The 139,712-nt window shown below is 33.7% G+C and overlaps 20 protein-coding genes, 1 long non-coding RNA gene, 1 other non-coding gene and 1 pseudogene across 25 annotated transcripts; 14 read left to right on the top strand and 9 right to left on the bottom strand.

Moving 5' to 3' along the window:
* The first annotated feature begins 9,552 nt into the window (after nt 1-9,552).
* Nucleotides 9,553-11,714, top strand: LOC108827893 (uncharacterized). The gene is made up of 4 exons (XM_018601410.2): nt 9,553-9,825; nt 10,528-11,034; nt 11,129-11,260; nt 11,347-11,714. The coding sequence occupies exons 1-4, from the start codon at nt 9,646-9,648 to the stop codon at nt 11,422-11,424; spliced, it is 897 nt and encodes a 298-aa protein (XP_018456912.1). The 5' UTR covers nt 9,553-9,645; the 3' UTR covers nt 11,425-11,714.
* Nucleotides 11,715-14,842: 3,128 nt separating this feature from the next.
* On the top strand, nt 14,843-16,418 carry LOC108841189 (uncharacterized). The gene is made up of 2 exons (XM_018613967.2): nt 14,843-16,102; nt 16,177-16,418. Exon 1 carries the CDS (start codon nt 14,977-14,979, stop codon nt 16,087-16,089), a length of 1,113 nt encoding a protein of 370 aa, XP_018469469.2. The 5' UTR covers nt 14,843-14,976; the 3' UTR covers nt 16,090-16,102; nt 16,177-16,418.
* A 9,711-nt stretch (nt 16,419-26,129) lies between these two features.
* On the top strand, nt 26,130-33,177 carry LOC108821354 (uncharacterized). Its single transcript, XM_056992314.1, has 9 exons — nt 26,130-26,209; nt 31,520-31,629; nt 31,734-31,841; nt 31,937-31,982; nt 32,100-32,133; nt 32,232-32,330; nt 32,420-32,558; nt 32,674-32,813; nt 32,910-33,177. The coding sequence occupies exons 2-7, from the start codon at nt 31,547-31,549 to the stop codon at nt 32,530-32,532; spliced, it is 483 nt and encodes a 160-aa protein (XP_056848294.1). The 5' UTR covers nt 26,130-26,209; nt 31,520-31,546; the 3' UTR covers nt 32,533-32,558; nt 32,674-32,813; nt 32,910-33,177.
* Nucleotides 33,178-39,885: 6,708 nt separating this feature from the next.
* Nucleotides 39,886-41,163, bottom strand: LOC108838411 (uncharacterized). Its single transcript, XM_018611353.1, has one exon. The coding sequence runs from the start codon at nt 41,161-41,163 to the stop codon at nt 39,886-39,888; it is 1,278 nt and encodes a 425-aa protein (XP_018466855.1).
* A 592-nt stretch (nt 41,164-41,755) lies between these two features.
* On the bottom strand, nt 41,756-42,817 carry LOC108838399 (glutathione S-transferase T3-like). The gene is made up of 2 exons (XM_018611347.1): nt 42,015-42,817; nt 41,756-41,822 (listed from the first exon to the last, which is right to left on the bottom strand). Exons 1-2 carry the CDS (start codon nt 42,815-42,817, stop codon nt 41,756-41,758), a joined length of 870 nt encoding a protein of 289 aa, XP_018466849.1.
* Nucleotides 42,818-43,334: 517 nt separating this feature from the next.
* Nucleotides 43,335-44,471, bottom strand: LOC108838389 (uncharacterized). Its single transcript, XM_057004238.1, has 2 exons — nt 44,262-44,471; nt 43,335-43,770 (listed from the first exon to the last, which is right to left on the bottom strand). Exons 1-2 carry the CDS (start codon nt 44,408-44,410, stop codon nt 43,335-43,337), a joined length of 585 nt encoding a protein of 194 aa, XP_056860218.1. The 5' UTR covers nt 44,411-44,471.
* Nucleotides 44,472-55,033: 10,562 nt separating this feature from the next.
* Nucleotides 55,034-56,593, top strand: LOC108838378 (uncharacterized). Its single transcript, XM_057004237.1, has 2 exons — nt 55,034-55,623; nt 55,939-56,593. The coding sequence occupies exons 1-2, from the start codon at nt 55,034-55,036 to the stop codon at nt 56,591-56,593; spliced, it is 1,245 nt and encodes a 414-aa protein (XP_056860217.1).
* A 4,071-nt stretch (nt 56,594-60,664) lies between these two features.
* On the top strand, nt 60,665-62,046 carry LOC108838370 (uncharacterized). The gene has a single exon (XM_018611322.2). The coding sequence runs from the start codon at nt 60,839-60,841 to the stop codon at nt 61,949-61,951; it is 1,113 nt and encodes a 370-aa protein (XP_018466824.2). The 5' UTR covers nt 60,665-60,838; the 3' UTR covers nt 61,952-62,046.
* A 2,576-nt stretch (nt 62,047-64,622) lies between these two features.
* On the top strand, nt 64,623-66,474 carry LOC108821792 (acyl-CoA-binding domain-containing protein 1). Its single transcript, XM_018594790.2, has 6 exons — nt 64,623-65,225; nt 65,357-65,459; nt 65,554-65,657; nt 65,800-65,891; nt 65,983-66,080; nt 66,154-66,474. Exons 1-6 carry the CDS (start codon nt 64,774-64,776, stop codon nt 66,328-66,330), a joined length of 1,026 nt encoding a protein of 341 aa, XP_018450292.2. The 5' UTR covers nt 64,623-64,773; the 3' UTR covers nt 66,331-66,474.
* Nucleotides 66,475-73,694: 7,220 nt separating this feature from the next.
* On the top strand, nt 73,695-74,798 carry LOC108839934 (uncharacterized). 2 transcript variants are annotated; one of them, XM_018612721.2, is made up of 3 exons: nt 73,695-73,864; nt 74,251-74,315; nt 74,409-74,798. In XM_018612721.2, exons 1-3 carry the CDS (start codon nt 73,798-73,800, stop codon nt 74,535-74,537), a joined length of 261 nt encoding a protein of 86 aa, XP_018468223.1. In that variant the 5' UTR covers nt 73,695-73,797; the 3' UTR covers nt 74,538-74,798. The 2 variants fall into 2 exon arrangements, with proteins under 2 accessions (XP_018468223.1, XP_018468224.1); XM_018612722.2 differs by having other exon boundaries at nt 73,700-73,864; nt 74,257-74,315.
* A 612-nt stretch (nt 74,799-75,410) lies between these two features.
* On the bottom strand, nt 75,411-75,481 carry TRNAG-CCC (transfer RNA glycine (anticodon CCC)). Its single transcript has one exon. It is a non-coding gene; the product is annotated as a tRNA-Gly (tRNA).
* An 835-nt stretch (nt 75,482-76,316) lies between these two features.
* On the bottom strand, nt 76,317-79,973 carry LOC108824195 (uncharacterized). Of its 2 annotated transcripts, none has more exons than XM_018597571.2 (6): nt 79,715-79,973; nt 78,278-79,333; nt 78,121-78,211; nt 77,737-78,029; nt 77,553-77,646; nt 76,317-77,480 (listed from the first exon to the last, which is right to left on the bottom strand). In XM_018597571.2, exons 2-6 carry the CDS (start codon nt 79,220-79,222, stop codon nt 76,990-76,992), a joined length of 1,914 nt encoding a protein of 637 aa, XP_018453073.2. In that variant the 5' UTR covers nt 79,223-79,333; nt 79,715-79,973; the 3' UTR covers nt 76,317-76,989. The 2 variants fall into 2 exon arrangements, with proteins under 2 accessions (XP_018453073.2, XP_056858675.1); XM_057002695.1 differs by having other exon boundaries at nt 78,278-79,324.
* A 4,391-nt stretch (nt 79,974-84,364) lies between these two features.
* On the bottom strand, nt 84,365-86,666 carry LOC108839914 (uncharacterized). The gene is made up of 2 exons (XR_001947805.2): nt 85,124-86,666; nt 84,365-85,025 (listed from the first exon to the last, which is right to left on the bottom strand). It is a non-coding gene; the product is annotated as an uncharacterized LOC108839914 (long non-coding RNA).
* Nucleotides 86,667-89,022: 2,356 nt separating this feature from the next.
* Nucleotides 89,023-89,553, top strand: LOC108839187 (pectinesterase inhibitor 12-like). The gene has a single exon (XM_018612003.2). It carries the CDS (start codon nt 89,023-89,025, stop codon nt 89,551-89,553), a length of 531 nt encoding a protein of 176 aa, XP_018467505.2.
* A 5,104-nt stretch (nt 89,554-94,657) lies between these two features.
* LOC108841202 (oligopeptide transporter 8) lies at nt 94,658-97,352 on the top strand. The gene is made up of 5 exons (XM_018613983.2): nt 94,658-95,164; nt 95,273-95,370; nt 95,460-96,291; nt 96,378-96,560; nt 96,631-97,352. Exons 1-5 carry the CDS (start codon nt 94,673-94,675, stop codon nt 97,243-97,245), a joined length of 2,220 nt encoding a protein of 739 aa, XP_018469485.2. The 5' UTR covers nt 94,658-94,672; the 3' UTR covers nt 97,246-97,352.
* A 101-nt stretch (nt 97,353-97,453) lies between these two features.
* On the bottom strand, nt 97,454-99,890 carry LOC108839813 (vacuolar protein sorting-associated protein 26A). The gene is made up of 12 exons (XM_018612589.2): nt 99,769-99,890; nt 99,481-99,516; nt 99,301-99,375; nt 99,138-99,212; nt 98,974-99,046; nt 98,838-98,882; nt 98,630-98,741; nt 98,476-98,542; nt 98,336-98,380; nt 98,180-98,235; nt 97,912-98,087; nt 97,454-97,836 (listed from the first exon to the last, which is right to left on the bottom strand). The coding sequence occupies exons 2-12, from the start codon at nt 99,481-99,483 to the stop codon at nt 97,655-97,657; spliced, it is 909 nt and encodes a 302-aa protein (XP_018468091.1). The 5' UTR covers nt 99,484-99,516; nt 99,769-99,890; the 3' UTR covers nt 97,454-97,654.
* A 2,403-nt stretch (nt 99,891-102,293) lies between these two features.
* LOC108840641 (metal-nicotianamine transporter YSL3-like) lies at nt 102,294-105,728 on the top strand. The gene is made up of 7 exons (XM_018613470.2): nt 102,294-102,752; nt 102,846-103,018; nt 103,858-103,955; nt 104,055-104,195; nt 104,282-104,471; nt 104,558-104,675; nt 104,752-105,728. The coding sequence occupies exons 1-7, from the start codon at nt 102,377-102,379 to the stop codon at nt 105,678-105,680; spliced, it is 2,025 nt and encodes a 674-aa protein (XP_018468972.2). The 5' UTR covers nt 102,294-102,376; the 3' UTR covers nt 105,681-105,728.
* Nucleotides 105,729-106,123: 395 nt separating this feature from the next.
* LOC108838320 (putative glucose-6-phosphate 1-epimerase) lies at nt 106,124-107,224 on the top strand (annotated as a pseudogene).
* Nucleotides 107,225-107,892: 668 nt separating this feature from the next.
* Nucleotides 107,893-109,834, bottom strand: LOC108840215 (uncharacterized). The gene is made up of 7 exons (XM_057002694.1): nt 109,682-109,834; nt 109,475-109,581; nt 109,305-109,380; nt 109,155-109,214; nt 108,990-109,059; nt 108,703-108,906; nt 107,893-108,048 (listed from the first exon to the last, which is right to left on the bottom strand). Exons 2-7 carry the CDS (start codon nt 109,563-109,565, stop codon nt 108,001-108,003), a joined length of 549 nt encoding a protein of 182 aa, XP_056858674.1. The 5' UTR covers nt 109,566-109,581; nt 109,682-109,834; the 3' UTR covers nt 107,893-108,000.
* Nucleotides 109,835-116,964: 7,130 nt separating this feature from the next.
* Nucleotides 116,965-124,194, top strand: LOC108835805 (4-substituted benzoates-glutamate ligase GH3.12-like). The gene is made up of 3 exons (XM_057002693.1): nt 116,965-117,289; nt 117,387-117,488; nt 122,644-124,194. The coding sequence occupies exons 1-3, from the start codon at nt 117,003-117,005 to the stop codon at nt 123,992-123,994; spliced, it is 1,740 nt and encodes a 579-aa protein (XP_056858673.1). The 5' UTR covers nt 116,965-117,002; the 3' UTR covers nt 123,995-124,194.
* Nucleotides 124,195-127,583: 3,389 nt separating this feature from the next.
* On the top strand, nt 127,584-128,807 carry LOC108841645 (cytochrome b5). The gene is made up of 4 exons (XM_018614400.2): nt 127,584-127,733; nt 127,847-127,947; nt 128,165-128,231; nt 128,319-128,807. The coding sequence occupies exons 2-4, from the start codon at nt 127,861-127,863 to the stop codon at nt 128,567-128,569; spliced, it is 405 nt and encodes a 134-aa protein (XP_018469902.1). The 5' UTR covers nt 127,584-127,733; nt 127,847-127,860; the 3' UTR covers nt 128,570-128,807.
* Nucleotides 128,808-129,128: 321 nt separating this feature from the next.
* Nucleotides 129,129-131,800, bottom strand: LOC108838064 (rab GTPase-activating protein 22). Of its 2 annotated transcripts, none has more exons than XM_018611047.2 (5): nt 131,271-131,800; nt 130,979-131,111; nt 130,834-130,883; nt 130,685-130,738; nt 129,129-130,588 (listed from the first exon to the last, which is right to left on the bottom strand). In XM_018611047.2, the coding sequence occupies exons 1-5, from the start codon at nt 131,465-131,467 to the stop codon at nt 129,412-129,414; spliced, it is 1,611 nt and encodes a 536-aa protein (XP_018466549.1). In that variant the 5' UTR covers nt 131,468-131,800; the 3' UTR covers nt 129,129-129,411. The 2 variants fall into 2 exon arrangements, with proteins under 2 accessions (XP_018466549.1, XP_018466548.1); XM_018611046.2 differs by having other exon boundaries at nt 130,979-131,114; nt 131,271-131,799.
* Nucleotides 131,801-136,977: 5,177 nt separating this feature from the next.
* LOC108838270 (peptidyl-prolyl cis-trans isomerase CYP19-1) lies at nt 136,978-137,466 on the top strand. Its single transcript, XM_018611234.1, has 2 exons — nt 136,978-137,128; nt 137,240-137,466. Exons 1-2 carry the CDS (start codon nt 136,978-136,980, stop codon nt 137,464-137,466), a joined length of 378 nt encoding a protein of 125 aa, XP_018466736.1.
* The last annotated feature ends 2,246 nt before the right edge of the window (nt 137,467-139,712 follow it).

Genomic DNA, 139,712 nt, shown 5'->3' with positions numbered 1-139,712 from the left:
CAGGCAACGAGGTTTGCTGACCTTGAGCTACTGAAGGCACTAGAGATCGATTCAGATATGGCGGAACTGTTGGGGCATTTGAAAATGCCAAGCTTCTCACCATGGCTTATCCCACCTACAAGGAGCTCACTTCCCAGTTCTTGTCCACTTTGGAAGTCACCTACCACGACTCTAGACATGTACGGCAGGGATGGGGGAAAATCAAGTTCAAGATCGATGGAAGGGTCTACTACATGAACTTCAGAGACATTGGGACAGTCATGGGTTTCCAAGATGCAGAGGAGACTACTCTTCCAAGGTGCGACGGCCTCCCGAAGAAGCTGTGGGAATTGATTACTGGAATCAACCACAGGACCGGCGCTGACAAGAACTCTCGCATCCGACACCCTACAGTGCGCTACCTCCACCGACTGCTTGTACACCTCTTCTACCCACGGAAACAGCAGCATGGTAACGTCACAGAGGAAGATCTCCGCCTTATCTGCCCTGCTATCAGTCCCTACACTACCCCGGGACAGCTACCACTCCCCAGCACAGACATCTACGCCAAATTTGGGATGGTAGGTTTCTTTGTGAGTCGTCTTGAGCACTACAGAGACTGGGCTTGGACCACAGGGGATAAAGAACCAAAGATAGGGATTGGAGGGATGATCACACCCTCTCCTACAGGCTCAGCACATCAACTTAGGAAAGGGTGGAGTTGGTCCTAAGCTCATTGATGGAGCCTACTTGAAGATAGCCACCTACTTCAGTGGGATGTACCAGGGCAGCTACGTCTACCACTATCGCTTGGAAGGAAGGAAAGCTGAGGTACTCCTCCCAAACATGGACCTGACGAGCTTGATCATCCCTGGAGTCATCAGCTTTGACCTTTCCCCGACAGACTTCTTTGGGAACACGGGACTCTCGATCCCGTTGTTGAACTAGGTCGACCTTGGCAACCAAGGGAGTCGAGAGAGACTGAGCCAGAGAGACCTGCTAAGGCGGCTTCTCCACCCGTCTATGGTCAACCACGCTACTCCTTCCCACCCTACAACGGGGGTTCTTCCACATGGTGCTCTTCGTGATGCTCATGAGCACATAGGTCGGCTGCAGCGATGGAACAAGGCTCAGGACAGGACAATTGAGAAGTTAAAGACCAAGTGCAAGGCGCTTAGCAAGACGGTGAAGCAGCAGGCCAAGTTCACATCCAAGATCTTGAGGAAGATGGCTGATGTGCTGACGGAGGTATAGCAGGATGCAGCAGAGCAGACTTTGAATTCCCGGACGCTCCACAGCCCCGGCGTCCACCTCAGCCTGCTACCCTCACCTTCCCCCTCACTGAGAGACAGCAGCGGCGCCTAGACAGGAACCCTCCCATCGAACCCTCATCCTCAGGAAACAAATCTCCATCCTTGGCATCTTCAGATGACGACATAGAGGTTGAGGAGGTTCAGAGTCAGCACTGGTACGGAGACTACAGTTCAGCTGGAGGCTACTACACCTACTTCCCACCAGATGATGGCGCTGGCCCATCTGACTCCACTCACCACCCATAGAAGGTAACCCGCACTTCTTCCCTTGTAAATACCATTTTTTCTTGCATTTAGATTTCTTTTGGGTATCTCTTTCGACTTAACAACACAGAGACTGTGTGAATTAAGTTTGGGGAGGTACCATGTATTTGATCATGTTTGCTTTCATGTCTAAGAGTCTCATGCATTGCATTCTTATTCATATTCATAAAAAAAAAAATCAAAAAAAAAAAAAAAAAAAAGCATTTCATTTAGACTGCATTCACTTGCACCTTTTAGGAGAGTCTAGAGCATATAGGTTGCATTTCACTTGCATTGGGAGCAATGATTTAAAATGCCTTGGAAAGAACACCATTTCGCGCTTGAATTGGCAATGCACCTCTTGAAAAAAAAGCCTTGTATGTTTCGTGCCTTGAAAACTCTTCCTGAAACTTGTTTATTGCTGGAACTCAGTCTTTGAAAGCCAACTACAATCTTATTTGAACTGAATGAACTTAATGCCTCTTGCTTATGGTCCTTTGTGTGCTGAATCATGGCTATACACATTTGAGATGTCACATCCTTTTTGCCAATCTTTTTGACAATCTCAAATGGTAGACCACTCCCCAAAAACCCCTACCTCCTTTTAAGCCTTCATTGAATTGATGAGTGAGGCCTTTTTCTGAAAGCCTTGCATGTGCATAATGTTGAGAGTATCGGGAACGACAATGCTTGATCTTCATTCTCGCTAGACTAGATACTCTATTGTCTAGCCATAGGATTGGGGGTGAGTGTTGTGAAGTTTGACTTGGGAAGTTGTAAGTTGAAAGAAAATGATTGAACTCATGTGCTTAATTGTTTCATTGGGAATTGTTTAAAACCTCTAGCTCGAGTTGTGAAAGTCTTGGCCCCCAAAATAAAAAAAAAAAAGAGAGAAAAACAACAATAAAAGAAAAAAAAAATAAAGAAAGGGGGCTAGCAAAGTGTGAGTGAGCTAAGAGGTTGTGTTCTTAAAAGTTTAAATTTTTTCCCTTGATTGAAGAGTTTGTGGATGAGTTCTTGAGACTTTTGGGTGAGAGATGTGAGTGGGGTTTAACTTTGGGCATAATGGTGTCACTTGTATGTTTGAAAAAGGGTAGAACAGTGGAGATTGAGCATTGTATGCATGAGTTGATCCCTTTCTTAGATATATTATGTGCAATGTCAAGGCTTCTTGTTTTGAGAGTGAACCACCTTGAAGATAATGAGTTTTGAACCCCTTGATCACTAAAACAAAAAGCCTTCCCTTACCCAAATGACTTGGACCAATTGACCATTTGCAAGAATTCACTTGATGATGTGCTTAATGAACGTGAGAGTTGGCTGATTTGATTGTGTGATTGCTTGACAATGAGTGTAGGGATAATAAGAGAAAGGATAGGCCTAGAGAAGCTAGAGTGCAATAAGAGAGTGTGCTATTTTTGGACTTGGAGTAAAATCTAGTCCTATGTGTGTTTCTTTTGGCTATGAGCTCCCACCATCACATCCTCTATCTCAATGAGTTCTAGAAAGTTCACTTGTGGACAAGTAAAAGAACAAGTTTGGGGGAGTTGATGTCTTGCATAATTGCGTTGTTTCACTCATTCCTTTTCATGCATTTTCATCATGTAGGTTAGATTTTAGCCATGTTTAGGTTGCATTTTGCATACATGAGTCCTTATCAGGTATTGGAGCATCTTATGGAGCTTTTGGAGACATTGGGATGCATTTGGAGCTCAAAAGATGTGAAAAGGAGGATGATTGGACGAGAGGAGCCTGGAGCTACCTGCAGAGGTCGCTGTGAGACCTCGCTCCAGCCGGAGCGACCTTGACGACCAAAGCTAGAGCGACCACTCCAAGTCGCTCGGCTTTACACGACTCGAAGACGAAGAAAATACCCCGGAGCGACCCCTCGCAGCGACCATCCGAGGTCGCTCCCAAGGGCCAGAGCGACGTGCTGGAGCGACCTGCGGAGGTCGCTGCGTGTTTCTTATTTGCGATTTCTTTTTAATTCAAGGACCTATTTGCAATTACTTATGTCGTTTTGGCACTCTGAAAACCTAAGTTTAAGACTGATTGTAGCCACTTTTGGGCAGTTTATCTTTTGTTGAAGAGAAAAACCACAAAATACTCTTGGAAAGTTCATCTTTTGGATTCATTGTTCTCTTGTTATTGATTTCTTATTGATTTCCTGTGTTCATCTACATGTTTGATCTGAAATCCAGTATGGGTTTAAGGTTTAACATGAAGATTAGTGAGTAGTTCCCTTTTGAATTCATGGGTTAGGGAGACTAGGGTGATTAGGTTAGATCAAGGATGTTTTTATGTAGTTCAGTCTCAAGCCTTGCTAGTAGAGTGATCTTACAGCCTCTTTTGTTCTGATCATTCGAAAGTTGACCTCTAGACATTTCCCACCCAAAAGGTGTTTGTTGAAATGTCCGAGACAACTCTGCTAGGCTCTTAATGCATCTTGCCAAAGATATTTGTTGTTAAGAGTATTAGGATAGCTAATAAACTTGTTCTTAATGATTGCTTTCATATCATTCAGCCAAAGAGATTTGATGTTTGAGATATGTTAGCAAATGAGCATTCATCTAGATATAGAGCTTGCTTAGGATTGTGTTTAGGCTTAAGGTCATTTGTCTGATTCATCATTTGTCATCTTTGATTGATACTTGATCACCCGAAATCATATTCCAATGCCCATGAGTTCTCTTTTATCATATTTAAGAAAGTCATTCATTTACTGCTCTTTATTTCTATCTTGTCATCATAGTAGTTATTTGATTCTGAAATCATTTTAAATCATTGGTTGCATTTAGATTAAGTAAGTGCTTGCATTCTTAGTGCTTGAAATCCTTCAGAACTGATTCGACATTTTACTTACATTTTACTATCATTTGACTTAGGAGCCTCAAAACTCCTAACATTAGTTGGTTTTAAAAATGATAATTTTTTAACATCATGTTTTTTTAAAGAAAAAATGGTTCGAAGTTATCAAAGTGGTAACAGTTTTAAAGGGATACACAGTTCTTATTTGTTCTATTCCGTTTCTTTTATTTTATTTTTGTATCACCTTCGTTTACCATTCTCTTCTATATTTTTGTATTACTCTGTAAATACTTATTATTCTCTTTAACAGTTAATTCTGTTTACAGTATAAGATGATCAATGGAACTCCAGAGCAGTGAATTCTTTACCGCAACAACAGTAGTATCAACTAAAATAATTTATCATTGAAAATGTTACTATAAAAACTCAATTATTAAACCATTTTTTAATAATATGTTTTTCGGCGAGAAACTAATTGTTCTTCACTCGTAACAAACTCAACAAAAATAGTTTACCGCAGCAGTATTATCAACTAAAATAATTTATCACTGAAAATGTTACTATATCATCAATTATTAAAACATTATTTAATAAGTAAAAAAAATAGTACGTTGCAAGAAACTAAGGGATTGAATGGTGTAACTACATCGATTGAGGGCATTTACGGATACGGATGCTTGAAGTATTAAATGTTAAGAGATTTGTACGATTGGTACAATAATTAGAAATAGTGTGTTTGCAAAAGATGTATAATTGGTTAACTACCAAATATAGCAGCTCCGAAATAATAAATTAACATGTTTAAATTTTATACAATTATAAAATTATTTAAAATCATAATATTATAATAAATATTATTTTTTATATTTATAAATTATACTATTGATTTTTTTAATTATAAAAATATATTTGTTTTAAAGTTTTATGATATAAATTAAAATATAATATATACATTTTAGTATTTCTATTTAAAAAATTTATTGAATATTTTAATTTTTTGTTTTTTTATAAAAATAAAATTTTATTCCCCCGCAACCGTCTGTTACTGAAAATACTAGCTGAATTCAGTTTTTGATTTTAAAAGGTTTAGAATGATTTAAAGCGATTTGTATCATTTTATATGATTATTTCAAATCATTAACCACTATTAATCATAAAAGTTACCTTTGTTGGTGGTAACATGGAAATCAGTTATTTTTAAGATTTTGAGTGTTATGATCCGCACCACAATATACCACAGTTAACATTAACAAAAATATTTATACTACAGTTAACACTAACAAAAATCTTTATATATACGGTATATCTGTATAATTTTATTATTGTTAGAACCTCATTATAGTTATACAGTTTGTTCTGCATTATTCAGACCGCTATGGAAAAGTAAACGAGGAAGTGGATGAGGAACATAGCTAGGCCTGGGCACGGATCGGATATCTGGGTTTTTGAAGGTATTTGTGATTTGCTTCGAATGTTACGGATATCTAATTTTCCGATTTGCTTTGATTCGGAAAAATACGGATATTCGGAAAAACGGATATTCGGAAAATAAATAGATATTTGCGGATATTTGCGGATATTTACGGATATCTCATTTGTTTTGATTAATACAAATAATCTTAAAAATTTGATACAAATTTGTTTTGTAAAATATTTTTTCACATGATATAAAAGATAAAAAATTAAAAGATATAGTGAATCTACATATTTTGTAAATTTTTAAACTTAGTTAACAATTATAATAACACAAAACTTAAGAAAAAAATAATAATTGTCATAAATGTTTTTTTTTCTTTTATGTAATACTTTTATATAAGTAATAATGTGAATAGAATCTGTCAAATCATATGTTAGAATAATAATTATATAATTTTATACATTTAAAATTTTAAATATAATCAAAATATACATATATTTATATATTGACGGATCGGATCGGATATTCGCTTCCCAAAATTTTAATATTTGTGATTTGCTTCGATATTAACGGATATTGAATTTTAGTATTTGCTTTGCTTCGGAAGCTTACGGATATTCGGAATTTTCGGATCGAATAGTAACGGATAACGAATCAAATCAAATTTCACGGATAAAATGCCCACCCCTAAACATAGCTATGTAGGGCTCACAAAGCATGTGCTATGTGTAAATTACTGAACTGTATATTGTGTAACAGAGAGGTTATGGACGTCGCAGCCGTCCCACCGACACCGTAATACCTATATTAATTTTTTTTTACCATAATCTTGTTCCCTTGCTCTTATTACTTTTCTTTGGGGTCTAATAATCACAAAATAAAAGCAAAACAAAGATTGACAAAAATTTAACCTAATCAACATCAGACACTTGTTTATGTTTGATTCAAGTGTTCACCTTTTATCTATCCCAATCTCATATGGCTAGTTTGCTAGAATTATTTCGTCTTTTATAACTATTTGTATCATATCTTGTTTGAATTTGTAAGGATGTATGACGTCAACAACTTCGGGTATAAATTTTATGTCTTACAAAAGGAATAAGATTTAGGAGATAACATTTGCAGCTAAAATTGATATGACTAGAACTTTTCCCAAAATAATACTTAGTTGATTATATGATTCATAATGTATTTTCTCAATTATTTTTTATATATAATATTTAAACTTCGAAAACAAAACAGATTAAGCAGATTATAGTAAGCATAACAAGCGTTACTATTGCACCAACGTCGAATTGACCAAGTAGTAAAGAAATTGCAGTTGTAACTGTTTCTACCCGAATTCAATTTGTGTTGTCAGAAATTATTATAATGTTTGTATTCCCGGTAAAGAATTGAAACATCCCCTTCCTCCTCAAGTATTACTAGTGCATGATGGATAAAAGAGGTTGAATGAGTTTAGACTGATTGGAACATTTTTTGTATAGTGACAGCAATATGTATAATTATTAAAAAAAATCTTGACCATTTTATAATTCTGTGAGTGACCAAATGGATGGATTTTGTTTTTTATAACTGTATCATCTCAATACGAATATCGTATTTTTTTCAAAATTTTGTCTCTTAAAAATGAAAAGCAATGAACTGTATAGTAGACACTAATTCATGTGAAGGTCTTTATCAAAAGAAAAGGAAACTAATTCATGTGTGTTTTTTTTGTAACTTAAAAAGGTTAAACCCGGATCTATTAAAGACACAGACCTAACTTCCGGGTGGGAGGGCAGCCCACGGATAAACCCTCTCCCAGATATTCAAATGGATCGTAAGCATGGATCCATATCCGCGTGACCACATATGGAGCTAATAATCTCGCACTAGAGGAGAGTTGAACCCTGGCCTGAATCATCAGGGTACTCCTCCTCTAGTGGAGACCACTAGACTACCATATTATGGTTAATTCATGTGTGTTTTTGCATGCGGGTTTCTTTCTATTTCTAATGCATGTGATTTTATTTTATTTTTCGGAATGCTAACTTCAAGTATGATTGCGGAACATGGAAATCATGTCTCCATTTACGATCATAATCTTAACTTAACTTATTATTTCCTTATCAATTGATTACACTTTCTTTGGTGCACTATTCACTTTTTTCTGAGTGAAAATTTCCATAAATTTTCTGTTACAAAATGAAATTTCCATAAATTTTTTAGTTTTTTTTTATAATCAGTTGTACAGTTTTAACCATTTTCATGGTTTTTAAAGAAAAATACATTTTGTCAATTTTGAATCAAGTTACCAATATACTAGTAACCACAATGACTTACTCTTCCACCAAAATTCTTAAACTCAAAAATCTGATGTTGTTATTATGTAAGCGCGTTTGAAAGTAAAATTATATACCTTCTTGTTCTGCTAAAGTATATTTATATACTTCCATACCTCATTTGTTTCAAAAATGTATTGTTTGGTGTTCTAATATATATATATATATATATATATTAATTTTAATCACAAATACATCATCTTATATGATAATTTTCACAATTATAAACTAATATTATATATATATATATATTAAATTTTAATCACAAATACATCATCTTATATGATTATTTTCAAAATTATAAACTAATATTAATTTATTAAATACATTTTGAAATTTTATAATATATTATTATTACAAATAAAAACTGCATAGGAAATAAAAAAATATTTGAATATTTTTTTTGAAACATAATGAATATATGTCTGCAATTTTACAGTGTTTTTTCAGAAGAAGAAAAGGAATCATATGATTGAAAATATGGGTTGACAAAAAAAAAAGAGAAAATATGGAATATATAGGAAAGAAATGTGATAAATGGAGAGGAAAATGGTTATGAATTTTTTTTTTGATTAATTAAAAAGTATGTTGAGTTTATGAAAAGCATCCAGACTAATCTTCAGTCTTCACACGATCATGTAATCCACGATACTCTTTTTCATGTATTTAAATGGATCAAAAATAAAAATTTATATTACTGTTTATGAGCAGCGTAACTTAATTTCACACATCATATACCGTCTTCCTACACAAATCGAACACGACTCTTAAAAAATAAAAATCGAACACGAGGGTACAGCTATAAATTTTCCTTATCAAATCATCATGATTTCACCTGCTGTAATAGTTTATATAAATTTTACTCCTCATAAGGCATCTATGTTATTAAAGTCAAATCAGATTGAAATCCTTTTGACTAAAAAAGGAAGAAAATATGCAAGTAAGATCAACATATAGCAAATTTTGATTAATTGTTAGCACATTTTATTCTTACTCATGTCACGCATTTGAATTAATATGATTTGTTTTCTTAATTAATCTAAAGTAGGAGTATAATCTACATTGTGGATTTTTTGTAATGTGTATGCATTATTTTGAAGAAGATAAATATCTAAGAGTTGACAAAAAAAGAAGGTAAATATCAAAGAAGATGAAGACAAAACACGTAAAAAACTCAGGTAAAAAACACGTAAAAACAAAATATTTGTGGTAATCTGTGAATTTTTCGAAACAGTAAAACATCAGACACGAGATAAAAATGAACCAAGAAAATTTATATTGATGAAAGCAATAAAACACTAAAAACAAAAGGTTCTGATCATTATATATGAATATAACTATTAAATACCCTTTTGTTTTATATTATGCCGGAAAAAATTGTATTTTTAATAGAATGGCCCTTTTCCTCTATAGTGTGTCCACAGTAGCATCAATAAAATAAATAAATAAACATAACAAAGCGTCTCTCTTTCATAAAAAGGGCAAGAGGAGGAGCAAAGTACTAAACTTTTTCCTCTCAAATTCACAACTTTGGCCTCTGTATTATTGTTTGCTTTCTTCTATGTCCACTTTCTCCTCTTTTTCTCCATTTCATACTTCCAAGCTTTTCTCTCACAAAGAGGACGAACAAAAAATGTATGCAGATTCAGGGTTAATGCCCCGTTACATGCAAACTTGTTCTCCAGATATTCACCAATTTGAAGACCTCTTCAAATCATACAAGCTCTCGGATGAAGAAATGGTTTGAATTTTTTTTTCTTCTTTTCATTTCCACTCTTTATCTCACTGCATTTGAATATTTTAAGATCATCTTTTCCTTTTTAATTACTTGTAGATGATTCTTCTACCTTTTCTGGTCACTGATATTCTATGTTATAGGTTTCCCTTGGAAGATTCTGATAGTTTTTTTTTTGTCTTTTGATGAAACTAAGATTCTTTCTTCCTCTATTTTGGTTTATGGAGTTAAAGGTTGGGAGTGTTTAGATGAGAAAAGCCAAATTGTCTACTAGTGAAGTTGATTAACTTGTGGTGTCAACTGTTTTAACTTTTAAGTGGCCACTTGATGAGATATTTTTGTTCCACTGACCTGACAACAAGTGTCTTTTTGGCTGCTGAGAAAGTTGAGTAGGAAAATAAATTTTCTTTTTCTTTTTTCTTTCATAAGAAAAGCAGAATCTTCTTGATTAAACAGAATCTTCTTCTTCAGCAAAAAGCCAAACGTTTCTTTTCACATGAGATTCCGCGAACTCTGGGACATGAGGATTCCTTGTTCTTCAAGACTTGTTCTTTTCCATTTATATACTACTAATGGATTTGTATTCTTGAAGGAGACCACTCGTAACAAGATTTTTAAGATCTGTTCTTGTATTGTCTCAAATGTCTCTAACTATTTTCTGTTTTGTTTGTGGTCTTTGATTCTCATGTGATTTTTTTTTTTTTGCAGAGAAATGGTTTTGCTGAACGATCAAACCTACCTGAGTATGATATTGGAGAAGAAGGAGATCTCTTCAACGCTCCTGATTCAATTCTTGAAGAGCCAATCTTAACCGTTGATCCGCTCTCAGCTGCCTTAACGATGATCTCTTGCGGGGAAGACTCTTCCCAAGGGCTTTGTGATCTTCCTGACCTCGATCTCGGGTCGTTTCAGAGCGATCAGCAGCTTCTTGACAATGCCTTCTATGAATGCGAGCAAGATCTCATGATGAAATCAGCTACGATGGAGTCTCCACTATCTGAAGTTTTGGACGTCAAGAACATCTCTGTCGTGACTACGGGGATCAACGAGAGCCAGGATATGCAGAAGAGCGTAAGCTCGGGGAAGCTGCGCTCTATGGATTGGTCACATGCACAGCAAGAGGCTGTTGTGGTTCAGAACTTCCCTGGTTTTGCTCAGTTGGATTTTGGTTCTGATTATAGGATGCGACGAGCCTTTAGTGAAGGCGACATACAGGTTTGAGTCTTTGTGAAACATTTGTTTTGTTGAATCATCAAGAATATGAAGAAACGATGTTGATTAGATTTGTCTGTTTTTTTTATGAGAGCAGAAACTAGGGACTGGTCATTTTCAGTCTCCGTTGGATATGATTATTGTGAGCTGTACTTCAGAGGATCGACGTGAGAAGCTTTCTCGATACAGGAACAAGAAGAGCAGGCGAAATTTCGGGCGTAAAATCAAGGTAGACAAAGCAAAACCCTCTAGATGACTTGAGTAGTACGTAATCTTTTTTTGGTTCAAAGATAGTCAAAGATTGTTTGGTTTCAGTATGCTTGTAGGAAAGCTCTTGCAGATAACCAACCGAGGATCCGAGGAAGGTTTGCGAAAACAGAGGAGCGGAAATAGAATGGTTTCAAATGAATGGGGCTGAGTAAAATGAAGAACTTGAAAACATAAGGAGATAAAGCCTATCGCATCAGAAACTAGTTTTGTTTAATATATGTATAGAATTAAAATGTTATAAGCCTTTAGTTAGTGTTTTCTTGTGTATAAAAATGGTTTATCTGAATAAGCTTCTTGTTGAAAGAAATGTAGGTACAGAAGTGTTAAGTAATGGAGGTGAAATATGTGAAAATGTATGAATGTATAAAATTCTGAATATTTATTATATACATTAGATCATGTGAAATGAAAAATGTGATTGATGTTTCTTTGCTAATAATAATACTTGTTTTGGTTGCCTGGTCTCGAACAGAGTAAAGAGTAACAGGGGACTACTAAGAGCATGTTTATCCCACAACCCCAAATGGGGTTCTTTCTTTTTTTTTTCTCTTTTCATCCGACTTAAAAAAAAAGAAAAAATAAACCAATCGTGGGCCACCACGTTTCAGTGCAGCCCACGATTATGAACAAACCCAACTCATTTTGTTTCTTCCTCAGACGACTTTTTTTTTTGTTTTTGAGAATTTGGTGGGTCCCCCTCCTTCTCTCCTCCCTTAAGATACGACCAAAACACTGCGATAAACCTGCTCTAATATTCGAAATCAAGAAACCGATAGTGTATTTTTGTATGAATTGAATTAGCTTTCTCTTTTTGATTTTAGGAAAATACGGATCCAGTCATGAAACAGACAAAAGGTAGATATGGTTCTGAAATTGGAACTTTTGGAACCAACTCTAAATCACTTTCTATGTAAAAATGAAACTTTTGGAATCAATTCTAAGGGGGGTTATTGGTAAAGGAATTCTAATAGAGTTATAAAATTTGGAGATTCCATTGTTATTGGTGTATAAATTTTTAAAATCTTAGTAAAATCTTTTGTTATTGGGGTGAAGATTTTTAAATTCCATTCAAATCTTTTGTTATTAGAAAAGTTTACTTATCATTGATTTATCAATTCTATTAAAATCTATTTTTATTGGAATGCAAATTTCTTTTGTTTTTACTTATAAGACTCAATTTTGAGAATATCATGTATAATCATAAAATTTATAGAATCTGTGTAGTAAAAACACACAAACACACATAAGTACGTAACTGAATAATGCAACCACACAAATCAAAACCTTATGATGATCTTATGTGGCACACTCAGGCCCTTCATGGTTACAAGCTCGCATACAACTCGAAGCCTCTTGTTCTTCGTAACCTGCATGGCTCTCAGAAGCACCAGTAAGTGATGGTGTGCTCAGTAAAGCCTCGGTTTTTAAGCCGTTCTCATCTTCTGAAACAGCTTTGAAAAGCTCTGTTTTTTTTTTCATTTCAACACCTATTGGTTTGCAACTTTTGTTTTCTTTATAATTTTGGTACCTTTCAACTGTGTCAACGGAAACTCTGAAGTTTATTTTAATGATAAAAAGGGACCTTATTCCCTTTTCTTTTATCGTATCATCATTAATTTGTTACCTTATAAAAATAATAACAATCAATGGAATTATATACAAATCAATAACAACTTATGGAAATCTATACAAAAGTATATGATAAAATTTGTTAAGTCTACTTAACTTAAAAAATTTCCACAACCTGTAGAATCACCAAACTCCACAAAAACTCTTTGTTCCAATAACCCCCCCCCCCCCCAAAATCACTTTTGGAACCAACTCTAAATCACTTTCTAAATTTTTTGATTTGATTATTTTTCAATTTAAAATTTGATTTAGAATTCTAAGACTATATCTATTGTTGGAGATGGTCTAATTTCCCATAGTCAAGTCCCAATTATTTAAATGTAAACGTTGTGGGATTTAAATGTAACACTTTCACATTGTGCTCACTGCAAGTAAAATTAATTTCACTGGGTCTTATATTGATTTGGGCTTGTAGGCTGTAATCAAGAACAAAATAGTAATTTCTATTTCTTACCTTCTTTAAATAAAGAAACTTCTTCTTCTCCGATGATTTCCATCTTCCTTCCATAAACATCAAACAAAAAAATCAGAGAAAATGTTTCTAGTTAAGTTTTTTTCAGAACCCACCCCTACTCTTGTTGTTGGAGCTTCCATCGCTGTTACCTCTGTTGCTGTTTTTGCTTTATCACTTAACCATGTGCGAAACAAGATGACAAGAGCACAAAGAAAAGAGGCAACAAGGAAGGCAAACGCTGCAAAGGCTGAAAATAAGGAAACTAAAGATCAGGAGATCAAAGACAATTTAAATTTCAACCAGGACATGGATGCAATCAGGAAAAAGGAGAGGGATGATGAGAAAGAAGGCTTCGAAGGTGACACTTTTTGTTTAGTTAGAAAATGTAGTTAAACCTTATGCACAAATGTTGTTCAAAATTTTTCTTTCTTTCTTTTTAACATCTCCATCTTTCTTTCATTGTTTGTCATCAACAAAAAAAACTCTTGATTTTTATAACACCCAAAATGATTATGGTTGTCAATTATTAAGTTTTTTTTCTCTAAATAACCTTAAACATTGTTTAATCATCTAAACATATTTTTTTTTTGTTTATTAGCATATCTCCTATTTAAATTATTGTTTGTCATATTATGTTATTTACTTATGTGTGAATTCAGTTTGGAATATATTGATGGGGAAATACTTCATCTTGGTTCACATACAAATGGATGTTTTAAGCAAATAGATGCTTACGAGCATCCAAGCAAACAAGAAACGACACTAAATCTCAAAACACATTTTGTTCATGTTGATTCTTATATTGATAGATTAATCATATCATTGTGTACTAATGTTATGTTATCTTGTTCTTTTGAAATTAGTTCAATGAGTTCTCATCGGAAAGTGTGTTGCAATATCAGCCGCAACATGGTTATGACACACTTGTTAAAAAAATATATTCAGTAGGAATTGAAACCTATATGATAGGTAATTGATAGTGAAGTATTGTTTGCATTTGAACCTCGGGTGATTGTTAAGTGAGCATTGCCCATTAATAGAGTATGTGTAGAGGTAGTGGTACTGGCTGATGTACATGTATACACTTTTTCTTGAGTAACATCACATCAACAATGTTTGCTTTTTAAGGAGTTTGAATCGTGACCAAATAAATGAAGAAAGCCTTTAATTTTTTTAACATTTTTAAGAAATCACACCATTTATGAAGAATGATTTTTCTTTTCATTTTCATTCCTTTTTATAGAGTATTATAGAATAATTTTTTTCTTTATTAAATCTGAAAAGTAACATTTATTTCTACTATTTTATTCTTATCTATTTTTCCCTATCCTTCTTAAAAACTGAAAAAGACATTTTATTTACAGAGGTTTTGTCATCTTTCCGTTTTGTTTGGATTAGACAATAAAAGGAAGAAAAAAGGCAAGTTAAAGTTACTATGGTTTGAAAGAAAATATCCAGTAAGATTGTGTCCGGTCCATTTGCTGAAGACAAATACTTGATGGCCAAGGCTAGTTCTATGTATTAATGGAGAAGATGAAAAAACATCAACTCTTTCAACCAGATTCTCTTTTCTCTCTCTTAAGAACATCCATATGTCTCTGCTCCTGAGGCGGCTCTCGAGTCACGGCCTTGGGAAACCTCCTGTGTCCGTGAGATCCTCTCTTCTTCTTTTTCTCTCCAAAGGATTCTCAACTTCATTGCGGCAAACCCCTCCTTGTAAAATCGTCTTGGCTGAGCCTTGTGGAGGGGATCTTGGAAAACTTGTGGTAATGAATTTAAATGAACCTGAGTGCACTGATTTGGAGAAGAAGGTGCCACTGGAGTTAGTGTATGATGAGAAGATAATAATAGGGGCATCCCGTGGCTGGATAGCTACTCTAAAGGAAGATGGAGTGCTGCGTCTCCAAGACGATTTCAACCCTGTGGCATCGGATACAAATCCGAAACGCATTCCTCTGCCTCCTCTTGTGACTCTGCCTCATTGCCAAACCAAAATCATCACCAATGTGTCACTGTCCTCATCTTCTCCAGAGGATGATCAAGACTGTGTCGTGGCTATCAAGTTCTTGGGACCGCAACTCAGCTTTTGCAAACCAGCCTCTCAGAGTAAACCAGAGTGGACAAACATCAAGATCGAGAACCCCTGCTTCTACTCATCCCGTGTCATGTTTTCCAAGAAACACAACTTGTTTCGCATCCCCGGGTCTGGAGGCCATGTCATCGGTTCATGGGATCCCTACAAACCCAGCAATAACCTCGAGCTTCAGAGCTTGCGGTTTACAAACATGCCCAAGCTCACAAAGTCTAAACAGAATCTTTTGGATATGTGCTGCAGGAGCGAGCACTTGGTGGAGTCACTACCTACCGGTGAAAATTTCTTGGTCAAGCAGTACAAGAAGACAATCAAGATCACCAAGGCTGGTATCGCTAGAATGAGAACCAAAGCTTTAATGGTATTCAAGCTAGACGAAGAGGGAAACGCCGTTTACACTCAAGACATTGGAGATCTTAACATGGTCCTCTCAATGTCTGAACCTTTCTGTGTCCTTGCTACTTCCTTTCCTGATTTACTCCCTAACAGTATCGATATCAAAGATTTCGACGAATCAGGTTTTGTCCATCTGAAATGCACAAGAGTCTGGAGTAGGTCTTATCCATGTAGTATCCCTTACTACATTCCACCACAACATATTATCGAGTCTTAGATTTGAATACTGAGTATGTTTTTCTCTTTCTGTTACACCATATCTGTTCTTCCAACTAATTATGTTATAAACATAAATTGAAAACAGAGAATAAAGCAAGGAGTTTCAATGGATCATGCAGTCCAATGAAGATAGCAATTGGATCATTTAGCCTTTTTTACTTCACCATATTATATGTTCAGATTCTTCAGAAAATTAACTTTCGTAGCTTCAGTCTCCCATATTGTAAAACAAAATGTTAAAAGTATTAACACCAATAATTGTTTCGCTGAAGAAGAAGCAATCTAAGGAACTCGTTATCTTTCTTTGACGATTCATAATTTCTCAATCAGATTTGGTATCTAAACATAGCTCAGAGAATGATAGATTTCTCTTCATTTTTTACCAAGGCATCTAGTAGAAGAGTAGTAGGAGAAGAGATGGAGGAGATGGTTTAGGAGACGAAGAAGATTAGTGGTAAAAGCGAAGGTAAGCATAGGGAGTCAAGTAGAATGGAAAGAGTTTGACAAGGACAAGGATCCAGAAAGAGATAGGAAGTGTAAAGTCATCAGAAGAGACAAGCTTAATTATGGTCTCTATGATAAAAGTATAAAACTCGTAATGTCTTTGTAAAACTCGTAATGTCTTACTAGATTTTGACCCGTCCTTTTAATGCGGGTATATTTTTTGTTTTAATTTAATTCTCATATTTGTGTTTTCTTTATTATTATATTCGTATTTTTCTTTGTGATTATATTCGTATTTTTCTTTGTAATCATATTTGTGTATAAATCTTAATCAAAATATATTTTATTAAATAATAGCAATTTCAAAATTGATCTAGTATATTGCGGTCGAACTCGCCAATCCACAAGTTTCAATTTTTTTGGTCAAAAATATAATCCGCACAACCCGCAAACAAATAATTTGTACCGGCATCTGCCCCATTTAATTTTGCGGTTATCCGCGGGTTATAAATTTTTTAAAAATAATTATTTAATTTAATTATTATAAAATTTTAAAATATATTTATAATAAAAATTCTATATTTTTAAAATTTAAAATTGTTTTTTAAAATTACCATATTTTTAAAAAAGTATTTACTTTTCTTTTTATTTTTATTTTTGAAATATTTTTTGATTGGTGGATACCCGCAATCCAAAATCTACCAACCCCCTCCCACCCCAAATAAAATACTCATAACCCACATCCGTAAATCGATTTTTTTTTTCAAATAGTTAAACAAAATTTATGATCTGTTTTGAAAAGAAAAATATATTTTTTTGTTTTATAGTTTTTAAGAAATATAATTTTTATAAACTCTAGGTTGTAACCAATTATATATCTGAATATCTAATTTTCTCTAGGATATATTTAATTGTTCTACTCACATCTCTAAATCTATAAATATAACTGAAAAAAATATACAAAATTTAGATTCAGTTACATTTTAAATTGGATTCAATTATTATCAATAGTACATGTTTATGTTTTAATAGTATTGATATATATATATAATTAGATTTGATTATCTAAAATAAAATGTACTTTTAGCTTTTAAAATATTAAATATTTACCTGTGGAGTTCATACATTTCAGTTATGAGTCGTATAGGTATATGTATATGTAGTAATGTAACAAATAATTAATAATTAATGATAAAGGATATTAAGCATTGGAGTTTGAGTTAAATCGAGAAGTAGTAATAATTATTTTCAAAAGTAACCGTCGCCATATATAAAGATTGACAAAGAAGTGGGTTCCTATAATTATGGAGATAAAATGGAGTAAAAACTGAACAATAACAACGTTTGCTAAATTAATAATATTGATATATGTTTCATTTTTTTTAAATGAGAGCTAACCCATATCAACTGGTCATGTTCCAAAATTAATAGTATTGATTGTAACTAACACTTGGATAATTTATGTATGTTGTGTCTACTCTACTGTCTTATTCCAATATAAATGGAGTTATGTTATAAACTGTGTGAAATGTGGAGAGTGAATTGTGAGGAATGTTGTGTGTATTTCTCATTAGCCAACACCACATTATATAGTGGTTTGTACAAGGGTTTACAAATACTTTACAAGGAAGTAAATCTACACATTAATACTCTTGACTACATTGATGTCATACATGAAGACTTGGTCAAGGTGATGATAACGAGGTTGACTGAGTCTTCTATTCTCGGACCGGTTTGTAGATGAACCGATGTAGACCGGATGTAAACCTTCTTGCACTTCCTCTTGTACTTGTTGGACTTGTCTAGTACTTGGTTAAGTACTTGGTTATGGTCCATCCACACAATGGTTTATAACACTCCCCCTTGGATGCCATAACCATATGAGTTCATAATATGCTTAATGTTGCCTCATTAAAACCTTACTAGGAAAACTCATTGGGATAAAACCATAGTTAAGGAAAAAGAGTACAACACATATTACTCCCCCTGATTTGAACATCACTTGCTGAATAGATGTTCATGGATTCTTACATGAACAATCTTGTATTGTTCGGACATATCATGTCTCTTAGAATCCTGATGGTACTTTAGAAAATGTACCTCTTTGATATCGACCACTTTAGTACTTTAGATAAAATGTACTATTTTATACTCTGGTCGTTTGATTATGGTCCTTGACCAAATCACTCTTATATGCCTTTCCATAATATTGGCTGGCTAGTACTTTAGATCATTTATATAATATGGATTATCATTATATCAAGTATGAGCTACTTAGCTCTTTAGGACTTATGGACATGTCTTGGTTTTATGAGTATAATATTATTTGCCATAGACAAATTTATACATAGGTCATGTCGGTTAGATCATGATCCTTATTTACATATGTCCATAGATGATCTATGATTGATCTGAGACATTGGCAATCTTAGTGTGCCGACAATTCGTACACATATATATATGGACGATTGGACTGATCTAGGCGGACATGGTCATGACATAGAATTGATCTAATTGATCCTCAAATTTATGTCTAATGACATCCATGATCTACAGCTTTATCATGGACCAAATCTTATAATATGGTCAGACCCGTTTGGTCGCATATGGACACATAATGCGGTCCTACACCATTTGTTCAAAGATGAACTTTGATCTTATAGCTTATCTTTATGATAGCTTATTCATTCATACCACAGTTTGGTTGGTTCATGCTGAGAATTTTAACCAACCATAAATATTACCAAAATTTGGCTAATTTGTGGTGATGATCTATAACCTTTCTAAGGTTTGATGAATAACCATTTAACCTATCTTAGGCTAGTTAGTATATCACAAGGAATTTAAAATTCCTCTATGGACTGATTCGAATTGTTCTTATAGAACCTTTTCATTTGCTTACATGTAGCAATTTAATTCAGTCCATGGACAGCTTTAGGAAAATGCTGTTCATGAGAACTTCTTTTTTCATCTTATGATTCCGAGCTCAGTACATTTTGGTAAACCTTTTAGGTACCAATAATATTATTATCATCTAGTGAGTCATATATAACATACTACATCTTTTGAATTTCTTCCAGACATTATATGTAGTGACATATGTAGTATTATCCACCACTTTGGATTATATAGACCTCCCTTGGTCTGTCTCACGATTTATCCTTCTTTCAGGATTTATCTATTCACTGGAAATCATATGGCGTTTACGTATTCATGGCCAATTCAATACGCCTTTATCTGTCACTTTAGAAACCCCACGTTTCTTTCTTTATTCATATTTATGAGTACTCTTGCGTGGGTTCATGATTCTCGATTCATTATTCATGTGCTACATATTTGCGCTTTTTCTATTAATGTATGTGTCGACACATTTTTATATATATATGGTTTCCTTCCAGACATCAAATAATTCATTGAGATCTCATCATTATCAATGCCTTCAGTACCATGAGGCCCGGCGTCCCGAACCCCAAGTGTTGATACTGACGGCATAGCCATTTCGGCCTTGTCTGGAAAATCTATGACCTCGGTTTCTCTTGCACCTTTCTTTAATTTCCGAGGTCTTTTATCTTTGGAACCAATTCAGTCTTATATTAGACTCTGTAGCAACTTGGTTGTGTCTTTAAGACATCAAAACCGTGTGGTGCTAAGCTGGGATGACATAGTCATTCTTTCTTGGGTCAATGTGTCTGGCATTTTATTTTGCTATCATTTTTAGCATATGGACGTCTATAAATCTTTTCTAGTCCGAGGATCTTTGCCAAGACAATGATGGTTAATACCATTCTTTACCAGCTTACTACTTCTCCTTTCAAATGTTGGATATTGGGATTCATAAACTCTATGTAATCCTTGTTCCTTGGCCTATGATTAAATCACCTATTTTGGCTCAAGGTTTCTTTTAAATTTATGGAGAAAGTATATTCATAATATATATCCAACATATATTCCCAATCCTCCTTATGAGATTCTAAGATAATATGATCTTAGATGGCACATATATTTGTGGTGGGTTTATTCATAATATCTTAATATGATATATGTCTGGACTCATGACCCGTATTAGTCTAAAGTGGAAATATTTATTATCACTTATATGGCCTGATATAATATCTATGGCCTGATGCAAGTTAATCTTTTATAACTCATGATGTCCCCAAGCATATGGACTTTTAGATTTTGAACCTTATATGTAATGGTTTTTATATCAAATTCAACCAATATGTAATATGGTTGTGGACCATGTTTCACGGATTTTAGTATGGTCATGTATCATGGGATTTGTCCTCACTCCCCCTCATGAACATACTCTAATTCGTGGTGCTTGGGACAATAAATTCCCTTGTGCATAGATATATATTGCACAAACGTGAGATCTTATGGGATATCTTTTGTGCCCTTTTAAATCTTTGCACCATAATTCAGATGGCTATGTATGGTAATGCCATCTAGGTGATAAGTTTCGTGGGTCAATCAAACATGATTATGATTGCCCTGGCTATTTGCCTATTATCATATTGATCATTAGATCAATAGGGAATGTAGTCTCGACCATGTAGGCGATTTTAGGTACTCTTATTCTTTTTTGCCCATTGTTGGAAACCATATTTTCTTCTTAATTCAATGGGTCTTACAGAATATAATGCCTTTTTAGGCAAAGCCTTGTTCGGACTTCTTTTCCTTTCTTTCAAGGAATGTCCAGTTGAGTTCAAGAGTATCATAATAAAGCCTAGATGGCCGAGCATGTCGTGCCATACTTATAAAGGCTTCTCTGAACTCTTTGGAAAGTGATTTGCATCGTAATAGAGCCTAGATGGCCGAGCATGTCGTGCCATACTTATAAAGGCTTCTCTGAACTCTTTGGAAAGTGATTTGGGGTATTAACCCACAATCATATTTATCTTGGCTCAAAGAAGGCCTATAGATATAGTAGGTATAGTCTCTAGGACTTTCCTTTGGCCTTGGGCATTTTCATAAATTATAAGGAATTCTTTCTTTCCTTTGACCATAGTTTCAATATGTAGAACATTTATATAAATGTCTTTGAAACTTTGATAAATTCCACTTTGATTTATGTGGAATGTAATGCATCAGAGATTTTTAGATGTGTGCCTTTAAGCATCACGAGGTTGGACTAGCCATGACCTTGAAAAATATCTTTTGTCTCTTAATATAATGTGGCTTGGTCCACTATAGAGAACAAAGACAAAGTAAAATGATGTCGAAATCTAATTGGCCTTTATTAAGGCAATATGAAGTCTCGTATTCTAGTTGATCATCATTCTTATGGTCGAAATTATTCGCACCATCTAGATGGACCCAATGGATCATAGGGTTTTATCCCTTTACGCTCTCCTAGTAGAGTTTAATAAAGTGTTTGGGAGTTCTACATCGGTTGACCCAATGATTATTCATCCCACACTGATGGCAAGCAGATTTGGTCGAGGCATGGGTATTAAAATCGGACTTATACCCACGGCTAGGTTGATAACTTTGGCCTCGGCCTCGACTATGGAGTGACTGTGGGTGATATCCACGCACACACTTGCCATCTTCCATGGCCTTTTACATAGCCATGGTTTGACTCTTTCATTTGGCTCTGTGGCCGTATGTGCCTTAGGCAATGCCTTAAAATCCAGGAGGCCTCATCTCACTATTCCTCATGAGTAACTCATTGTTTTGCTTAGCAAGCAACAAACAAGAGATTAAATTTGCATATGTGGAGGAACCATTTTCTCGGTAATATTGCTGAAGCAAAACATTGCTCTTCTCTAACATGTCAGCATATGTGATAGTCTCTCCACACAGTTTCAACTTTGAGACTATCATGAATAGAGCCGAGTTATACTCATCCACAGACTTATAGTCTTGGGTCTTTAGGTCCCTCAAATCATATAGGGCCTTTGGTAATAGCACCGTACAATGGTGATCATATCTGGATTTCAGTTATATCCAAAGGTCCAGAGGATTCTCAATAGTGAGATATTGATCATTGAGACTTTTAGTAAGGTGATGGCGTATGATTAAGAAAATCGCCTTGTATCTATCTCAAAGTGAGAAATTTAGATTCAATCACCAAGATTTAGATTTCAAGATGATTTTCAACATCTGAATATTAACATTGCTTTCAATCATCAAGCCATAATTTATATGATTTAATTTATATGATTTAATAATAATTTAATAAGTCTTCCCCCAAATCATATAATATATTTGCTTTAAGCATTCTAGTATGACAATGATCAATTGATCACTGCATCTAGTGATCCTTTTAATTATAATTCATATTTGGATTAATTATATATATGTATATAATTTCATATAGGGTTTCCAAGCCCTTTAGTATTTTGAATAAGGATCAATCATTTAAATGAGATCAAGCAATATGGGTGAAAATCAATCACAATGGTCGAATGATAAATGCATGGCTCAAGAACTAATCGGATGTTCTGTCCTAAGCATTGGACCAAAATAATATAAATGTGATTCTTAATGCATGAGGATATTTGGTTTTCAAAAATCACTAAAATAATAACCGATTCCTTCCCCCCTTTACCGGGTAAACCAAGACAAGAAAATTTATAATTTTCAGGAAATGTCTAAACCAAATTCAATCAGATTTTCAATCAATTGGTTTCAAGGAATGTTTATATTTTAATAAAAGCAAGCATGCTTAATTCTTAATAAAACTATATGACAAGAAGAAGCATGGAAATGATCAGTTCATGATATGTGAATGATCTAACAATTTACTAATCCATGTTTGATCGGTTTAAACAGGTTTATAATTTCAATCAAAGCAAACATGCTAAGTTTAAATGAAAACCAATTTGGTCTAATTATATGCAAGCAGTGTGAACCATTTAGATGCAAGCAATATGAACCAATTTAATTTATATGAACTCTTATCAGGATTGTCAATGAAATGCAAACATTAATCCAGTCTTAGCAAAATGACAATTATGTATGGTCAGATTTTAAACAATATGACAATTGCATTCAAAGTTGGTTCAAGATGATTCAAGATGATTCAAAATTTTACTAAACTGATGCTATCAAGTATGCAACAAGATTACTACAATTTAATCATCAATTTCAAGCATTGTAAAAGATCAAGATTAACTATCAAATTATGTGATCAATATTCAGTATGAAATCTATTCAAGGTTGGTTCAATTATTTAGCTATCAACCTATATGATCAAATGATTTCATGCATATTTATTCTATCTTATGACATATCAATTTTTAAAAACAAGACTATATGTTATCAAACTTTTATAAACATTTTCAGTCAAAGATATGCAATTAATAAAATCAAGCAAGCATTTATAAAATCGATTTTCAGTTTATAAAATCTGATTTTGCATTTAGAAAAGTTTTAAAACTCTTGACAGATACAAAATAAATATTATTGGTCAAGGATATGCAATGAATGATTTTAATTTCGATTTTATGGATGGGTTGACTGATTTTGGGAGATCTGGCCGAAAGTGGCACAGAAAAGGATTCATGGATTTTTGTTTTGGCCAGATTATACATTCATGTTTATCACATCTGGTAAATTGGCCAAAGCATCCATAGGTTTAAGCTATCTCAAATAGTTTATGGTTCATAAGTTTTTATAAACAAGATTCATATAGATCTTTAGGTATTTTAATCTATTTTTGAGATACTTGGAACCTTTAGAGAATTATAACTTTTATAGATTCAACATAATTCAGAATCATGTTTCTTATGGATCAATGGATCATAGAAACAAGATTAATATTATGGATTCATATAGATCCTTAGATTTCTTTTCAAATATAATGGTGTTCTTAGATTTTATGAATAGATTAGTTTACCATTTTACACCACAAGAATCTGAATGGACCACCATGAGAGAGAGCTGATCCACGGATCAGCTAGTTGAGAGAGAGGTGGAGGAGCTCGCCGGAAAAATCATGAGTCGGCGGCGCGGATTGTTTATGCGATTGAAGACGCGTCAGAGATCGGATCGACAAGCCGTCTTCGGCAACGGATTCTTCTCGTCTTGGGCTTCAGATTGATAGGTAGATCGTCGTCTGGCTCCACAGGGTTTGAGAGATACGGCGGTTTAAAGTTGCGCTTGGATTTAGAATTTTGTGGCCGGAAAAGAGAGCTCCGGTGGAGAAAGATTGCTCAGGTAGAGAGAGTTTTCTCGTGCTGATAACGTGTTGTAATCTGTGTGAAATGTGGAGAGTGAATTGTGAGGAATGTTGTGTGTATTTCTCATTAGCCAACACCACATTATATAGTGGTTTGTACAAAGGTTTACAAATGCTTTACAAGGAAGTAAATCTACACATTAATACTCTTGACTACATTGATGTCATACATGAAGACTTGGTCAAGGTGATGATAACGAGGTTGACTGAGTCTTCTATTCTCGGACCGGTTTGTAGATGAACCGATGTAGACCGGATGTAAACCTCCTTGCACTTCCTCTTGTACTTGTTGGACTTGTCTAGTACTTAGTTAAGTACTTGGTTATTGTCCATCGACACAATGGTTTATAACAAGTTAGTGCTACTTTTCATGCTATTATATTCAAGGCTGCATGTAATTTGTTATAATCATATGGAAATATGAAAATTTATGTGTATTTAGTTGGATTCCTCATATTCATTTGGATACTTTTTGATTGCTGCAAAAGGGTTTTGTGCATTAGGTTCGGCTAATCTTTCTAGTTTTCCTTTGGACTGAGATCAGATACTCAGGATACGGAAAATCATACTCAGAAGCAATCTAGGCGTAATAGGAATAATCATGGTGTTGGAGACAACAGTGATGCTGCTGGTGGTGAATACATTAAAGATGGAAACAAAAAATAAAGCAAGCAGATACAACATTAACATATAGTAAAGTTTGATCCGCACATCCGTGCGGGTGTTTTGTTTTCGGAATTGTTTATATTTTATCTATATGAAAAATGATATTATTTTAGTTTGATGTTTTATATCGTGTAACTTATAACATTATTCTTCTCGTTCGACATATTTAATAAATAATAATTCATATTTTTGAAATAATTTTTGTATATGAATATTAATGAAGCTTGTCTAGGTAAAAGGATCACCTCCTTATGCTTCTTCAATGTTCTCCTCATCAAACAAATCCTTCTGCTCAACAACCTCCGTAGTCTCAAGAGCCAATGAAGCTTGTCTAGGTAAAAGGATCACCTCATGTACCACCATCACGTACAAGATCCGTCTTAATCGTATTGGTCTACAATAGCTGCTCCATCATCTGGCTTTGCAACTTCCTCATAAGTCATAACCTTCAATGTGATCTGAGACCACATGAATTATAGCCTCCAGTGACTTGTCTGGGTTGGAAGATGAAGTTCTTTCGTATTGTCTTAAGTTTGAATCTCCAATCCGGCATCAACAGGTGACAACACTTTTTGATGTTCCTTTTGGGATGTGTCTACATCAGCCACATCTGCTGTCTCGATGGAACTATTTCCTTTCATTACACCAGTCATATATCATCATTACTATCGACTTTAACCAAACATAGAAGGAGAGGCTTGAGATTAGATATTAAAACTAACGAACAATTTTTGCAGGTGGTTGCGCTCTGTCAAGCGTATCAGCTGGTTTCGATCGTTCGCTACGTGTATGGGACTGCAGATTTCACAGTGTTGAGCCGGTTCAGTTTTTTGCTCATTTCCTACTTTTCAGGGGACCAGATCTCTGTATTAGAGCTAGTGAAGCTCAAGCTCAAGCTTGATAAAGATGGTGACGAGAGGAAGAAGAAGAGAGCCAGTTAGAGATTTAAAATTGTATATTTGACTTAATCAAAATGTAACCGTATACAATCTGTTTTATATGTACATTGAGAACCTGTTTAATCATATATACAGAATCCGGTTTAATAACTCTAATACCCCCCCCCCCTCAAGATGGAATGAACAACTTGTGAATACCCATCTTGGATGTTAAGGTCTTGAAAACATTCGGTTGAACAGCCTTAGTGAATAGATCAGCAAGCTGATGTTCACTCTTCACGTGCATTCTCTTCAAGAACCCGCTTTGCAACCGTTCCCGAACCACATGACAGTCGTTCTCGATGTGCTTCGTGCGTTCGTGGAATACAGGGTTGGAGGCAATGTGCAGAGCAGACATGTTATCACAGAACAATGTTGCAGGGCCAGAAGGAGATTGATGAAGAGACTTGAGCAGAGATGTTAACCAGATAAGCTCACAAGTAGCATCCGCCATGGCACGATACTCTGCTTCCGAGCTGCTCCGGGAAACCGTTGGTTGCTTCTTTGAGCGCCAAGACACCAAAGAGTCACCAAGAAAAACGCAGTAACCAGTGATGGAGCGTCTAGAGTCAGGACATGTTGCCCAATCAGCATCACTAAACGCAGTCAAGGCCAGATCAGTTGAAGACGAGTAGAATAAGCCTTGAGCAGGATCATTCTTCAAGTAGCGAAGGACTCGATATGCTGCAGTTAGGTGATCAGAACGTGGAGCTGCCATGAACTGACTGAGCTTATGCACAGCATAAGTAATATCTGGTCTTGTATGAGTCAAATATAAGAGACGACCCACAATCTTCCTGAAAACTGAAGCATCAGGCAGTAAAGTTCCAGTAGACTCATATAGCTTTTGATTTGGTTCCATAGGAACTGTAACCGGTTTGCAACCAAGATAGCCTGCATCTTGGAGAAGCTCCAACGTGTACTTCCTTTGGTTGAGAGATATGCCTTGAGCGTTCCTGGCAATCTCAAAACCCAAGAAATATTTAGCTGGACCAAGAACCCGGAGTTTGAAAGCAGCTTCCAGCACATCTTTGAAGTGTGCAATAGCAGCTTCATCATTTCCTACGAGCAAGATATCATCAACATATATCAAGGCAGCAAGGAACAGAGTTGATGTAGTCTTCACAAACAGAGAATGATCAGCATGCGCTTGAACGAATCCTTCATTGAAGAAAACAGCAGAGAGTTTGTGATTCCATTGTCTTGATGCTTGCTTAAGACCATATAATGATCTGTGGAGACGACAAACAGAACCAGGAGGAACCTTCTTGCCCGTTAATTCTTCATAGCCTTGAGGAATCGTCATGTATATTTCCTCATCCAAATCACCATTGAGAAAAGCATTGCTTATATCCAACTGCAGAGTAAACCAGTTACGAGCAGCAACAAGACGAAGAAGAAGCCTAAAAGTTCCCAACTTAGCCACTGGTGAGAACGTATCGATGTAGTCAAGGCCTTCCAACTGAGTGTAACCTTTAGCTACCAAGCGAGACTTGGGACGTTCAACTGTTCCATCAGGATTATACTTGTATGTATTCACCCATTTACAACCAACCGGATGCTTTCCCTTAGGCAGTGGACAGATAGACCAAGTACCAGTGTTCTCCAAAGAGGTCATCTCAGTTTTCATCGCACCTTTGAACTCATCGGAAAGAATAGCCTCGTGAAAAGTCTTAGGGGCAAAGGTGGTGGTGAGGTTTAACAAGAAATGACGATGATTACTAGAGACATTATCATAGGACAAGAAAGCAGAGATAGGATATGAAGTTGTATGAGAAAAATGAGCAGGAAAAGGAGATTTCTGCAAGAGATAACAGTGATACTGATCCAAATAAGCAGGAACCTTAGTTTGACGTCTAGCACGAGTCACATTCTCAGCAGGAGGTATCAAAGAAGAATCAGCATTAGACAAAGCAGACGGTGAAGAATTAACAGATGCAGAGTCATTATACTGAAACAGAGATGAATCAGATGAAGTAGATGAGCCAAGATCAAAGAAAGCCGGAAAAGGCGAATCAGGAACAGGTAAAGGCAACACATGTTGACCAAAAAGATCAGAATCAGAAGAAGCAGGATAGTTTTCAGAATAAGGAAAGGTTGTTTCATGAAAAACAACATTTCTGGAAATCGAAATCACATTTGTTTGAAGATCGAGAACTTTATAGCCTTTAAAACCATTTGGATATCCAAGGAAAACACAAGGTGAAGCGCGAGGAGAAAATTTATTTCTATCTTTAAGCAAGGTAGAAGTAAAACACAAGCATCCAAAGACACGCAAATGATCATAGCGAGGAGGTTTATGCATGAGAAGCTCATAAGGAGTCTTGTTATCAAGAACAGGGGATGGGATCCTATTGATGAGATATACTGCAGTTTGAACACAATCACCCCAGTGAATGAGAGGAATATTAGCTTGAAACATAAGCGATCTAGCAACATTTAAAATGTGCTGATGCTTCCTCTCAACCACTGAGTTTTGTTGAGGAGTATATGCACAAGCAAAGTAATGAATGATGCCTTTAGTCTTAAGCAAAGAAGTAAATGAAAGCTCAGGAGCATTATCAGAACGGATGGATTTGACTTTGGCATTAAACTGAGTCTCAACATATGTAAGAAATTCAGGAAAAACAGTTTGAACAGAACTTTTGTTTTTCAAAAGATAAAGCCAAGTGACTCTAGTATAGTCATCAACAATGGTGAAAAAATATTTGTATCCATCAAACGTTTCTACATGAAAGGGACCCCATACATCAATATGAAGAAGATCAAAAGGAGAAGAAGAAACACTATCTGAAGACTGAAAAGACAAACGTTTTTGCTTTGCCAAAGGACAAACTTTACAAACATGACTATGAGGAATTTTGACAGAAGAAATATCTAAAGCTTTTGCAAGTTGTTGAATCTTGTTGAAAGACGGATGACCCAAGCGTTGATGCCATGTATCAGAAGAAACAAGAGCAAGTGTATGAGTGTGTGCAATCGTGTTTGAAGCAGGAGCAGAGGACTCCAAAAGATACAGATTTTGATGCAGATTACCCTTCCCAATCATGGAGCCCTGAGTACGCTCCTGAATGAAAGGTAAGGGATTAAAAGGAAATATGTAACAAGAATGAGATGAAAACAAAACCGAGATTGAAGTGTTTGCAGTCAAAGCACTAATACTGAGTAAATTGAATTTGAAATGTGGCACGAACAACACATTAAACAGAGTCAAGTGAGCAGAGAGAATGACAGTTCCAGAGATAGTAACATCAATACGGGTACCATCAGGCAAGGTCACAACAGTATTAGAAATCAAACGAGTATCAGTGAACCTAGTTAAGTCAAAACAGACATGACAACTAGCACCTGTATCAATCACCCAAGCAGGAGCAGTCACAGGCAAATTATTATCAATTCCCGCAGAAGAAACAAAATGATTAGAAACAGACAGAGTACCTATTTCAAAAGGGTTTGTGGTATGGGGAATAAGATGTGGTTGAGGCTTTATCATTGAGACTGAGCCATCCGAGAGTTGTAAAGTGCTGCCTGAAACCTGAGAGATCTGCTCAGTCACCGGCTTGGTGTTAAGAACACTGAGTAACTTCTGAATTTGATCTGTCGTGACTGTCCCAAGATGAACACCGTTGTGGTCATGCATAGAGATACAACTAGTATCCTGAGAAACGTTGTTCGCCACATTATCTTTCTTTGGTGGCCAAGATTGCAGAGACTTTGATGGGGCTGTCGTCTGCTGACTCTGAGCGTGTTGCTGTTGCTGCTGATGCCTAGGAGTTGAACTTGGTATCTTATAACCCGGAGGATAACCGTGAAGTTTGTAACATCGGTTAACAGTATGACCAAGAAGACCACAGTGGGAGCAGATAGGTCGATTCTTAGACTTATTATAACCTCCAGAGTAAGCAGCAACAAGAGATTCAGTTGGAGTTGTATCCTGAGAAGCTTGGAAAACCACATTACTAGTAGACTTCATCGATCGCTGACGTTCCTCTTGAGAACAAAGATTGAAAACCTTTGTGAGATTAGGTTTAGGCTCCATCATCAAGATCTGTCCACGAGTGGCCGTAAAGGAATCATTGAGACCCATGAGAAACTTCAAAACTTTATCTTGTTCATCACGCGTAGCAATGTGCTTGCTACTAGCACAATCTGGACTGCCACAGCAACATGTATACGGACTATCATGATTCTTCAGTTCCTCCCAAAGCTGCTTGAGTTTCGTATAATAGTCACTGATACTCTGAGTGCCCTGTATCTCAGCAAAGATCTGTTGCTTGATATCAGCAGTACGAGGACCATCGCTTTGCTTGAACTGATCATGAATGTCAAGCCACATTTGACGCGCCGTATCAAGATACATGATGCTTCGAGAAATCTGTTTATCCACAGCATTAACCAGCCAAGTACAAACGATATTGTTGCAGCGTGACCAAGATCCATAGTCAGGATGATTCCTATCTACCTCAGGATACGTGCCATCAACAAACACTGCCTTATTCCTAGCACCTAAGGCCATTAACATCGATCGGCGCCAGCTATTGAAGTTACCGAGACCACTAAGTTTCTCAGAGACGAGAGAAATACCAGCGTGATCGGCATGATGAACATATAGCGGATTCGCATGAGGGTCGGAGAGCGACGGCGGGATCGTAGAAGTCGGCGGAATCGGATTCATGTTTTGAGACTCCATGAATCAACGATACAAGAAAGGGAATAATGCGGCAAAGAGAACGCAAATTCGAGGTCAATGAAGGTAAAAGAACAAAGAAAGAAAGATGATCCGAGCAACAATCCGAAGGAAGACGATGATCTGAGCACAGAGACGATCGATCAAAATGAAAATCCTCGGATTGTAAGCAAAACTCATCACCAAAATCGAACAGAGAGAGACGCGATGCGGAAGAAACGAGATCAGAGTGGCTCTGATACCATATTAGAGCTAGTGAAGCTCAAGCTCAAGCTTGATAAAGATGGTGACGAGAGGAAGAAGAAGAGAGTCAGTTAGAGATTTAAAATTGTATATTTGACTTAATCAAAATGTAACCGTATACAATCTGTTTTATATGTACATTGAGAACCGGTTTAATCATATATACAGAATCCGGTTTAATAACTCTAATACTCTGGTTGATTATTTCAGAACTAAATCTTAACCAGCTTTTGCTTTATTTGATGTTTTTTGTTTGTTTCAGATCATTGATACCTTTTTGGATACAGTGATGTCAGTTGTTTTAACAAAGACTGAGATTATTGGTGGTAATGTCGATGGATCTGTTCGAACCTATGACATGCGTCTCAGTAGGTATGTACAAGAAAAAAGGAATCTATTATTGTTTTTTTTTTTGCTTTTGGCCAGGAGGAATCGAAAGAGCTGACTCTTGAGTTTTGTTTTTAATTTGGAATCAGGGAGATGTCGGATAACTTAGGACAACCGGTTAATTGCATATCGATATCAAACGATGGAAACTGCGTTTTAGCTGGTTGCTTGGACTCTACTCTGCGTCTACTTGACCGGTAAACATTCCCCTTTGTAAAATTTGTTAGCATGTGAATTAAAAAAACTTCAATTTCTCATCAAGATTTTCTTATGAATATCTTTGAAACTACAGAACCACAGGAGTCCTTCTCCAAGTCTATAAAGGTCATATTTCTAAGGTTAGACAACTGAAATTATCCATGGCTGCTTAATTGTTTCTTAGGTTGATGGAATCAATGGGGATTTTTTTTTTCTTCTTTTTCAGATTTGTGATGATTGATTTGGTTTTTTCTCAGGTGGTCTGGATCACAGGGGTTAACCAAGGGATTGGTAAGTCGGAGTTTAATGATTATCTATGAAGAAAAGTCTCCAATTTTTTTTCTATATTGTGGATGCAGCAGCTCATGTGCTATGTCTTCTGTTTATAGGGGAAGCTCTTGCTAAACAGTTTGCAAGTTTAGGTGCCAAGCTTATTCTTTCTGATAGGACTGAAGCTGAGATGGTTCGGCTTAAAAGTGAGCTCAAAGGTACTCACTTCATGCACAAGTCTCCAGTTTTTTTTAACTATTGAGCACTCTGTTTACTGTGATTGACTGACTAAGCAGTGTTCCTGTAGGTAAATATGCACCAGAACATGTCCGCGTTTTTCGTTTTGCTTTATCAAGCAGTAGCATCGAAGTGTGGCTCAGAGATGTTGTAGCCGCAGCAGTGACTCATTTCCGTGATTGATCCACAACACTGCCTACGAGCTTCTGGTTAGTAACTTCCCTGCTATAAGTTTTGTTATCTACTCAATAGAGAAAGACATATATAATACAAACATTAAGAGTATCATGACTAATGGTAACTGGATTTTTTCGTCTGTAACAGTCATTAAAAACCGATTGTTGCCTCACTATCTCGGATGCACATGTAATTGGAGGATCGGAGGATGGACTATTGGAATGGTTTACTTCTGGGATTTGGTAGATGCAAAAGTGGTATCGAAATTTCGAGCTCATTATTTAGTGGTAAAGACCACACACTCTCTTTCCTTTATCCCTTTGTTTTTAAATTCTCTGAGTAAGTATTTGTTTTGATATTTTTTCTATTCGATTGTTTGTAAGGTTACAAGCGTGAGTTATCACCCCAAGGAAGATTGCATGTTGACTTCTTCAGTGGATGGTACAGTTTGTGTCTGGAAAATATGAAGAAAGAATGATGTTAATCGGGTTACCCTTTACTGGGTTACAATAGCTGGTTCATGGAGTGAAATCTTTTGAAAGTTTGAAGCTTAATAATAGTGAAAGATCGTTGATATGTTACGGATGAAGTCGAATGAATGTTGGTACATTTTATAATTTTCTTAAAGTCAAATCAAATGGTTTGATCGTCCACTGAATTTACAAAATTTGATAGTGTTACTGGATCCACGTGTTTTTGTACTCATAAAACTTTATGTTTTAGAGGAAAAAATTGTTTCAAAAATATACAACTTTGTATTTTCATTGTATTTGATCAATTAACAATGATCAATTCTAAATTTTAAAAATGTTAATTGTTTTTTAAATTCTTACTGGTTTAGAATTATAGAAATATAAAATCACAAAATATGCAATTATAACTAAGATTTAATATTTTTTATCAATGTGTGTCAAAATTGTATATTTGAATCAGAGGAAGTAGTATATTATAATTTTAGATTAATAGTTCGTGTAAATAAAAAAAAATGAAACGCATTTGACTCTATTAGTATATATATGTAATTATTGCGAATGTAAGAAAATTTAACCTTTATGGTATTTGAAGTTTTAAGCAGTTATATTTTAATTGAGCATAAAAGTACATATCAAATTATTTTGATATAATCTCTTAAAAAATCCACAAACTAATACTCTTTTCATTTCATTCTAATTCTTACTGTAGTGTAATTTTGTTTCAAAATAAAAATTGTTTTAGAATTTTAATACAAAATTTATTAACTTTATATGTTATATAATTTTTATATTCTCCTGTTTATTGAAATGCGATTAGGTGTATATCTGATGATGTGTGTGATTATGGAAAAATAACACTCACCCAAAAATGTTGCTGGCAAATTGGTTAATGCATCAAATCAAAATGCATGGAAATTACAAACAAAGTTATATTAAGAGAAAACTACAAATATATCTAAATTCACTAAACTGTTTTTAAAAACACAAAAATATAAAAATATAAAGCAATTATTTTCTGGTTTATTAATTGACAAAAATAACATGTAAACGCATTATCCGCGCGTAGCGCGGACATAGATTCTAGTATTTATAGTAGCGGGAATCACACAATGGAATTAATGACATGCATGAATCCAGAAGACTACTATAACGGTGTTGGAATTCATTAATTTACCGAGTAGAAGAAGTTTGGTCGACTAAACAACAACGGCAGGTTCTAATTCCAAACACTCTTGATCGAATAAGGGGTTTTGGAGAAGAAATCAATAGATGTGGGTTTAGAGTAAAGGGTTTTGGAGAAGAAACCAATAGATGTGGGTTCACTTAAACTCCGAATGATAACGGCGGATTTGGTATTAAAAGCGGTATAGAATTAAAGTGTGGAAATGTGCAACTGCGGCTCATGCGGAATTAGAATGCGGTACGGTATAACTATGGTTTCAAGTAAAAAGTGGTGCAGAATATTGTTTGATTGCTGACCATATATATTTACGGTTTTGAGTAATTATTTAATTAATAAAATAATAATAATAGAGAATATGAAAATATTTAAATAATAAATATATTATATTAGCATAATAAATATATTTAAATAAAAACATTTGATTGGTAAAAAATATTCACTGTATAAATAAATTAATATTAAGTAGTGTTAATGATGTAAGCTTATTAACTACAATTTTATATTTTATAAATCCCTATTTTGAAAATAATAATTTATAGTTTCTAATAAAATATTTTTTTTTATTTAGACGCATTTGAATTAAGTTATAAAAAAAAATCTAACAATTAATTTTTATTAGTTTGCTAATTCTTGAATCTAGCTTACTGCATTGTTTATATTTTATTTTATTTTTTTTGTTTGGAAATGACAACATTTAAAAAAAACTTATTTTTTTCTGTTAAAAGACATGAAGGTATATTTCTTTTTGGATCAAACTTAATGGCATACTTCACTTATTTTTAATAAGAATATAAATGTAATGCAGAAACTGAACAATTGTAGCTATAAATTTGTTAAAAGTAACTATGAAGTTTGTAGCAATCTCGTTGCCTTAATTTTGATTACATTATATTTTAATATCCATTCTTACAGTACATATATTGAAAATAAGTTAATATTTTAAAAATAATAATAAAAAATTGTTATCCAGTACGTTATTTTCAAAACCGCTGGGTATCAATCAACTGCTGGACAATTTTGAAGTGCGGTATGTTGGTTTGCTGAGTAAATTTTACTCTATGCATTTTTTCTTTTTCCATTTTCCATTTTCCATTTTGCAAACTGCAGTACATCTGATGAAAAAGTGTGATTGGTGCACTAAAAGCGTTTTTGTAAAAACCGCTTTGAATTCCGCGATGGCAATGTCACCATTCATTGCCTTTATCTTCATACAAAGGCTAACTTCCAAAAAAAAGTATGGTTCAAAAAGAATTGCATATAGTTTGTTAGAGAAACCGAATAATAATCCATCAACAAAGACAAGACAAAACAGAGTTCTGCCCTCTCTCTACAAGTTCCGACGAGTTTAGCTTTTCCAACCGGCGGAATGGGTTACTACAGCCACCGCCGGTCCGGCTTTTTTTTTCTCTTTCCTTTCCGCCTTGCATGTAGTAGGGATAGATCCTTGGTGATTTTCCCGTTTTTTCCGATCGGCTTTATGATTCCAGATAGTGGAGGCTCCTCATGCTCTGTCGACGCCGACTTTGACTCCGGGGAGTGGAGGTGTACTCAGCCTCACGCCGCCGGCTTTTGGTTGTCGACCTTGTCTTATGGGTGCGACTGTTTCGGTTTTGTGTTTCTTACTTCTTGATTTGGTCTCCTCTTGATGAGATCCCGAACTGTTTGGTGAAGCTCTCGTTGGAAGCAAAGTTGATGAAGTTTACTTGAAGATTGGGGTTTGCTTTAAACCCGATTTGAACAATGGAGGTGGGGATTACTTTAATCCCGTGTGTGTGGTGGCTCTGGGGATTCAGGATGAGATCTCAAGGTAGCTTGATGAAGTTCTCCGTAAAAGGAACCCAGTAGTGGAGGGAGATGGTGAGTCGGTGGTGATTCCCGGCGATGCTCCGGTGACGTGATGTGGGGAAGTAAATGGAGACGCGTGTACCTCGGGTTTGGAGGTTATAACACGTGGGTTCGTCATCTCTGGTTTGTGGCGGTGCCCTAATTTGGTTGGACTTCATGTATGGGTCCTTGTTTTAGTGATGTTTGGCTTATGGGCTGGGGTTTAGGCTTGTCTTGTTTTGCTTTGTTTTATCCCTTAGTGTTGGGCTTAGTTTAATGTTTGTAATTGGTGGGTTTTGACCCGTTAATAAAATTATAGGCTTAGTTTAATGGAGCTTTGACCCGTTAATAAAATTATAGATGAGCTTAATTGGTGAGCTTTGACCCGTTAATAAAATTATAGATGGCAAAAAAAAATCCATCAACAAAGAAAAAAGTCAAGGGAAGAATTTTCGGAAGATGCCACATGATGGAACCACACAGCTGTATTATCTGACGTGTAAGAATTGAGGGAAATTTTCTTATTGATAAAAAAAATACTCAGAAATTCAAAATAAACCAAATCGATAATCAAATAAACATATCTAGTTGGATGAAACTATTTTGTTTGTTTTTTTTAGGTAAAGAATCTCAAATTTAAGATTTCTAAAAGTATTTTATTTTATTTCTACGAGCTAATAAAATATATTTCAATATTATATTTTAAAAAATTTAACTAGATTCTGACATGTTCTTTCAAATGACTGTTATATTTTTTTCTGAAATTTTAATTTTTATATTTGTCTTTTTGTAATTATATTTGTGGTAGTTGGTGTTTAAATAAAATAGATATAGTTATATAAAGAGAATAATTAGTGGTTCATTAGATAAAAAAAACAATTGGACATATCATTTATCAATAGACCATGTTTATGTTTTAATAGAATAGATGTTTTCAGAAAAATTTATGCTATAAAATAACCAAGTACTACTGTATATAAAATCATCAATCAGTTGACTAAATTTTAAGATTCCTAAAGTTTTATATGATTTAAATTTCACACGAGATAATAATAGATATTTCAATATTACATTTGCTTTTCAAAATGAAGTCTTGATTAGACCAAGTAGTCTTGGTCTAGTGGTAAAGAGGCTCCAGCTGGAGCTTCCGTCATGGGTTTGATTCTCTTTGGCCACCCATAGACGTCTTAAATTGCAAGAAAACCCAAATTTTCATGGTCCTCATTAGTCTTTGAGCGTAGAAAGCTTTTGGAATCACACTACAGTTATCAAAAAAATGAAGTCTCGATTATTGGACAAAAGATGTACACAAATATATGGTTTATTTGATTGATCACAATACTTACCATAACCTCTCTCTAGAAAAACCTCTGAATTCTTTCTAAAAAGACCCCGCCGTGTTTTATCGTCTCCGGCCGGCAAAGTGGGTTCCCATAGCCACTGCCGGTCCGACCTTCTAGTTTTTTAATTTCCTCTGTTTAATCGATTTGGATGTTTTTAGGGAGTGGATCTTTGTGCCCTTTCCAGTTTTCTGTTCGGCTTTATGATTCCGGGAGATGAGGTTTCCGTAGCTCAATCGTCGCCGGCTTTGACTCCGGGGAGCGGAGGTGTTCTGAGCCTCACGCTGCCGGCTTTGGTTGTCGATCCTGTCCCTCTGGATGCGACTTTTAGGTCACGACGTTCTAAATTCTCGGCTTCGCTTCATCTCGATGAGATCCTGATCTGTTTGGTTTGATGCTCTAGGAGGAAGCGAGGCTGATGAAGACAACGAGATAGAGTTTGGGGTTATCTTAATCCCGTGTTTGGACGGCTTGGTGGTTCCGGATGAGATCTCGAAGGTGATTGATGAAGCTCTCCGTGATGGGGCTCAGCCATGGATGGTGGCTGTGATAGGTCTGATAATTTCCGATGACGCACCGCATGCTTTCTCCGAAGGTGGGGAAAGGAAGAAGATTAGGACGACACATTTTCCTCGCAGTTGAGGATTACAACACATGTCCGTCGAGCTGGGAGGTTGGGGCGATGTCCCGTTTGGGCCTGTAAGACTAGGGTTTTAGTTATTGGGCTTTGTCGCCTTATTTGAATCAAAGTTTGAATGAGACTGTTGGGCTTTGTTGTAATAGTTTATGGTTTGGGTCTTATTGGGCCTTGCTTATTAATAAAATTCCAGATGGCAAAAAAAAATGTACACAAATGTATTGGCCTGATAAAAAGTGAAGAGATGAAGATCGTTAATGTTTTTTAAAAAAAAAGAAGATTGTAAGAAGAGAGAGAAAAGCTAGATCTCCGGCGTTCGGCCGGCGCGTGAGCGTCCATGCCGACGCCGGAGTCCTTTTCCGTTTTCTTGTTTTGTTCCTCGTGGCTCTCTCTTCATCTTACTGTCAACGGAGGCCTTGTCCGAGCTCTGGTTGCGTCTCCATCTCTGTCGGTGGTTCGGGATTGGAGTGACGACGCGTCCGCTTGAGGGTTTCCGTGGAGAGGGAGTGGTCAGCTTCGTCGAGTGGTGTGTTCTCCGGGTGGTGGAGGCTTCATCAGATCCACAAACGCCGGTTCAAGCTTCCGGGAAGAAGGTCTCCCTCAGATCTTTCTTCGCCGGCTTTTGTTTCTCGGAGTGCGGAGGCTACTAAAGATCCGCGCTTCCGCTTAGTAACCCGTGATTTTTGGGTTTAATTCTCTAGTTCTGGTGTGGTTTTAGTCCGGTGAGTTGTGCGGTAAAGACGGGGATGGGTCACTCCGGTAGATGAGAGATCTCCGGCTAGATGACGATTCCGTTGAAAGGCATAGGCTTTCTTGGACCGCGTGTCGAGGGTTTCAAGTATTACAAAGCCGCTAGAGTTAGTGAGGTTCGACTGATCTAACCGGCGTGACGACAGTGCGGTGAAGAGCGGTGATGTTTTCGGGTGGAGGCGTCGGTGAGTTCCGAGCTCCGACGAACGGGTATTGTGAAGGTGGTTGCTCCGGCGGCGGTGAAACTGAAACGGTCGAGTGGAGGAGATGAATACGCGTGTCGCGTTTTGGTGCAGAGCTCCCCACGTGGTGAGCCACCTCCTCGACGGGCTTTCTGTGCTGGGCCGTTCGGATTTCAAGTTTGGACCGCAGGCCCGGTTTTAGTTTATCTTTGAGTTTGTATGCATGTGGGTTTGTAGGCCGCTTCTTGATGTAATCGGGCTTCGGCCGTTTCATTGGGTTTGGCCCATTTTATAATTAAAAACACTTTGAGGGGAAAAAAAAGAAAAAAAAGAAGAGGAAATGTCGAAAAAGCCCAATTCAAGAAGTGTGATTCAACACGTGACCACTATGTTGACGCCTTTGCAAAACGAACACAACTCCGACAGTCACCTGTGTAGTACGTACAAAAGATTTGATTCTCTTCCTACAGTGTAGCCTGTAATGAAGGAGTAAGGAGCACAGGTGGCTAGTCTATAATTAGTTGAGTTTGTCTTGGAAAATGGCGTTTTCTATATTCAAACAGAAAAAAGGCAGAAAAAAAGAAGAAGGATAAAAAGTAATTAGGATTTAGGAGTAGAGATTTAAGTAACCTAAAACGATATGCCTAAGAACATGTGCAATGGTGGATTTGCACATGGAATCCTTAGGAATTGTTTAATCATTTTTTTTTTTAGAATAGTTAAGGAGTTGAGTGAAATTAGAGCATCTGCAATGGTAGATTTGCACATAGAATCTTTAGTAATTGTTTAATCATTTTTTTTTTTTAGAATAGTTAAGGAGTTGAGTGAAATTAGTGTGTACAATGGTGATATCCAATTAGGAATCCTTAAAAATAAAAAATTAATATTTTTTCAAATTTGAAAATTATTTTTTATTTATTGCATTATAAAAATTAAAAAACAATAATAAAAGTCATAGATACATAAATTATTAATCATCATGACCAAATTTGTTCCAAATATGCTTAACTAAATCTTTTTTCAATTGTTCATGTATATGCGCATCCCGAAGCTCTTTCTGGTTCTGATCGGAAAACATGTTATTGAGATTTGTTGGCATGTCGGTTTCGGTTTCCACCTCTGAACTCCTTGTCACGCTTCCATCTTCAAATTCCGAGATGTCGATACGCCCGTAGCCATTGCGTTCATTTTCGACTAGCATATTGTGTAATATGATACATGCTCGCATAATCTTCCCAATCTTTTTTTTGTCCCATGTAAGAGCCGGGTTTTTTACAATCGCAAATCGAGCTTGCAAAACGCCAAATGCCCGCTCGACATCTTTTCGGGCTGATTCTTGTCTTTTAGCAAATAACCGCGTTTTGTCACATTGAGGCCGTGTGATAGATTGAATAAATGTTGACCATCTTGGATATATACCGTCAGTGAGGTAGTAAGCGAACTTATACTTGTGTCCGTTGACCACGTACTCTAACCTTGGAGCTCGACCTTCTATAATGTCATCAAAAACAGGAGACCGATCAAGGACATTAAGATCGTTTAAGGTACCTGGAGGACCAAAAAAGGCGTGCCATATCCAAAGATCTTGTGAAGCTACAGCCTCTAAGACAATTGTCGGTTTGTTTGATCCCCGGGCGTACTGTCCTTTCCAAGAGGTTGGGCAATTTTTCCACTCCCAATGCATACAGTCAATGCTCCCAACCATCCTAGGAAACCCGCGTTTCTCTCCAATATCGAGTAGTCGTTGAAGATCCTCTGCTGTGGGTCTTCGTAGATACTCATCTTCAAATAAATGTATTACTCCGTGAGTGAAATGATGTAAACATGAAAGTGCCGTCGTCTCACCTAGTCGGAGATATTCGTCAACCGCGTCAGCCGCAGAACCATAAGCAAGCATACGAAGGGCTGCCGTACATTTTTGTAGTGCAGAAAGACCAAACCTCCCGGTAGCATCTCTTCTTTGTTGAAAGAATGAGACGTTCTCTGAGAGGGCATACACAATACGCATGAATAATCCCTTGTTCATACGGAAACGGCGTCTGAATAAATGTTCCTCATAAGTCGGATGTTCGGAGAAGTAGTCATTCCACAAACGATTGTGTCCAGCTTCACGGTTTCGTTCTATATAAGCACGTTTCTTTTGCTTCTTGGTTTGGGCCTCGATAATGTTGTCGATTGTATCGTCACAGATATCGTCGAAAATCTCGTCCAATCTTTCATCCAATCCATCCTCTGAAGATGATGACATTTTGCCTGAGAAAGATTTATACATACATTTTTTAAATAATTTATACATACATATTTATAAATTTATACAAACATATTTTTATAAATTTATACATACATATTTTAATAAATTTATACATACATATTTTAATAAATTTATACATACATATTTGTAAGTACGTTTGTTTCTTTACGGATTTATAAGAATATGTAATACAAGATAGAAGAAGTAATCTAAGCTATCAATTTGTATGTATACAAGGAGAAGAAGGAGAAGAAGTGTTTCTTTACAGATTTCAATTTGTGTATTATAGAAGAAGAGTATGTATTACTTTGAGTCATAAAAGAAGGAGAAGAAGTGATGCAAGCAATACAGAAAATGCAAGCAAGGATAAAACAAGGAGAAGAAGTGATAATGTCAAACCGTTTTACAAGCCGTGGGATAAATACACTTCTTAGTAGCAAAATATTACAAGCATTCAAACTTATCATACAAAGTTTTGATAATGAGAAAACAAGGAGAAGGAGATAGTACTTATAATACACAAACTGAAAAACATTAACCCCGTGACTTCTTCACATGGGCTACAAAAAAGGACCACCCGTGGCTGCTTTCACCCCCGTGACTTCTTCTCCTCTTCTCCCGTGACTTCTTCTCCTCTTCTCCCGTGACATCTTGACCTGAAACAAAACACATTACACAACAGTTAGTATGCAACTACGCAAGCAAACTGAGCTAAGGATGCAACTACGCAAGCAACTACACAACAATTAGTATGCAACTACGCAAGCAACTAACAAACTACTATGCAACTACGCAAGCAAACTGAGCTAAGGAACTACTTCACGCAACCTCAAACAACACATCATAACATTTCAGATAGTAGTTTCGACACTAGCTTCTCCTGGATCTCAGAGAGTGGCTCTTTCTTCGCAAGCAAGCGTTCAAGGACTTTATTCCTAGACACTTTTTCCTTCAGTTCTAAAACGCCTTGTAGCTTTGACAACTCCACTTCTCTAGGATTCTTCTTCTTCAAACTGGCAGCTTTGGCAGCCTTTATACCGATAGGTCTAGCCTCAGGTTCTCTATCAACCTCCAAAATTTGTTTCCGCTTTTCCTTTCCACCCTCCTTAGGCACATAGTTGGATGACCATTTCTGGTCATACCTCAGCTCCCTCCAGCAGTGATCCATGACGAACTTGTTGTTGTACTTGACGAAGAATAGGTCTAAGGCGGCTTTCATTACATCATCATCGTTTTGGCCACTTCTCTGCACCCTCAGAGCCGCATCATAACATCCAGTAAACCTGCCAACTTGCTCGTTGATCCTAGACCACCTATGCTTGCAAGAAGGTGTCTCTCGCGGCATTTTCCCAACGAGGTGAGGGTTTGCGTTGTAGTAGTCTACAATACGCCTCCAGAAAGCACCAGCTTTCTGGTCATTGCCGACGATAGGGTCCTTGCTCGTGTTAAGCCAAGCACCAATTAGGATCTTATCCTCTATGGGAGAAAATTTCCTCCTCTCCTTATTAACACTAGACTCTTCAGGGACTTCAGGGACTGGGCTAGGAGACTCATCAGGAAGTTCGGACCCGAACCAAAAGGGTTCGGGTGAATCAAGGTCTACAGGAAGTTGGCTACGTAGAAGGTTTGAAAAACCAGAGGAGCTAGCCATGGTTACTCTGTGTTACTCTACTAGTTACACAGAGCCTTAAGTTTAATAGGAAGTAAACTAAGCAATTAAAGCCATCAAATCTAAGCAGTTAGGAAGATAGGAAGTAAACTACATGCATTTATCGTATAACTACTAAACTAAAACATTAAAACCAATCAAATCAGAACATATAAAGCAATTCAGTAGCATTTATTCACCCAAACCAGAAAATTATAATACTAATTTATTCAGAACATATAAAGCAATTCAGTAGCAAGTGTTAAATTTATTCATCCATTTAATTTTGAGAACATACACCAATACAAACGTACCTTATTAGTTAAGGAAGTCAAGTGTTAAAACACTCCCGTTTGAACCCTTTGAAGCTACTCCTGCAAACACATAACATAAAAAAGTCAATTGATTAGGCACACCATTAGCTTAACTCGCATTATCAATCATGAAAAATAGATAACTTACCACGCAGAACCAAGAAGACCAATCCTATTAAAACTAATAGGCACACCATTAGCTTAACTCATGAATTCTCCCTTCCTAGCTCACCTACACTCTTCTCTAGCAGTAGCTGCTTCTCCTCACTCTTCTCACCTTCTTCCTTAAGCCGCCTTAGCAGTGACTGAAACTCCCTCATCTCCTCCATGATCGCAACATCCCACCACTTCCAGATGTGACAGTCTCCATCATCCGCATTGACGCAGCTGAAGTACCTTCGGCATGCATCTTTGCCAGTGTAGGCGGTTGCTATAACCGGCTCCGCCCCACAGTAGCAAATCGTCGGGATTCCATCATCGGCCTCAGGTTGAGGTTGGTACTGAACCGCCTCTGGCATATGGAAGCTACTCTGACCTTCATCCGCGTACAGCTGAGCTTCAGCTTCGAGAAGTGACGTTATGTCTAAGTCCTCTGATGATGAGGACGGCTGGCTATAGCTATATTGTCCCATTCTAGTTAACCTGCAACAAAGAATACACAGAGCATTAATCTAAATCCTGAGAAAAAGACAAATAACCTGCAACAAAGACAAATAATATACATATAGAAAAAGACTGAGACTTTGTCAAAACCTTAACAACAAAAATATGGAACCATCATTGCATTTGAATCGGTAATAAAATTGAGACCCAAAGCGTTAATCTAAATCCTCTGTAAATACTAGGGGATTGAGAAACCTAAATCGAATGAAAAAGCCAAAAGATTTTGATTTTCAAACCGTAAATCAAAGGGAACAAACAAGAAGAACCCTAATCGTAAATCAAATGGAACAAACAACAAGAACCCTAATCGAAAAGTTCTTCGAACAAACTAAGGTTTTCAAATCCATTGAATAAACAAAACCAAACCCTAGATTGAGAGGAAAACAAACAAGAAGAACCGTAATTACAACCGTAAACAACATGCAAACTAATCTACATCGATTAATCTACAAGAACCGCCTTCTTTTTACCTTGACGATCCGAGAGAGATGAATCGCAGAATCGCCGTCGAGAGAGGAGAGGAATTTTTTTTTCTTTGCTTCGGTCGAAATGACCAAATCACTTTACCCCATACGAAACACAAAACCGGCCCGGTCCACTCACAATCGGACACGTGCATTTTTCCCGAGTCCGTAAACCACAAGGATCGAGTCCGTAAACCACCTAATTAAGGACCAATCCTTAACTATGCTAAACTTTATACTATTATTTAAATTAAACCATGGGGACCATTAGCCGTTACGGATTCGGGGTGATCCCCCGTTGCACATGGTCTAAACGACATTCCAGTTTATTAGTGTAAGGTAAATGAGTAGGCTGCTAAAAAGACTGAAAATCTATTAAAAACAAACATTTTGAATATAAGCATATATCTAAAATAAATCTTGATTTAACTAAAATAGATATTATTTTTAAGAATCAAAAAGAACCAAACAGTGTACGCATTTAACATAGATTGCCACGTGTACAGGAGAAGTGCCTCATATAACTAACTACACATATACGAGGCGAGTAGTTCTGGTTTAAACTTCCAATTTAAACGACTAAACTTTTAAATACGCAGCCGCAACCCTTTCCCAGAACAATAACCATACAACCAATTAAAACAATAATTAGATTTTAACTCATGCATCCGGGAGTGCCTTTTCATTTTGTAATAAATATTTTAATAACATTAGTGATGTTAAATAATTGTACAATTCAGAATATTAGTATGGATTATTTGTTACTCAATAAAATAGGTGCATACAAATAACATAAAACGAATTATTTTATACATTGGTGTATGTTTTTTTCAAAAAGTACATTAGTGTATGTTACATAATTGGATTACTATAAATGGATTATGGATGCAAATCAAATATTTAAGTTAGTCGATCGAACATGTGGAATAAAAAATACAGATTAGATACTAGTTAGTATTTTCACGGTCACTATTTGGAGGAGAAACCTACCCATACAACCTAATTGTTGAAATAACAATTATCATTCATTGTTGAATATTGGTTTCTGGTTGCTTTTCCAAACGTAAAGTTGTATTACTTATGACCTCATGAATATGAATCATTAAACGTAAAGTTGTATGTTAACCGTCAGTTTCTTCAGTAACTTAAAAATACAAGAAGATTCCGTTTTTTCTTCTTTGTTACGTTTATGCTAAGACAGGGAGGTCCATGGAAAAGAAACTTACACGGTCCTGAGCGGTGCAGCTATGTGGCTTTGCGGGACTTTAATATCTTCTTTGCTTGGTGGAGAGTGGATTGAGTACGATGTTTAGTAAGAAACTTGATTTCATAGTTAGAACTAACCAAACCAAACGCTTACCCCGAAAAGCAAGCCATAAATCTCGATTTACCGGGAGAAGACTTCTTGTTTGGAAAATACAAACAAACACCACTCTTGCATCTTATGTTTGCAGATGTCTCGAGAGTCTACTTACACCGTCATGTCTTCAGGACATTCACTGGTACAAACTGACTCTTCCTCACCACTTGGTAATCCTAATGGCAGCATTCTTTGACGTCCAATCAACGCAACTATCAAAGAAGTTGAGAGGAAAACAATTTGTTTATAAACCCAAAGCATTTTTCAAGAAGGAAAAGAGTATCGCCCCTTGAAACAAAGAAATGAAACTGTGAAAGAACCCAGATAAGAAACAAAACCTGTCTTGAAACAAACAGATGAAGTTGGTTTTGTCCCAACGTCATGATTAATTGGACATATCTCAACATCGCGAATCAAACCAACAAACGAAGCCATCCTATAATCATACATTCTTAAAACTGTTAGACTTTCCTCATAAAGACATAAATCGATGTTATAGCGAAACCTCAGATTCGATTAGAGGTTTCTAAGACCTCGTGGGCAGTGGGATGGTTGCCGCTACCTTACTCGACCAGAGGCATCCCTCAATTCCAATCTGATACCATGTCCTTCGTGAAGTAAACATGTCTTTGTTGCCACAACATCATATCACACATAAAAGAAATTTTTTTTTTATAACATCAAAAGAATTTATTATTTCTATTTTAATAGATAAGATGTCTAAGAATGAGCTTAAAACTAAAACAATATCTAATAATATACCAGTTAAACTATAAGGCCTCTTAATTTACTTATTTTATCTTTTGAACAAATTCAACCTTAAAAATGTTTTGTTTTACTCTAGTTGTTAAGCATAAATAAAACATGATAGGGTCATTTTACCCCCAATACCCCCACTAACACGTAGAAAGGTCTCTTTGCTATGAAACTCCAGCCTCGTTATTGTATGATAGCACGAACAGAACAGTTGCAAGAATGTATCCACGAAACACACAAAACCATAATTATCTCAAAATAGATAGTAGTTGTGTAACAAGGCACACAAAACATATAGTTAATGAACTTCACTACATCAATCAAGATGTTCAGGTTTAACGGTAGTTAACAAGAGGTTGGTGTGCACGTTTATCACCAACGCTCGTGCACGTTGCAATACTACGTGTTTGCTACCTTGAACCTCGCGTTCGTTGCAAAATTATGTTTGCGTTAATTGACAAACGCAAACTATAACTATACATATAAAGAGTTATTTTATAAACGCAAACGCTAAATTTGGATATTTTTCTTAACATAGTGAGTGGGGTTGTGGATAATTGTAGGCGAAACGAATGTAGCTCAGTGAGGGTTTTTGTTGAGATCTTTTAGAGTTGTGTTCGTTTGTGAGAGATCATGTTGCGTTCGTAGTTCTTGAGTTAAATTTCGTTACCCATTTGTTGATACTTTTCAGGATGTGTCTGTCTTCGACTTCGCTCTCTGATTGGATACATCCCAATGGGTATGAAATATTTATGTTCATCACGCCTAATTTGTGTACCATGTCCGTGTGCGTCCCAAAACGTAAATATTGCATGTGTTAGTTACTCAAACATAGAATTATAGGTTAGGTAAATGTCATTTGGTTATTTTATTAGCTATTGAATACCTTAATTAAATAGGATTGGTGAAGACTGAAGAACTCAGGATAAAGAATAAAAAATTGTGTCTTTTACACAAAGAAAAAAAAAGGAATAAAAAATTGTGTGCATGACTGCATGGCAAACATACATGTATATGGGAGATAATATAAAAATTCCACGTGGTAATCATTTAACTTTTATTATGAATATCCATGCATGTGGGAGATCGTTACAAAAAAAAAGAGAGAGAGTTAGACTCTCTTTCTCTAGAAAAGTCGCTTTCCTCAGATTTTTGTTGCTCCACTCCCCTCTCTTATAAGAACTAATGATATTTTTTGTCACTGAAAGATTTTATTAAAAACTTAAACAAAAGCTAACACAAATATAAATCAAGACAAATTTAAACATGGGACAAAGTATATAATTTGTTGTTTTAGCGTGATATATCAACATTTCACATATGGTGACATTCCTGTTTAAAGCAATTCTTTTTCCATATACAGGATAATAAACTTATATAATATTCCAGTTTATTAGTTTGTTGTCAGGAAAAAAAGCCTATATATATTCAAGATGAAAAATAAAATGAAAGAAAAGAAAAGAAAAGAAGAGAGAGTAAAAGAAAGTGGAGTAAACGTAGAGGCACGCGCCTTTGTCTGCTCTGTAATTTAAGCAAATTGTACAATACATCAAACGAAATAAAAATTCACGTGAGGAGGAGAAACTGATACTCGAAACCAGTATATCATAATAATCACTTAACTAATAGTTATATACTTACTATTTGATAAAATAAAGCATTTGACAAAATGTGAGGAGGAGAAAAGAAACTCTATAATCCCAATTCTTAAACGGAAATAAAAGTGTTAATCCCCTTTTTATCCCAAATGTTTTGGAAGAGAGCGTGAAAAGTTATAATGTTTGGTTGTTACCGAATCAAATGATAATGATGTCGATCTCGACGATCCCCACACAACTTTTGCTTCGAATACAGCAATTCTCTCTCTCCCTGTCGTTATCACCATATGGTCTTCCATTTTTCATCCGATAAAGACAAATTAAAGATACACCATGCAATAAATTATATCAGGAGAGAGGTATTTATTTCCTAAAATGCCCTGAAGCTTTGTAACTGAGAAAATAAAATTATAAAAAACTTAAATTTAAATTGCTAGTTATTTTTCATTCAAACGAAAAGAGCAGTATCATTAACAATTATTTAAATATGAGAGATTGATATATAAATTATAAACTGATATCATATGTGATTTACAATCTTGTTTGTCAACAATTTATATTATTAGCATAAAGAACATAAAATTATTTTACAAAAAAAAGAGATAAACCGTGTAACCCAAGAGGAAGTGTGAGGATGGAGGCTAATAGACATCTGCTATTTGATCATAGAAAATCATCAGATGATTAGACTAAAAAATATGGACATAACGCGCAGAAACTTGTGATTTAATAACAGTTTTGTATGTTGGCTGTTTATTTAAAAGGGTGAAATAGTATTTTGAACACTCACACTCACACTCACGTGTCAAACGGGAGAGCTCTCGCAGGTCGCTTTTTTCAGATTCTTTTTTGTTCCCCCGCCTCTCACGATGCATTTAAGACTGACTAGTCGTCATGATCATTACATATTTTTGAATTAACCTAAACAATGATAACAATATATATACGACTGCATGGTTTTAATTTATTTTTTTGCACCATCATTTCTTAACAGCTACTCCCTATCGAATTTCTTTTCTTTCTCTGATTTTCAAACTAACAAAATTAAATCAAACGTGGTAATTATTATTTGAAAAATACTCACGGTCCATGGATTCCGTTAAAACTTAAAAGTGAACTTGCATAGTCACGTGAGAGTTATAGAGTAAAACAATGTACATATTTATTTCCTTTTGTTATTTATGTTAAAGAAGTATTCTATGTAGTTTAGATCGAGAAAAATAACGAATAAGTGAACGAAAAAGAGATGTTTTTCCTTATATTCTGTAAGCAACCAACAATACTAGAAAATGATATATTTTTCATAAATAAATAAAATGGTAAATGTCCTTTGGTTATTTATTTGGGAAATGCTGAATACTTCAAATTTGACTAGCTAAGACTGAAGAACAAAAGATACAAGCGTATCGCATCCGCTAAATAAAGACAACAATATATAGATCCAAATAAAGATAACAAGTCAATACAATTTAAATAATATTATTAAGAGTTTTAGAAGCCCTAACCAAGATTACTAGTAGCAAAATCAAGCCTCAAACATTAAACCATGCAGATATTAAACACACTTAAAACATTAAGATAAGTAGCAAAATCAAACCTCAGACATTAAACCATGCAGATATTAAACACACTTAAAACATTAAGATAAGCCAAATATTAAACACACTTATAAAAATAAGAAAACGAGATAGCAATTACTTCAAACCTCCTTCACCGGAGCCCCCGCGGGACTTTTCTCTTCCTTCACCGCCGGATCTTCCTCTCCCACCATCGCCGGATCTTCCTCTTCCTTCACCGCCGGAGCTTCCTCTTCCACCAGCTCGGTCTTTGCCACCGTAGTCACTTGCGAAGACTCCTCCTCCTCCATCACTGGCGGAGCCTCCTTCTCCTTGGTCGCCACCGGAATCACCGGCTCAGCCTCCTTCGTCTCGTCCACCGGCTCAGCCTCCTCGGTCTCCACCGGCTCAGACTCTTTCGTCCCCACCGGTTCAGACTCTTTCGTCTCCACCGGCTCAGCCTCCTTCTTCTCGTCCACCGGCTCAGTTTCCTCGTTGGGTTTGGATTTTTGACCCCAGTTCGCCGGTTTCGTCCGCTTCTTCTTCTTATCCGGCACGACAAAGGGGCCGTGCTTCCTAGCCTGCTGGATCCGGTTGAACTCTGCATTCCACTCTGCATCAAAGGCTTCCTTCTCCACTCTTTCTGCCTGTGCAGCGTTTGCTTTCGCCCTCGCCTCCGCCGCCTCTTTTTGTGACCTTGAAGACATGTTTTTCCCGAGAGGCAAGGATGACCCAATAAACCCCACACCAACGCCAACACCAAAACCAACGATTACATCAGGCTTGGAAAGGACATTTTTCACAAAAGAAATCATTTTTTTCTCTCTGGTTTTTTTTTTTTTCTTGTTTCACTACAAGAAAAGAGCCTCCACTCCGACAATAATTTCCGTGAATGTTAGTCATCGGAAACTTTGCTTCGCTGTTACTAGAAATTACCGAGAATCTATCAATTTTATCGGCTACTTCTCGGATATTTCCGAGGAACAATATTTGTCGGAATATGGTTACAACGGGTTATCGGAATCTTGTTGGAACTAAAAATAATTCCCGAGAATTTGTTTTTCATCGGAAAATTTGTTGGTACGCTCTCGGAGATTACTGACAACAACAAAGTCTCAGAAACTTGTCGGAGAATTTGACGGGAAATCACCGGAAGAGTTGAAGTGGATACGTGTCACCATTGCAATAGTTTCCGAGAAGTGATCCGGTGCCGATAATTGCTCGGTATGTGATAATTTGGTTGGAGTTCGAGCTAATTCCATGTCTTAAATCTCCCAATAAACATCTCACCTAATCTTCTTTCAAAGCTTTCAACCACACCTCTCTAATCCCTTCAGCCAACAAAAGATAGCAATATCTTAAGCTTTGTAATTCTATCATACTTTATATTCTTAAGGTTTAGATATCTTCTTAGGTTTGGTTGGTTTTGCTCTGTTTGTTGAAGGAGGAGAACGATGGCTCTGTTCTGTACATGGTCCAACAGAGTGTCTTTGTACGGCGAGGGATGGGTGGTCCAACAGAGTGTCTTTTCCACTTTCTTATTTCTTCTTCTCAACTAATTTTCGGCAAGGTAGACGCCTGCGGTGGTTAGATCCTCACGGCGTTTTGGTGGCAGATCTGGCGTTCCAAGGATTGAAGATGACTTCTTCTTCGGGGAGGTGGTTAGGGCTTATGTGTATCCGGTTTGTTTTGGTTTTTATATCAGATTTTGTTTTCTGTAAACCACTTTTCTCTGGTTAGGGTTGGTTTAGACATTAATGTAATATTATTTTAAAATGCTATTTGTGTTTACTCACATGTATTCAACTATTCATGGTCAATGCAACTAAACCGGGATTTTAATATGGTTCTCGTTGAACTGAGCTCTGGTTCTGGGGCGCATTTTTTTTTTTAATAAAAAGTTTTGAACTCCTCGATAATTTCTCGGAAACTTACGATAGGTGTGTTTATCGGAAATTAGCGACAATCAATTCCGACGAGATTCTCGACAAGTGATCTTCTCGGTTCTTTCCGATAATTGCCCGATGACCACTCATTTCCGAGACCCAAACTCCGACGTATTGCGGTTTCTCGGAAAAGCATCGGATGTAAGCAATTCCGACGAGATCCCCATAAATGGTACCGTCGGTATATGGCCCTCTTTCTTGTAGTGTTTGGACGAAGAGAAAGAAATGACGACGTTAAACGTTAAAAAGAAGAAAGTGTAAGGAAGAAGGTGCTCACTAAATTACTATTATACCCTTCAATCCTCACTAAAATTCAGCCCAACCCAGCCCATTACAAAAGTAATATTGCAAAGAGCAACTTTACTATTTTCTTGTTGCTTCTTGATAATTTTAAATCTGAAAAACGTTTGGTTAGAATTTATGGTTGATCAGAAAACAAGTTATTAACTTATTACTGAGGTTGTCAAAAAAAAAAAACTTATTACTGAGAGATGTTTAGATGAGACAAATCAAACAAGTAAATAAGTTAAATAAATTAAGACATAAGTTAATAATATCATCTCAACTTGCTACAGATTTGGTAAGTTTCAATTTTTCATAAATTGTGACATAAATAGCAACTATATTTCATCACTACTATAAAAAGCATATACTGTAAAAATTACCATTTTGTGCTTTATGGTTTTATCACATATTCGACCAATTAATAAAGATACCTTAAATGTAGTGTAGCTATATTTTTCTGAATTATGTTCGTGTAATAACCATGATAATTAAATATTAATTTAGTAATTGAATATCAGTTTAGAATGGAGAATCAATATAATAGAGGTGTTAAGTTTATTACTGGATTTGGGTTTTATAGTTATATAGTTGATTTACTAGTTTGTTTTAATCATTTAAGGTAGATTTTTTTGGGGTTGAATCATTTTTTTTATTCAAAAATTCGATCCGTTTGACCAACGAGTTTAAAAAATCGTACCTTCATCCCCTTCGCTTAAATTAGTGGATAATCCGTAGGATCTGTGGTTAATATTAAAAAATAATAAAATTAATTATTTATATATTTTAAACAATATATTTCTTAAATAAATATATTTTAATTAAATTTTATTTATATTCTTATTTTTAATTATTTTTTTAATAAAATTTTATATTTTAAAAAAAAACTAATTTGCGGATTGGCGGGTACCAATAATTTTGATTTGATTGATCCGTTTCCACCCCGTATAAAATCTACTCGACCCACATTCGTATATGCCCCACATATTTTTCAAATCAGTTGACCCGCACCCACCCCATAGCGGATCAAACGGGGCAGAGTCCGCACGGAAAAAAAAAATTCTCCGGCGGGAGAATAAATAAACTAATAATACAAATTTATTTTAAATTTACTTTTAATTAAAAATAAATCAAGGCATAATTGTTTTACAACAGTTTTATCTATGCATTATAAAATTCATTTAGAAATATAAACTTATCTAATTATAATAAAAAATTATAATTATTTAATTCTCTCAATGATTGTTTTAGTTTATTTACGTTCATAAAATTTGTTACTTACGATACAAATTACTTTTCTTAATAGATTTAAATCGATTGGATATTTTAAGAAAATTATACTACTAATATTTTTTGAAGATTAATACATGACTTATTCATTTTATATTTTAAGATTAAAAACATAAACGAGAATTTTTTGTTAACTAGAATTATATTAATTCAAGTGAAGAAAAAAATTCATATAACATATATATTTAGAAACAAATTATAGCATAGTCAAATATTTCTAAATTAGAAAATAATATAAATACAAGATATTATTATTTTTAATAAATTTTTTTATTTATGGTATATATGAAAATTTAGAGAAAATAACAATTAGCTAAAGCGTTAAATCAAATTAAATTACGTAAAACAATATTTGCAATAAATCATTTTATTATGTAAAACTCAAATTTGTTTTTTAATTATAAACGATAGCCTCCACAGAAATGGATCCAGACTAACCACGTGTTAATAACACATGTTTTCAACCCACTTGTCGGTTCCTTGTCCGTGGCGATCTATTCTATTATATGAAAAGTGAATTTGCGTACTTGTCATATTCTCCATGATTTTAGGATAAATCATTAACTAATATTATTATTTAAATTTTTATTTTACTATACATATTTATCTGTAGATAATTAATAAAAACTAGGGGTTTTGCCTACACATGCAGACACAATCGTCTCACATATATTTATCAGTTTATATCTTATTAATTTAAATATTCTCTAAAAGTTTAAATCAAACATAAAATTATATATATATGAAAAATGCAAAATATATATGCTTATTATTGAATCAAAAATTTAAAACACTCACATATTAAAAATACTTTTAGATAAATATTTATAAAAAATCCTTTTATTAATATTAATTATAAAAGAAATTATCTTATTTTGACTTTTGTAATAGAAAAATATTATTTCTAATCTATACTATTATTTGAGAAGTGAATTTTGTTACTTGTCATTTCCATGATTTTATGACAAATATTAAATAATATTAAATTTAAAATTTTAGTTTACTATACATATTTATCTTAAGATAATTAGTAAAAAACTAGGGTAAAACACCGCACATGCGGGCACAAATGCCTTACATATATATTAGTTTATATCTTATTAAATCAAATGCGCTAGAAAAGTTTCAATCAAATATAAAATTATTTATATATGAAAAATTCAATAAAAAAATTATATATATATATATATATATACTTATTATTGTCTCGAAATTTTAATCCACTCGCATATTAATTTTTTTTTTAGAAATATCTTTATAATTGTTTAATTAATATTTAATTATAAAATGTTTTTATCTTATTTTCACTTTTGTAATAGAAACATATTATTTCCAAATAAAAAATATATATATATATATATAAGAATTATATTATTTTTAAATTTATAATTGAAAATAAATAAATAATTTCACCAATGTTTTGAAAATGTTCAGGAGATATCTCATGTTTTAAATATTCATTTTTTTCTTTGCAAGATCTTTTTTGTTTGTTTCTCATATTACATGTAATTGATTTTTGCTTTGGTTTTGTAGAACATAAACATGAACTTTTGTTGTAACACATATTAGCAAAACTTACACTTCTTAGAAAATGTATTTTAAACTAAACACTGATAAATTACAATAGTAAATTGTATATGCTATCGATGAGTTCATATTAACAAAATCTAAAAATATATTAAACTTTTTAGTTCCAAAAATATAGATATAAATCTTTCTTGACATATAAGAGGAGAATACAAACACGAAATTTGAGGAGGCGCGAATTAGCACTACATTCGCAACCGGAAGCTACGCTCCCATCTGCTATTGAGCTAAACCAATGCGCTTTCATCAAAGGCCGCCTTCTCCTTGAGAATGTTCTCCTCGCCACAGAACTAGTAAAAGATTACCACAAGCCATGGATTTCTTCGCGCTCAGCTATTAAACTAGATATCTCCAAAGCTTTCGACACAGTTCAGTGGTCTTTCATTGAAGGGTTCTCCGGGCTATGGGCTATCCTGCTCTGTTTATTACTTGGATAATATGCTGTGTTGACACTGCTGCATTCTCAGTATCAGTTAATGGAGATCTTGAGGGGTTCTTTTCTAGTTCAAGGGGCATCAGACAAGGCTGCTCTTTATCTCCGTACTTGTTTGTCGTAATCAGTAATGTCCTTTCTAAGCTCCTCAACTCTGCAGTCCTCAACAGGCGTATTGGATATCATCCTCTCTGTGCGTCCCTCAACCTGACACATCTTAGTTTCGCAGACGACATAATGGTGTTTACCAATGGATCGGCTGCATCACTTGATGGTGTTCTCGAGGTCTTTGCGAAGTTTGCTCGGATATCTGGTTTATGCATTAATGTGGCAAAATCAACAGTGTTTGCGGCAGGTGTCGACAAGGAAAGTCTACAAGAAAAAACTGTCTCTGTAGGCTTCTCTATCTCTGGTCTACCTATCAAGTATCTTGGTCTGCCACTCACGACAAAAACATTGACGAGGAACAATTACGAGCCTTTGGTAGCTAAAATCAAAGCTCGGTTCCAGAGCTGGACAAGTAAGACTCTCTCCTTCGCGGGACGTCTCATGCTTATCAAGTCAGTTATTGCTAGCACAACAAACTTCTGGTGCTCAGCTTTTTGTTTGCCCAAAGAGTGCATGGATGAAATCGATAGCATGTGCTCAGCGTTTCTCTAGAGTGGCTCACCAAATGATGTTCCTAAAGCAAAAGTGGCTTGGAAAGAAGTATGTAGTCCTCTGGCGGAGGGAGGTCTGGGGGTCAGAAATATAAATGAGGTATCGTTGGTCTTCTCCCTGAAGTTAATCTGGCGTTTGTTTAGCGAGCCAAACTTTCTTTGGGTTGACTGGGTAAAGCATTATATACTTCGAGGTGAATCTCTCTGGGACATCAGGGACACCGGTTTGGGATCTTGGGTTTGGCGGAGGCTTCTGAGGCTGAGGTCAACAGCTAAGCAGTTCCTCAGTATGGAAGTGCATAACGGACAGGCGACTCGATTTTGGACAGATATATGGCATCCGAGAGGCAGACTGATTGAAATTGTGGGTGAAACTGGGACCTTAAAGCTTGGCATTGCGAGATCAGCGCTAATTTGTGATGTACGAAATGAGACAGGCTGGTCATTTAGAAGAAGCCGAGCTAGACAGATTCGCGATCTCATCACTATGGTGGAAGCTCATCCTTTAGCAGAAAATAGGCTTGGTCAAGATGTGGTCCTGTGGCGTAAGAATGAAACTGACTTCTGCAATCATTTCTCCACTTCAGTCACATGGCAGAGAATTCGTACTCACAAACCAACCCAAGAATGGAGTAAAGTGATTTGGTTCTCCCTTGGAGTGCCTCATTTTGCTTTCATAACCTGGCTGGTGGTGAGGAATAGATTATCCACCGGAGATCGAATGCGAGCTTGGGGTCAAGTACAAGGCTGTCTGTTTTGTGGAGAACCAGATGAAACAAGAGATCATTTGTATTTCGCATGCCCTTACACCTACACTATTTGGCTTGAAGTGGTCGGCACCCTACTAGGCAGACCCCCTGATCCGGACTGAGAAATCACTCTCCAGCACTTTACTACGCATAAGTTTGGCTACCTCAATTATATTCTTCTGAGGTTAGTTTTTCAAACTACTATCTACATGATTTGGAGGGAGCGCAATGACAGGAAGCATCTAAAGAAGCCTCGCCAGCCTAGCCAATTGGCCAAGCTAATCGACAAAACTATAAGGAATCGGATATTGGCTACAGGTTATGCAAAGAAGCCTCGTCTTAGGGACTTATGCAAGCTTGGTATCGAGTTCATACATAGGTTTTTATTTTACATTGGGATCCAAAGTTCATTGTACATAAACATTCTTTATACTGATGATCAATAAATTTAACATTTCATCAAAAAAAAAAGACAATGGAGAGCATGGTGCAACATTCGACCTGTCAGAGATTTGATACATATTGCAAGGATCTAATTGCAATAGTAACAGAACCACAATCTTGGCCAAACCTCTCAACTGAGCTGGAAAGATTTAAACTCTCAAATGTGTTTTTCAAATTTCAAGATATGCTATATCCAAAGGGTACAAATAATAATTGTTGATTCGTTAGTTAGGACTACTCATACCTTTCATAGATCTCTTTGTTTTATTGGTTGTTCTATTCTGGTTCCAGACCACCTTAAGTTTGAGTAATATAATAGTCGTTTGATGAAAAAAAGAAGAAGACAATACAATATAAATAAGATAATATCAAATCATTGTTTAGACGATAATTATCATGTTTTCTTTAACATGTTTGTTGCAAAATATATATATATATATATATATATATATATATTATTAAAATTATTAAATCATTGATTCACCTAAAATCAAATGGAATTTTTATAAAATAATAAATAAGATAATATCAAATATTTGCATAGCTGAAATATTGTAATTGTCGTTTTAGAAACTGTTTATTATTAAAAAATATAAACTATATATATTTATGAAAACTATTGGAATCATCTAAAATTTACAACTATTGATGACCTCATATTAACAAAATCCAAAAATATATAAACCTTTTTAATACCAAAAATATAGATATGATCCTTTCTAATGGAAATTTTATACAATAATAAATAAGATAACATCAAATATTTGCATAGCTGAAATATTGTAATTGTCATTTTAGAAACTGTTTATTATTAAAATATATAAACTATATATATATTTATGAAAACTATTGGAATAATCTAAAATTTACAACTATCGATGAGTTCATATTAACAAAATCCAAATATATGTAAACCTTTTTAATACAAAATATAGATATAATCCTTTCTTGACATATAAGAGGAGAATACAATATACAAAATATAATATCAAATACATGTGTAGATGATAATTTCCATATTTTATTTAAACTGTTTATTATCAAATATATAAACATTATTAAATAATTGATTCACCTAAAATAAAATGGAACTTTTAATATAATAATAATTAAGATAACATTAAATATTTTTATAGCTGAAATATTGTAATTATCATGTTCTCAAAACTGTTTATTATTAAAATATATATTTATGAAGACTATTGACTAAGCCTAAAATCATGTAGAACATGAAAAATCAGCAAAATCATTTCTTAAATAATAGTATAGATTAACGTACTATTATTTTCTCCATGATTTTAGGATAAACAATTTATTATTATTATTATTATTAATATTTAAAGTAATTAATAAAAAACCAATTTTACCGATATATATGTACTATTAATTTTTAAAATATATATATTGTAATATATATACTAATCATGATATTTAGGACATTTAATTATGAATATTATTAACAATTGATATTAATAATATCTACTGATAATATCATAATCAAGTTTGTCTTATATTTAGTTTATAATTTTAATGGCTAATATTATATCCAATTTCTCTGATTCATACTGGAAATATTGATCTATATACACATTATTATAATATTGATGTCAAAATAAAAGGTAAATCATAAAAGAGAATATCATAAAATATAAATTATATATTTATGAAAATATAAATTATATATTTATGTTAAATATTATATATATATATATATATATATTTAATATTATACAATCATATTCTTTAACTAAAATAAATTAATTTTTATTTGTGTCGAGCATCAACATCACAAATGGATTTATGCTAATAATGAACATATCTGTAAAATCACCAAGTTATCAAAATAATATATTTAGTACCAAAATAGTAAATATTTTATAAATGTCAAAAATGAAAACTAACTTTAAATATTAACAAATATACGTAAGCATGAAAAACTAGGATTAAAACATTAAATAACACTAAAATTGACAAATAACAAATAAATATAAATATAATCAAAGAGAAAACATTGATAATTTTGTAATTTATTATATTTGTGTTTTCTTTCTCACTGTTACTAAATCTAAATTATAGAAAATACATAATATTTATAGGGTATTTCAATTTCATTGATGTTTTATAGGTTGTGATTGTTAATAATCGTTTCAGTGGCACTGGATTTCTTTGTAATCCACAAATACAATAAGTGTTTAATTTAAAATCCAAGTTTTCTAATCTTATTATTACTATATAAAAGACTTTGATCCAAAATCTATATTATATAAATGAAACTATTAAACAAAAGAACATAATTTAATACTACTTGATTACCGATATGAAATATTGAAATTTATAATTTATAATATTAATTTAATTTTTATCTAATTTAATCATTTATTTTTTATAAAAAAAGATTAGAACTAATTTTTTGAAGTATATATATATATATTAGTCTGCACAGGGTTCGGACCATCAACTAGTTCCTAGTATTTTGATACTTTTCCTATGCTCTTCTTGAGTCTGCTTCAATCGTTTTTGTTCACCACAGCAAGTGACGGTTTCTATGTCTCTATATTTGTGAAACTCTTGCCTTTATCATATTTCTTTTGTTACAACATTTTTAATTATCTTGGTGACCAAATTATAGTGGATAGATTATTGGTGGACATACTTCTATTAGACGAGTTCTTTGTGGATAGCTTTGTTAGATTATTGGTGGACATACTTCTATTAGTACAGAAGCACTAGCGAGCCATAGTTAACCTTTTGCTATGGTTAATCTGGTTCCCTAGGAGGGAAGGACTTGTGGAACCAAAACAAAGAGATGCGTTTGTTGGACAAAAAGAAAGGAACCTGTTCTAAAACCTTCTGTCAACGGATTTCAGAAAAGTTTGAGCAGGAAAAATTGGCTTGAAGATGCCACTGACGGTTACCTTCAGTCGAAAGTTCATAAGTGAGGGTAAAAAGAGTGGTGAAGCCATGACATTGTTGCAGACCAAATCTAGAGGGAGTAAGGGCACTAGAATAGTAACTGGTTATTGTTTTTTTAATTGCATTGAACAGAACAAGTAACTTGCATCATGGACTAATGGAGTATACTCCAAATTAGAGGTAAGAGCAACAGTCGAACAAAAAAAAAAGTACGAGTAACACATATGTCCATAGCGTTATAAGGAGAGCGAGCTGATTCCAGAATATTGAGTGCTAAGATCATTTCTAATCCAATTTTATTTTTTTTTTCTCCAAAATAGAGTACCAGTAAGTATGAAATAACAAATGCTACAATCTAATTTCATATCTTATTCCGTTTTGAAGTTTACTCCATAAATAGATTAATTTATTTTATTTTTTATTCATGATTCTATTATAGAGTGAAAATTAGAATAAGTTGAAGCAATTTTATTTTATATCCACTTTTATTCTATTTCGGAAAAAAAATTGAGTTTTACATTGGAAATGCTATAAGCAATTGTCAGTGCCGTAGAAAGCCACTAGCGATGTCATCGCCAATATGGTGCCGCCCAAAAAGAACAGTTAAATCATTTCAGATATATGTTCTTTCCTTCATAACATCATACTTCATCGCCCTAATATATTATATATAGAGCTATGTTTAGTGAAGCATCTGACAAAGCAGTAGTCTTCATCTAAAGACAAATTAATTAGAGTTTTGTCTTCTCTTTTTCGTTTGGTTACAAAAGAAAAAAACAAAAGGAAGTCGAGGATACTTTTCTAGAAAGAAAATATCGAGTTAAGATTGTGTCTGGTTCATTTATTGAAAACGAATACTTGGTGGCCAAGGCTAGTCCTCTGGTATTAATGGAGATGATGAACCCTAACATCAACTCTTCAACTTTTTTTTTTTGGTGAATTCATCAACTCTTCAACTTGATTCCTCTTTTTATCTCTCTCTTTTAGATCTCTTTTCGCTCAATAATATCATGTCTCTGATCTTGAGGCGGCTCTCGAGTCTCGGCCTTGGGAAACCTCCTGTGTCCGTGAGATCCTCTCTTCTTCTTTACTCTAAAGCAATCACAACTTCCTTGCTTCAAACCCCTCCTTGTAGAATCGTCTTGGCTGAGCCTTGTGGAGGGGATCTTGGAAAACTTGTGGTAATGAATATGAATGAACTTGAGTGCACTGATTTGGAGAAGAAGGTGCCACTGGAGTTAGTATATGATGAGAAGATAATAATAGGGGCATCCCGTGGCTGGATAGCTACTCTAAAGGAAGATGGAGTGCTGCGTCTCCAAGACGATTTCAACCCTGTGGCATCGGATACAAATCCGAAACGCATTCCTCTGCCTCCTCTTGTGACTCTGCCTCATTGCCAAACCAAAATCATCACCAATGTGTCACTGTCCTCATCTTCTCCAGAGGATGACGAAGACTGTGTCGTGGCTATCAAGTTCTTGGGACCGCAACTCAGCTTTTGCAAACCAGCCACTCAGAGTAAACCAGCAGAGTGGACCAACATCAAGATCGAGAACCCCTGCTTCTACTCATCCCGTGTCATGTTTTCCAAGAAACACAACTTGTTTCGCATCCCCGGGTCTGGAGGCCATGTCATCGGTTCATGGGATCCCTACAAACCCAGCAATAACCTCGAGCTTCAGAGCTTGCGGTTTACAAACATGCCCAAGCTCACAAAGGCTAAACAGAATCTTTTGGATATGTGCTGCAGGAGCGAGCACTTGGTGGAGTCACTACCTACCGGTGAAAATTTCTTGGTCAAGCAGTACAAGAAGACAATCAAGATCACCAAGGCTGGTATCGCTAGAATGAGAACCAAAGCTTTAATGGTATTCAAGCTAGACGAAGAGGGAAACGCCGTTTACACTCATGACATTGGAGATCTTAACATGTTCCTCTCAATGTCTGAACCTTTCTGTGTCCTTGCTACTTCCTTTCCTCATTTACTCCCTAACAGTATCGATATCAAAGATTTCGACGAATCAGGTTTTGTCCATCTGAAACGCACAAGAGTCTGGAGTAGATCTTATACATGTAGTATCCCTTACTACATTCCACCACAAGATATTATCCAGTCTTAGATTTGGATACTGACTCTGTTTTTCTGTTTCTGTTACTCCATATCTGTTTTTCCAACTAATTATGTTATAAACATAAATTGAAAACAGAGAATAAAGCAAGCAGTTTAGATGGATCATGCAGTCCAATGAAGTTACCAAATGGATCATTTAGCCTTTTTTACTTCACCATATTATATGTTCAGATTCTTCAGTAAATTAACTTTCGTAGCTTCAGTCTCCCTTATTGTAAAACAAAATGTTAAAAGGATTAACACCAATAATTGTTTCGCTGAAGAAGAAGCAATCTACCTTATTTGACGATTCATAATTTCTCAATCAGATTTGGTATCTAAACATAGTTCAGAGACTGATGTTGCTTTTTTATTCCAAATATATATAACTTTAGTATTTTATTAAAATAAATAAAGTTTGAATATTAAAATGAGTACAGTTTTAAAAGTTTCGGAATTAAAATAAAGAAAATAATTAGTTGGGGTATTAAATAGTAAAAAAATTGAGTATTAGAAAGCTTAACAAAATTTAGTTGGGGTATTTTTATCGAATTTTCCATTAATATATATATTTCTTATTTATCTACAATCATAAAAATATATTCACCCTCTTTAAATATGTTATATATATATATATACACACTTAAGCAAATTGATTTTTTTTTATAAAAAAATTATAATGCTTAGACTCTAAACTATCCAATACTATAAATATACAACATGAGCTTAATTTTAAAAATATTACTGTGGATTACCCAACTATATTTGAATACAAGAATACAAAAAATGAAAGTTGGTAATTTCAAGTTATAATATTATTATTCATATTTTTAAAATATTTTCTTTTTATCATTCTAATGCTTAGACTATAAACTATTGAATAATATTAATATATAACATGGCTTAAGTTTAAAAAGACTACCGTGAAATAAAAATATATATAAGAATACGAAAATAAAAGTTAGTAATTTTGAATTCAAATATTATACTTATTCATTTGAAAAAATAACATCTTAATTTTTTTTCAAAAAATTGTTGGTTTCAGATAAAATAATAATATTCACTCTAATTGGTTATATATACAAACAAATATAATATTTATTCTTCATGCGGACTATATGGATCAAATATAAAACAATTTATGTAATATATGTAGGGATGTATGTTCGGATATCCATTTATGTTCGATTTGAGTTTATTAAGGTTTCGGGTATTTGAAGTTAAAGATTTTAGCTTCATTCGGGTATTTAGAAATTTTGGTTCAGATTCGTTTCAGATATTTGTGCGGGTTTGGTCCTGTACGGATTAATTTTTTTAATTCATATATAATTTAAAATTTTCAAAATTTTAAAATAAAGATAAAATATAATATACAAATTTGAATAATATATACCAGAATACCTAAACTTAAGATAATAATTGGTTTGGCTTGAATAATTAGATGGAGAGTTAATAGATATATTATACAGCAATATTTTGGATATTAAATCTAAAAATAGTTATCATATTCAAGTATATAAATCTCATTCAGATATATCCGGATATATTCAAATTTTTAGGATCAGACTCTGTTCGCTTCTTTGGGTTTAGATTTTTTTGCCTAGTCCTAAATATATCACTTTGATTTGTTTATCAAAATACAATACTATATCTACAAGACAACAAATAAAAAATATAAATATGCTAAACGATATTAAGTATTGATATAACAACTAAATACAACACCAATGCGGACACACGAGTCAAAAGCTAGTTGCTAGTTAATTTTGAAATTGTGTTTTATTGTCATAGTTATGTTTTATTCACATACTTAATATTTTAAAAATTTATTAGATTTTATAAAATAAAATATAAATGATCCTTATTCTACATTTCGCTCAAGCATATTAAAATTGTTTAAAACATCTTCATTTATTTTCGTGTTACGGTAGAAAGCGTAAGAACTAAAAAAAATTGAACATTGTAAAGAAATCATAGTACTTGCATCATAATGTAGAGTTGAACAAAATGACTAAATCAATATTATTACATCTGGATCCAAACTTTGAAACATCCGAATTAGAAGGTACAACACTAAAAAACAAACTAAATTAAAACATATTAGTTCTTGTATTTGATGTAACATTTAGATACAACATCTAAAACACAATATTTAGATGTTGGATCTAGACATTTTTGTTTTTATAATTGTTTTTTTGCATCCGGAAACAACATATAGATATTGGTTCAATAGTATCCAAACATACGACATCCGGATACAACAAACACACCTAAATCTAATATAATATCCAAATAGAATTTTTATTTTCAAAAAATTGGAAGAGAATCCGATCCGAACAGAAAAAAATATTGATATTCAAAATAAATATTAGTTATATTAATAATTATAGTAATTTAAAATAATTCAAATTAAAATATTGAATTCGATTATAGATTATTTTTTCAAATATTTTTGGGTAGTTCTGATAGTTTACTGTATATGTTTAGACATAGAAAAATTGGATCTAAACCGCATTCGAACAAAACTACAAACTCTGAAAAAATAAAAAAATCGAAACAACCCTAACCGAAACGTACCATCTTGTAGTAGCATCTGTGCAATTAGAAAGTTAAACAAGTAAAAAAAAGTAGAACTTTTATTTTACCCAAAACACAGTTTAAGGTTGTGTTGGTCATTTTCTATCTTCCTCTTGTCTCGAGCGAAGCGGTGAAAACAAGAAAAGATGGTTCCTTTTCGTTTTCTGGAGAGAGATGCGTTTCTGGTGACCCTTCACTGAAAGTTTAGGTTTTTCTTCTCCACTCTGATTGATTGCGTTTTTGAATCTGAGAGAAATGAGTGGCGATTGGTATCAGCTCGCTCAGTCTCTAATCTTCGGTTTGATCTTCGCTTACCTTCTCGCCAAGCTAATCTCCATCCTCGTCGCCTTTAAAGACGACAACCTCTCCCTCACTCGCGCCCACGACGCCGCCCCCCAATCGGATAATGACTTCTACCACCGCAAGGTCGAGACGGATTCTCTCGTGGCGGAGCAAGGAAGCTTGAGAGGTGATGAAGATGAAGATGAAGACGATGACGATGATTGGGAAGGTGTGGAAAGCACGGAGCTTGACGAAGCGTTCAGTGCCGCGACGGCTTTCGTGGCCGCTGCTGCTTCGGATCGGCTCTCGCAGAAAGTGTCGAACGAGTTGCAGCTTCAGCTTTATGGGTTGTATAAGATTGCTACGGAAGGAGCTTGTACTGCTCCCCAACCTTCAGCTCTCAAAATGACTGCTCGTGCCAAGTGGTTTCGCCTCTCTCTCTCTCTGATTCAATTGTTACGATATTAAAGATGATTGCTTGATGATGTAGACTTGATTGTTTAGTTGGTTGGCTAAGACTTTGTTATGATCTTCTTTTTTTTTTAATTTGGTTTAGGCAAGCGTGGCAGAAGATGGGAGCTATGCCAGCTGAGGAAGCGATGGAGAAGTACATCGACCTTGTGACTCACTTGTACCCTGCTTGGGTTCAAGGTGGCTCGGTAGTTTTTCCTTTTTCACCGCTTCTGTTTATTTCTCATCTCTTTGGAACTGTTTTTAAGGAGACTGTTTTTACTTTGTTCTGGTGTGTTTTAGAAAGGAAGAAACCGTAGTGGTGAAGCTGCAGGTTCCAACTCTAGAGCACCCATGGGACCGGTGTTTAGTTCATTGGTTTACGAAGAAGAAACCGAAAATGAGTTGTAAGGTTCTAAAGCTATTTTATCTACACATTATGATATATCATACCAGTCACATGAATGGATCCATTTGTGGTTGAATAGTCATTTTGTTTTAGAGGAAGCTCTGTTCATTCCTGTGTTTTTTTTTGGTCCATGTTAACAGGAAGATTGATGCAATTCACGCCTTTGCTAGAGAAGGAGAAGTGGAGAATCTATTGAAATGCATAGAAAGTGGCATACCTGTAAATGCAAGAGGTTACTTAGTCTCTCTTTTTATACCATTCTCACAATTTTTTTTTTATTTGCTCTGAAGTTTTACAGTGTCTCCATCTTGTGAAATTTTCAGACAGTGAAGGTCGGACACCGTTGCATTGGGCTATAGACCGAGGCCACTTGAATGTTGCTAAAGCTCTACTAGATAAAAAAGCCGATGTTAATGCTAAAGTAAATTCAAAATCCTTAACACTATAAGATTTGTGTGTTTCTTTGGATGACTATAACTTTTGGTTTTGTGTAGGACAATGAAGGCCAAACCGCTCTGCACTATGCTGTTGTGTGCGAAAGGGAGTCTCTTGCAGAGTTTCTAGTGAAGCAGAAAGCTGATACAAGCATTAAAGACGAAGATGGAAACTCGCCTCTTGATCTCTGTGAATCAGAGTGGTCTTGGATGCGAGAGAAGAAGGATTCAGATTAAGGTTTTGTAGTCTTTAAACTGTGTGTTTTAATTTCTTAAAACAGAGATGTTTTGTTTTATACCTTTCTTGTTACCTTGCTTGTGTTTGAACAAGAGTCTTAGGCTACCTTAACACAGTGCATAAGGTAACTGTTTTGTTTGTTACTATATTGAACCAGAGAGAGATCATCATCCCAATAAAGCTCAAAATGCATTTAAAACCTAGCTAGAGACTAGTTTTCACTATATACTCGAAACCATTAACTAGCTATTTTTTTTTTTACTAAAATGAACATATACGTAGTGTTCTTTGACCCAAAAAAAGAACATATACATAGTTCCATGAGATGACCAGTGAAACCAAAATTCACTAAATTACAATGTTTAAAAGTGAGGTAGTTTAATTTTTTGTTCACTCAGATATCTAGCTGATTAATAGGATTTCTAACAAATTAACTAAATGATTCACCAAATTACAGACACTAATCTGCTTAACTTAGTCTGATGCAAGCATTTCGGAAAAGTAATGTGTACAGTACTAATAGCAATTAGCGATGTAATCCCAGATTGTAATATACAGTACTTAGAATTTTTTTCATAATATTTCAACATCTAACGTACTGTTACTATAATAGTTGATCAAAGAAGATGAAAAAGCATATATACCATAAGAAACTTTAAACAGCCGTGGTAAAAGTTCAGTTCATTTTATTGCTGCGAAGTTAACATATAGTATGCAGTATACTGAAATGTGGCAAGTAATTGTTCCCACCAACTCCACTACTGCTGCAAATTCTGTTTGTCCCTGCAACCAAAAAAGTACTACTGAGAGCATTTAATTAGCGAGTAGACATATTATAACACCATTGTGATTGACAAAATTTTAGAAACGGTGTTAAAAAATGTTAAAGTCAGCTTGTAATAATCAATCAGAAAGGCAATAATATAAATGGTTTATTTATGTTTGAATCAATCAGAAAGGCAATAATATAAATGGTTTATTTATGTTTGTGATTCTGTACTCGACCTTTTCGTCAGATTTCCAACGAAGTCAAACCAACTTTGTCAATAAACCATGATAACACATACATATGTAGTTGGACATTGGACACAGCAGATGGTAAGATTTAACTCCAAAGACTCGGGGCTACTCTTTAACTCTAAAGTTCTGTTCTACTTGGATCTGATGTTGTAGGCCACGTGGCTAATCCGAAGGTGGTCTTGGCACTGTTGACACTTGACAGACTGCCGTGACGGCCTTGGAGTCAGTTGAGAAGTCGCGACACACTGGGAGAGACGACAGCCAGTATTCAACTCGGAGACGGAACTCACCATATTCAAGCTTTCTTCCCTCACCTCACATCTCGTCTTCTCTAAATTAGTTCTTCTGGTGTTTTGTTTTGTTTTGTTTTGTTCTGATTAACTGTAATTTAGAGCCGTATTTCTCCGGTACACAGGTTTGTGTATTGTTCCAGATCCCTTTTTAAGGGAGGTTAGTGAATGTTAATTTTATTTAGAAAAAAGAAGTTCTAAAGACACTTACGTTAACGCTGTAGCTCAATAAGAACAGTGCTTTCTCCTTTTCGTATGACGATAAAACAATTGTTAATTTAGCGGTGCATTACTTATATATTCGTCACTACATTAAAACACAACATATCACTACGTACCGACACCCTGATTTTATTTTTATTTTTTAATTATTCTTTTTACACTGATTTTATTTCGAACAAACTTAGTTATTTGAGATTTGATATCTCTTTAAAAAAAAATCAAATAATAAGAATTTAATGAAATAAAATTATGTTTTTAGATTAATAAAAAACAGTAACAATTATCAAAATTTTTTTTTTTTAATATTGATAAATCTGTCGACAAATACTAAGCCCTAAACCCTAAACTTTAAATTCAAAATACTAAACCGTAAACCACCGGAGAAAGCTTGAACCCTTGGGCATATACCTTAAACCGTTAATCCTAAACCCTAAAAAAAAAACTAAACTCTTAATCGTAAACCATAATATTAAACCTAAATTCTAAACATGAAACCCTAAACCCTAAATTTCTAGACAAATATTAAATCCTAAACCCTTAATCCTAAACCATAAACTATTTTGGAATTTAGAATTTAGGGTTCAGTATTAAGGGTCATGATTTAGAGTTTAGGGTTTAGGATTTAGTTTATGATTTAGGTTTGATTTATATTTAAGGATTCAGGGTATAGGATTTATCCAAGGGTTCAGGTTTTCTCCGAAGATTTAGGGTTTAGTATTTAAAATTTAGAGTTTAGGGTTTAGTATTTGGCGACAGATTTATCAATATTAACAAAAAAATCTGTTTTTTTTTAAATTACTACTATTTTTTTATCTAAAACATAATTTTGTTTCTCTAATAAATCCTTATTATTTAGTTTTTTTTTAAGAGATATCAAATCTCAAATAACTAAATTCTATTGGTAGGTGAATTTAGAGGGTGAGTTTTGTTCTTTTATTTCCTGTTCATGTTTTCCCTTATTGCAATTTTTTTTCTCATTTGCAAAGTCATACATAACCTTTAATTTGTTGCACAATCTGTGTGGATATGGCCACTAGTCAAGAGAGTTGTTAAGTATTACAAACATTCACCAGGAAATTAAAAAAAAACATTGGTCGTAAATTGTAACCAATTAGCCAAAAACTATAGCAGTCAAGCGCTAAGCGTGTATGGTTATGTGTTTGTGTTTCTTATGGCAATCAAAACTTTTAAGATATGTTTAGATCTTAAAACTTTCAAGCGTAAAGAGTTGAGTAGAACTGTGGATATTAGCTCAAAATACATATTATGGAGACAGGATCTTAAATTAAAATAAAACTTTGGGGTAGTGGGTCTCTCACTCTAATGGGTCACTTAAAAAGGCACTTCTCTTGTACATTTGTAGGCCACTCGCTATGTCTGTCTCAATCTTAGTTGACTTCTTAAAAAGCTGTAAAGGCCGAAATGGATGGATTAATTCCACTATTTCTCTTTAATTTTATATAATTATCTATTGTTTGATACCACGGATTAATCTGCCCCTAACATTTTATGATTCGATAATTACTTACCTAATTCACATTTAAAACAATTTACTTTTCTGCCTAGCAGAGGTCCTGGCATTTTGAGAGCCCAATTCAAAATATATAAATCAATATTTCATTAGAAATTTATAAAAACGCTTGTTTAAAGAGTCAGTCTTATAATATAAAATAATATCTAAAATAACTACAGTATAAAATAGAACCTAAAATAATTGTAAAATAAATATATCAATCTACAAAAAATATTTTTTTTTGTCTTTGAAGTATAATAATATTTTGAAACTACAAATAATATTTTCTTTACTTTAACTTCACTACTAGTTCTATTTGTGTCAATAATAATAATGTGATTTATTAATTCAAATACTGGAGTTTTTCTTTTTCCAAAGCGGATGTTACAGTAATTCAAATGTTGCACCTCCTTTTAAAAATTAGTATAGGCTCTCTCGCAGATCTGAGGTACTTTCAGTATAATCAAGAAAATGACGTACAAGTTTGGTGATCCAATATTCCCCATCTTACTTTTTGATAATGGACCCAATTATCTAATTAGTATCAGAATGCAATTGCGTCGGTAAGTAGACTTGACTTATGCGTCGGTAAGTAGACTTGACTTATGAGCAAAGCCTATAATACAATACAGCTTTTTTGTGCAAAATGGTAATAGCAATGAGCACAAAAGTTAAAAAACATAGGTAATAATCGATGGTACCAGATAAATTAACTTACTTTCTTTAGGAAAGATACTGGTTCCGACAAAAATAGTTTATATTCATCTAGAATAAATAGCATTTTGATATACGGAAGAAACTGAATAGTGAAAATCAATTTAAAAGGTAGATAAATTAAAAATAAAGAAGAGAAAACTAATACTGTAAAAACTAAGGAGGTAAGTACTAAAGAGTACGAATGGTTAAAACTTGAACACAGTGGTGGCGGATCTGATTGCGGTTGTAGGAGTCGCGAATATGAACGACTGCAGTTTTAAGCATTGTTAAGTGACATGTACTGTTGGTACATCATTTCCAAATTGGTGTGTTTATGGATAAAATATTTTAATAGTTTAATAATAAATTATTAATATTTATATTATAATATTATAAAAACATACTATTATGATAAATGTAATAATAATTTTATCATATACTCCCTCCGTTTTTTAAAGATTCATGTTCTAGAAAAAAAATTTGTTTTAAAAAGATAAAATTTTTACTTTTTCAATGTATTATTTAATGAAAATCTGTTAACTTCAAAAAAAAAAATTGTGTTTATTGGATTTTTATTGGTTAAAAGTTATGGATAATTGTTATTTACAAAAATCAATGCATTTTTAATGTGATTTCTTAATATATGTGAAAAGTCTAGAATAAGTATCTTTAAAAAACAGAGGGAGTAGTTAATAACAAAATTATATCTGTTTATTTATTTGTTCTACTTTAGATAAGAGTTATAGTTTAATTAAAGATATTTGAAAATTTATATTAGAACTTTAAAAATATTTTTTTTCTAGATATATATGTTTATATATTTATACATGTATATATTAGTGTAAAAGTTATGGTGAATATTCTTGGTTTGTTTTTTTATAATATAAATTATTACACTGTTAGTGAATATTAATTTAAATTAAAAATGTACTTATATATATTGTTTATAATATTTCAATTTTAAAATTTTAATATTTTAGAAAACATTTTGTCATTTATTTATCTAACCAAAATCGAAAATGCTACGAAAAACCAACTTTTGATTTTAAGAAATTTGAGGCGGTTTAAAATGATTTATAGTGTAGGATTGCTGTAAACATATGAACAACCGCTATCACCTATAAAAACTGCGTTTTTAAATTATACTAGAAAAACTATTCATACCGTAAATAACTTAAATTTTGATAAGACAATCAAAATAAAGAGATACAGAAACATTATAAAAATAAAAGTTTTCTAAAAGAGGTCCAGTTTGAGAACGGTTTAAGATTGATATCCGTTTTGACGAAATGAATCTTCGTTAGGAGGAACAAAACATAGATATAAAAAACTGTTATGCTGTTAAATATCTTATTAAAATATAGAAAATAATAAGTTGAATTAATTTTATTTTTGAAATTACATGATAAAATTCATTTTTATTTATTTTCTCAAATGTTGAAGTGCGTATTCTATGGTCTTAATAAAACAAAATAATATTTTAGATTACTTTTCAAAATACGCATATCATAAGGTCAATCTATAAAAGCCAAATTTAAAATATTAAAAACACAAACTTATTTATTTACTATGATCAATTGGGGCTAGTACTATTCCAAGACTTTTAGAGGTTTTAGAATGATTTCAGAATAACCATATAAAAATATTTGCAAATACAATCATGGATAAAGACTAAAATATTAAAACAAAGTTTTATATAAATATATTTTTACCAGTAAACTGAAGCTATAACTGGATTACATGAAGAAGAAGCTAAAATCATGAGAGAAATTTGACCTAACCTGTGAAGACTCATTTAAAAAATATTTTTTTAGCAACCAAACTAATAATAAATCTATGAACAGGGGCCCTAAATATTGTTCTTTTAATTAAGCCTGAGACAAATATTTATTCCAATAGTAGGTCTGAGATTTAATATCCAAAATATTTTATCCATCCAAACAAATAGATAACCGGCAGTCCGGTTCTGGATCTATATGATGATTTTACGGATTTAGCTAATTTAGATATATATCTTGATAGAATTTTAGGTTTGAATATCCAGATGTGTATTCGGACCTATTATATATTTTAAAACATTTAAAATATAATTATATTTATATATGTATACTATATACAACTTTATATCAAATAACTAAAATGTTAATTTTATTAAATTTCATGTTTTAAAAATTAATTTTAAATAGGCAAGATAAATGGTTATTAGTTATTTTTAATTTATTTTAAAAAATTTAAATTTTAAATAAATTGGATCAGATATCCATAAGTATTCAGATTTTAATCTGAATATCCAGAAGGCCGAATTCAAATTCTAATAGCAAATCTAAGGATTCGGAGGATCCTAAAATACCTTTTGATATCTAATCCGTCCCATCCTTAATAGTATGTACGCATGGCTCTGCGTTTAATTTTCACAATTAGAAGATGATTAAATATTAAACATCGAAATTGTGAGCAAGGCAAAAAAAGTGGGGCTAGTTTGTCCACGAGCATATCTTCTCTATTAAAAGAGAAGTACAGATTTTATCTACCATTTAAAAGTCACATTGGACAATTTCCTAGAAATCACAACTGATATTTATCTATTTGCATAATAATATCATAACAATAATTGTTATTGTAATTTATTATTTTCTTTCCCTAACAACTAATTAAAAGTATTAAAATTTTAATTTTGTTTCTCCTTTAAATGGGCCAATTGTTAACAAATTTTAATATATTTCTTATAAGATATACTATATTATGCTATATACATATATATAATTCTGCATTAGTGGTAATTTCATTAATAATGTTTTCTATATTTCTATGTTTTGTAAAAAAAATCGATAAAATAACATTTATAAAAGTATGTCAATAAGATAACCCAATATAATGTGATTAAAATGAAAATCCAAAAACTAATATAAATTTGTATTTTAGATATATTTTATTTTGGTCATTTAGATAATCATACAAGTTAATAAATTGTATTAATAAATTTAATAGAATAGATGATCCGTTTAAAAAAGGATGTCGCTATCTATTATATATCAAACAAAGATACAAAATGAACACACTCTAACATATAGAAACACGTACAAAATAGTTTTACGACATATCCAAAACAGAAGAAATTATAAATGGTATATTGTTGAAAAAAATAACACCCGTCCAGTCGGACGGGTTAGAATCTAGTTTATAGGTAAGCGTTAAGTGTCCATTTTAGGAGACGTAACACAATCAACAGCTGAGTTGACTTTCTTTAGCTTTTCTAGGATTTGTGGGTTCATTGCATTATCCCAATAAGCCAATATCATCTGATTTCATGTCATTGTTTTGTTCTTTAAAAAATAAAAATAAAAATTCTTGCTACTATATCATCATCATTATCTTGATGTTAGTCGTGCCACTGTTTTCAACTTTTTGTGTGGTTGTTTCACAGTGAACAATGTCGACGTTTACGTGATATTCTTTATTTTCATAAAGTTATTAATTTTTATAAGGGCTTTACATGTTTTCATTATCATACACAGAAGCAACCATCTTAGTCATGGTCATCATCATCACAAGCACAACCATATTGTATATGGACCAAAACAGTTTCCACCACATAAAACTGACCGTTTATAAAATGGAAACTAGGCTTCTCCACTCTTCTCCATATCAAAACCAATTTCTCCTCATTTTCCATTAATTATAATTACCTTCTCCCCTAAACGAACAAAGAGTAATTAACAAATAATATGCCTCTTAGGGTCAGACCCTTATCTCTCCTCTTCCTCATGCTAATTGTTTGTTCGTCATCATCAGGTAAATGTATCCATATTTCATATTTTTCGAGTCGTACTCTTTTTACTTTGTGTAAAGGTGTGCTTATCGGCCTTGAGGCCCCAAATTTAATCCATCCTAGTCGGAGATCAGCATTTGATATTATCTTCTCGTACATTTCCTCTCTTCTTCATTGTGGATTCGGATGCTTAACTACTGTAGAATACTAGCCTTAGTACCATCATTACCAAATGACTATTGGATTGGTGATGAATATGAATATGTAGAATACTAAAACACATATCGTACATAATTTGTTGCAATATCTCAATCTGTTTTGATTATTGAATAAGAATGTAGAAATCCGCTGATACATTTTAGCAAAAAAAAAAAAAAAAGTCCGCTGATACAAGTTTTCTTTTCGCTAGCTATAGTGAAAGGCTCTATCCAGCTTGAAGGCGCAAAGATGCATGAGAGTTTCATGCTTTACAAGGTACTGTGTTTTATATGCAAATATTTATTTTGTGTCCAGAGATTGATAATAACACATACATTTATACACGTGATATTTTATATTTTTATAAAGAGCGAGGAGATGGAAGTGAAGAAGATCTCGAGCTACAGGAAGCTGATGTTCCACTCGACTACGGACTACGACGACGCAGGAGCCAACCCTAAGCACGACCCAAGAAGGAGGCCCGGAGGCAAGCCTTGAAGCATTCAACACACGATTCTCTCTCTCGCTCTCTCTATATAAATTAGCCAATATATAAACACATGCACTGGTCTCTATATATACAAGTGTATGTAGCCTATTCTGACATTTTGTTTGGGGAAGAGATCGGTGTACAATACCCTTCGGAAATGCTTCGTGAAAGGGGCACTAGTTTTCATCATATAGACTACTAAACATGAATTAACTATTATCATCTTGTTGAACAAAAAAAAAAACTATTATCATCTTATTTTATTGACATATATAGTTCTTATTTTCTGTTATATCGGATATTAAATAAAAAGTGGTGGTTTTTTTTTTTAAAAAAGAAGTTTTATTAAAGTGAAGATGTACGTATAGTTCCATGAGATGACCAGTAAAACCAAAAGTTCACTTAATTACAATGTTTAAAAGTTAGTTTAGTGTTCTGTACACTCAGATATCTAGCTGATCAATAGGATTTCTAACATATTAGTTCTCTTAATTGAACGCTTTACAAAATTACAGACACTAATTTACTTAACTTCTTAATTATTCTGATGGAAGCATTAGGATTTCGGAATAATAATATGTACAGTACTATAATAGAATTGTAATATATAATACTTTCGTATTTTACATATTTTGTCTATCCCATTTTCAACCTCGAACAGATATATTTATAAAAAAGAAGTTTAAATAAAATACTTGAAGCAGCTGAGCTACAATTATAATTTATAAGGTCATTTTATTTCTTAGAATTGACATATATATGTAGTAACAGTAAGAAAACGGAGAAAGACCGTAATAGCTGCGAGTACTGTCGATGTCACAACAAAACATAAAACTAAAAGAACAGATCGATAACAAAAATAAAAAAGAAGAAAAGAAATATGCGCATCCAGGGAATCGAACCCTGGTCAGTACCGTGGGAGGGTACTATGATACCACTACACCAGATGCGCTTTTGTTTGTTTATCCTTGATTCTTAAATATCACATTTTCTTAGAATCTTTCTTGTGCCTATGGTGGACGATGATACACAGCCAATCTCGTTGATTTGTGAACTCTCTTCACTAGCTCCTCTGCATCCCTCTCAAAGACAATTCGATAATACACCAAAATATCAAATACATGTCATAGCCTATGTCAAAGCAGTAGCTTCTACATCTAAACTTTGTTACATAACTGATTACAAATCTTGGGTAGTAAGCCTTAGCTCCATATAAACTTCATTATCCCTCTTAGAATCCAACCACAAGCATTAGAATCTACTCCCCAATGGCATGTGTGTTATACTTTTACTTTTTTTTTTTAAAGAGTGATTTTCCAACTGACAATCATTTGGAGTTGTGGACTCCACTTCCAAATTTTCACATTGTTTACATACTGTTTAAGCCTTTACTGTAATGTAACTATGCAACATCAAAATTTTAATACAAATAACCCAACTTAACTTTGATTATCAAAATTACAGTTGACGTATAAATATAATTCAGTAAATTATTTTAGTTGTTTGCCCAAAAAAAAAATTTAGTTACATTTGTATACTTATATAATTCTTCAATGAATTATACTCTTACGTTTCTAAATAGATAATGTTTTAGAAAGATTTTGATGTTTTGTAATCTATTTTATGATTGGTTGTAATAACTTTTAATTTATATTTTAATAATATTTTGAAGATAAAAAACAAGTTTTTTAATAGTTCTGTACAATCCTAAAACTTCGTGTATTTTGGAATAGAGAGAGTATTATGTAACTAGGTAGTGATTTTTGGAAATTTGTAAGAGAACTGAATCGGTAAAAGTTGAAATCATATTAATTTTTCTTTTAAAAGTTTGCTGTATACAAGTTACAAAATTTACAAATATAAAACTCCTGAGCCTCTCTCTGCGGTGGAGGGAGCTAACAATCAATTCTCTAAACAAATCTGTAATAAGCTAAAATAAACTCAACTACTCGTTAGAATATACACTGAATCAACAAATAAGAAACAAACAAAACTATGACTACCGTTAGATATTGCATATCAAAAGGATATCAAAGGAGATATCTCTTCCATGGAGGAGGATCTTTTCTATGGAAGTAACATCAGCATCTTTCACCTTCAACCACTCCTTTACCATGATTGCTTGCCTCTTCTTTGGACCCCACAATCGTCAGACAGAACCGTACTCCTTGAAATCATCTCCAATCGCTACTTACTGCCAAAGAAAAAGAAACATATGTTCCTTATCATCTCCTGCGTCTACATCAACCGGTGGAAAAATCTCCCACTGACCCTTTCTTGAAAGATCTTCTACAGGATCATAATCTGGAGGGACTTGCTTTTGAATCTCTTTCTTGACTATTGAGCAATAGCATAAGTCTGAGAAAGTGGATCTAGGTTTCTTTTGGACCTACCATAGCGCCTCCAAAGACCTGCCAGAAACCATGTGTTCAAGGAACAATGGCATCTGCTTTTGTTTTCTCAAGTTGTGGTCACAGGCAAGCCGTAGTTCTGAAATGTTCTGATCCGTCCGTCCCAACCCCCTGTGACAATGACCATACCCCAAGTTGTTAGAGAGCTACTCGTTGCTCTCTGGTATGAGGACTTGAGAAACTTGTAGTGAGATGCAGACATTGTGGACGAGGAAAGAGGATTTGCAGTTGCAGGTAAGTTTTCCTCTGGCCACGTCGCGCTTCCTTTGGGGACAAATCCTTCGTTGACAGATAAGCAAGAGGGTGAAGTAAACGGGAGAGTTGTGTTGTGGTTTGAGAATCCACACCAGGTTGCTGCAACGGATGCATTGGCTGAGAAACGTTCAAAACATCGAATCTTTTTGGTATGATGGGAAGAAGAAGAATCAGATTCATCTCCGTTGCTCCATATATATACATTGGAGTCCTCACAAGCTGACACAATGTGCTTCCCATCAGACGTGAGAGACACTGATGTGAGGCCTCTCGTCTTGCAAACACCTAAAACAGAGATTAATTTAGGATTCAATCACAGAGATATTCGAAAGAACATGAAAGTTAGAAGCAACATACCTTTGTATTTTCTGACAACATCGTTGCCTTGGAGAATTCTGACTTTGGAATCTGCTGAAACAACCAGGACTTTGCTCGGATCTTGTGGTAAGAACTGGAGGAAAAAAAAACATGCATATAGATTTGTTATGACCACACAATAATGTCAAGAGAAGGTAAACAAATAAAGAGAGAATATTATTACCTGAAAGCCTGTTATTATACGTTTATTAGAAGACTTCTTTTTGATATGCAAATGTATCTGAGAGTCAAGTTCTAAATAGTCTCCAGACATGTTAAAGAATCTGCAAGTTCCTGTCAGAGAACCGATGATTCCTCCCTTTCCATCCGGACGATAACACACTGCGGATATAATGTCATTGAGATCAGCCCAATCAACAACATTGCAGCAAGAAATGTTCCAGATTCGAATTTTCCCATCAACTGAACCACTCATGAAGTAGTTCTCATTAACTGGATTGAACTGCACAGAGGTTACTGCAAAACAAAGAAGAAGAAGATAATGTCAAATAAATGTAGTAAGTGAGATTCTATCTTTCACCAAGAAGAAGAAGAAGAAGAAGCATACCATAACTATTGTGAGGGAAAACTCCAAGACAATCGTTGCTACCAACTTGCCATAGACGAACAGTTTTATCCATTGACGCCGAGAGAAGACACTACAATAATAACAATGAATCAGTATCTTGCTTCCATTTAAATAATGGTTATTTTGAAAAGCTTACATTATCATTTGACCATGAGATGTCCAAGACTTCACCAGTGTGGCTGCGGAACTCATGTAAAGGTTTCTCCATTATCCGGAAAGCTTTAGGAGGGAAGACGACGCAGGCTGAATCAGATGTTTTCTTGAAGCTTTCTGTCGTCTTGTTTGGTTTTTTCTCTTCATCCAACAAAACCGGTTTCAACTGGGAAAGATCGTTTACTTCAAAGTACATACAAGAAGGGTCAAGGCAATCCCTCGGTGGTCTAGATATTTGATCTTCAGTGACTTTCCAAACGCGCACAATGCCATCTTCACCGGAGCTTGCAAGATACTTCCCGTCGCGGCTAAATTTCATGGCTGAGATGGAACCGTTGTGAGCTTTAATGTCTTGGCTTTGATAAAGAGCTGAGAGTTCTTTGGTCTGTTTCTTGCAGTGCTTGACCTTAACTCTTGAAAGCACATGGCCATAGCTAGAGGAAGAAGAAGAAGAAGAAGCTCTGAGCTTTGTATCCGCGGAAAATCCGAAAGACCGCAGCCTCGTGAACCATCCCTTCTTGATATTCTCTGTTTCCTTCACCTGGCAAAATGTGGAACCAGAAGATGATGCCATGGAAGAGCTTTGCCTTCTCGTTACATCGCATCCATCCATTCTCAGAGACAATTCCTCAGAAACTTCCACTAGGCTTGAACCAGAACCAGAGGAAGATACCTGGCTAGAAGAACAACAGCTGAATCCTCCAGATCTCTGCTCAGCTTCAACACAACTCTCTGAAGCTCCACCAGACTCAAAATTGGGTTGAGCAAGATCTTCTTCTTGGACTCCCATCCACTGCAAGAACTTCCTCCGCCGCTCCACAACACTTGCAGGTGAACTATTCCATAAATGGAAGTCGAATGGCATCATCATCTCTTCTTCCTTGGCATCAAAGAAGTGCATGTCTTCCTCTTGAGACAAGTAATCCATTATTATCCTTAACCGTTTCTCAAATAACAATGCTTTTTTGGGTTACTTTTCTCTCAAAAGAGGAGCTTCCCCAACTGCCAGTTTTGCTTCCAGTCAAGCAACCTGCAATGACTTTTATATATACAAATTTTAGAGATATTATAATAAATAAATAAATAAAAGTTAATAAAATCAGCCATCACAGAGTTCGAGAAATAAATCAGAGGTAAAACAAGAATCTCAATCCAAAACCCATTGAATCTAGTCCTCTCCTCACTCTTAGGCATTTCGACAAACAGCTTATACGGTCAAACAATGTGTAAGCAACAAAACCACAAAACCATCAAAAGAACAAGTTTTTACAGCACACAGAGAAGTTGAATCAGCAGTAGAAAGTGAAAGATCTCATTTTTAGATCCTAAGAAACAAATCCGCAACGAGAGAATTGCGTTACCACGAGCTTCATCGATCAAAGGAAATTAAAAAAAAAAAAGATTTAAAAAAATTGCGTACGTGGGTTGGTTCGTTTGCTTCGAAACTGGAACAAACACACACCGAAGAAGAAGCAGCGGTAGACATAGAGACAATGTGAAGTCTCTCTATAGGTGAAGAAGAGACCAGAACAAAGAGAAAAGAAAAAGTACAATTATTATTGTTTTTATTTATTTAATTAAAAGGAAGGATCAAAGGTTGTATTGAAGTCTGTGAAGAAAGAGACAGTAAGGACGAAGAGGATGGATTTGTCCGAAGAAGGGAAAAGAGTTTTCGAATGAGAGAGACACGAATCTTTGTGTGTGACCGTTTGCTTTGCCTTATTTAACCTCTCTGTCTTTTTCGAATCATTTAATTATTCGGTAATTTATCTATTAACCCACACGAGCATATTTTGGAGTGGTAAACTGGTAATAATAGTAATATATATAGATTTGACAGCACGTTTTTCTTTGGGGTGATATATTAATTATCGAATGTAACACAAAAAGAAATTAATTATCGAATAATTCAGTTACAAAGACAGATTGATTACTAGCTAGAAGAAGTAATACATAAGATAATCGTGCTGTCAAAATAAATATTCAAAATAAGAAATACTTATTTTTAACAACTCAAATACAAACGTAGATTTCTATTATTACTACAAAACAAATTAAATATTAAATATTCAGAACACTAATCAAGAATTACTGAGGAGGGTCATCAAAAAATGGATTCTTAATTACATCAATCAGTCTCGTCTTCTTACTATTTACTTTCAAGTTTCAACCAAATAAATTTTGCGTAGATGTCTGTATAATTTTGTAGTTAAAAAATATTTGTGGTACATGCTTTGTTGGAGCCCACATACCTGCATGATGACTACGCGGCATGTTCCCTGTTTGCTTTCCCTTTGATTAGAGTCGAACTGTAGTCCTTTGATCTTAATTATCTGACACATTAACCACTTAGTCTCCAGTTGTTTGATACCTTAATAATTCATTTTATAATATCTTCCTTTTAACTTCTTTTTAATTTTTTATTTGGCTCTTAGCACTCTGAGATTGTTTGGCAGCGCACATGGAATATTTGTTACTCTTCAAGCCGTGATCATAGAAAGTACATTGAAGTAAATGGTATACAAGAGAGTTTTGGTCACGGTTTGATCAAATATCTTACTTTTATCATCAGAACTTAGTCGCTGTAATTTTATGTTGATTCCTCCTATACTATACCTTTTTACTCTTAAAATCGATGGCAATAACAGTCCACTGATAAATATATATATATCATAGGTAAACTAGATAATTATCGGGATCATGGTTTAATATAGTTCGGCCGAATCGAGCATGATTAACAAATTTTATATATATTATTAATTTTAGAACATAAAATTAAAATAATTTTAATAATTATGAATATCTATCAAATATAAGATTAAAATATGAATTAATTTTTATTCATCCAATTTATAAAATTTTGATAGTTTTTATTTTGTTAATTTGACGATCCAACCCAACCTTTTCTTTTTCTTTTTGTTCATTGAGATCCAGCCTAGCTATAGGTTCGTTTATAGTTAAATTTGGTCCAATCATCAGATCCATCTGTTTTTTTTAATATTGGTATCTGCCAGAAATGTAAAAACATATATCATTTAAAATGGCTAAAAATAAATTTAAAGCCGACAATATTACAAGGTTCTACTACGTATTAACCAAATTATATTCAATTTTCTTTTTTCTTTTGGTCATCTGGTGTTGTTAAGAAGATAAACATAGGATTACAAGGGTGGAATACAAATATGGCTATCTAAGCTGTTATCAAATATTAAGTTTTCAAATAAGGTTTTCTTGTATAAAGAAAAAGATTATAGTAATATCATCATCATATAATTGGCTACTGAAGGCCGTCATGGCTGAGCAAAGCATGTCTTCATGTTTAAGCAAAAGAAAACAAGTAGAAATGAGTAATGCAATAATATGTTGGTGTAATTTAAAATGCAATAAATAATAATACTGTGATAAAATACTACCTATATAGTTTGCAAAGGCAGGTTACCTGGATTCAAGCAGGTTTGTTGTCCCATGTACATATTTTGTAATTATTTATTTCAACCCTCATTACTATTATTATTGCTATTGTTACTTATATCGGTTAAACAAAAGATCTTCAAGATTTCTTGATAACAATGATGTTATTATATACATGCATCATTATATTATAATACACATATGGGCAACTTGATTTGCTCCTGTAATTTTCATCTTCCAGCAGATAAAAAAGAATTCGAAAAGGAAAAAAGACAACATAAGAATTGTTATGACTGTTAGTTCATATGTAGCATATACAGTAAAACTCTGTAAATTAATATTCAATAAACTAATAAATATAATAAGTTAGTAAAAAATCGATTTTGAATAGGTTAACATAAAACAATATAATTTAAGGAAATACTAATATAATAAATTTGGAAATTCTTAAATAAATAAATGGTTTCAATAAAATCATAAAGTAATAATTATTATATATAGCTAGTTTACAATTTATATAAAAATAAACAAAACATTTTGTTATTTGTTATTTTTAAAAATTGAATCCACCTATATATACGTGTTTCAACATTTTAGGTTATTTTATTCAGTTACATGTAAAACACATTTATGTTCTAGCATTTCTTTTTGACATCTTATGTTCTAGCATATGTAATTTGATATTCAGAATTTATTAAATAATCCAATAAAGAGAGAATAAACCAAATCCACAAAATTAGCTAGTACGCAATTTCGGAAAATAAACTTTTGTTACTTTTTATTTTTAAAATAATATTTATAAAAATATTTTTTGAAAAAATATCCAAACATAGATTACTTATAGAGTTTATTTATAATGTGCTTAGGTGGCTTGACAGATGAGTAAACTATAATAATCAATTCAATTGCAAGATAAGGAGTCATGTTTTTTTTTCTCAAAACAAGTATTTTTTTTTTGTTTTGCGAAAACAACAGTTTAAATTATATATAAATAGCGCACGACCACCGATCTTATATTATATTTATAATCATAGGATTTATATACTTATGATCTTACACTTTTTGTCATTTATCCATGATATTACACTTTTATATTGGTATGTCGAGTTAAAGAATCTTCTCTCCTTTTTCTCCAAAAGCTTTCATAGAATGGACACACTTAATTAATTGATTTGGTTGTTGAAACGTTGATATTCTTCCTTCATGTTCGTCAAACCTATCCAGATTCTCCTAACCTTGCCAGCTTCATTATTACCTCATTAAGTTTATAGTTCTGTCTAGACTTAGTTTCACTATTAATCCATTCAAAAAAAAATCTTTTGCTAGAATGACTAAAATATTTTTAGTTAAGATCATGGCATATTAATTATCACCGTGAGTAATTTATAAAACAACATATAATTTCAAATCTGTCTTCTATTTCTGAGAACGATCACGTCTAACTATTTTTGGTGGTGATAAATTTAGATTTTAAAGACAAAAAGAAAAGAAAAATAGCATAGTGATTTGGCTGTAGCTAGTAACTACTAATAACTTGTTGACAAAAAAAAACTACTACTAATAACTCTCGTAAGTTTTGGGTCCAAATCCAATTAATGGTCAGGGATTTTAAGTGGCCTTTTGATAGTTCAGATAAACAATTTGTTTGTGCACGAGTTCAGATAAACATTTATTACAGCGTTTAATGGAGATATAGAGATCTATAATGTTGATTAATCATACCCAATATACAGAAGGAGTAATGTTGCGATCAAAGATGTAATGAAATTGTTTATGGTTCGGAGTTTCTGTCTTTAAAATGTTTAAAACGAAATGAGTCAAGGGGTGATTAACCATAATTCACTCTGCCGACATTTTAATAAAACTAATAAAGTATTAAGTGATGCTTAATTATCTGGACACCGCATTATATTAATGTTTTTATACTTGTTTAGTTGTTTATAATCAAGATGTATGTATATGGGGGAAATTGTTGTCAAAAAAAAAATGTATATGGGGGAAATATTAACTTTATTTCAAATTTGATATCACTTTTTAAATTTAATTTTAAATAATAATTATTTTCATAAGTAACTTTATTATGGAAAAAACAAAATTAACCGTTTTAAATCATTTATACATGTTTTAAAATTATTGTAGAAGTTAATAAATCCAACACCACATCCTAAGTATTAATCCCTAAACAATAATTATTAAACCCTAAACGCAAATGTAAAGTTTTTTTTTTGCATAAAAATGTAATTTTTTTTGAAAAATGGTATCTAAGTTAATGTATTTCAAGCCATTTCTTTTTTTTTTTTTGAAACAAGATCAAGCCATTTCTTATGTATATTCTTTCAGACTAGAAAAGAACATTCTCCATTATATAGAGATACCAAGGCATATTATGTTATTAGAACGTAACTATAAATTAATTACTATATTTTCCGGTTATGTGAACATAATTTGCTAATCACATATGATTAGCAAACTAACCAGTGAACTACTTGGGCTCTGTGACATCTAATATTAAATTCACGATTTTCTCGGACGACTCATTGAGCAGCATAATCCCACGAAATTGTAAGCCCTCAAATTTGGGGATGCACACAAATTGGTATAGAATCAATTTTTTTTTTTTTGTTCAAAGGTATAGAATCAATTATTTATGCTTTATACAGAGACAACAAAGCAGTTAAATATTGCTACTAACTATAAATCAATGTAGCGCAACAATACTCTCAACGAAAACTTAATTTGAGACAAAAACTTAGCTTGCATCAATTATTAACTGAATTACATGGTGTCGAAGAACATTAACTTAATACTTATCACTCCCATAGCTCCATACCTATCACTTGCTCTTGCGTATTTGCCACAGCCATAGCCTTTCTATCTCTTTCTCTCTCTCCCCCTTCAGCCATAATAAACCTCAAGATGATGATGAGTTCAGGCATACCATACCTATCACTCACCAGACGGTCTCCAAGTGGCCATACCTCAGCGATAATACATCAATAGATCACGCTCCAGGTCACAGCCTCCAAAGCAATCTCGGTGTCAATCAAATTCTCCAATTCTAGAACGCATTGCATGCGGATCTCTGGACCTTCCTCGATCACCACCAATTGATGTACATTTTCAAGCCCACTGACAATGGTGTCAGCATTAAAGAATTCATCTTCGGAAGCTCCTCCTCCTTCTCCATAGCTTCCTTTCCTTTGTGATGAGTATCATCCATTCTTATGAAGTTAAACCCCATGTAAAAAAAGGACTACTACTTAGGGGATTCTGCTGGCAAATTGTGTGCATGTTTCATCACCATCAACACAGCAATACCACTGCGAAATAAACATGAGAGTAATGTTTAAATGTGTTAACAACTCATAAAATGAGAGTAAGAGTTAAGAGAAAACTTGGTCTCAAGAGCAGCTTTTACCTGAAAGTGTACGTGGTTAAGAATTATCAGTACTGTAATAAATGAGTAACCATGGAAGGATCTACCGAAAATGAAAAACAGACCCCTTCATTACCGGAGAGATGCGACATAACGGCGTAATAATTCAGCAAGCCAATAATAATGAGCTCTTTGATACCACCACTACAAATAAGTGGTGTTTTGTCTTTACTTATTTGGACACAAATAAGACGATGAGTTTTGTCTTTACTTATTTGCGATGGCATCGTAATCTTGGATCACTATAGCATTAAATAATAAAAGCCATTCAAAAGATATACATCAATAAATTCTGAGCTCTTATACTCCTTGAAGGCCTATTTTTATAACAGCCTGCAAAATTGAAAAGCAAAACCCTTATGATCTCTACGAATCCAGGTTATATGATGGAGTGATCAGTAGTGCAAAAAAAAAAAAAAATGATGGAGTGATCAATATTCTATTTTATGAAAAACAAATAAAATCAGTACTTCAAAAAAAAAAAATCATGGATATATTTGAGTGTTATAAGTGGGAAGTCCTAATAATCCTACCACTTGAAAGAGCCATAACCTACAAACAACGACAAAAAAAATCAAATGAATTTGTGTAGATGTAGAAGAAGCTTCACCAACTCTTAGTAGGTATTAGTATGATAAGGTGGATATAGCAGCCAATAAAATAAAAGGGAAAAGTGCTAAGGAGAAAATTATGAATTCAACTGAGCAGAACAGTTGCTGTTAACGTCTTATATTTGTCTGACATAGAAACGAAAGAAGAATCCAGCATCTTGCCGTCTCCTCTGCTTTCATTCCCATTATCATTGGTTCCATCGTCAACTCTGCCGTCCATCTAGCCCCCCATCAAATCATGGTCTCAATTTCAGAGGTGACATATCTGAGCTCCAACTGATCTGTTTGGATTAGAGATCATGGCTCCAATAGTGATGATTGTTTCTTTAGTTTATGAACAACTACATGTTTCAGTTTTCTTCTGTATTAGTGGGTAAGGAGGAAGATGATTCAGTTTATATAGGGGTAAAACAAATGGGAGATGAAAGGATACTGATACATCTGGTATGAATGAAGAAATTAAGAACATGAATCAATTGTTCGGAATGGGTGGTCGTTATCGCAAAGAAACGATGATATGAGGAAATTGGAAACGATGGTGATGAATGAGAGGAGTCGGAGCAGCTTGTACCGACGAAGGAGCGAGGTGGACTTTACATGGACCCTAACCAAAATTAAAGAATTCATAAAACTCGATACATTTGCTATTTAGTATCGAGAAAGAGTGATGACATGACAAAATAGTTGCATATCATTGGCTGATTTTGTATGCTGACGTGGACAGTTTAGAATTGACCCTCAATCCTTTCTATATTGGGGTGGGCACGGAACGTATATTCAGAATTTTAAGGATAACTGTGATCCGATCCGCTCCGTACGAATATTCAATTTTTCGATCTGATTTGATCCGTGATATTTTGGATATCCGGCAAAATCAGTATATTTTACCGGATATCCGATTCGATCCGACAATCCGGTAAAAAAAATATTAAAATTTTTGTTTTTCAAATAAATTAAAAGAGAAGGAAAAAATTTAATATAAAATAATAATAATTCATTACAAATTATTTAAAAACTAGGTACTTTTAAATTTTAAATCAAACATCCGTGCAGGGGCACGGATCAAATTCTAATTTACTTTAACGATAATGTATAATTTTATACAATATTCTAAAAAAGTTTAGCAAAATATAAATAAACATTAAATGTAATCATCATTTCACATTTAACCATAAAACATATCATCAAATCTAGTATGATATATCACATTTATTTAGTAAAACTGATTGTAATGAAAACATATGTCAAAATCACTTTGCAAATAATGTTTTGGAGATTGTTTTTACATTAAATTTCATATTCTATTTATAATTATGCTATATATCCCTTATATATTAATATTGGAGCATTGCAACATTGTTTGGTAGCTACGTGTCATCATGAGAATTATTCTCAAAATTGTTAGAGAAATATTTTGGTCTATCTACACATATATTTTAGTTTGTATTGAATAAATAATAAATTAATTAGTAGTGTACAAAAGAATATTCTCTATTCTTTCTTTAAATAAAAGCTACGAAACTACATATTATGATTGAGATATATATCACAATTAATGATTATGAATAATAAAGATTTGATAACAATTTTTTATCCTCTATAATTTTCATTTAATTTTATTTGTTAAAAGAAATTAAACAATCACATTAAACATATAATACAAAATTTAGATTTTTTCTTATATGTTATATTTCGAATTTTTTAAAACGACTCTAAATTACTAAAAATTGTACAAGTCTCACATTGAATTTTTTTGATCAATGGTAAGTTTTTTTAGTTCAGCCCATCGTTTTTAATTGTCCTTAAATATTTGTAATGATTAACTAAACAGATCACGTACATAGTAGAAAGTGTTTTGGTTTAAAAATTGTTGCATATGCAAAATCAGTATGAAACATCATCACTTTCGTTTAAAATTTGGTTACAATAAAAAATATATGGTTGGGCAAAAAATCCGAATCCAAATTCAATCCAGAAAAATAGTACAGAACTTTAATCAAATTGGTTAGATATCCGAAAATGTTTAAAATTTTGGTATTTAGAAAACTGAAACCGAACCCGATCCGGACCAAAATATTTCGGGTATCCGAGTATATTCGAACTAGATTTATATTCTTTAATATATATTTTTAAAAAATTTAATATCTAAAAGAAATATAAAAAATACATAAGATACTTTTAAATTGTCCAAACTACTTAGAAATATATAAAAATTGTAAAGATTATATATTTAAATAGCTAAACATTACTCAAAATACCAAAAATACTTAAAATATCTATTTATTTTCTATCCAAATATTTAAGCTAAACCAATTTTATGTTAAGTTTAAGTATTTTGGTATACATTATTCAAATTTATATGTTACATATTATTTTTATTTTTCGATTTTGAGAAAGTTAAAGTATATATAATCTTTAAATATTTAAAAAAATTAAATGGGTTATCTAAATCTAGGCCCAAACCGAACATGTAAAGATTCGAACCAAATCTGCAAAGATCAGAACCGAACCTAACCGAACTAACATAACTAATCCGCATGGCATCTTTAATCAAATGTAAAAAAAGTTATTGATAACAAAATGTATATTGTTTAAAATATCTAGATACAACATATTTAAAAAAAAACTATCCCGCTCAAAGCGCGGATTATCATCTAGTAAATAGCTATTTAAGAAATCATTTTCTGGTCATACATGCAAGGTATTCCGTCCAGAATGTCAAATTGGTTAAGTGAGAATTGCACAAAAGAGAATGTGGAAATACTCTAATACTGTAGAATAAGACTCATCCGAGTACATATATATCGGATTTTAGTTAGTTTCATATTCATTTTTGGGTTGGTGTGGTTCAGTTTTTTTTTTTTCAATCTCTATCCTTAAAGTTTCTCAAAGCTACCTTGCCATACTATCTAATTTTTTTCAGAAAATAGAATATTAATGAAAGGGATGTAATGGTAAATTAAATTTACTTTTAATTTTCAATCATGTAAATATGATATGGAAACATATCTAGTGGAATTGACTGAACTTAACTTGCATTTATGTAAAGTTAAAAATCAAACATTGAATATTGACCAATATTACAGAAATAAATTATTTATTACTAAAAATTAAATAGAATATCTTATAAAATTAAATCAAACGTTGAATGTTGACCAATAGTCTTACTGCACAAAATTTTGGTCCTACATACTATAAATAATTGAAATTTTTTCATTTTCTTCATCAATAAGTTCTTGTTTTTTCTGTTTTTCAAATAAACAAATAAAAATGAAATTTATCTTTTCTTTTGTTTTATTCTTTCTCTTCCTCAATTGTTTAGCCACTGCGCAAACTCTGATCCAAAATTGTTGTAAGAAATCTTCAACCAACTCCCCAGATTTCAACTATGACATATGTGTTCAATATCTTGAAAAAGATCCACAATGCAAAAATGCAACTAATCTCAAAGAATTGGTCATAGCGTTGACGAAGAACGCTGCATCCAAATCGGCTAATTTAAAAAAGATTGCTGAGGAGATTCTCAAGGATAAGAAACTTAAACGCGGTATTGAGTCAAATTTACGCGACTGTGTCGAGTTTTATGATGATGCCAATGATTCTTTGAACAATACTTTGACACTCGTCAATTTGGGCAAATATATGGACGCTGCTACTGCTTTGTCCACTGCATTGGATGGTATGACCAGTTGTGAAGATGGATTCAAAGAATCTGATACGAAATCTCCGATTTCTAAAGAGGACAATGTTTTGCGTCAACTAATTTCTATTGATTTGAGTTTTGGGGTGAATCTAAAATAAATTTATAAAAATGTATGGTTTAGCATCTGGATTAATAATATTTAATAAATAAATCTCAAGAAACAGTCTTACAAGAAAAAAACCACTGCATTGTTTTAATATTATATAGATTCTGATAAATAATAATCTTTCATTAATCAAGATATTCATATATTATGAAAAGAATGTATTTGAATCCTCTTTATCCTGTTGCAACGCGATATTCGTGATTCAGAAGTCACAAGACTGAAACCGAACTGATATCCAAAGACCTCATCTCCTAGAAACAGGTGCTCGTCGTTAAGAGTCATTGAATCAAATATTAAAGATTCTCTTACAAAAAATCAAACATTTACGATTTTTTACAAAAAAAATTAGCAAAAATATAAATAAACATTAAATATAATTATCATGTCACATTTAACCATAAAGCAATCATCATATATAGTATCGTATATCACATTTATTTAGTGAAAATGATTGTAAAAAAAACATATGGCAAAATCACTTTGCAAATAATGTTTTGGGATTGTTTTTACATTAAATTTCATATTCTATTTATGATTATGCTATCTATAAATAGCTATTTAAGATATCATTTTCTGGTCATACATGCAATGTATTCCCTCCAACATGTCAAATTGGTTAAGTGAGAATTGTATAAAAGAGAATGTGGAAATACTCTAGTACTTCAGAATAAGACTCGTTCGAGTATATATATCGTATTTAGTAGGTTCAAATTCATTTTTGGGTTGGTGTGGTTCAGTTTTTTTTTCAAATTCTATGCCTAAAGTTTTTCAAAGCTTCCTTGCCATACTATCTAATTTTTTTCCAAAAAAAAAAATTATTAATGAAAGGGACGTATGGTAAATTAAATTCATTTTTAATTCCAATCATGTAAATATGATATGGAAATATATTTAGTGGAATTGACTGAATTTAACTTCTTCTTTTTTTACTGAATTTAACTTGCATATATGTAACGTTGAAAATCAAACATTGAATGTTGACCAATATTACAGAGATAAATTATTTTTTATTAAAATTTAAAGTGAATATTCTATTGATATACCATGATTTTGACCCACTTTTAGACATGATATATTGGTATTTTAAGATATATTTTATTCATTCTTGGGTTTTTATTGTATATTTATAGGTTTAGGAGCTAATGGAAGAAAGATGATAATTTTGGAGCATTTTAGATTTTACACCCGAGAAGGACCGTATCGACCACTCGAAGTCGACAAGGAGAGACGCGCATCGATCGATGTACACTCAGTAATATCGATCGACACTTAGGCACAGAAGCCCACATTTGGTCACAGCCGACTTGAAGTCCAAGATACCATCTATTTACCATAATGCTCCTGACATGTTTTAACCTAATTATTCTAGTATTTAAGTCTTGTCTATGTGTTTTGGCAGACAACGGTTTTTCTAATATAGCTTTTAGTTTCATAGTTTTGGTGAGAGAAAGAGAGTTGTCAAATCTGAGAGTATTCTTGAACACCATTTATTTATCTATTCTATTTACAGAGCTTTTTATGATTTTGTCTATGTCTTACTTGGCTATGTCTAAGTAGACACTTTTGTTAGAATTAGGGTTCAAATAGGTATGAGGGATTATCCCAAAATATGATTACCTGAACATATGATATTCATCTTAGAAGATCATGCTTAATGCTTGTGTAGGAGTAGCTAACCTACACATGAATACAAAGATACAATCTTTGGATCTATCTTCTTTGAGCCAGCAGTTTACCTGGAACAAGCGACAGCTGACTGGGTGATTGTTTGGTGAACTGTATTCAACCTACGATCGGTAAAGTTTACTAGTAGCGCATCGATCGATACTCCTATAGAGTGATCGATTCATAACGCGGGGTAAATGACAATCGATACATGCAACAGCATATCGATCAATACATGCGACAACAAGTCGATCGATACATGCGACATCAAGTCGATCGATACATGCAACAGCATATCGATCGATACCTTAATCTATGACCCGCCAAGGCGTGTTCATCGGTTCTAGTAATAGATGGTCACAACGTCAGTTGGGCTATTGTTTAGTTGGGTTCTTTAATATCATGCAAGCATCTCACATAGGAATCATACCTCTATAATCCTGATAACCTGAATAGTAACCTTAGATCTAACTCTTTTAAATCATACTAGTTAACCCATTCAATCATCTTGAGTAATTGTCATGCTCAAACCATTTTCCTTGTTACTTTTATTTTCACAGCACTTAATAAATCTTCAGCCTACCTTAGTCACAATAAGATCTATTGATTCCTCAGCTCATTGTGGATTCGATCCCTAAGTACTACAATTGACCTCTTTTGAGGAGAGTAATATTGCTATAGGGTAATTTGAACAAGTATCACCGATAAAATTAAATCAAACATTGAATGTTGACCAATAGTCTTACTGCACAAAATTTTGGTCCTACTTACTATAAATCATTGAAAAGAATTCATTTTCTTCATCAATAAGTTCTCGTTTTTTTCTGTTTTTAAAATAAACAAATAAAAAATGAAATATACCTTTTTTTTGTTGTCTCTTCTTTAATTATTTAGCCACTGCGCAAACTCTGATCCAAAATTGTTGTAAGAAATCTTCAACCAAAGCCTCAGATTTTAACAATGACATATGTGTTCAATATCTTGAAAAAGACTCGCAAAGCAAAAATGCAACTAGTCTCAAAGAATTGTTCATAGCATCGATGAAGAACGCTGCCTCCAAATCGACTAATATAAAAAAGATCGCTGAGGAGATTCTCAAGGATAAGAAACTTAAACGCGGTATTGAGTTACCTTTGCGCGACTATGTCGAGTTTTATGATAATGCCAATGATTCTTTGAACAATACTTTGACACTCATCAATTTGGGCCAATATAAAGCCGTTGTTTCTGCTCTGTCCACTACTGCATTGGATGTTCCGACCAATTGTTAAGATGGATTCAAAAAATTTGATACAAAATCTCCAATTTCTAATGAAAACAGTGTTATATATCATCTAATTTCTATTGCTTTGAATTTTGCGGTGACTCTAAAATAAAATTTATAAAAATGTATGGTTTAGCATCTGGATTAATAATATTTAATAAATAATCTCAAGAAACAATCTTACAAGAAAAAACCACTGCATTGTTTAATTATTATATAGATTCTGATAAATAATAAAATCAAGACATTCATATATTATGAAAAGAATGTATTTGAATCCTCTTTATCCTGCTGCAATGCAATATTCGTGATTCAGAGGTCACAAGACTGAAACTGTAACATCTCGAGTTGTGATATGTGAAAGAAGCTTATGAGAATTAAATTGGCTATCTATGTCACCAAAACTGACTTACATTTTTCGTCACACATCCATTTAGAACTCCATAGTTAAGTGTGCTTAAGCTGGAATAGTGGAAGGATGGGTGACCTATCGGAAAGTGATTCGCGATAGCGTGTGAGTGAGACCAAAGCACGGAGAAAGTTTATGTGATGATTGTAGGATCAGTAAACAATGATTTTGAACCTTAAAAATTAACGGACCGATCGTCAAATGAGATGGGCCCACGGGCCAAAAGAGCGGGCGTGGATGCCCCCATTAGCCGTGGGCGATCGGGGCGTTATAAGTGGTATCAGAGCTGGTTAGCCGTCTTGGTTCTTATCCGATAGGCATATTGAGACATGTCGTAGGGTGCAACGAGGACATTACGTTCTTTGAGAGGGGATGGATTGTAACATCCCGAGTTATGATATGTAAAAAAGGTTTAAGAGAATTGATTTGGCTACCTATATCACCAAAGCTGACTTACCTTTTCCATCACATATCCGTTTAAAACTTCAAAGTTAAGCGTGTTTAAACTGGAGTAGTAGAAAGATGTGTAACTTATCGGAAAGTGATTCGCAATATCGTGTGAGTGAGACCAAAACACGAAAAAGTTTATGTGGTAATTATGGTCAGTAAATAATGATTTCGAGCCTTAGAAAATTACCGGACCGATCGTTAAATAGGATGAGACCACGGATCGAAAGAGCGGACGTGGATGACCCATTAACCATGGACAATCAAAGCGTTATAAAAACCGAACTGATATCCAAAGACCACATCTCCTATAAACATGTGCTCGTCAGAGTCATTGAATCAAACATTTAAGATTCTTTATAAAGAATGAAACATTTAAGATTCTTTACAAAGAATCAAATTATTTAATTTATATAATAAAAATGAATTTTTACTGAGCATGTCATCGGTGAATTTTACTGTTGACTGTCACCGTGTAAGTTCAAAGCATATAAAGCATGTTAAAACTATTTAAAATATGTATACTTTATCCAGTTTTAATTATTTAATACTGTAGAAATGTTTTAGCACGCTGATATATAGTTTGTGCATTTAGCCATTCTGCCGGATGCATCAGCATGACTCAGTCACTCAGGCTCTCACATTCATCCAAAGAACTCATCTCCTAGAAACATGTACTCGTCGGTAAGAGTCAATGAATCAGATATTAAAGATTCTCTTACAAAGAATCAAATTATTTAATTGGGCGCAAAGAATCAAATATCAAATACTTAAGATTGGACGAAAACTACTTGTAAATTGAATTAGAGATCATCTCAAAATTTCGAACTAAAACTAGCTTTTACGTCTATCTTTGCAGCTTATTTAACAAATTGGCACATATAACTATATAATTTAAGATTTTTGAACCAAAATTAAACATTTTGGGAAATATATCTTCTTAATTTTGTATGTTATACAGTCAATGATAATCAAAGGCCAAATTGGAATGTAATCCTAATTCCAAATCATACTTCCTTTAATGGAAATATCACTAAAGATATAATACCAAACTTAATGCAAAACATTAATTTCGAACATATACGTAATCAATCACAACCCGAGGAATTCTGTCCGTGAGTATGCTTCTTTATCTGTAATGGTATCTCTTATATGAATATGATATCCATGAAAGTGTCTGTGTGTGTATCTGCATATTTAAAAAAAGAGAAACTCAAGAACGGTTACATAAACCCGATCACACAAACACATAACATCCCCTCTGTCTTATCTTATCCATAGCAGATAGACAAAACCAGCATACTCCTTTTCTGTTCTTGAAGACCAATGAGAGACATCATAGAGATGAGATCTGATTCTGAATCAGAGTATGATCTTCACGGCGACGATGAGATAAGTGTAGTTCCACAAGTGGAACTAACGGTGCCTAAAACCGACGATCCAACTTCACCGACGGTTACATTCAGGATGTGGGTTTTGGGCATAACCGCTTGTGTCCTCTTGTCATTTCTCAACCAGTTCTTTTGGTACAGAACCAATCCTTTGACAATCTCATCTGTGTCGGCTCAGATTGCTGTTGTTCCCATTGGACATCTCATGGCTAGGGTTCTTCCGACAAGGAGATTCTTCGAAGGGACGCGGTGGTCTTTCACAATGAATCCTGGTCCGTTTAGTACCAAAGAACATGTTCTTATAACCGTGTTCGCAAACTCAGGCTCTGGAGCTGTTTACGCTAGTCATATTCTTAGTGCTGTTAAGCTTTATTACAAGAGACGGCTTGATTTTTTTCCTGCTTTACTCGTTATGATCACAACTCAGGTAAAAAATTATTAAATAATTAAATTAATAAATAAATAATTTCTAGGTTTTAATGATTTGTGAACAAAAAAAACTAAGAGCTTTTTATTATGTTTCTTGGCTTGCAAGGTACTGGGATTTGGTTGGGCTGGTTTGTATAGGAAACATTTAGTTGAACCTGGTGAGATGTGGTGGCCAAGCAACCTCGTTCAAGTGTCTCTCTTCAGGTAACAATAACGATTCCTTGTCAATCACGCTATATTTTATAAATAAGCATCTGAACTTAAAAGAAATCTCTGGCTTTGATCATACACAGAGCCTTGCATGAGAAGGAGAAGAGATCAAAATGGGGAGTTACTAGAAACCAGTTCTTCGTTCTCACGCTAATCGCCAGCTTCTCATACTACCTTCTCCCAGGCTATCTCTTCACTCTCTTGACCACCGTCTCTTGGTTATGTTGGATTAGCCCTAAATCGATTCTAGTAAACCAGCTCGGTTCAGGTTCAGCTGGTCTCGGTATCGGTTCCTTTGGTATAGACTGGTCAACCATAGCTTCTTACCTCGGAAGCCCACTCGCTAGCCCGTTCTTTGCCACAGCAAACATTGCGGTCGGATACTTTCTTCTCATGTACGTAATCACACCTCTATGCTACTATCTAGACTTCTTCAACGCCAAGACCTTCCCTATCTTCTCCGGTAAACTCTTTGTATCCAACGGCCAAGAATACAACGTGAGGAGCATCATCAATGACGAGTTCCGCCTTGACCACAAGGCTTACGCGGAGACAGGACCAGTCCACATGAGCACTTTCTTTGCTGTTACTTACGGGCTGGGTTTCGCTACCTTGACTGCTAGTGTTGTCCATGTCTTTCTTTTCTACGGTAAAGATCTTTGGAACCAGACCAGAGGAGCTCTACGTAAGGACAAGAAGATGGATATACATACGAAGATCATGAAGAGGAACTACAAGGAGGTTCCTCTATGGTGGTTTCTGTCGATTTTCGCGGTGAATATAGCTGTTATTATGTTCTTGTGTGTTTACTATAATACACAGATTCAGCTTCCCTGGTGGGGAGCTTTCTTGGCTTGTTTGCTAGCTGTGTTCTTCACTCCTCTCGTTGGTGTGATCATGGCCACTACTAACCAGGTAATTTAGAAGAGAGAATCACATACATATTTAATAACCGGTTATGGTGATAATAAACCGGGTTTTTTTTTTAAATATTCTTGTAGGCTCCGGGTTTGAATATTATCACTGAATACATCATTGGGTATGCATATCCAGAGAGACCTGTTGCTAACATATGCTTCAAGACTTATGGATACATTAGCATGTCCCAGTCTTTGACTTTCCTTGCTGATTTGAAGCTTGGTTCCTATATGAAGATCCCACCAAGAACCATGTTTATGGCACAGGTTAGTCTTAATACTTCCCACATACAAAACATGACATTTTGACAAATTTTATTGCTGTTTTGGTTCACAGGTTGTGGGAACTTTAGTTGCAGTTTTCGTCTACGCATTGACAGCATGGTGGCTAATGGCAGAGATCCCAAACCTCTGTGACACATCTCTCCTTCCACCAGAAAGTCAATGGACATGCCCAACGGATAGAGTCTTCTTCGACGCATCAGTAATATGGGGGCTTGTAGGACCAAGAAGAATGTTCGGTGATCTTGGAGAATATTCAAGCATAAACTGGTTCTTCCTAGGAGGGGCAGTGGCTCCAGCACTGGTCTACCTAGCCACTAGAATCTTCCCAAACAAGAAATGGATCTCAAGCATTCACATACCAGTTCTGATTGGAGCCACTGCAATAATGCCACCTGCTACTGCGGTTAACTTCACGAGCTGGATCGTTATGGCGTTTGTGTTTGGACATTTTGTTTTTAAGTACAAAACAGAATGGTGGCAGAGATACAACTATGTTCTGTCTGGAGGGCTGGATGCAGGAACTGGATTCATGTCAGTTCTTTTGTTTCTTGCGTTGCAGCGTAGTGACATTATGCTTGATTGGTGGGGAAACTCTGGTGAAGGTTGTCCTGTTGCTAAATGCCCAACTGCTAAAGGTGTGGTTGTTGATGGTTGTCCTGTTTTCTAGACCATATAGGTTTGTGCTTAAGAGCAGTTTAAGTTTAATTTGGTTTTGTATCAGCTATATTCCCTTTTAACATATTTTCCATTACAATGTTGGTAATATGTTTCGTTTTAATACATTTTTTATTTGTTTTTTTCTTTTTTGGTCAACACATTTTTTATTTGTTTATTGTTTCTTTCTGTAAATGAAATTGCTTATTTGTGATGATAGATTGAAAAAAAGAGTTGCTAGTTTTCTTACATGAATCCAAACAACATTAGGGGTCAAATGAACAAACTTACATGACTTAAAAGCTTCATGACTCCACCAAGTCCCCAACCAATTCCATACAGAAAAAAAGTCTTAAGAAAAAAGGCTTTACAAATTTTCTGAAAAATTCTCATTTGTATCTTTCTTTCTTTCTTTGTAAACATCAAGAAGTCTCCTCCTTGAGCCTGTACAACGTGATTTCTTGTTGCTTGAAGTAACGGCGATCCTCTTCGTCAACCAGGACAAGATTCAGATAATACTTAACACTGAATTTGTTGTTTATGTTCTTATGCGTTGGCGTCAGATCGTATGGTGTCAAGAACAGTCTTACAGGTATCGATTCGCCTGCACAATTACAAAAATTAGCAAATGGTATGAGTGAGTCCGAGAACATGTGATGAAATTATTTAGGGAAAATACCTCTAACGGGAGCACCATCCATCAACTCAAATTTGGCCAATGTTTCTGTCTCGACGTGAGTATTAGCTCCTGCTCCGGTTGATTCTCTCCGTCTGATCTCAAGATCCATATTCTTTATCTTGATTCTCACCAGAAGAAAGTATACTTTCCCGAGGATAACATCTTTCAGGTGATACCTGTATCCATATCATTGGGAATTAGCGCTATTATTTAAAAGTTTTTCCTTATAATTCGAGCTTTGAAATAAATGAAAATGAGACAGTCTTACTTGCTTTTATTGTACTCAAACTCGATATGCAGGCAGTCCTCGATTCCAACTTCCATCTGTACCATGGGTAAGGGTCCAAAGGAATTAAGCATAATGGATTCAGTATCAAAAAGCAACGGAAATAAAGAACCAGGAACTGAGAGAGTTTGGACTAACCTTGATGCTGTTGTTGATTGGAGGTAGTGGAGAATAGTTGCGCACCTGTTTCAAAATTCATAAGAAGAACGAAAAAGCTATAAGTTTATCTTAAATACTACATGTCATAATGACATAGCAGAGAAATTGAAGAAACATACCACAAAGTCCTGATACTCCACGATGCTTCCAGCATAACCACGTGTAACTGTTACTTTCAGGACATACCTGAAGATACCAGAGACAAAAAATGATGTGCTACACAATATGCAAATTTCAAAATTGTTTCAATATGATGTCAAATAAGAAGATTACCTTAGCCGTACATTCACGCCATTGTATGTCTCATATGGCATCTCAACGGTCGAAAATTCAAAAGGGTATGTCTTCTTTTCATATATTTCTCCAGGTACATCAAGCTCCCGAACTGATACGAACAACAAAGATAGAAGGATCAATCAGCTACTTATAACTAAGAGTAGTGAACATAATATGTCATAATAGAACCCTAAGGCTAACTCACCTAGGGAAGTAAAGTCATAGAAGTTTCCTCTGTCAAAGTACATTTCTGTCAAAACAACATGAATGTCATCAATAAAGACTAAGTTAGAAACAGCTAACGAAACCAACCGAGAGAAGTGAGAAAACAACTTGCAGACCTATTTGACCAAGAAGCTCAACTTTAACACCATTGTGCTCCACTTTCTTCCCTTGATACGGTTCAATACAAACCTTAAAAGGAAGAAAAAAAAACTAGATTTAAACCAATTCCATAAACCCTAAATACTAAACAACCTGATGATGACTAAGGAAACCAAGTTACCTTGCCAGCAATAGTTTCTTGACTCTGAAAAAGTGGGTTCATAACCATTTGTCCATTATCTTTCTTAACCGGAACCTAGCACAAACAAGAGAGACCAAGTAAAGACAAAACAAGAAAACAAAAGTAGATAAAACCTTAAAGAGAGAGGGAATGAAGTGTGTACCTGTTTACGATTCTTCCCATCAGTGAATGTGATTGAAATGTTACATGCCGGCTTGAAAGCTCCACGAAGATAATTCTGTGTGATATTAAATCCCAAAACCAAAGTGTTAAACTTGAGTACAGTAAAAGGCAGCTGAGAACATATCGAAGAAGAGTCGGAAAAACTATTACGAGTACTGACCATGATTCAGAAGATTCGATTCCGATCACAGTAAACCTGTTCAGGAGCATAAGAGAATCCAATCACACAGAAACAGAATCAGCAGCAATTTACAAGCTTAGCTCTTTGAAGCTCGAGCTTCGAGGTCAGGATTAAGTTAAGATCAATGGAGGATAGAGATAAACCCTAATCTCAATTTGGTAAGAAAGGAAAGACCAAATCACATGTGATGATGCTACAATGATGAGAGCGAGATCAACTGAGATCCACCACGAAGTTAGATTCGACTGGAGCTAACGAATTACGTACCTTCTGACAATGGCGAGAGAGAGAGAGAGAAGATATGATCAAAAGCGACGAAGAATCTGACACTTGTTTGGGGTTGAAGACGATCATCGACAGAGAGTCACCGAACAAAACGAACAAAAGGAAGCTTTTTATCTCCAGTTGGGCCAGAAAGCCCATTTATATTATTATTACCCATCAAAGCCCAGATGTGACATTGCTATGCAATCTCATAGCGTTCTTATTCAAACCTGCCATTTTTTACAGCAAAGAAGAAGAAAGCCCTTATAACGTTATTAACCATATATACCCCACTTGTTATATAAGTATTGACGCATCGTTTCTATCGGATCCATATGTTAATATGCTAGATACATTGTTTAGTTTGATTAAACACCCCTAAAAGTCAAACACATGTCCCACTCTATCAAGTATTAACCGGTGTATATCAGATTTTAAAAACGATATGACGAGTTGAATCAGTTTTAGTGTTTCAAGAACGAGGTTGAAATTTTCAGTCCTAAACAAATCTTGGTTTTATTTTATTTTTAGAGACGTCCAAATATAGTTCAGTTCTACTTATGAATTTGACGTGTGCACGAAAAGAAACAAAATTCGAACAGGTTTATTTATTCAACTTGTCATTTTCTTTTGGGTTTGGTATAGTTGACATTCACCAGTTTTTTTGCTTGTCTAGTTTCAAGATTCCCGATACAATAGTAAAGTTTATATAAAACGTTACTGACACTGACAGTGACACTACATTAATTTGAGAGTTAATGTTGACTCATGTGTCAACAAAAGAAAAAGATAGTTTTCTGCTCCTTTGATCAAAAGAAAAAAGACATGGTAGTATAATTGTTTACGTGTGAAAACATGTCATCATCGTGTTTATAAAACACAGCCACATGAACCGGTCATCTTGGTTCACTCAAATAAACTCAGCTTTATAAGTCAAATAATGAATAAAAATCATACCTGTAGTTCTTATATTTAAACATCTAAAATAACTAAACTGAACCAAAGACTGACGTATACCCAAATATATAAAAATATTAATTATATAAACATATAATATAGATAAATACATATTTATAATTTAAAAATTTATTAAAAATATCTGCAAAATATTTGAAAAAGTATATTATTATAAAGTATCTGAAATATCCGAAAGTATCCGAAAATATCCAGAAATTTTTATATGAAATATCTAAAATAATCCAAAATATATAAAATAAATTATCTGAATCAATTTAATTATTTGATATTTTATCCAAAATATCTGATATTTAAATTGAATTATCCGAATTATTCAAAATAACTGAACTAGTACCAGAATAGAATGAGAATCAATTTATTTCTAGGTATTTTTCAGTTCCTACGTTTAATATTCGAACCGAACCCGTACTATAAATAGTCAAGTAGTAAATGGATCATTTAGTCTTCTATCCAAAATATCTGTTACCCGAAATATCCTAACAGATATCTATAACGCTCAAGCCACTATTGTAATTCGCCGAAATACTTGAACATATATCCATAATGCCCAGGCCACTATTGTAATTTTCCCCTAATCATATGTTGTAATCTCTTTCAATTAGAGAAAATATCTTTTGGGGAATCATTTATCATAGTATAAATTAAAATTTTAAATTATCTTTAAAAGTAGAGTTACATTAGTGATTTTGTATCTAAGTTACTTAAAATCATTATAATACCATTTGTCTAACTTTTTAAGCTATATTTATCATCTAAAATCCTGACTTTTTTTTATGTGAGATTAGTGAATTTTGCCTTATCGCACACAACACCAAATGTCTAACTGTTAAAAAGTCATGCATTTCAAACTTAAAAAATGGATTTTAGTATGTAACGTTTATATTCTTAATGACATATGTCAAGGTTGTATGGATTTGATTAATACTGTAATTAATATCTATAAATGTTCTTTTGTTTTTAATGAGTCACTTCTGAAAAGTTTTGGCCCTTAATGATTATTGCACTACATAAACCCATAACACTTTTATTTTTATTTTCTCTCGTGTAGTACTCATGTCAACGTGCGGTAGATAAGAACCCAAGGTAAACTTTCTTCCTCATCTCTGCTTCTATATATAACTTTGACTAAACACCTAACATCAGATTCCATCTTAGCTATTTTTGGTCTTCATTTCGTGTAAGCAGTTAATGTTTTGGTCCTGTTTTTCTTTATCTCTTTGGGAAATGAGTGTGGTCTTCGTGTGTACCTGTCTGCTTAAGAAGTTACGTTCTTCTTTCTTATTCCATTCTCTTGTCTTCTCCCAACGAGAAGACAAGTACAGTTTGCTATTTGACAAGATTGATCTATTTGCTTTCAGAAAATATTGGGTTTGTATCAAAAACATATCTTGTTAGTTGTTACTGTTGTAGATTAGTGGTAGATTCTAAGTATAATCCAGTGTCAGATTTTTTATATATGATATCTAAGCAAAAGTTATCATTTGCATCATTTGATGTGATTCTATGATTTAGCTTTACAGATTATGCAATAGATTAAAATAATCTCTAGCTTTACCTTTTTGTGTGTCTAAGTAACTGTTTATGCTTCAGATAAAACAAGAAGAAACTCTGTTTTGTATTTTCTGAAAAAAGCATGAGGAGCTCTTTGATGGTGGAGAAAGATGCAAGAAATGAAGAGGAGAGAGAAGAAATAGATGACTTGGAAGAGACGCAAAACGAAGCAGATGATTTCAACTCAATTCCTCCCTGGAAGAGCCAAATCACTTTCAGAGGAATCGTCGCAAGCTTGATCATTGGTATTATCTACAGTGTAATCGTGATGAAGCTAAACCTAACCACAGGTTTGGTCCCGACTCTAAACGTCTCGGCGGCACTTACAGCATTTGTGTTCCTTAGAGGCTGGACAAAGCTACTCACAAAGGCAGGGATTGTGACTAAACCTTTCACTAAACAAGAGAACACTGTGGTGCAAACTTGTGCTGTTGCTTGTTACAGCGTTACAATAGGAGGTAATTTTGGTGAACTTTTGAAAAAAAAAATTAATGATGCTTGATCAGTTTTATCGTTTGCTTGAGCTTATAGTGTTTGTGTGAAATTTTCAGGTGGTTTTGGATCGTACCTTCTTGGTTTAAACACAAGGACTTATGAACAGTCAGGAATTCACACTGAAGGGAATAATCCGGGAAGCACAAAAGAGCCAGGGATCGGTTGGATGACCGGTTTCTTGTTCTTTACTTGCTTTGTTGGTCTTTTGGCATTGGTTCCTCTAAGAAAGGTAGAGACTTTAAGATTCATGTTTGGCAGCTGGCTTAGTTGTATAACTAGAGATGTTGTGTTAAGCCATAAGTCTGTGGGTTAGTCCGGGGTTAATATAGGCTGACTTTGGTTTAATCATGTATGGTGCTAAGGCGGTCTTGGGCATAAAGATGAAAGGCTCTCAAAATTTTAGTGGTTAGTATGTATAGATCATTCGGCTTACAAATTAGATATTTTATATTAAAATATAATGATTTTATCAGACTAAAATTATAAAAATATTTATTTTTGATCAACTCAAGTATAGTATATATCTCTTTAATTTTGAAATCAGATTATTTATATATTTTAAGATGGTATATAGTTTAATTATTTAATTATTTAATAGTTTAATTTATTTTCATAATATAAACCAAATTAAAAAGAGTATACACAAATTATTATCAAATATTATTTATTCGAAATCATTAATTATCATATATATTTCAGTCATATTAGGTAATTATGTTATTTTTATTTAATGAAAAAATATTTTCATAAATTACTAGTAACTTTTATGTTTACTTTAATAAAAAGTATAATATATATATATATATATAAATATATCAATCTATTTTTTAAAGAATTTAAGAGTCATTCTAATGATGAAAAATAACAACAATTAAATGTGTAATGCTTTTCTTTGTCTTTTGATACATAAGGGATATATAATATTTATTGATTATATAGTACCAAAATCCGCAACTGGTTCAAGCCCCATAATTTCAGGACCGGTCTTGGTCTGGTTCGTTACAACATCTCTTTTTCAACCGATTTTGGATTGCTAACTATTCACTATACTTTTGTTTTGTTAACTAGATCATGATCATAGACTACAAGCTGACATATCCGAGTGGAACAGCCACCGCGGTTCTAATCAACGGTTTCCACACTTCTAAAGGCAATAAAATAGCCAAGTATGAACCCTATTTTTCACATTCTCTTGCTCGCTTTTGCTGCTGCTTTTCAAGGGTCTGATCTGAATAAGCCTGTTTGTTTGCTCTGTTTCTATGCAGGAAGCAAGTGTTTGAGTTTGTGAAGTACTTCTCGTTTAGCTTTATATGGGCTTTCTTTCAGTGGTTCTTCACTGGAACCAATGGTACAGATTGCGGATTCATTCAGTTTCCAACTTTTGGATTACAAGCTTGGAAAAACTCGTGAGTTTTATTCTTTCGTTTTATGTAACGTAACATATCTCAACTGGTCAAAACAGAATCTTGATTATCTTGAAAACACTACACAGATTCTACTTCGACTTTAGCATGACATACATTGGAGCAGGAATGATCTGTTCCCACATTGTTAACTTATCTTTGCTTTTCGGTGCGGTTCTGTCTTGGGGAATCATGTGGCCTCTCATTAGAGGTCTTAGCGGAGAATGGTACCCATCTACTATTCCTCAAAGCAGCATGAAGAGTCTCAGTGGTTACAAGGTTCCAACAACAACAAAAAACACTAACAATATAATCTATCTACCAAACCAAACAATTTTGTTCATAGTTTCTTCGTAACTCAACAGGTGTTTGTATCTATCTCATTGATCCTCGGAGACGGGCTTTACCATTTCATCAAGATTCTTGTGTTCACAGCAAGAAACATATGCTCCAAGTTAAAGAATCGCCACTCTGGCAAATCTAGTAATATACAGATAACTATTAAATTTTGTTACCATATGATTAATTTTTTTATATCTGATTAGAGATATTGTGGCAGATTCGGACAAAGATAAACAATCTATTACAGATCTCAAAAGAGATGAGATCTTTGTCAGAGACAGCATTCCTCTATGGGTTGCAGCAGCTGGATACGCAGCTTTCTCTGTTGTCGCCATCATTGCCATCCCTATGATGTTTCCCGAGCTCAAGTGGTACTTCATTGTCGTAGCTTACATGATAGCTCCATCTCTAGGTTTCTGTAACGCCTACGGAGCAGGACTTACGGACATGAACATGGCTTATAACTATGGTAAAGTCGCTTTGTTCATCTTAGCCGCTATGGCCGGGAAACAAAACGGTGTAGTCGCGGGACTTGTCGGATGCGGGTTGATAAAATCCATAGTCTCGATCTCTTCTGACCTAATGCACGATTTCAAGACGGGACACTTGACGCTGACTTCGCCCCGGTCGATGCTTGTGAGCCAAGCAATCGGGACGGGGATAGGCTGCGTCGTGGCTCCTCTCTCGTTCTTTCTGTTTTACAAAGCCTTCGACGTGGGGAACCCTGAGGGAGAGTATAAAGCTCCCTACGCTTTGGTTTACAGAAACATGGCGATTCTTGGGGTTGAAGGTTTCTCTGCTTTGCCTCAGCATTGTCTACAGCTTTGCTATGGGTTCTTCGCTTTCGCGGTGGCGGCGAACGTCATTAGGGATCTGTCGCCGGAGAAGGTTGGGAAGTGGGTCCCGCTGCCGATGGCTATGGCGGTGCCGTTTCTCGTCGGAGGGTACTTTGCTGTAGATATGTGTGTTGGGAGTTTGATAGTGTTTGTGTGGAACGTGAGGGATCGAGTTAAAGCCGGTTTGATGGTACCGGCGGTTGCTTCCGGTTTGATATGTGGAGATGGTCTTTGGATTTTGCCGTCGTCTGTTCTTGCTTTGGCCGGAGTGAAACCTCCGATATGCATGAGGTTCGTGCCGAGTAAATAGTTATGTTTAAAGAAGAATATATCGTGTTAAATAAGTTTTTTTTTGTAAAAATGTTAAATATGTTTTTAACATTTGTATCTTCAAATACAGCGTGTTAAATAGCCAAAGAAATGTTGAGGTCATATAAGGATTATAAATGTAAAATACAATAAAGACGTCCTAAATAAATTGTTCACATTTGCATCTGCATATTGCAAAAAAAACAACAAAAAAAATAAAATAGAGTAGTTTAAAAAAAAATTATTGACATACAAATAGAGATATTTAAATTTTAGGAAAAATCATAAAAAGTTTGATATATTTTCTTCAGTGTACCAACGAATTTATGTCCTAATTTGTATTTTAAAACCAATCCTAAAGAAATGATTTGAACAGAGAAGAAATAGAAAATATATGTCTTCAGTCTCTTCAATCAACTGCACCAACTGAGAACAGAGAAATAAATGAGTTGTTTGTGTGTGTGTCTAAAGTTTGTAGATTGTGCATCACTGGATTAACATGGGTTTGCAAGGAATAAAATCTGGGAAATCGATGACAATCAAGCGAATTCTTTAAAAAAAATCATTTGTTGATCTTCATCTCAAACCATCAGAAGAGGACTTAAAGAAATGGGCTGACAGGTAAAAGTAAAACAAATCATCATACCTTTTTATGTTCTTTCTCTTTGCAGATTCTGAATTTTGTTTGTGTATGTTTCTTTTTGCAGTTTTGAGTTCTGTCTTCGTATTTGCAATAATGGCGTCGCGTAACATTGATTTCTCGTGTTAGAAACATCAAGGGCAAGCCCTTTAGATTCTCATTTTTGCATATCATACTTACCTCTCTGTCTCAGATACGAAGGTAAAGAGTACTCTTTACGAAAGATATCATCAGTAAAATATTATTTGTGTTTGGTGTATCATTCAACGATTGAAGGGTTAGAGACGTTGACAACCTCAGCAAAAGAGAGCTTTTGACAGAACAAGCCGACCCAATAACCTTTGACTTTGAGGTGAGGATCATGCAAACATTGATAGTGAAGAACAAGTGTCGTCTGTTAACTCATAAATTCATAACAGAATGTTACATTATATTTCAGATGGACCGAACTTACCTTGGATCACCCCAAGTGGTAGCAGTTCTTTCCCATGAATGGATAAAGAACATATGTTATTGGAAAAGAAGGACTTGTAAACACGGTAAAGAATCAAAAAGCGTTTCTTTTTTTCTTCATCACTAGCTTTTCACACGATATGGGTTTCATTAGTTATGATAGTGATGATGCAGTTGTTTGAAAACCAACCATGGGAGAAAAAATCGAAAACCGTGGTGGATTTTGGGAACGATGAGTACAAAAGCATACTTTGTGTGGATGGTGCCGCATTTCAAAGACCAAGTACTTTAAAGCTATGAGAAGGCCGGCTTATGTTAACTGCTGTTAAGCCCAGTTTCTGCTTTGATCAAATTGAACTACAGAGGAAGGGGTTCTGATTATATCTCTTTTAGAATCCCATCTTAAAGAATATTATGCTTATTCCATTGCATGGTCTCTCCAGATTTTTGAACTGCAACATTGGAAAAGCAGAATCATCATTTATTCTCTACTTTTTTTGAATGTTTGTTCTCGTTTTCTCAGTAGAGAAGTTTATAAGCTTATGAGTTCTTAGAGCATCTCTATTGGTGAACTTCATGGGGAGGTTCACAAAACATTTTTTTTTTTACTTTTTGATATTTTTTCAAAAAAAAAAAAAAAAAAAATTAATAATCGAACCAATCGCATGCCGCCACGTGTTATGGAGCCTGCAGAATAGTTAAGAAACAGGTTCACTCCACTGAACTTTCGCGAGACAGATTCAAAGAAATAATATTAATATATTATTTTTCTTATTTGGAATGCATGTGAACCTCATATTACATCCCCAATGGGGATGCTCTTATACCATTCTTGGTAATGTAGAGACAAAACAAAAAGGTTCTTTCTCTTTCTAGCTAGGAAACAACTAACGTATGAAACTATAGATATATGAGACAGTTAGGGCCTTGTCACACTACAGGCTGACCAAGCATATGCTTGAGGCACTGATGTGTATAATAATTTTAAGGGTCAAACCGTTTGAATAAAGTGCAGTCAGTTCTATTGGTGCTAGTCCAACATAATACTTTAACGGGTTGCGGGTTCAACTTGAGCAACATCATTTTAATGTTTTTTCTCCAAAAAATAAGTAATTGAAAGGCTAAAAATATATTTTGTTCTTATGGACATTGAATCTGGGAAACTTAGCAGCTGACGAACTTATCGACACATAATTTGGTACATAATCGTTTTTATCTTACTTTGAAGTTAAGCAGCTCGACCATTGTCTAGCAGTTTGGTGTTCTCTCGAAATACCTTCAAATCAAAAGGAAGAACGAAACATATAAAAGAAAAAAAACAATGCTCTTCAATGGAATTAAAAAAGAAAGGTCCCAAAAAGAAACCTATAAAATTTCAAATATGATTATTTTTTGTTGGCCTAATTGGATGATCTTTGTCTTCTATTTTGGTATGCATCGATGGCTTATTCACATTAAATTTATGTTAATATTCCGGAAAAAATCTTATATGTTCTGATATTATCTAAACACAATGTAATACATCTAACTGTATAATAAAGGTTGATTGGTTAGTGATTTAGTTTCTGTTGACGACCAAAAATATTTTTACAGCCACAAAATTTAATGCCTAAGCAGGCTAAGCTTTGGTTCTTCTTTTTAACTCACACAGAGCATCTCCAACACAAAGAGCTTAGAGCATCATTATCCCTAAACTCCTTATAAGGTCTCTTAATGAATTTTTAATAGTTTTTGAAGTGTAAAAGTGAGTTAAGAGACTTAGAAAGAGATTTGAACATTTAGGTGGTTTATTGCAAGACTCTTAATCATGGGTTCTTAAAAGACACATACCCAAAGACACAAATTCATCCACTCGCAAATCAAATCTCAACAACAACTAACACACTTCTCACGAAAACAACATTTGGTTTTGTAAGGAAGGACAACAAACCTGTAACCAAGCACGGACACTACTTTGCATGACATCTTGAATTGTAAATAGACGTCCACAGACTGCTTCTTGTTCCTCCAGCATTTCCCTTGTGTTTTTCCTCAAACCTTCCAGCAATTGGCGAGCTACGTTTTCCCTCAGGTGCTGGACTAGCTTAAAGATTATCTCCTCTCTTGCGTGTAGTGACCACTTCACTCTGATGACCTGTCATGAGAAAACAAATACTTCATGCTCGTAACCATAGTTCGGTTAAACTGAGGCTTAGCTGCAATGAAGAGAGGCATTACCTGTCTTGATAATTTTCTAATCTCTTGGTTGAGAATGATACTGAAGAGATTTACATCCTCATGGTTTCTCCTAACAACAAGAAAAATATCATCTCTATTAGTTAAAACACGAATAATGTGAACTATCCCAAACAAAAGAATATGTATTATTGTATATGTAAAAACCTGTTCATAAACTTCAGTTCAATTTCATCGGCTGCACCAAATATGGATTTACGGAATAGCCTATCATCAATCAAGAACAACAAAAAAGATCTTATTAGATACTCAAGTCAGCTTGGTCCATTAACGCTAAACCAGAAAGAAAGTTGTCACCTATAATCCCATCGAGAAAGACGGCAAGCCAAGTGTGCTATTACTTCACGAACCCTTCTTGGTACATTATAACCTCCTGCATAAAGCAGCTCCTATCAGGAGAGAAACCCAAAGAGAGTATATCCGAAAACATATGCATTGCTTCCTCTGCTTCACCGCTCTGACTATACCCAGTAATAATCGAATTCCAATAAACCAAGCTTCTCTAAGGCATTTCGTCGAACAGATACCTCGCGGTCCCCAACTCTCCGCATTTCCCATACATATCAACGAGACTCTACGCCAAGATCACATTGAAACCACAACACATGTACATATGCACTTTTATTCAATCTCTTTGCTTTGATTCAGTGTGAAACAGAGGAAGAGAAGCTTACGCTTTGAGACGAAGCCGTAGGAGGGTTGTTGCGGAAGCGAGATAGGTCGAAGAGGAGGAGAACGGAGGAAAAAGAAGACTCAGCTTTGTTGTTGTTGCAGAGATAACGCGGCTCAGAGGCAAGGACGAAGAAGAAGAAGACTCCACTCTTCGACAGCTGTCTCATAAGAGACGTCCCTTGCGTAGCCAAATTAAGAGACGTTGTCTTCCGTGTTTTGTATTTTTCATTTTCTTTTTAATCACAATTACCTAAGATACGTGCTTATGAGACTGCGATAATAGTGCTCTTAGGGGAGTGCTTAGGATTTTTTAATTAATAAAAAGAAGGAAAGAGAAGAAGAAAAAGAAGAAAAGAGAAGAAGAAGAAGAAATGCTTGATTAAGAGCACGTTTCAACGCTGGCTCTTAATAGCGTCTGTTAAGATTAAACACGATAAAAAAAAAAAAAAAAGACAAAACACGAAGCTACGCACCTTAATCAGAGCATCTCCAATGTACACCTCTATATTTTCCTCTAAAATAGAGATCTTTATTTATAGAGGTGGATTTGCTCCAATGTATGCCTCTATAATAGAGTTTCTCTATTTTAAAGGAAAATATAGAGGAATTCTATTTTTTTGCCTCTATATTTAGAGATGAAAATAGCATATCTCTATATTTTTCTCTATAAATAGAGGAACTCTATTATAGAGACATACATTGGAGCAAATCCACCTCTATAATAGAGTTTCTCTATTTTAGAGAAAAATATAGAGATTAAAATAGAGGTGGGTTGGAGATGGTAAGGGCACGTGTCACACAATGAGTGGCTTGGGCAATGGTGGAGACGCGGCTCGTTCCATTTTATTTCTTTCTCTCTTTCTGTTTGTCTCATCTCTTGGCCCACAACTAATATTAAAAATTGGTTAAGATATATTTAATGGATCTTTGGGTTAAACATGCTCTAAGCGTTCCAGATCAGCTGTTGTTTGTACTGTTTGCAGATCTCACTGATATGTGGCAGTTTACGATTGGTTTATTTATTATTATTTTTTAATCCATGACAACAAAAAATAAAATTTTAAGCATTCCCGTTTTAAGTTCTTTGCGTTGAGAATGCTCTCAGTTTCCTTTTTATTCTTTTTTGGGCTGTGTGCATAGATTTTCCGCAGCGACAAAATACTCCCTCCGTTCGTTATTATTTGACGTTCTATGGCTTTACACTCAAAATAAGAAAAACAATGTAATCACTATTTTAACCTTTTCAGTTAGTATTTAATGTTGACTTTGGCTTCATATAATTACCAAACGGAGGACGTAGTGTTTTAGAAATTTATTAATAACACAGTAAATTACAGCAAAAATCTCTATAATGAATTTGATAGTTTCAACCAATAAGATCCAATAAATTCATCGGTTCACGGTTCTACACGTAGAGCAGTATCTAAACTATTAATTTAAAATTTTATATTTTATCTACTGATAAAAATTGTTATTTAAGTTGTTTTAATGGTCCTACTAAATTAACATATCTCATCATAACAATAATAATAACAAACCTTTCAATCTAACCAATAATGACAAACCTATTAATCATAACATAACAATAATAGAAACAATGACAAACCTATTAATCATAACATAACAATAATAGCAATAATGACAAACCTATTAATAATAATCAAACAATAATAATTTGACTTGACATTAGCTACTACATTCGACTAAACATGTTGACTTAATAAATGCATGTATTGTTACTAAAATTCAACATTCATGACATAAAATAAGGCACGTTCATTACAGAATCATATACTGTCTCACATATATGAACCGAACCAATTTTAACCTACTGACCAAATAAGCCCATGAAATTCTAAAACTTTCATTCGTTAGTTTTACATTATTATTTGAAATTTATTATACTTACATTGTCCATTATTTTTCATATACCAAAAATTTCATTAACATTCAGTTATATAAATTACTAGATTAGATATGTATTGGTCATCCATTATACGTATATTAAACAGTGTAGACTTTTCGTTTTATAACGTTAGATTTGAAAAAGGTAAGTTTGTGTGTGCTTTGTTAACATATGTTCATTTAAAAATATCTAAACTATAAATAAAAATATGAGTTAGTTGGGCCAAAATACTATAAGAATGCATATATTAGGTATCTACGTTGAATATTACTCCCTCTGTATCATTTTAAGTGAGTTTTAAGATTTTTTCACAAGAATTAAGAAAATACAAATTTTATATGATTTATCTTGCTGTATAAAAATATTATTAAATATTATTATTTCAACCAATTAAAAAAATATACATTATTTCGTAATTGGTAACAGATTTGAAATGACATTAAATTTTCTCTAGATTAATGAAAATATCACTTATTTTGAAACAAAATAAAAACTCTTAAACCCCACTTATTTTGATACGGAGAGAGTATTAAATTAGACCGGATAGTGATTTCGTCAGAGTAAAAATACATATCAGCCCTTTTATAACGTTGATAGATGTAGGATTGCTATATTTGTGTCTTTAATCGATAGAGGTATATGTGTCTTTGTAATATGTTGTACAGTATTAATAGTATACGCCTAATTATATGTAAAGTGGAGTGTAGAGAGGGCAATTTCAGTAAAAATATCCTTGGTTATAATATGATGTTATTTTCAAAATGTAATCTTCCATTTCCACTTAATCATACGAAATATAATTAAACAAATATATTTCCAAATCAATTATTTTAGAATATTAATCAGAGATTTTATATTGAGTATACTATTCAGTTTTTAAAATTCCAAATCCTATATGATATTACCAAATCTAAACAACCTAATCTTAAATTACAAAAATGAATTACACTAAATATATAAATACTAATTTAATTTGAACAAGAAAGAAGTATTCAGTCAAATGTAATAAAATCTATTTTATTAAACACGATCATGATCTATTAATATAGGTTTAGTCCATCTATTTTAATACAATTACTAAAATTTCATATTAATCATTTAAAAAGTATTTTATACAAATATAATTACAAAAAACACAAACATGGTTAAAAATACAAATATGAAAATTAAATTTCTAAAAATATATAAAATAAAAATATATCCGCTCTTTGAAAACGGATCAGAATCTAGTATAATACTAACACTCTGAACTCCCTTATATTTGTAAAAAGTATTATTGGTGGATAACAACTCTATTTACCATTTTACAGAGAGAAATATTTTCAAAAGTTTAATATAAATATATTTACATTCTTCAAACTAAAATCAGTATATTCAAACTGATTATTATACACACAAGTTATCTACACTTGATATTATACAAACAAGTTATCTTTCATGGATTTTTTTACGTTTACTACATAGTAATAAAATCGGTTATAGCCGTTTACTACGTCAGAAACATACGTCCAAATAACAAAACATTTAATCTAACAGATAAAATACATAATAATTAATTTGCTGGATTTATAAATAAAAAAAAACCAAAAAGATATAACCCGTATTTTAGTGCAGGTCAGAATGTAGTTCTAAATTAAATCGACTTTAAGAAAAAGGTATAACGATCCGGTTTGATCTACATAGAATAGATTATAGATTTTTTTCAAATATGACCTAATATTTCAAATCAAACACAAAATAATTCATGTTTTTTTTTTAATTTTTTTCCTTAATTAATCCTAGATATTTGAGTTATTCACGAAAATACCATTACTTTTTCTTTCAAAAATGAGTTTTTATCTTATTATTCTCATCTTCACTAAGTATTTACAATATTGTCATTGCCAATCAATACACCAACCACCATAAACAATCAATTTAAAACTCTTAGTGCACCAAAGTTCCAAATTTACTCCTCATATCACATTACTTATTAACACAAATCATATATATTTCACTTTCTCTTTAAATCCAAAAACAAGAATTTGATTCCAAGTTTTGTAAGGTTTATATAGACATTGAAACTCATGATTCTTAATCATTAAAGACTTGGTAGCTTTTGTGGTGAAGTTCTAGGTGATTGGAGAAGCTAAGCAAATCATCTCATAGTTTCAAGGCATGAAATCTTTTTTTTTTCAGATCTGTTCGCGAACACTTTCAGAATACTTAAGAAAAGATTTTGCTAGATGTATTCTCCATAAAGAAGACTTCTCTAGAAGTCTTTTAACTTTCATTTGTTAAGAAGAAAAACCAAAAAATCCCAGAAAAGACTTCTCGAGAAGACTTCTCGGATAAACATGTTAGTTTTACAGTTGACCAAAGTTCGTCAGAATTTCTGACTTTTTATAAAAAATTCTCGGAAAGATTTCAATAGAAATATTTTTAAAAATTTCCCGAAGTCTTCTCACAGTCACAAGAAATCTGTGTGGGTTACTTTTGTAATTGAAAGATAAAAGTAAAACATTTAATATTAATGAAAAAACTTCTAAAGAAATCTCCTTAACTTTTATTCCAAAACTTTGGTCAAACTTTTGGTTACGAATAAGTCTTCTGGCGGAGGATTTTTAGAGAAGTCTTCTCTTAAAAAGTCAAATAATATTGTTTGTCTGTTTTGCTATAACTGAGTAGAATGGTTAAAATGTATTTTGCTATGTAGTCTCAATGATTTCAATGATATTGTAGACATCAGCATTACCAAATTATTTTCATTAACAACTTTTCAAATTTACAAAAGAATCCATAACTAAAAAGAATACACAGAGCAATCATAAAACATACCATAAACAAACTATTACAAGTGGATCTTGAGACCTTTTGTCGATATAGATAAGATTTGGACTCTACTTAAGTGACAAAAAATTCAAAAGACTTCAGAAAACTTCACTTTAGCTTCAGAAGATTTTGGAAGACTTCGTAAATTTTCAAAAGACTTCGTAATCTTGAGATCTATTTTCGACATAGATAGGTTTGGACTCCACTTAAATGACAAAAAATTTCAAAAGATTTCGGAAGACTTCACTTTAGCTTCAGAAGATTTTGAAAAACTTTGTAAAACTTTTAAAATACTTCATAAGAATTCAGAAGATTTTGGAAGACTTCAGAAGATTTCGGAAGACTTAGTGAAAAGTCTTCCAAAATCTGACTTAGATCTAAGAAATCTGTATTATGTTGAATCTATAACTTTTTTAGAATCTAAAACATATATGATTCAGTCTACATTCATTCATCTATGTTAAAAATACTTTGTATCTGAAGTTACGGTTTGAGACATTTTCCACAATTTTCTCTAGGTTATATATGCAAGGTAGGTGTAGCCGCATAAGGAGCTGTAAAGTTATAGAAACACTTGCAGAAATAAGAAAACTGCACCTACCACGTTGATATATTCACTCAAATATACAAAATAGACCTCAAGATAAACATTAGCTTATTTAATTGAGTCTCAGTCAATCATCAGATAATATTCATATAATATTGCAACTTGACCTCGTGATTTTTTTAATTTTTACTTTTAATCAATTTTTTTTATTGTGTATGGTTTATGGATATTTTCGCCCACTCACTCTATTAAATCAAACTAAAAACGTGTCTTACATTATTAGATGAATCTGTGTTTTTACTTTTATATGTTCATATATTTAAAAAATAATAATTTCTACAGGGGCTTATAAAAAATGGGGGCCAAAACAAATGTTTACGTGGACTTGGTCCAGATACGGTCCTGGTTATGGAAGCAGTTTCATCCAAAAAAATCATTTCAGAGAACCTTAAACCCTGTGAAATGATCAATCAAGTAACCTGGATGCGGTAACAACGGAAGGATTTGAAGTTGCACCCAACAATTTGACTGTGTGTCCGATGAGTTTTAGCTACCAAATCTTCTGGTTGTATTTTACTTGAAACTTTTTTCAAGATTGTTGTAATGATGCCTGAAAGGGAGATTAATAAAATTATATTCCCGTTTAGAAAAAAGACAGCTAAAAACATCTCCAAAGTAAAACTCCATTTTTTTTTCAAAATGAAGTAAAAGTTAATATGAAGTAAAATAGTTCCAACTCTACTACATTCTTCATTCCATAATGGAGTAATGAACAAACAAAAAATATATTACTCTATTTATGGAGTAAACATAAAAATGGAGTAAAATATGAAGTTGTGTTGTAGCATTTATTAATCTATATTCACTTTTACTCTATTTTGCAGAAAAATGGAGTTGAGTTGAAAATGCCATAACTGATAATACTTTGCGTCTTTGATATACTCTGAAGTTAAGATCTGGGGCACGGTTGTGGATCAACATATGCTATCTGCTGATAGCGTCCTGTTTGCCGTCCTTTTTGACAGTCCATCCAAAAAATCATTTCAGAGAACCTTAAACCCAGTGTAAATGATCAATCAAGTAACCTGGATGCGGTTACAACAGAAGGATTCGAAATTGCGTCCAACAATTTAACTGTATATCCGATGAGTTTTAGCTACCAAATCTTCTTGTTGTACCTATTTTACTTAAAACTTTGTTCAAGATTGTTGTAATGATCCCTGAAAGGGAGATTAATAAAATTATATTCCCGTTTAACTGAAGATATCTTGCGTCTTTGATATACTCTGAAGTTAAGATCTGTGGCACGGTTGTGGATCAACATATGCTATCTACTGATAGCGTCCTGTTTGCCGTCCTTTTTGATAGTTTATGTTGTTGTTTTTCTTTTCCTCTTCTCTCAAGTTCTTTTGCCCTTTTCTCTTTAGATCTCTTACGTTCAATTTTCTCTCTACCTTTTCTTAGCCTTGATTCTGTCAAAAAATGAGTCTTGACTGGATCAAACCCACTGTTAAAAAATTAAAAACAGTAATATTAGTATTCATGGTTTATAATTTAGTTTGTATTTTTTATTAAAATTATATATAAATTTTATATATAGTATAAAATAAAAATTTATCAATTAATATTATTATTATTTTTAGTTTAAATATAGTATTTGGAACCTTCAAAAATTAAAGTTTCCTTGAAAATGCTTTAACTCCCCTCCCCACTGATCGTAACTAATTGATATCCTAATTAATGAATGTGATTTGGAGGGCGTCTGACTTTATTAAAATTTTATCATATTAGCTGTTGAAAACAGCAGCCCAAAAACTATTAGTAGTTCTTTTTTTCTGCTGAACAAAATCTATTAGCAGTTGAAAAGATAATTCAAGAATCTCATGTGATGTAGCAGACGACCAACCAAGTCACCTAACAGACACACATGCACAGCCTTGGATGCCTCCTTTAGGTAATATTTTTTTATATATAATAATGACATGTGACTTGAACCCTCAATCATGTAGCCTTATATAAAAAGTCGAGTCCTTCCATGTGAAGTTAGAGACAACCAAATATGAGTATAATTTCTTATTACAACGAGGAAGAGAAAGGAAAGGTTCTTGAGAACCTAACCTGCAATGTGAAGCAAATACAAGACGATCTGTTGAAAGAGATAGTCACACTTAACTCAGGAACAGAGTATCTCCAAAACTTCCTTCACGGAAGCTCTGCGAAAGAGCTCTTCAAGAAGAACGTACCAATAGTCACCTATAAAGATGTGAAACCTTACATTGATCGTGTCGCGAATGGAGAGTCATCGAATATAATATCGGCTCTACCGATTACAAATCTCTTCAATAGGTAATAATATAAGTGCTAGATTTCCCTAGAATTTCTTGCTTTTTTGGTATTGGTAATGGTGTATATAAAACTAATTGCTTTGAAACTGTTGTCATAGTTCGGGAACTTCTGGAGGAGCAAACAAAATACTACCATCGAATAGCAAGTTTTTGGATGGCAATGCATTCATTAATGATCTTATTGCGCACGTTATAAGCAAGTAAGTCCATAGCGTTTTTACTCTAGATATTTGTTGATACTAAAACATCAGATTCATAAATTATGATAATTTTTCTTAAATATAATTAAAAAAAAATCGGATGTTCGATTTCGATTTTCTGTCAGTTATTAATCCGAATGGAAATTTCTGAAACATTTTGCAAAACAAAATTGCTAACCTTAAGAATATGTGGGCATGTACAGCAAATCGGGCATACTTATGATGGCAACTCACTAAAAATAGAGAAAGACAGGATAATCAGTTTAGGATTTTTGCCTAATTATTTAAAGATGTTTACTCATAAATTTGTTGACAGTTTCATATTTACTTTTTAAAAAAATTAAAAGAAAAAGTCACTAGATCAGTACTCAAAATTTGGGGGTAGAAGTCTTTAACTTTGAAATTTTATACTTATCAAAAATGAAATTATCATTACAACAACAATAATATTTAAATAAAAACTCAATATTTTTTATCGGAATTTCTAATTTCCTTTTATGATAATCATTTCCAGTTGAGGTCTGTATTAGATGATTTATTTGCACTACGTCAAAATTATGTGATGATTACTAGTGAATGTTTTGTACTCTAAAGGTTTTATTTGTATTTGTGGTAGCTTTGTTTTGATCTTCTAAAAAATAGATCAGCTTGTGTTTCCGAGTATCATTTATAAGGTATCATACAAATTTACCAGTCATACTAATATATAAATAATAGGTTAAATCCGCGCAAAAATGTTGTATATACAAATATTTTTACGTACTATTATTTATTTTAGTTCTTTTATATATTAGAAAAAGAAGATGTAAAATAGTTAAGAGGTTAGTTACTATTACGTATATAATCAAATTGATGTAGACATATAAGCCAAAGCGATCTATTATTTATTTACAATCATTTTATGGTAAAAAGTAGAATAATATTTTTATCTATTTTATTTGATAAATAGTTAAATTTAAATGATACTAACACAAATGTATAATATTTTTTTAATATGACTATTTATCAAAAAAAAATTTCCTATTCATAGTTTTATGGTCATTTGTTTTTTATAACAAAATATAAATCATTAATAATAAAATTTTCAATTTGGAAATTTTAATATTTTATAAATTATATAGTTTTTTTTTTACAAACTCAATGCTAATTTTGAAATTAAATATTTATGCATGTTGTATGGTATCTAGTTTAATTTAAATGATATTAATATATATATAGTCTAAATATCTATTAAATAAAAGTTCCTACTCATATATTTTATCAACATTAGTATCTTGTTATAAAAAATTAAACAACTGATCACAAAAAAAAATTCAAAGTGTAATCTTTAACAGTTTTATTATTTTGTAGTCATTTTAAAAATTCAAAATATATCATATACATAAAATTTTATAAATTTTTATTATACAGTTAATATGATAATTTAATTTAGTTTAGTAATATAAATTAAACAAAATGATAGAGTAATTATCTAAATTTTATCAAATTAGGTAATTCCGTATGTTTATTTAATAAAATTAAAAAATTACATTAATAATTACCTATATTATTAGTTGAATGAAAATTATACTAGATATTTAGATATAACAACTTATTTTTGTAAGGATTCTGAAAATCAATTTCGTGATAACATGTGAAGTAACTCAAAGATTGTAAAATTTCTCAAATAATGTAAAAGGAATATAAATCAACTATCACAGTATGTAAATAGAAAATTCTAAAATCCTTTTATGTGAATATATAATCTTGCTGTCATTATACGTAAATATATAAATTTACAATCAATCAACAAACTATACAATTCTATCGTTGTAAATCTACCATAATAATAACCAATAAATATACCAACAAAATATATTTTCGTAAACTCAAAATATTAAATAGTTTATCTCTTCATTATCAATAAATATTACTGTTTTATCCAAAAAATTACTGTACTATAAATATATCAGCATTATAAATAAATTTATTATCATATCCAAATCCTTGATATGTTTATCACCAAAACAACTAATTACTACCAAACTTTAATTTACTATCAAACAAAGTAATTCTGTCACGAATATTAACAAGAAATCTATCGCAATTAAATAAGTATATTAATAAGCGGATACGAAGGATTGTGATACTTTTCTTTTTCAAGACTATTTCTATCTAAAAAACATCCCTCTCGTCTTGGGTTTGAAACAGTGCCGTGCGAACCCTTTTTGGGGCCTATGGCAAAAAAAAATTTGCAACACCTTAGACAATCTTTTTTTTTTTTTTTTTTTTTTGACAACAATAAAACTACTCTATCGTGATTCCACCGATTCAGTGAGCCAAACCGGAGGGATCAAATCAACATATAACATAGCTGATGGTGAACTCCTTGCCCCATGAGCAAGCTTGTCCGCCAATGTGTTTTGTGCCCTTGGAATATGTCGGATCTTGAAATTAGGGAAGAAAGTCTTACTTCGGCGAAATTCCTCCATATGCGTAGTAAATGCTGGCCATTCTTCGGGTGAGGACACCATCTTCACCAATTGAGAACAATCCGTCGCAAAAACCACATCTGAGAACTGCAGGGTCTTCATGCACTCCATTGCCCAAATCAGCGCTTCACATTCTGCATGTCAAGGAGATAGGCTACGTCGGAGATTCATTGCCCCCATCATCTTGTCTTCTGAGTCTGTCGTTCGGCAGTACCATCCCTGTCCAGTAAATACATCTTGTTCCTTCCAAGATCCATCGACATAACATACCCTGGTTGATCCCAAAGTTTGCCAATCGGTGGGTGACTGAACATTTCCACGAGTGTCCGCTATCAATAATTGTGCCTCTGTCCATAATGTTTCTTTATGAAATTTTTAATTGATATGTGTTATAAAAAAATACAACTGCTAAGACAACTGTTTATAATAAAAATTCCAAAAACAAATACTCTAAGCTAAAATGTAGAGAACAACATATATAACCAGTCAAATTCTATATATATGTTTGCAAATACTCCTAACACTTACAAATTAACTAATGTATTATACATATAAATCACTGCACACAAACTAATGTATTGTACATAAAGCGGGGCCTTAAAATTTGACTGAAAATTAAGGGGCCTAAGGCTTGTGCCTTTTTCTCACAACGGTGAGCACGGCTCTGGTTTGAAATCCCGTAAGACATGGTCCATGCACAGTTACGCACAGGATCACACAAAATTTAATGTCTGCTCGGTTAAATCTGGGTATGATTTATTTTCCATGTATAGACTCAGACACACTCCCACTCAGGTTGATCAACCGAGTAGCACTGGTTTACAGAGTTATATGCGTGAAGTGTGCGAGTTCCATGCAAAATGAAACACTTCATGAGGCAATCACTCATGGATGTATTGCAACAACAGAAAAACTGGCCTTTAGGCATTTGAATACCGATATGAGTTTTTCTAGATGGCGGTGACCCAGAAGAAACTACAAATTATTCTTTTGAATATTTTCTTGCTTTGCAGATTTAGACTTTTTCGGAGATTGTTTCTTCTGGAATTTTTCCCGAGTAACTTCGTCTACCAAAACATGGACTTCCTGTTTTGGAGAAAAAAATGTGGCCTATTCAAAATCACTTATTGATACATTTCTTTGAATTTTGTGGTATATATAGAAGGCAAAAAATGAAAAAAATAATAATAATGGAATAATATCATTCTTTTAGACACCTTCCAAGATAGCCTCGATCGAAGTGGAATGCTGTAGGAAAGCAAACCTTCAAGAGGACGAAGAGGAAAATGATGCCTCATAGCACTTTTCAAGCACTTAGAATTTGCTAGCCGACTGTCCTTTTGAAAGTCGAGTCTCCGAGAGGTCTACCGTCTACTGCATTCACAGACCCTCCTCCGCTCCGCCCCTCCTATGGATTCTGGCGATGCCTTGACTCTCCCTAAAGAATACCAAATCTCGATCTGTCAAATCGATACATCATGGATCATTCATGGTACGGTCAGTGGATTAAGGTGAATCCATAGGGATCAGATGGGAGTTGAAAGATTTGGATGACAAGGCCGCTTCAAGAGTTTCTCGGCTCTTTAAGTGAGATAAAATGATTTCTATAGGCAATGTCTTGTTTACAAAATTTATATCACTGCGATACACGTAGAGACAGGCTTTTTAGACGTGGTTGACATGACTGGTAACCCAGTTAACTGGCCGGCATTTGCTTCCGGACTAGTTTCATTCCGCCTTCTACGAGATAGTTTTGAATTTCAACATCTCTTATATCCCATGACAGAAATATGTGTGCAAATTCTCTTACCAAAAAAGTGATAAGTAGTAGTGTTTTTTTCTTCTCATACAGATTAGACCCGATTGGAGCAAGCGACTTTTCAGAATGATTCAGCTTCGACAACCACTTTATCATAAAAAAAAATAGTAGACAAAAAAATATATATGAGATAGGTCTACTACTCAACTAATAAATCTATCACAAAACAATTATATTACAGTTGACAAGTAGAATTCTCACCTCAAAACATCTCTACCAAAAGTCTACAAAATAAGTATTATTCAAATATTAAATTATCATAACTAGAAAGATATACTATTTTATAGTTATTTTATTGGTGTACATATTTTCAAGTGTTGTCTATGTGCGAAGATGTAATGATACTTTTGTTAGAAAATAGATTTTTTAAAAAAATCCTTTTTAATAATTTTGAAAGATGGACATATTATTAACATTAAAAAAATTCCAAAATTTAGCCAATCTCTCAATTATATATCCTATTGTGGGGCTTTGCAAGTTCTTTACTGAAAATTAATTCATAAGGTTTAAGCCATAGCTAGTTGGAATATATATTTTTAAAAAAATTCATGATAAATCAAGTGATTCCATTTGTTCAAAATTAAAGTAACTTTATAAATTTGGGATAGTTTGGCGCCCATACTTTGTTGCCAATATAAAATAAAAAAGAATTCATGATGATACATTTGGGCTTATTTGTGAAATAACAAAAAAAAGGGAATATTAGAAAAGAAATTAGATTTGTATTATGAGGGTAGAAAGAGTTAGAAAGAGAAAGGGTGGAGTTTTGGTTAGCTAATGAATTATAGTTTTTTTAGTCTTTTGGCCTAATTTCCCTGATTCATTTTCATGCTACAATTTTTGTTGTTGTTGTTATTCTGATTAGGCATATGAAAGGTGTGGAGAGAGGAAAAGGGATGCATTTTTTCTTAACAGGACACGAGATCAAGAGTCCAGGTGGCTTGCCCATTGAGGACGCAATAAGCTGGTACTTAAAGAGCGATCATTTCAAAAACAGGCCATCTATTTGGTTCTACTCTTATACGAGTCCTGATGAAATTATGTTAGGCAGTGACCTCAAGCAAAACCTTTATTGTCATTTGCTATGTGGTCTTGTCCAAAGAGATGAGGTCACGAGATTTGGTTCCACATTCGCTTCAGGTATTGTCCGAGTAATCAAGGTTCTTGAAGATTCTTGGAAGGAGTTGTGTTCGGATATCAGATCAGGTCATCTCAGTGAATGGATCACTGACTCTGGCTGTAGAAACTCTGTTTCTATGGTTCTCGGAGGTCAGCCTCGTCCTAAATTATCAGACGAGATTGAAAATATATGCAGCCAAAAGTCCTGGAAAGGTATAATGAAAAAACTATGGCCACAAACCATGTACGTCGAAGCTGTTGTTACGGGTTCAATGGTACAATATGTTCCTACATTGGAACATTACTGCGATGACCTACCTCTTGTTTCAATAGGTTATGCTTCTTCCGAGTCAATGTTTGGTATTAATACTGATCCTTTGTGTAAACCTGAAGACACCTCTTACACGCTCTTGCCCAACCTATCTTACTTCGAGTTTATACCAACCGAAGGAGGCAATGGTGATGTTGTGGACCTAGCTGACGTCAAACTCGGATGTTCTTACCAGTTATTGATCACAAACTTATGGGGTTTGTATAGAATGAGAATCGGAGATATTGTCAAGGTGACTGGATTCCACAACAAGGCACCTAAGCTTAAGGTTATAGGAAGAGAGAACACGTTGTTAAGCATTGATACGGACCGGACAACTGAAGAATACTTGTTAAAGGCGGTGAATCGAGCAAGGCTGGTTCTTGAGTCATCAGATCTAAAGCTTGTAAATTTCACTAGCTATGCTGATATCTCCAGTAGTCCGGGTCACTATGTGATATATTGGGAAGTAAAGGCTAAAGAGGAAGACATGAAGGACCTTGATGAGAAGACATTATTGGAGTGTTGTTTAGTAATGGAGGATACGTTTGACGAGGAATACATGTACTGTCGGTCCAACGAATTTCTAGGGCCTCTTGAGATAAGAGTAGTGAATGATGGGACCTTCGATTCTCTTATGAACTTGTCCATCTCAAAAGGTGCTTCGATTACTCAATACAAGACTCCAACATGCATCATATCTGAAGAGGGCTTACAAGTATTGGAGACAAATGTGGTTGCTAGATTCTTCAGTACTCTTAAAGCTTCTCATGTGCTTAAGCCATGATATGGTCCAAGAAACTGGGGACAAATGTGTGTGTTTTATTTGTATTGTCTTTTTTATCAACATCTATTTGAATTATCTACTTTTTCTGTTCTTGCTATATTTTACTATTTGCTTGTTGCTTCATTAATAACAGAGTTGATTTGGTATAAAACTTTTGCTTTAAGAATTCTCATTATTTTTATTTATCTTCGTTTTACTTATTTTTTAGGACAATTCTCTCAAAATATCATAAAATGGAGTTTTTGATCAAAAGAACACATGAATAAAAAAATGACTAAAATATTTTTTATTAAAGAAACAAAAACTCATTATACCATTACTTTATAGATATATAAATATGAATAAATATTTAAATAAATAATAATTACAAAAAATTGAAAATTAACTTTTCAATTTGAAATTTTTACGAATTTGTTCGAATTGTTTTTTCAATTTCTTAATTCCAAAATTATTTTAAATATATTAAATTTTGAATTTTAAATATTAATTTTTATTTAAAAATATTCTGAAACTCCACCTTCAAAACTCTATTCTTTCTAAAAAAATAAAAAGTTTTTTATCAATATTATTAAAACAGGAACATGACGTATTGATATAGGTGTGATCTAATTGTTTTAATATAATTATTTAAAAAAATTATTAATCATTTAAAACATATTATACAAATAAAATACAAATATAACTAAAACACAAATAAAAAAAAATAATTTTTTTATAAAATGTAAAACAAAGGACGAGTCAGAATCTAGTTTAAAATTAAAACTAAAGTACGCCTGCAGATTCTGGAATTGCAGTTGTAAGCACATTAGAGGCATTGGTAGTAAGAGGCTTCTGGGGTTCAGATTTCTTATCAGCAGAAGAAGTGTCAAACGTTAAAACATATACTGGAGGAGCAGATGTTGGAACGGATGCAACAACAGAAACATCTGCAGTAACAGATTCTTCAAATGACGAGTCAAAAACAGGAGAAGTGGCTTCAGTTTACAAGTTTTAGCAGACACGTCAGTAGCTGTTGCAATAGCAGTATCTGCAGAAGTAGTTATAGATCCCATAGGAGCAGCAGCCTCTGTATTAGCATAGGCTCTCCTATGCATGAAGCAGCCTATGCCTTTAATAGAGCACAGGAATGTTCTTCAACGTTAACCAAACTGGAATAGTTGACATGGTTAGTTACTCTGCGCAAGTTACAAACTGCTCTCACCTTTGCAGCAAAAGGATAATTCCTGAGATGCTTGAAGAATATCTGAAGCAACTGGGAGAGATTGTTTCAAGCTCACGGGAGGTTTCTTTGCAGCTCCTAATCCTGTAGGAACCTGTTTTCTCATCTCAGCGTGCAACTTCAAGAGATGAATCTTCAGGCGGACGAACTACATGGATTTGGTCTGTTGAGTTTGAAGATTATTATTTTAATTTGTACATACAAAAAATAAATTAATCAAGATCATTTTATTCTTTGTTATCTTAAATTGTTTCGGGTTTAGCAGACTTACAAATTAGTTTACTAAGATTTTTTGTTCTTTATTGTTTTAGAAAAAATAATATATAAATTTATTTTTTTTTGTTTTTCTAATAATTTTAATATATGATTTCACATTTTTCATTCAAAGACTAAATTTAATTTTAAATTATTTTGTGGTTTCAAATCCTAATAGATTACATCGTCTATTAAACTCCAAAACTGAGTAGACTCCATTACACGTTTATTCGACCCTAAACCACAAAATCAAAACCTTAAATGTGTACTTGATAACCAAAAAGTATTAATTAATCATTGTATCAAATGCCAAAATATTTAAGATATAAACTACCCAACATTGATATGTAATTTAGGTCATTAAAAAAATCTAATATTTAATCCCAAAAATCTAACAGTAAACATCTTACATGTTAGAACATTTTGTTGTTAAAGCCATAAGCATTGTCCTATACATGGTTACCAAATCAATATATTTAAAAAAAAATCAATTATATTAAATTTTAATTTATATACCTCATATTGGTTCTTATATTGATGATTTGTTAAAAAAAATTGTACAAATTATTTTATGTATTTTTTAAATTAAATTATTATATCAAATAATGATTTAGTTTTCATATGAGGTTTACACCATATACATTTCTATATATTGAAAGTAGAGTTCCGAATAATGGAATCGTAAAATAATTTTCGAGTTTTTTAGTTAGTCATAAAGGGTAAATAATAATTTTGAAATCTATTTAGGTTAATTTTGCATTTGGTTGAATAAAAATATATCTTTGTGTTTCAAATGAATATATAAATTATATTTGGCAAATTCTCCATAATTTGTGCATATCTGCATCTGCAAATTGCAAATTGAAAAACAATAAAAATAAAATAGAATCTAACTTTTTATTTTTAAAATACTAACATACAAATAGATATATTTAAACTTTTTTAAAAAATAATAATAAGTTTGATATTTTTTTGCAGTGTACCGACGAATTTATGTTAGCATTTGGATATTAAATCCGATCATTAACATAGAAGAAAAAGAAAGGATATGTTAAGTTTCAAAAAAAGGATATATCCCAATCTCTTCAATCAATTGCACCGGCTAATGAAATTGATTCAATATAAAGATGAGTGACTCTCTTTTGAAAATAAAAATGTTAAATTTGGGTTTATTAAAGATACAGATCTAATTCATGAGTAAGAGGTGCAGTTCACGGATAAATTATTTCATAGGTATTCAAATGAGTTGTAAACAATTGATTCATATCTGTGTGGTCATATGTGAAGCTAATAATTTTGTATTAAAAGGGAATTTATACTTGATCCCTAACCTGGACCAAGAGGGCAACTTCTTTTCTAATAGGGTGTGATTAAGATGAGTGACTTTTACTTTTGAAATTTTATGAGTATGCATACATATTTAATATGTTTTTTATTAGTTTCTCAATTTATTTTGTTTTGTTGTAACTGAAACACTTATGTAAATCTCTTCGGGAAATAATCTTGATGAATAAAGTTTCTTTTTCATGTAAGCTTTTTTGGTTCCAAATTGGATAATTATAAGTTAGCTTATTCAAATTAGTGTAACTAAGAATGGTCACATAAATATATCAGAGTTTTAAAATTTTAGAGTATCCAAATTAGATTCACTAGAACCATAATTTTTCTATTTGGATCCAAATCCAATATAGTCGCTGAGTTTTCAGAACTGATCCAAGAAATTATACTACAAATTCAAGATTTTAATTAAACTTGATTTTAATTATACTACAAAGTCTCCTATAGAAACTCAATATTCCAGATTAAATGTCGAAATGGATTTTAAAAGTATGGAAAGATTATTTCTGAAACAGTGAAAAAAGAAAACTTACACGAGTATGTTGACAAATAAGATCTCTTTCCCCAATTCCTCAAAATCGCAAAAGAAAAAAAAAAGATCATTATTTTTTTGTCGTACAAACATGGAAACAGCACACTGAAACCACACGTCACAACTGTACCGTAAAAGAAGATCTCGCGAGAGAAGTAAAAACAAATTCCAAATTGATTTGCTTAAAAAAGTCAAAGCCCAGCTTGACCAATACTACCCCTTCACCAATACTACAAGATTCACAAGCCAAACCCTTCGGCAAAACATCAAGGGTAGTTTAGTAACTGCGCTCAGAAATATAACACAATTAAGTAGGTGAGGAACACCAGTTTCTTCCGTCTTTTGCTGATTACAGGGTGAGAGCCTCGAAGCTATCGAAACTCTGAATCTAAAAAGTAAACTACTATTACGATCATCATCGTCGTTCTGTTTCTTTATCTTCGATTTGATTATTATATCTTAGTTTTTTGTATCTACTAGTATTTGATTATTGTAGATTTGATTGTAGTTTAAGGAGGAGAGATGGCTTCAGAGAAGAAGGTTCTAGGATTCGAAGAAGTTTCACAGCACAACAAAACCAAAGACTGTTGGCTTATTATCTCCGGCAAGGTTAGTTACTTAGATCTCGTGTCTCTTCCTCTTGTCTGACAAATCTCAAGTTGAAGAGTTAGATGAACACATAAGGGTCGTTGACGTCACTCTTGATTTAGAATCTCAATCTTCAGTGTTTTAAGTTTGTTATAAGCGAATCAGATATTGTTTCTCTCTGGTGGATCCACTCTTTGATTAAGATTAATAGGTTTGTTCTTTTATTTTTGAGTTTTAGGTGTATGATGTGACCCCATTCATGGATGATCATCCTGGAGGCGATGAAGTCTTGTTGTCCTCAACAGGTTTTTTTTTTAACAAAATTCCTTAAATGAGTTTCTCTATGTTCCAGTTGAGTCTCTTTGATAACTGTGTTTCTGTTGTGGTTGTAGGGAAAGATGCTACGAATGACTTTGAAGACGTCGGTCACAGCGACACCGCAAGGGACATGATGGAGAAGTACTACATTGGAGAGATCGATTCGTCTACTGTTCCAGCCACAAGGACATACGTTGCACCTTCTCAACCCGCTTACAACCAAGACAAGACACCAGAGTTCATCATCAAGATTCTGCAGTTCCTTGTCCCTATCTTGATCTTGGGTCTGGCTCTTCTTGTCCGTCAATATACCAAGAAAGAGTAGATGCAGAGGCTTTGCATTTTTTTGCTTGCCACTGGATAACTCTTTTCTGATTTCTCTCTGTATTTGCAAAAAAAAAATACAGTTACTGTTGTTTGGTCCTAGACTTTATCTCTGTCCTTAAAAATGATTCTTGTTGAAACTTAGCTAGTCTCTTTGTGGTCGTATCGTTTGGTTTCTCTTTTTTGTGTTGATTGAGATGTTTACAACTTTGATGATCAAATAAAAGGGTGCTTCTATTTTTCAGATACTCTAGAATAGGTTTGTGGAATTAGGTTCAGGTTCGGTTACGAGTTTGGTTTAGTTTGATAAACAAATGATAAACCCATTAATACCAAACCGATACCATATCCAAATTTCACGTCGAACTACTGGAATTTAACCAAAATTATCTGAATTGTCAACCAAATTAAACTAGAATCAATCGAAAATCGAGAATTTTGGTTCAATTTGGTAGAAATGTAAAATCAAACCGAATTAATTGTGAAACCAATCCAAATTGTCTGAACAAAACTAAGCGTATAACCGAACTCGCAGGTCAACTTAGCAATAAGAAACTGAATTGCTGCTACAGTTGAACCTATATGATCCATAGAATTGTAGAAAAAAAGAAAGTAGTTTCAGGACACATCCCTTAAATGTTTCTTCAACAGGGTAATGCCTTGTTCTTTACATTAGTACTATAATAAACGTGATAGATATAAGATAGTATAGTGTTGTTGTCTGTGTGAGATGAGGAAAACAAAAAAAGAAAGAAAACCTGAGGAACGAGTAAAACGGTAAGAACCAAACCGCAACCAGACGAGTGCAAGAACACTTCTTTTCTGGCTTTCACTTCACATTCATCAAACACCGAGAGACTGAGAAGAAAGAGTTTCGATCTTATCATGAAGCGTCACCACAAGGTGATGCGCATCATCGAGAAGCTTCCAGACATCAAGCTGACCCGCCATGCTATTACACTCCTCCACAATCTCATCCATACTACTGTACCTCTGTATGATCAGTTTCCTCCGCAGCACCAACGCCGCGATCGCATACAGCAACAGATCATCCGTAGGAGGCGCGTGCTGCCTTATCCTACTCCACGGCGACTTCCCAACACCAGCTCTGATAGCAGCCTGATCAGCCCACATCACTTCCCATAGACAAAGCGTCTGCTCGAAACTCAACTCCCTCCTGAACATCACAAGCACCATCCTGTATACAAAGCTACAATCCTCCGCCTGGAGATTCTCCAAGTGCTTGTAGAGCTGGGAGTCTTTGGATTTGATGATCTTCGATATAATCCGGAGCTGCCTCTGGATCCCCGCTTCGTCTAGCCTGAAGTTATGGCGAGCTTTCTTCATGAAACCGACGAAGCACCAGAAGGCCTCGTGGTCCTCGGAGATGACGGCGAGGATGGGGGACAAGAGGTCGCTCATCCCTTGGCAGTAGCCTATCTCGGGGTCGTAGAGAGCGTAGGCTTCGAGGATGGAGACGAGACGCGCGGCGTGGTGGAGCCTGCAGGTTTCTAAGTGGTCGTAGTCTTTTAAAGCCACGGATGAAGCTAGAGCGCGAGCTTTGGTTTCTGTGATCGTGGTCGAGGATGGAGAGTAAGTAGCCCAGTCTGAATCAGCGCGTAAGGCATCGAGGCGGATGATACGTTGCCATGTTGAGAAGTCTTCGTGTACAGCGACTTCTACTTGGATCTCAGCAGAATCTACTGAAGGAGGAGGAGAAGTACTATCTTCGGGACTGTTGTTGTGATTGTTCTCTTCCTCAGGCTGTTTTGTCTCGTCGCTGTATACATCAGAAGGAAGCAGGTGAACATCTTCATCGTCTTCGCAAGAGTCAGTATCAGAAGAATCAGTGTTCACAGCAGAGACAACGTCTTGGTTTATTATTTGTTTGGTAGTCTTGTAGTCATCCGTAAACCTAACACACTGATCGTCTGCCTCCTCAGAAGTAACTTCTTCCTCGAGATTGTCGCTGCCCTTGAGAAGCATCTTGCACCGTCTCTGTAGTTTCTCATACTCCTTCCTACATTCATATATATATATTTGTCAGCATCTACATACAAATACTGACCATATATATATATATATATATACATCGAACAAGAAGATCTTGTCTAACCTTTTTTGAGTTTTAACAGCTTCCCTTTCTTCAATAGTACTATTCAAATCATAGCTGCAATACATATATAAGAGAAAACAAGTTGAGAAAGAAGAAGACACACTTATGAACGAAACAATAAATAATTTTTTAAAAAAAAAGAAACTCACAATCCTAGCAAGAAGAGCCATACTTCTGCACGAATACTTGGATCAACACCCTACAGAACACAATAAAAAGCATGTCATAACACCATAAAGAGACAAGTAGGAATCAAAGAAACATGTAGTTGTTTGCTTGTTCGAAAACACCCACTCTGCTTCTAACTCTCTTCAGAAACCGAACCCCGCCATCACGGAGTTTGCCCTCCGGTGTAAATAAACTCCTCCATTGATGCGGCGTCAAGGGCCGTTTTCTTTTCCGGCGAGACCACGGTGATTTCCGTCGGCTTCTACAATTGAAAAGCAAGTAGGAACTCAAAACATCAAAAGATTTATTAAGCTAAAAGCTAACAAAGAAATTTTTATTTCATCTGAAGAAGAATAAGAGAATCTAAAGATCCCATCGGTTTATTCCAAATCTAAGAAGACCTTTTGAGAACACTCACCGATCGGAAGAAGTTACGGAAGATGGAGACGAAGGATTGGCCACAAATAGAACCGATCGGAGATGGATCCACGAAGAAGAATTAGCCGAAGGAGGTGAAGTTGAAGTAGTAGATGAAGATGAAGAAGATGGTAACGAAGTCGAAGATGAATTTGCCGAAGACGACGTTGAAGTGTGGCTTCGCCGTAACGACTTCATCTGATTTCTCCGACAAAAAGCTTTTTAAATCTAAATCCCAAAAACACGAATCAAATAGAAAAAAAGAAAATCGAAAAAGTCTCCTCCGTCTCTCATCAGAGATCTACGAATGTCATTCTCCAATACAAAGCATCAGCGACGGCGAATCGTAACTCCGCCGGTTGTTAACGGAAAGAAGGATTCCGCCGTCTGAGAAACGGCAGTGGAAATCCGGCATGAGAGTTTTAACGGTTTTCACTCGAGCGTTTTCTTCAGCACGCCGAAACTGAAGAAGAGAAGAAGAATTAAAAAAGCTAAAGGCATACAACAACTGAACCACTTTGATCTTTCTTTTTCTTTTTTCAGTTCTTGTCTTTTCCTTTCTTTTTTTGACTTTCGGCGCGTGGATTAGCGCGTTCGCTTTAAATTTTCACACGATATGGTAGGTGCTTGTTAGTGAAACAACGGCGTCGTTTCGGTTTTAGTCTTCGCTCGTTGATTTTTACGCGATAACAAAAATATCAAAATCAGGAGTGACCAATGAAAACGTGACACGTCTCGCCTGTTGTGAAAAAAAAAAGTCAAAAGCTAAAGATTTCATTGCGTCTCTCAGCTTTACCACGGCTTTGAAGAGAAGATAATCATGATTACTACACTAATTTGTAGATTTTCAAAGTAAACATCTATCTCTGCTGAAAACAAAATGTAATCATTGAATGTTTGACCTAATGGACATACGTCTACTCAATGGTAATTTAGCACCATGGCTATGAATTTTTATGTGTATGGATTGGTGATGTATTATATAAAATTATTCCATTTCTAAATAGTTTTTGTTTGGTGGGATGTTGAAAATATGTCGCATCTTTATCATAGCAACCAGCAAGTTAGCTCTAACTAGATAGAATCTATCTTATTAAATCAGAAACATTACAACTTCTTCTATGTGGATTTTAAAGATGGACCTCATATATTTAAATTAAATGTCTTATTTCTTATATATAATATATACCATAGTCTAACTTTGCATTAATGTATTTCCTTAAATACAATTCCTCTATTTGTCTATATTCCATATATGGTTTTCACATTTATTACATGTCGATTTAAATAAGATTTAAATAAGATAGATACTAAGAATACTAAAATTTGTAACCGTATTAGAATTATCTTATACAATTTATTTTAAATTGATCAGTATACTTTTATTGGCCATATTGATTTTATTAGTACGAATAACATTAGGTAGATAAGTCAGAGACACATACATAAAGATATAACTATTATTTAACTACGTTGAGTATAATCTACTTTCTAAAAAAATAACACATAGCTTTATATATTGTATAGAATAAAGTAATATTGTATAGTATTATACTTATACAATAATACTAAAAACAAACCAAACTGAAATATAATATATATCAAAAATGCTTTGAACCATTACACACAAAATATATTAGACTTCAGAGATAAAATTCACTTTGAAATTATGTAATAATTATTTTTTAAAATTAAACTTCGTAATGTACAAAAGCATAAGTTGTATATCAAAATTTGTGTTACAATAAAAAGACACAACTCGCGCTTGCAAAGTGTTATTTTTACATACGAAAGACAATTTTGATATTGTTCTTTAAACACAAAATTGAATTATACAAACTCGATACTACATAAAACTAAATAATATATAATACATTTTAAAAATAAAACCTGTGCGGGTGCACATGGCCTTTGCGAAAATCGTAGATATGTTTATATAATATATAAATATATTATGTTACACATATCTTCATATAAATAATACCCCAATGTAAGTTTTGTATGATAAATGTTGAAGATACAAAATATATAGCACTATATATTTTAAATAATATATAAAAAATTACTTTCCGTTATCATAAAATTTAAAAATCAAATTTAGTAATTAAACACATTGCTTATTTAAACACATTAGTACACATTTTTATTTATCAAAATTTTATATTAATACACATTGCAATCATGTATAACATTTAGTACAAACAAAGATAAAAAAAAATTTGACTGATCGAGCGGGTCATGATCTAGTGATTTGTTAAATGCTGATGCTTTAGAGTAGTCTAAATATCAAATTTGAGCTAAAATACAGTCTCAAAATATTCCTTTAACGTAGGAAAAAAAAAAGATTCATTCGATATATGGACCAAGTCAAATCACACCTTTGATCTAAGCCAAACAAACCGCAGAGACTATATTTTTAACAAAATTAATTACTCCATCTGTTTCATTATAAGTGTCGTTTTAGACTTGTGCACACGGATTAAGAAATAATTTAATTTTACATATTTTCAATATAAAACATCATTATCGATACAATTCAACCAATAGAAAAATAGAATGGAGAATAAAGTTAATAAATTTTGCATTGAAACTCTAAAACGACATTTATTTTGCAACGAAAAAAATTCTCTAAAACGACACTTAATATGAAACGGAAGAAGTATAAACAAAGACTGAAAAGGAATTGATTATGATGTTTATTGTGTCTTTTTTTGTGACTTGCGAGGCGTTAAAGTGTAACGGAATAAAGAGAAAATAGCTATGCTTTTTTGACTGGCATAAAGCGGAAGATATGTTAATAGCCGAGTATGTCATTACAAAGCATATGCAAGAGAATTATTCTCACAATGTACTAGCAGTATTTTATTTAAATGATTATGAAATATACTTGCATGTTCTTGTAATAATTCGGATAAACAAAGAAGAGAAGTTAATGAGATTTAAAATAGGTGTTTAAGTTCGTTGAATTGAGAGAAGAGTACAAGACTATAGTAGATATGCAAGTTGCAGGTGTAAAATAACATTATTATTTTCTAGGGACAAACAAACATTTGATTGCTTGAAAGACAAGTTATGTCTACGTAAATCCAGAGATTGTAATAATAAGTATGGTCACTACGGATAGAAAGCTTAAAAGAGCAGAATACACAAGAGTCAATAACTTTGTTTATGTTTGCATCAAAACAATATCGATGATGTCTATGAATATTATAGTTTTGAGTGGTTGCATTGCAAAAAAAAATTATAGAAGACCACAATAGAGGTTGACAAAAGAACCATTATAGAATAAGAGAGTGGAGAAAAAAGGCTCGGAAGCCCTCCTTTCTCAGTGCGCGGCCCAAAAAGCACTTATGATAGACACTATGATTAATGACTATAGAAGATTTTATGATTAGTCTCATGACATGTACAGTTTATAATAAGCACTAGATCATGACCCGCGCGCCTGCGCGGGTTTTTCTTTTGATTCACATATTTTATATACATGTTGTATATTATTTAAGATTTATAATATAAAAAAGTTAGAATGATCCGGAACCAAAAAAAATCGATCCGGACAAAAAAATCAAATATCTACTTAGATCCAAATGTTGAGAACTCGAAGAACTCATACCTGAAATGAACAGATTTATACCCGATCCAGTGAGCTAAATTTCAAACATAAGATCTTTTGTTATATTTTTAATTCATTTTTTTGGGTTGGTGAGATTTACTATTTATTTGGAAGATTTTTGGCTAATTTAATGGTATATATTATTCGTAGGTTTCTTTTTTTCTGAACAGGAAAAAAAAAGATTTGGGTCTTGATTAAATTTATCTTATATAACAAATTGCTGCTATAAATAATTTTTATAAAAACTAATTTGTAACAGTAATATCATTTTTGTTATAAATTAGTATATCATGGTTTATAGGTTCAAAGTATAGAGTTAGTCGTCTTCCTAGTATTGCTAATATTGATAGATGCAAGTTAATGAATACAGATAATATATTGTATTATTAGTAATCTGTCGTATAGTATTATATGTTAGTAGATGTATTATTAATAATCTATCTTATAGTATAATATGCTAGTGGATGTATCTAGCTTATAATAAAATATATGCAATATAAGGAAACATGGATAGTGGATATAATAATAAGGTAAGAAGTGAAAAACTATGGTTATGGTTGATATTAATTATTAAAGCATGTCTAATAATAAGTAGATTAATATAGCATTAATTACATAAAGTCCAACTTTAAAATCTACCTAGAAGAAGTTGTAATGTTTCTGTTTTAATAAGATAGATTTCTTACATTTATGTCATTTTGAAATGTGGATCTTCAAAGACTAACAAAGTAGTCAGTAAAACAATATTTAACAACACTTGATCTTAACCAAAAAGGAAAACAATAAACATCTTAAATCATAAAATATATCAAATATTTGGATTCTAACCAACCAGTGGTAATCGTATGGTAAGAGGAAAAACTTGGCGGAATACGTAAACCCGTCAATCATAGGTTCGAATCTTATTAAGAATTAAATTGCTACTGTGTTGACCAGACAGAGAGGAGATCATGTCTTAGACGTAGACCTCGTTAAAAAGTTGGAAGCTGGACTAGTTGATGGTATTAGTTAGATTTTGACCCCAACACCCCCAATTAAGAAAAGAAAACATTTGGGTTTATTGGTGTTGAGAGTTGTCATAAAGATCACCCTATAAGGCCATCGGAGAAGTCAGTCCACTTCTGTGTTTGATCGTCAAAAGACTCAAAACACGACCCATGGAAGATCTTATATATAGAAGCTTGATAGACTTTAGCATCTGTAGCTCTTGTAAACAATGAACTCTTCTTCCTATTATTAAGGGTAACCTATTACAGCTTGAGTGTGATACTAAGCTATGCTCTCATGGCGAACAAGCTCAGCACACCAGTCTCATGGCGACTGTGAAGTATGAGTCTAAGAACAAACAACATCAAGCATGAAGAACAGATGAAGAAGAAGAACTCTATTTATATCTAGGCCTTTGACGTGAATCTTCTTCAACCTTAAACCTTCCAAGTCCATTAGAGTCTCTTATCTCCTTATTTCTAGTCCACGTCAGAAGCTCACCTTGCCACGTCTGTCTCAAGATAATAGAAGTCTATCAAAGCTCAAGGGTGAGTTTGGGTCACTGAAATTAAGAAATTGTTTGCTGTTAATCACACGAGAGAGGATTATAACGGGAGTTTAGATTTCTATATAGCAAATAGAAACTCTTGTTGACTTTTACCGCTTCTTTCAAATTTCATTTTACATAGCAAGTAAGAAGGGACTGCACGCGAGAAGTGAATAACAAAAAGAAAAGATCGTCAACAAACAAATTACAAAAAAGAATGATCAAACAAAGTAAAATCGTCAACAGACAAATTACAAAAAAAAATGATCAAACAAAGTAAAAAAAAAATTAAACAAATTTGGTCCACCAGAGTATTTAACATATTGGTAAAATTCCATTATGCAACTGCACGATAAATAACACTGATTGGGCTTGGTGGTCGCCGACCAAGAGTAGAATGCCTTTTTGTATAGACAAGGCTATGGTACGAGATTATTTTTATTTTATTTTTTCGGCCCAATCTACATAGCATTAACTATAAATAGCGATGAGAGTAACATGTGGTTTCATAAACCTCGCATGCTAACCTAAGCAAAACCCTAAATCTGTGATCAATCTACGATGGCCGATAACCCTAGAGTCTTCCTCGACATTGCCGTCAGCTTCCGGATGTTTGGTCGGATAGTGATAGAGCTCTTCGCCGACACGAACCCTTTGACGGCTGAGAACTTCCGAGCTCTCTGCACCGGAGAGAAAGGCATAGGGGAAGCTGGTATACCACTCCACTATAAAGGATCCATCGTCGACGGCATAAGTTCAGAACACGTTTTGTATTGCGGCGAATTTCATTGAGGGGAGCGGTTTTGGAGGCACGACCGTCCAGGTATCCTCTCAATGGCCAATAATGCTGGAAACCCTAACAGATCTCAGTTCTTGATCCACACGAAGGAGGCCCCGGATTACGACGAATTAGAAGAGCACGTCGCGTTCGGACAAGTTGTGAGTGGGTTTGAGGTGATCAGTATCGTTGAGAAGATGTTCGCAAATGAATTTTTGAACCCTTCTGAGCCTGTAATAATCGCTGACTGCGGTCAGATTTTTCCCGAGTAGGTTACGATGGCTTCCTTTCGGAGTCCTCTGCTCCGGCTATTTATGACAAGTTGTTGAATCAGTTGCGAGCTGCGCAAGTGAAGATCGGGGAGATGGAGATCGCACAGGCAAAGCAGAAGATTAAATATGAAAGCGACTATGACAGAGCCGAGGCACTGAGGCGCTGGCCATGGCTACGTAGAGAGCTCTCGGTCAAAAAAATAAAAGAAAAAGAAAAGCTTTCAGTCAAAAAGAAAAAGGAAATGAAGTAGAAAACGCTCGTCACGTTTGCTAGCTTGTGGTTGTTTTTAATATTTGTTGAGTTTCTTGGTTTTTTTCCCTTCTTGCTGGTTCTTCGTTTTTGTGTTGGCTTGTAGTTTTAAATCGATACCATTAAATATATATAATGCTAAGCAAGCACAGATCGTGGGTCAAAACCGATAACACTGATAAAAGTACATACTCCTATTTCCAGACGTCGCTTAATTTTTTGCATTAGTTTCAGATATATATGTGTGTGTTCAAAAAAAAAGTTTCAGCTGTGTTGGTCCTTTTCACTAGTGTATTATTTTTCGATGAGACTTTAAGGTATAGTCAAAAGCTTGTTAACATAAAATAAAACGCATAGTATGAACACAATAAAAAAAAAGCTCAGAAGTTTTACATGACGAACTCATGCGTGTCTTGAATTTGTTGCTCTAGTCATCCAAGCTTAAAAAACGACATTTACACTCAATTTAGATTTTTAAGCTTTAGATTGTACTAGTGGAGAACCTCTATTTGTACAAATTGACATAGATTTTTAAGTCAGATAACTTTAAGAATATATTTAAATGTTTGGATGAGAGTTTGACGCTTTGAGCTACTCCAAGGACAAATTTTTAAAACTTGTGGGATGCTGTGGGCCATAAACCTTGAGGACGCCTTGATCATATTCTATTAACTACAGTACGAATATGATTCGACCTTTGTAATTTTTCTCTTGTTTTCTAATTCATAATATTAACTTTAAAAAAAGATGATTCATATGGATTTGTTATGATAACCGAAAAACACCGGTTGGAATAGCTAATCTGTTATTCGGGTTTGCTTAGAAAGATTAGTTCAGTTTTATCAAGTTCAGTTGGATGTATTTTTTGTTCGCTTTCATTACAATTCAAGACAAGTTTGGTTTAGTGTGAACATCGGTTGGAATGCTGCGGTTTTATTAAATTTAATTATATTCAAAGGTCAATTCGTATTTAACAAGTAAACTAGTCGTTATATAATCTTAAATCTAACGATACTTGGATTTTCAAATTGCATTTAGTATGTCCCCTCTGGCGTATATGGTCTCTTTGAAAAAAGTCGTTCGCTTTTGTATAAAGAAAAACAGACTAGAAGAGCACATGATTCCAACTTTCTTGGTAATCCAACGGCTCTTAGTCACCCGTATGGTCCATTTGTCATATCGTGCCGACGTGATGGTTGGTCCGCAAAACTTTCGAACTTTCTTATACAATTATAATGAAACACAACCAAACTAAACAGCAGACGTACAAACCAAACCCGGTCTCAGATTTTGGCCTAGTAAATTTAAAATTTTAACTGCAATTGTGTAGGAAACTCAAACCTTGATAAAGTTGAACAAAATCTTGTTTAACTTTTTTTTTTTGTTTACATTTCGTAAAGCCTAGTTATAATAGTATGAAAATCAGATGAACCGGGCAAACCAAAGTTATCCCAAATAAACCGCGTAATTAACACGTGTCATCTAGTAGCTGCACATATGATTGATCGGCGCCTTTTCATCCGCCGCTTACTCGGCAAAAGGAAATTTTTATCATTTGCGCGTCATCCCGTGGGCTTTGCTGACGTGTAAATGACAGCCAGTTCATGAATAGTTCTTGGGCCCATGTGTTGCTGATGTGGCATTGTCCTTAACCACTAAGCTTCAAACATCTCCCCATTAAAATGGAATTTGAAATTTTCACGAGGAGCATGTTCCAATGAATAATGCCCTTCCACCTCGCATTCTCATCTCAAACCTCCAGGCCACATGTTTCTTGGTTGTGGTTAAAAGCAAGCCAGAATTTTCCAGCGCCATGGAAACTTGGAATCAACTTGGAAAAAAAAATAAAATAAAAAATAATTTTTTCATAATTTCATTTTTTGTTCAATTAATTAGGATTCTATAAAATAATACTATAACATTTCTATAAAAATAGTATACAATCAGAACCCATACTTTTCTTTGTATGTATGATTTTATTTTTTTGACAAAAAAC

The sequence above is a fragment of the Raphanus sativus genome, chromosome 2, assembly GCF_000801105.2.
Source record: "Raphanus sativus cultivar WK10039 chromosome 2, ASM80110v3, whole genome shotgun sequence".
In the NCBI taxonomy this organism is placed as follows: domain Eukaryota; kingdom Viridiplantae; phylum Streptophyta; class Magnoliopsida; order Brassicales; family Brassicaceae; genus Raphanus; species Raphanus sativus.
The sequence above is the reverse complement of the archived record's forward strand: the minus strand, read 5'-3'. Positions and strand labels throughout refer to the sequence as shown.

What these genes read in the sequence shown, in the direction of transcription:
- LOC108838270 (XM_018611234.1), top strand. Translation starts at nt 136,978, where the DNA reads ATGGCCGATAACCCTAGAGTCTTCCTCGACATTGCCGTCAGCTTCCGG. An exon ending in GAAAGGCATAGGGGAAGCTG is followed by an intron (nt 137,129 to 137,239) that starts GTATACCACTCC and finishes ACGACCGTCCAG; the next exon opens with GTATCCTCTCAATGGCCAAT.
- LOC108841189 (XM_018613967.2), top strand. Translation starts at nt 14,977, where the DNA reads ATGTCTCTGCTCCTGAGGCGGCTCTCGAGTCACGGCCTTGGGAAACCT.
- LOC108841202 (XM_018613983.2), top strand. Translation starts at nt 94,673, where the DNA reads ATGAGAGACATCATAGAGATGAGATCTGATTCTGAATCAGAGTATGAT. An exon ending in GTTCAAGTGTCTCTCTTCAG is followed by an intron (nt 95,371 to 95,459) that starts GTAACAATAACG and finishes GATCATACACAG; the next exon opens with AGCCTTGCATGAGAAGGAGA. An exon ending in TCATGGCCACTACTAACCAG is followed by an intron (nt 96,292 to 96,377) that starts GTAATTTAGAAG and finishes ATATTCTTGTAG; the next exon opens with GCTCCGGGTTTGAATATTAT.
- LOC108827893 (XM_018601410.2), top strand. Translation starts at nt 9,646, where the DNA reads ATGTCCACTTTCTCCTCTTTTTCTCCATTTCATACTTCCAAGCTTTTC. An exon ending in TTAGTGAAGGCGACATACAG is followed by an intron (nt 11,035 to 11,128) that starts GTTTGAGTCTTT and finishes TTATGAGAGCAG; the next exon opens with AAACTAGGGACTGGTCATTT. An exon ending in ATTTCGGGCGTAAAATCAAG is followed by an intron (nt 11,261 to 11,346) that starts GTAGACAAAGCA and finishes GTTTGGTTTCAG; the next exon opens with TATGCTTGTAGGAAAGCTCT.
- LOC108840215 (XM_057002694.1), bottom strand. Translation starts at nt 109,565, where the DNA reads ATGGGAAATGCGGAGAGTTGGGGACCGCGAGGTATCTGTTCGACGAAA. An exon ending in TGGAATTCGATTATTACTGG is followed by an intron (nt 109,381 to 109,474) that starts GTATAGTCAGAG and finishes TGCTTTATGCAG; the next exon opens with GAGGTTATAATGTACCAAGA. An exon ending in GAACTGAAGTTTATGAACAG is followed by an intron (nt 109,060 to 109,154) that starts GTTTTTACATAT and finishes TCTTGTTGTTAG; the next exon opens with GAGAAACCATGAGGATGTAA.
- LOC108838370 (XM_018611322.2), top strand. Translation starts at nt 60,839, where the DNA reads ATGTCTCTGATCTTGAGGCGGCTCTCGAGTCTCGGCCTTGGGAAACCT.
- LOC108824195 (XM_018597571.2), bottom strand. Translation starts at nt 79,222, where the DNA reads ATGGATTACTTGTCTCAAGAGGAAGACATGCACTTCTTTGATGCCAAG. An exon ending in TCTCATGGTCAAATGATAAT is followed by an intron (nt 78,212 to 78,277) that starts GTAAGCTTTTCA and finishes TTATTATTGTAG; the next exon opens with TGTCTTCTCTCGGCGTCAAT. An exon ending in GTATAATAACAGGCTTTCAG is followed by an intron (nt 77,647 to 77,736) that starts GTAATAATATTC and finishes TTTTTCCTCCAG; the next exon opens with TTCTTACCACAAGATCCGAG.
- LOC108838064 (XM_018611046.2), bottom strand. Translation starts at nt 131,467, where the DNA reads ATGAAGTCGTTACGGCGAAGCCACACTTCAACGTCGTCTTCGGCAAAT. An exon ending in TCCGTAACTTCTTCCGATCG is followed by an intron (nt 131,115 to 131,270) that starts GTGAGTGTTCTC and finishes TTTCAATTGTAG; the next exon opens with AAGCCGACGGAAATCACCGT. An exon ending in GCTGTTAAAACTCAAAAAAG is followed by an intron (nt 130,589 to 130,684) that starts GTTAGACAAGAT and finishes ATATGAATGTAG; the next exon opens with GAAGGAGTATGAGAAACTAC.
- LOC108821354 (XM_056992314.1), top strand. Translation starts at nt 31,547, where the DNA reads ATGTCAGTTGTTTTAACAAAGACTGAGATTATTGGTGGTAATGTCGAT. An exon ending in TATGACATGCGTCTCAGTAG is followed by an intron (nt 31,630 to 31,733) that starts GTATGTACAAGA and finishes ATTTGGAATCAG; the next exon opens with GGAGATGTCGGATAACTTAG. An exon ending in ACTCTGCGTCTACTTGACCG is followed by an intron (nt 31,842 to 31,936) that starts GTAAACATTCCC and finishes TTGAAACTACAG; the next exon opens with AACCACAGGAGTCCTTCTCC.
- LOC108838378 (XM_057004237.1), top strand. Translation starts at nt 55,034, where the DNA reads ATGGGCTATCCTGCTCTGTTTATTACTTGGATAATATGCTGTGTTGAC. An exon ending in GGACGTCTCATGCTTATCAA is followed by an intron (nt 55,624 to 55,938) that starts GTCAGTTATTGC and finishes CTGGGACATCAG; the next exon opens with GGACACCGGTTTGGGATCTT.
- LOC108840641 (XM_018613470.2), top strand. Translation starts at nt 102,377, where the DNA reads ATGAGGAGCTCTTTGATGGTGGAGAAAGATGCAAGAAATGAAGAGGAG. An exon ending in TTACAGCGTTACAATAGGAG is followed by an intron (nt 102,753 to 102,845) that starts GTAATTTTGGTG and finishes TGAAATTTTCAG; the next exon opens with GTGGTTTTGGATCGTACCTT. An exon ending in CATTGGTTCCTCTAAGAAAG is followed by an intron (nt 103,019 to 103,857) that starts GTAGAGACTTTA and finishes TTTGTTAACTAG; the next exon opens with ATCATGATCATAGACTACAA.
- LOC108839187 (XM_018612003.2), top strand. Translation starts at nt 89,023, where the DNA reads ATGAAATTTATCTTTTCTTTTGTTTTATTCTTTCTCTTCCTCAATTGT.
- LOC108821792 (XM_018594790.2), top strand. Translation starts at nt 64,774, where the DNA reads ATGAGTGGCGATTGGTATCAGCTCGCTCAGTCTCTAATCTTCGGTTTG. An exon ending in ATGACTGCTCGTGCCAAGTG is followed by an intron (nt 65,226 to 65,356) that starts GTTTCGCCTCTC and finishes AATTTGGTTTAG; the next exon opens with GCAAGCGTGGCAGAAGATGG. An exon ending in AAGCCGATGTTAATGCTAAA is followed by an intron (nt 66,081 to 66,153) that starts GTAAATTCAAAA and finishes GGTTTTGTGTAG; the next exon opens with GACAATGAAGGCCAAACCGC.
- LOC108835805 (XM_057002693.1), top strand. Translation starts at nt 117,003, where the DNA reads ATGAGTATAATTTCTTATTACAACGAGGAAGAGAAAGGAAAGGTTCTT. An exon ending in ATTACAAATCTCTTCAATAG is followed by an intron (nt 117,290 to 117,386) that starts GTAATAATATAA and finishes CTGTTGTCATAG; the next exon opens with TTCGGGAACTTCTGGAGGAG. An exon ending in ATTGCGCACGTTATAAGCAA is followed by an intron (nt 117,489 to 122,643) that starts GTAAGTCCATAG and finishes TATTCTGATTAG; the next exon opens with GCATATGAAAGGTGTGGAGA.
- LOC108838399 (XM_018611347.1), bottom strand. Translation starts at nt 42,817, where the DNA reads ATGGCTAGCTCCTCTGGTTTTTCAAACCTTCTACGTAGCCAACTTCCT. An exon ending in TCGAAACTACTATCTGAAAT is followed by an intron (nt 41,823 to 42,014) that starts GTTATGATGTGT and finishes GTTTTGTTTCAG; the next exon opens with GTCAAGATGTCACGGGAGAA.
- LOC108839934 (XM_018612721.2), top strand. Translation starts at nt 73,798, where the DNA reads ATGCCTCTTAGGGTCAGACCCTTATCTCTCCTCTTCCTCATGCTAATT. An exon ending in TGTTTGTTCGTCATCATCAG is followed by an intron (nt 73,865 to 74,250) that starts GTAAATGTATCC and finishes TCTTTTCGCTAG; the next exon opens with CTATAGTGAAAGGCTCTATC. An exon ending in AGAGTTTCATGCTTTACAAG is followed by an intron (nt 74,316 to 74,408) that starts GTACTGTGTTTT and finishes ATTTTTATAAAG; the next exon opens with AGCGAGGAGATGGAAGTGAA.
- LOC108839813 (XM_018612589.2), bottom strand. An exon ending in CTATGACTTTACTTCCCTAG is followed by an intron (nt 98,742 to 98,837) that starts GTGAGTTAGCCT and finishes TGTTCGTATCAG; the next exon opens with TTCGGGAGCTTGATGTACCT. An exon ending in GGCGTGAATGTACGGCTAAG is followed by an intron (nt 98,543 to 98,629) that starts GTAATCTTCTTA and finishes TGGTATCTTCAG; the next exon opens with GTATGTCCTGAAAGTAACAG.
- LOC108838389 (XM_057004238.1), bottom strand. Translation starts at nt 44,410, where the DNA reads ATGCACGTGTCCGATTGTGAGTGGACCGGGCCGGTTTTGTGTTTCGTA. An exon ending in ATCTCTCTCGGATCGTCAAG is followed by an intron (nt 43,771 to 44,261) that starts GTAAAAAGAAGG and finishes TCTTTGTTGCAG; the next exon opens with GTTAACTAGAATGGGACAAT.
- LOC108838411 (XM_018611353.1), bottom strand. Translation starts at nt 41,163, where the DNA reads ATGTCATCATCTTCAGAGGATGGATTGGATGAAAGATTGGACGAGATT.
- LOC108841645 (XM_018614400.2), top strand. Translation starts at nt 127,861, where the DNA reads ATGGCTTCAGAGAAGAAGGTTCTAGGATTCGAAGAAGTTTCACAGCAC. An exon ending in GGCTTATTATCTCCGGCAAG is followed by an intron (nt 127,948 to 128,164) that starts GTTAGTTACTTA and finishes TTTGAGTTTTAG; the next exon opens with GTGTATGATGTGACCCCATT. An exon ending in AGTCTTGTTGTCCTCAACAG is followed by an intron (nt 128,232 to 128,318) that starts GTTTTTTTTTTA and finishes TTGTGGTTGTAG; the next exon opens with GGAAAGATGCTACGAATGAC.